Genomic DNA, 144,179 nt, shown 5'->3' on the forward strand with positions numbered 1-144,179 from the left:
TCAGAGAGAGACAAAAACATGCAGGAATCCAGTGTGTCCCTGGTTCCCCTTGTTGTTTCCAGCCCACTATGGGTATCATGCTGATGAGCGTACTGAGACACAGCTCAGCTGCCACCTTGAAATGGTGTCAGGATCTGGTAGAATAATCAGTGAGGCCAAGCAAGAGAGAGAGAGATTCACTTGAGAAGCACCCTCCACCATAACTTAGAGCTTAATAGAAAAGGAAAAAAGACATTTCTGTTTCTAGCATTTTTTTAACTTCTAGCAACTTATAAAAAGAAAAGATGTGGAGGCTCTGGCATGCATCACAAAATATGGTTGCTTGTGTATGGCCCCTCTCATCTTGCATCTGAGTACCGTAACTGCTTTGCCAAAGTGCTGGCAAGCCTCATACTGTACTTTCAGGAGTGTGTCCAGTGTCTGAAAAATAATTTTCAAGAATAAGACTACATGACTGTTAGATGAGCAAATATAATAAATATTAATGTGACATTAGTTGGTTTTTTTCACTTGAAATATCAGGACTGTGACCCACAAGTCCAGGAGCAGAGTCTCAGGATTTTTATTCATGCCACTCCTGTTGCTGCCTCTGGAGACCAGCAGTCTGTAATTTAGGTATTATTCACTTTAGTGTTAGGTACTGTTGAACCTGACTCTGTTAGCACTCGGTGTCTGAGCAGTACAAGGAGTGCTGCATAGTCAGCAGCAGATGAAACTCTAATAACAGCCTACAAAGGATGCATAAACTCTGCATCAATAACTTCCCTTTACATCTGCACTGGAGATGGGCAGAAAACAGAATATTGATGTAATTTTCAGGAGTGTTCTGCATGCAGGTTTAAAATGAAAAATAAGAAACAATACCAATTGTATATAGGTCAGCGGATGCATTTTGTTCATATCTTTGAGCTCTGATTTAATTTAAACCATCCAGCTCTTCTTTGTAGACAGAGATAATGCTTGCACATCACTTTGTGTTACTAAATGCTGTATAAATACAAACTGTTGTTTAGTTAATTCACAGTGAATAATTCATTAGAGAACAGCATCTAGGATTTGACATTTTTTCTTACACTGTTCCTGAACTGCCCACAGACAGATTTTTTTCTTTTTTTTTTTTTTTTGTTTGCTGGGAAATAATTTCTGTAAATAATCCTTAATCTACTTAATTCTCTGATCAGTTTGCTAAGAATATACAAAAATTCAACTAAGTGCTGTTTTTAGTTGAGCAGATGTCATGCACTGGTTTGCGACGCTCTTCTGACATGCGTGAACATTTGTTTGTTTGCTTCAGTGGTCTTGCCTCTGGAGTTGCTTGTGAACAACAGGTGGGAAAGAAAAGAAGTTCAAATATTTTTATTATTTATATTACAGTGTTTTTAGGACTCCAACATAATTAATCAATTGACAAAGCTAGATAATATCAATATACAGAGTAGGAGGCAATTCCTACCCAAACACTTTACATACAGAAACTAATTTGTTTAAAATGGTACCACTGAATAATAGGATAATTTTGATTTATATTTTAAATTGTGGGACCCACATACTGGGCCCATGCTAAGCTTGTTTGCCTTGTGTGAAGGCATTAGGAGCTCCACAGGGCAGGGGCTGTCATATGGCCCAGGTGACAGAGCAGAGGGTCCCCTTCAAAACATGGAGAGGACCACGGTGTTTCCAAATCAGATATAGGGTATATTCCACAGAGAGCAGGGATTTCCACACAGGCTGTTGAAAGCAGTGAGAGAGCAGCTGGCTGGGTGACTGCCTGCCAAGGTCAGCCTTGGCCAGACTGGCCAAGGGCAGCCCACCAGAGAGGAGCACAAAGCCGCTGGCTGAGCTTGGAGACAGCCCCCAGCCCCAGCAGGGAGCCAAGAGAGGCAGCCAATGAAGAAAAAGGGACAACAAGGGAGCATTTTTATTCCGCTCTCCTCTGGGGAGCTTCTAGCCTAGTTGTCAGGATACCTATGACAAAATACCCTGATGCTAGCCCACCCAGATGCTAGATTAGAACATCTGTGGAATATTTTTGATGCTATTGCTGCAGCTCCTTTCCTAAGTAGGAAAAAGGTGGGACAAAATATACTGAAGCCAGTAGCAAGAGGAGGCACAGAGAAAGGGACTGAAATGTTTGGCAGGGAAAGAAAGAGGAGAAGATAAAGCATGTAGCTGACATAATTTCTCTCTTGGAGGTGGAAATGTGGAAAAGGTAAATTTCCCCCTCTGTCTAAAACAAGAACCATGCAGTATCAGTGCTCCTGGCACCACGACTCTGAGTAAAGACAAAGGAGTCAGAGATGGCTGAGGACCCCTCCAAAATGCTGAAATGGATCAACAGGCACAGACTCAGCAACATCAGCACTGAAATTTGTCAGGAAACATCCACACATGTAAATACTTGTCTGCAGAGAAATTTTAAAGCAATAAGCATCATGGCTGTGGTGGGGAAGGATGTGAGAGGGTTGAGTGAGGAGAATGTGAAAAAAAAAATCTATACAAGCACAAATTGGGCTTTCTGTTGGAAAATTCTGTCAGGATAATATTTTTCTGAACTCCCTGAATTCCTTGCCATGAAACTTGAGCAATTTCTAAGGATCAATTAACAGTGTGCTGGGAGGAGGTAGGTGGCTGTCAGAAGCAAGGAAACACCACTATTTTCATTGAAGTTTGTGGAAAGATTAGAACTGACTTTTTAAGAGCCTGAGAGATCTTCCACTGGCACATAGCAGATTATAAACATGGAAGATTTTGCTTCCTATCACTGATTGACTAATTATATCTGCATAGTTCAAATGGAGATGTTCTGAGGCATCTCTTCACAGACAGAGCATGAATGCAAGCCTTTGTTGTTTGATCTATTCTTTAGATTTATATTTGATATTAATGAAAAGGAGCAGCTAGCAGAGCCAGACTCAGTACAGGCAAATGCCAGGCCAGCTTAGCTCATGCAGCCATGCCCTGGCATTTCAGCCCTGCTCCACACAGGTGAGTGCTGATGTGACCTGCCCTCAGTGTCTGTGCAGTTGCATTGTACCATAGGTCAGTAATAGTATTTTCAGTTCAAAGTAAGCTACAATTAGTCCTATAGTAAATGTGAGCACTGTGTGCCATGTTGTTTGGAACAACAGAAAGTCAGATATGCTGGAGAAGTAGTGAATAGCAAAGTTTTTTGGCTTGTTAAAGAAGCATTTGTAAATGGAGTCCTGTGCTGTCTGCATCTTGTCTTCCAAAATCTATACCCTCTGCTAGACCAAGATCCAGTCTTTTGAGAACATAATAGGAAATATTCACCATGCACAGTCATATGAATCAGAAGCTTCAACAAAGCTTAGGCATGCTCACTGCCAGCATATGCTGCCTTTGGCTTCCCTTCATGGGAATTTTAACCCATGCAACATTTGCTTGAAGCATGCAGTGCATGTTGGTCTCCAGAACTGAATGAGAGGAAGGCATGGGTTAGACTGTGAGTCCTGCAAAGGCCCTTTCCATCTATCTTTCTAGGAAGACTGATAACAAATTCTGCTCCCTCTACCCTCTCCTGGTCACCTGGCTCCTGGGTAGCAGCTTCATTATTCTCATATCAACACAGGCAAACATTATTTGTGGAGTCACTTTGGTTCATATTCTGATTGCTATCTTATCTGCTGTCAGAACCATTTTAATGATGCTCAAACAATTGAGATATTAAAACAAACCCAAAGGCAGATGAGTGTAAAGGAGCTGAATGAAGGCAGTAGACAGGGCTGGAGCCTGCACTCCTCCTCCCAGCGCTGGTGTGCAGCATGGCTGTGGATGCTGCTCTGGGAGAACAGGCTAATAATGCCTGCAGATCCTGGGAAGGGCAAAGACCTCTCTGAAGACAGGCCAGCATGTAAGCCTTATTACAGAAAGTGAGAGGGATGGCGCCATGAGGACTTGTAACACAGAGGCAAGATTACCTATTGCTACTCTGCACAAAAACTTTCTTACAGGCAAGTTATCACTATAAGTAAGTTGAGGTTCTTCCCTCAGAGTAATTTTACTCTGAAAGTACTAAATTCTGGCAAGCCAGCAGACAAGTTTTGCAGTCCACTGCAGTGCTCACATGCTCCCTGTGGCTACAGAGACACAAGTGAGATCATTCCCAGATTTAGTGAGGTCTTGCACCAGCGGAATAACTGTTGTTAGTGGAAGGGCCAGATTGATGACCCTGGCTATCCATTGTGAGTGTCACAAATAATATGTTTCCTTCATAAAGCATCAAAGCTCTGTGTTCCTGTGCCACAAAGGGACCAAGGTTTTGATTTGATCTAGCAAAATCTCAAGCTTCTCCTGCTCTGATGGGAGAGAAAAATTCTTTTGAGGTGGTGGCATTCCTTTACAGTGTGAAAAAGAATTTGCTCTCCTATTCCAGCCCCGACCAAATGCTTATAGCACATCTGCCTTTACAGTAGATGAAGAAGAAGTTTATACTGCATGAGTCACATGAAAAGGGAGAGAGGATAGGAGTGAGATGGTCCCTTCCCACTCAATATAAGACTTTGAAAACACAGAAGACTGAATTAAAATAATACCTGTGGATCTAGAGGGGAAAAGTCTAACTTTCCTCTTTTAAGAAAAGACAGAGTTCTCAACCTGCAAAATCTTCTCAGTAGCACTTCAGGTTTAAGTCCCTTTGTATATCACAGGAATTTCTTTCCCTTTATAATCTCCTTGCTAGCCTATAGGTAATTGAACAGCAGATCCACACAGTAAGCCCTTCAAAAGGAATTACAAGGATTACATATCTCATGTTCACCTCATTTCACCCTTTGCAGATATGGAACGTGAAACATCAGTTTTTTTCTAATCTACATAGCCCACATATGTGGAGTTTTGTGTTGACACACCTTCCTCCTATTCCTTCTTTTCCTAGTGGCCACTAAACCAGTTGAAGGTTAAGGTTATAAAAAGGTTACCAAAAGGTGTCAGAAGGTTATGAAGGAATCAAAAGGTTATAGAAAACAGCTTGAGAGACAGACATGGTATCTCTTCACAGAGCATGAATGCAAGCCTTTGTTTTTTGATCTATTTTTTTAGACTTATATTTGATATTAATGAAAAGGAGGCAAAACTGAGGTCTGGAAGAAAGGGAAAAAAAGGGGAAATAGGTGAGTTTAGAGTGTTTGGTTGCTGAGAGAAGGGCCTGATCCTTAAGCTGATATACATCAGTCTTAGTATCTTCTGAAATGAACTAAAAGACAGGTAAATATGGATCTCTCCACTCATTGCCAACAAACCTGGAGTAAAGGACAGAATGGGGCTGCATTCCATAGATATTGAATGGCTGCAAGTGTAAGGGAGAGCAGAGAATTTATTTAGTGAAGGCACTTTATCAAGGTAAAGTAATAAAAACATTGATTTTAAAGAAGGAAAGGAATTTCCTGAATGTGCTAAGACACCACCAGTATGAAATCTGTCAATACAATAACCTAACGGATTGGAAAGATGGTTACTTCCTTAGAAGCTGGAGACCACACAGTAAGACTAAAGCTGGAAAATCCTTAACCTACATAAGAAAACAAAGGCAATAAGGAACTTTTTGGATGCAGCACCTTTTCCCTAAACCAGCTGCCAGGGCACAAATATGCATTTTTTAAAAGCTCAGCAAATGCAAAAGAAGCCGTGTCTCTGTTGGACAATGTTGCAGGTCTGCTTCACTCCAGAATGTGCAGTAGCCCAGGAAGGCTTCTTTCTTTGAGACCTACTGGAAAGTCCCAGCTGAAGTCATTGCAGATACAGCCTTTTATAGGAACAAAACTCTGCTGCTGCCCCTGTGCCAAGAAGTTTCAGTGACCACAGTGACCCTTCAGTGACCACAGTGGTGGTGTGCTGCAAATGGACAGAGCCTCCTAAAGTGGCAGAATATCACATCTCTACTACAGAAGGACGTAGGGATTCCTGATTTGATGGCATGTAACCCATTGAATTCCTGGAGGGGATGGGAAGCCAGGTGTTTGAGCCAATTGGCAGGAGTTCCCCAGAGTGACCAGGCCAGTTTCAGGACATGACCTAACATGCGCTGTATTGTGCAGACAGCTACATTGAGGGCTGTGTTTCAGGAATCCCTCCCTCCCTCCCTCGCCTGAGAGGTTTTTGATTTGGAATCCTGCTCAAAAATGATGTTGGAAACCCATACCTAAGCTAGCAGTTGGTCCTTTTCCCCAGCATGAGCAAAGAAACAGAGAGCTTTGTCCTAGCTGATTGCCAGGTCTTTATTCACTCTGAAAACACTGCAGCTCATCATAAACTCAGGGCAGCTGCAGTGATGCTGAGCTGATTCCTCAGCCTGTCCAGATTTGGTCAGTCTATAGGATCTGTAACAGACTGACTGTATTCTCCATAAGTGATGTCTAAATCAGTTAGAAAAATAGTTAATGCAGAAAATCAACACAACATGGGCTTCTCAGAGCTAGTTCTCTTATGAAATATGGATTCACAGTGGTTAAGAAGCTTTTGGAAATGTTCTCTGATGAGCATTTTTACTGTGGGAAGAGCACAAGAGAATTTCTGTTGACTAGTATTTTTTACTTATTCTGTTTGCTTTTTCTCATTTCCTTTTTCCTTTTTTCCCCCTGTAGTGTCAGTCTGTCTCCATATTCTTGCCTGGAATATATTAGTTGCACTTTACTCCCTTTTTTGCAGGGAATAACTAAGCCTTTACTTCCCTCCTGACAAATGATAGCCTTTTTGACCTCAATTTGCTGTGTTGCTATCAATTTCTTATTCATACAGCTACTGTCATGCTACTCCAATGGTTAGTATTTTGGTGCAAAAATGAAGAAGAAATAAAAACTCAGGGTCTGATTCAGTTTAAATGCAATTTAAATGCAATTTAAATGCAATTTTTGAGGTCAAGGGCGATCCTACTTAGGGTTAGAACAGTTTGATTACACACCTGCACTAATGCTAAGGGCTTCAAACCTCATATGTGGGTCAACAAAGCTGCACCATAACACATTTCTGCATGTGAGGAAAAGAGGAGTGATGGTGGTATGATGCCTGCTGTGTCACACACATTAAAGATCTGATAATTTTAAAACTGACCCATAGATATTTCTTGTTCTGTGGCACAGTCCTGCCATGTGGAGCCAAGATCGAACTTGATGCCACACTAGCAAATGGTCCAAATTCAAAACGCAACCATTCTTTAGAGGCATTTTCTTTTCTCGTTTACTGGCTTGGTGTGTTTTTATATGGATCAGAGAAACTTCAAAGTCGAGCTGGCAGAGTTCTGCCTGCAGATGAGTGGATAGCTAGATTAGTAGCTAAGCAGTAAATAGCTTTGAAATAATTTCAAGCTCAACAAAGGCTGAATTTTTACATACTGGTGTGATTTTAATAAAACAAGCATACAGCATAGTGCTAAGAGCTGCAATGCTGCCTGCATTGCCCATGCTCAGTGAAGTGCAAAGATAGGAAAACATCCCTTGTGCCTACCAGAGATCCTCATGGAGTTTTATTTTTCTGTATTAGAGGGAATACAGAGCGCAACTCCCCAAAAGACCAGATATCTGTGGAACAAGGCTATAAATGTTTCTGACACTCTATCATGCTCATTTTAAAGTGCCTAAACTTGATGATATGACCCAGAATTTTCTAAAACCAGCAGTAGTCAACATTTTATATTTCACAATGTGCTTGTCTATCTGGATCCTTAGTGGTCCCTCCCTAGTGGTGCAATCCATGGAGTTCAGAGCAGCTCAGGGAAACAAAATGAGGCTGAAAGGGAGTTTACCCCTGTGCAAACTGGCATTCACACTGGGGAGCACAGGGAAGGGCTGACTTCTGTGGTCCCACAGCCATGCTCTCAGTTTGTGCTAGGCTATTCCCCTCCTTCATTCTGCGCCTACCTTCTGCATGACCTTTAAATGAAAGAGTTGGGGTGAGGACTACACTTCTAATGATAAAAGCTTCATGCAACCCTGTGAATACCAAGAAAATTCCTATATATCCATGGAGGAAAAGCACTTTTCATTCAGTGCAGAGACAGAAGTAGTGTCCATGGTCTGAGACAGCTGCCTGCATCTCTGTTAAGTATTTGGAGTGTGTCCTTTACCCTGACAGGAATAGGTTCCATGAGGAAACTGTTTTCTGGTCCAGAGCAGGCTTTTCTCAGTAAAACCAGCCACTAGCCTGTGCTGGAAACACAATGAAGCAATGAAGGGAAAAAGAAACGAAGAAACGCATCTATGTGGCACTTTCCTTGACAGTCTCTGCATTCCCTGCTGCAAGTAACTGTCACTGGAGTGAGATTAAGGGAACTTGACAGCTGACAACCTGTTTGGACTTTGCAGAATTTCTTTGCACTTCTTACATCTCCAGTATTGTTATTTTACCTTTGAATGTCCATCTCACTCAGTGTCCTGATATCCCTGGTGCAGCATTTCAGTTCTGTCTCACTTCTCTTCACAGGTATGAACTGGACACCCAGCCTGAATGTACCCCCATCCATCTGCAGAACAAAAATTTCTCCTTTTCCCCTTCTCTCTCTCTGTACTCTTTAAGCAGGGAAAGGAGAGAAGGAATGTTTTAGGATCATGAAGCATTCTCATACATAGATAGATGGAAGTAGAAATCTACAACTAAGGAACAACAGGAAAGTTGCAAAAGTCGAGCACTGAGAAATTAGAAAATGCCAGAAATGTTTATACAATTTAGTTTGCCTTCTAGTGAACGCACATTATAAAGACTTTAGTTATACACCCACACCCTCTTTTTGTTCCCAAGCCCCTGTGGGGCAGTCAGTGTTTCCTGCTGCAAACACAGCAAGATCCACCTTTCCCCTCCTTGACTCAATGGGTAGCATTAGCCTTCCAGTTACCATATGCTGGTCAAACCTGGACTCAGATTGGAACATTTCTCTCTCTACAAAGGCTCTCACCACTCTCATATTTCAGTGTTTCAAAAATGGTTGGTGTTTACCCTGGTAAAGTGAGACACTAAATTTGTGTGCAGTGACAAAATTTAACACTAACAGTCTGTGGCCATGCCCCAGTTGTAAAGCACTGTGTTGAACCCTTTTGGTGCTGAAAAGGAATACAAAATACAACTTGTACAGTAAAAGCATATCCAGATTCCTACAATACCTAGGAGGGAGAGAGTAGAGGTAGGTAATAGCAGAACCAAAAATTCTCTACCTTAGATGCATAAATGGATTAGAGGAATAATTACAGTTAAGGAAACTGAAGAAACGCGGAATTGTCGTAAAGGTTGTTCCATAAACATAACATTGTTGGAGTCTGTGTTTATTGCAGTCCATGTTTGTTGTCCTCTGATGATTTCTCTATCAAATATTTTTGTTTATAAGAAACACTGAAGTATTCAGTAAACACACCAAAATCTCATTCAGAGGAGCAAGCTGGATTCTCTCTGGCTCCAACATTACTGTCACTAATAGGCTCTGAGAGTGGAGTTTCATGAAGCTTCTGTGGACAATTTATTTAGGACATTGAAACTTTGTTTCCCCTCTTATGGCATGACAAAACCAAAGAGGTCAAAATTTCCTGAACACCATTACCTGGTGAGTGGGGCTCTGAGCAGGGGAGGGATATTGAATATTTCAGGACAACCAGCACTGGGAGCAATTTCCTGGTTCAGGTGGGATTCATCTTGCTTGTCTTTTCCCCCACCCCATGTTACCATAGGATAACATGGTTAAGGTAATATTTGGAGTCCCACAGAGGGAGAAGTTAACCAACCACAAGTGATCCTCTCTCTGTTAGACATTTTATGAAGATGGACACCCTTTTTGAAGTACCTGTCTTTATTTTTTGACTATAGGGAAAACTTTGAGATTAGATGAGATGTATAACATTTGGATAGCTCAAATTTGGAATGAGAAATCTTTCCTACGGGTCTGATGCAGACTACTTCAGCATTACTTCTTTCATTTAAAGGATTAGGACTTGCTTCATCTCACAGTTTCATCACATTCTAACTATACTTGTATAATATCTAGCCTTTACTCAGATGGGAGGAATGAATCAGATTTACTGGAACCTGAAACTTTCTATTCCACATAAGCATGGTAGAGGTCCCAAACCACTTTTCATTGGATGGTTGAATACCATTAACTTCATTGATGAGGGGGAAAGAGAAAGGTGAAAAGCTCTGTACACTGATGCTACAGCTACTTCAGTTCAATGTTTACTCTCTCAGGCTGTGTTATTGTCCTGTAGAAAGAGAAGAATTAAATACACAGTCATATGTATACCTGTCTGCATTCTGTTTTCAGTAACCCTTCACACTTTTGCCCTTCATTCCCAGTTTCCTTTCTTACACATATACTCATAGTACATACATTTTTTATCCTTCAGGCTGGCAATGAAAATGCCAGAAGTTCAAGGGAAAATCACTGGGAGGAGCATGCAAATCTTCACTTTAAGTATAGCCTATGTTGTGTCTGACAGCCCCTCCTTTTTATTTTGTTCTGATGGAGGAACACGGTGTGTTGGAAACTGAGAATGAAGTCAAGAAAAATAAAAAGAGGAAAAAGAATAGTCTGAATGAAAAAAACTTAGTGATTGATAAAATAAAGTAATATTATGGTATTCACAGGAAAGAACTCTTTGAAATGAAAATATTAATGACTTAAGTACTGCATCATTTTAATATGTGAAAATAGAACTGCCTTAAAAAGAAAAGCTGTAGTCAAATTATATAGCCAAAGTCTGTTTCAAAATGAACACTTTTTTATTGCAGACTTAGCGTTCATAGCTCTCCAAGATTAGTGAACTCTTTCAGGGTTGGAAGGCATCAGCAGTGATGGCAAAGGAGGTGCTGTCAAGCGCTTTCTATAGATTTTAATTTCTTTTTCTTACCTCTGACAATCTGTAAGAGCTCTTTTGAGGTTGAAGAACACAACATTTCCCTGCTGGGATTATGCTCAACCAGGTAGCACATGGAGCTGATCCCCTTTTCCCTCATCCCCATCATGACTCACTCATCACATCAGAGACAATGAATGCCTCTCAGTTTATGTTCATTCCTTCTGAGCACAGCATCATTACTGAGGATGTCAGCAGAGACACGGTAAGAGGCAGAAAAAGCTTTATAAAGCTGAACATTGCCAAAATGGAGAGCAGAGAAGAGCAGGGAGCCACATTCATTTCCCATTCAGAGAACTCTGCTGCATTATTGGTTCTGTCACAGGCTTTGAGCACCTTGATCACATAACCTCTTGGTCCCTCTGTTTCTTCCTACAAAGCAGGGTTTTCCTTAAAAAAAAGGGTTGATAATTTATAACACTGATAGATTGAACAGTTTTTCTACTATGGTATTTCTATTATTGTAACTGGGAACTCTACACACAGGGCTGATACCCCTCTGCATAGAGAAGGGATATGATTAGCAGGCACTGGAGAAATTCTCTGCTGGCTGTTCTTTTTATTTATTTCTTAAATGAATTGACAGAGATTGCATGCATAGCCCTTTCTGGATTATTACCAGGTAACAGCAATAAGGCAGAGTTTTAATTGTATATTAATTGACAGAAATATGCTTGAAGGTTTTGTGCTCTTGCACCTGGGGAAAGTGAAGCACTTGTGCTGGATAACTAAAGCTCATGCTTCTGCAACTGTGGAATAGAAATGCTATCACTAATCACAGGGTAACTGCATGGCTGCCTTGTGAATAGTGAGCTGCTGATAAAAATTGTCTTGCCAAAATATCATCAAATAATTTTGTATAACAAACTGTTCTGAAGCAATCACAATCTGCCACTGGCTATGTCGACAAAATGCAGAGAGCAGACCATCAGGCAAATGATTTACCAGTAATTATTCAACCAGATTTACTAAGTAATGATATCCCAGATCTTCTTCCACTGTTCTTCTCCAACCAAGGTACTGATCTCTGGGTCATAGCACCAGAGAACTGTTTGTTGAAACAAAATGATCTAACACTGCTTCATCTTAGAGAACCTTCCTCCACCCTGCCCAGACTCTCCTCCCTGCATGTATTGGTAGAACTAAAGGAATAAGTGGTATTGTAATGGATAGAATAAAAAATACTAAAGAATAAAAGGAAAGTCATCATCTGGGATTTGCAACAGGAGAAGGGAGTCAGGGAAGTTAAGAGAAATAGCAAAACTATTGTCTCACTGACTTCTCAGAGACATGCAAACACGGTGCTCAGGACACAGAGAGTCAAGACTAAAGTGCAGAGGTCTGTGAAATCAATGTTTTAGGCACTGAGGTGGATTTAAATTTGTCATCTGCACTGCATTTCACCTGCCCCTCAGTGAGCATGATGAGACAGGATGCTCCCAGCAAACAGCTGCTGCTGCTGTGACAGCTTCCAGGGTGCTGTGGTGTTTTCCTCCCTTCTGGAGACACACACTGCCTGGGGCACTGTGCATGAGAAGATGCTGGTCTGTGTGTGCTTTCCTGCTCATTAGAGACAGCCTGACAGGCTGCAGAGAGTGCCAGTTTCCTGCTGTCCCCCATCCATGTGCTTGTTAGCATTTCATTTTGGAGCCTGAGAGCACTTCCAAGGCTCCTTGTTTGAGCAGTGAAGACCATAAATGGTACACATTAAAACAAGAAATGGACAGGGACAATTTTCTGCCCTGGTGTTCCTACATCCTTGTCATCTGGACAAGTTCTTGCAGCCTGTTAGTTCCCAAGACTAAGCTGATATTGTGGGTATTAATTGCTATAAGGAATATGCTGACAACTAAATGCTCTCCTGTAGGCACTCTGGAACTGCAGCTGATTTAGCGCGTGGCTGCTGATAGATGCATCTAGGGGCAAGAGGTTTCTGCTTCATTTTCAGTCACAGGGGGCTGTGTGTGACTGAGCTGTCTGGCTGCTTCCAAGCTGAGCATTTGTAGCAAACCATGAGTTCTCAAAGCTGGAGACACTGACATCAGTGCAATTGTGATGGTATGTAAATAAAGCCATCAGGTGGAAAAAAAATTGCCCCTGGTGAGTTTGTTATGAACTCACAAGGACTTAAAACTGCTGTGGTAAAATGGGATTGGTTTCAGAGGTGCTAAAACTCAGTGCATGTGCTGCAAATATGATTTTGCTATTAACTCAAACCATTGCAACTGCTAATTTGACACATCTAGCAGAGTTATTGGAGAGACAAGGAACTCCTCTGTGATATTTGAACTGTGATATGGATTCAGCCCTGGGAATCCTTGCTGGCAAAGCTGTTGAAGGGTCTGCAGTTAGAAATATTATACCATTTGCAAACGAACAGATGACATAGAAAAAAAGTAGTACTGCCCAAGTCTTTGTGCCCCATATACCCTGAGCTGTGCAACACCTTCTATGTTGGTAACAACTGTCAACTTCAACCATGACAAGCTAAACTAATATATCCATGGGTATTGTAAATCACCAAAAGTGAAAGCCTGAACTTATAGCTCAAAAACTGACTTATTTCTTTCTGAGCTGAAAGAATACTGCACAATTAAGTCATAGACCCTTGTGTTTGCTGGGGCCAGCTCGGACCCAGCTGGGGATGCCCCCATTAGCTGTTTGCTGCTTGATTCCCTGCTTACATTGGTATGGGGAAGTCCCTGCTCTGGGAATTACACCTGACATTAGGCAAGGCAGATGAGGCAGGGAAGGAGAAGTTGCTGTTTTGCCATCCATCATTGTTCTTTGACTGACACCGAGTGTAAATTACTGATATTATCTGTACCTGCATGCCAATGTCCATGAAGTCCTTGAGTTGTTGAGCCTGTTACAGCTGCAGCATAAATACCCCGGAGCCCCTTTCATCAGTAGACTGTTTTGTGCCTAGCAGAGTTTCCCTAGGAGGAGAGGAAAGGAAAGCCTTTTCTCTCCTTTTCTTGAGCTCTTGGCTGGGCTCTGAGTTTACCACAGAAGGTTTGCAATCTGCAGCTGTCACAATAACTTTTGCATTGTCTGCAAATATCCATCTCCTTCATATCCCTCCTGCCAGCCAACTGCCTGCTGTGCATGCTTTTGGAGATTTCTGTGTCTTCCTCCTGCTCTGCTTATCAAACATGTTTGTCCTGGCCCATATAACAATTGCTGTGCTGAATACCCATAATGAAAGGCATGGAGAAAAAGGCATTCAGTTCCTCTTTGGGACCTGTGGTTTAACTGATCATTGCTGGTATTTCTAGGTCATTATCAGTACCTATAAAAATGCAGGGAGAAAATGGAAAGGGCTGCATGTGAGATCTCCCCACAGAGGGGATTAGCTGGAAAAACACAAGACACATCCTGCTACACTGAACACCTCCACCTCACAGTGTTCCCCTTAGAGAGCTGCAGGTCTGCAAGGAAAAAAAAAAACATGTGCTTTTGGGAAAACTTGTTTTCCCCATGGTTTTCCTCCTGAGCATCTCAGCTTGTCCCTCACACCACCAACCTCTCCTTTTAAGAGGAAAAGTAAAAGGGAAGCATGTTCATCTCTCTAGGTTGAAGGGAGTCAATGCAAAAGGGACACTGGAGAATCCAACACGGATGAGACAATAAAGGCACAAGAGCAAAGGAAGTAGAGGTGTATTGCAAGAGGTTTTTTTTAAGGAAAGAAGAATGTATGAGGGATACCTGAGTGAAATGTTTTTTAGGGAGGAAGGGAGTTATGTGTGACATGAAGGATGCCCACTGATGAAAGGAGAGGGTGCAAGGTGTGTGTAAGGAGGGGTGGTGAGAGAAAGGGAGGAGGTTGAAGAGGGGGTTGCATACCAACTATGAGTGTCCTGTGGAGCTAGGATGGGTGGAAACTGGGATGACAGAGAAGATGGTAAGCAGAGAATTAATAGGTGAGGGCAATCTATGTATGCTGTACCTGCAATAACAGATTGTGCTTTGAAGTGTTCAGAAATTGTCTCTACTGTCTATGAGAAAAGAAAGGTTTGGAAAAGTAAAAATTATACACTATCCTCCCCCCCATTTAAACAGAAATTTGTCTGGGAGTAGGTCATGCTCATGGGTTTGACAGAGCTTGAAAGAAAACGAGGGATCAGTAAATTTATTGATCAGCCCGTGACGAAACCTGCTGCATGTTAAGTTGCAAGGGCTGATGCTCAGCTGCAAGCTACTCGACAAAAGAGAGGTTAGTGCAATCAGGTTCTGCCAGTCCTGCTTTCAAAGCAGAGCCCAGAGCTGGCCAGGTCTCAGTGCTGCACTGGCAGTGGGAGGGCACAGGGGACTGCTGGAGCAGGCTCTGTGCTTCTGTTCTGCAGTTTATGGGCATGTGCTGCTGCTCACCTGGGAGCAGACAGGGAAATGACTCCTCTCTGCTGAGAGCTCGCAGTGTTTGTGTTTGAGACTCTGTTTTCTGCTCATCCACAAGAGGACAAGTTGTTTTCTTTGACCTCCCTCCCCCTTCTGCTTACTTGGGGATTGACAAAAATAAAATATTTTAAGAGGGCATTTTTAAGGAAAGAAAAAACAATATCATTGTCACACAGAAACCTTGTATTTTGGTATGGCTGTCTGCATTTGGCATCTACATTTTCATATATAATATTTAACTGGGAAACTAGCCAGGGATTTTGGATCTCTTTTGACACATCAATTTATGTAGCATGAGTATAAGGGTGATTAGTAGATGCTTGGGAGGAAAGCACTCATAAGGAGTGAACTATGAGGGCAATCAAACATATAAATAGAAAAATTTCTTTGAATGGTCAGATTCAAAGGTCTTCCTTGACCCCCTCATTTGGAGTTAATCTTCTCTGGCAAGACTGAAAAATGCTTAGAAGCTTCTTTTTTCCTTTTCTAAGCACCCTTTGCCTTCTCTGTCTTTACTGCTTCTAGCTTTGCCTGCTGTGGATCACTTCTACTGCATTATTGCCCTGATTTGACTGCATTTTTAGGCTCTGCAGGTTATTTTTTCTCACAGCCTTCCCAACAATTCCTCATTTGGTATGGAGACACACCCCTCTCACAAAGAACTGAAAACATCTTTTAAATGCTGGATTCTATCACAGCACCCAGATTATTAAGGTACAAATATCTCTTTGGTATAAATGGAAAATAAGGTGACAGAGAAGCAAAACTGTGTGCTGGTACCTCAGGAAACTCGCTCACACCTGTGCTGTTGCAGCAGGCAGTAGGGAAAGGAGGTGGTGAAAGGAAGCCTTAGAGCAACTGAGACAGTGCCAGGAGTCAGCTCTGATGGCTAAATGGTGAAAGCTGTGGTGTGGGGCTGGCTGTACCTTGTGGGGCTGGGTGCACCAGGCAAATAAGTGATCTGAGCTTCCCCTGCAGCCTCCGGTTCCTGCTGCGCTGCAGATTCCCAAAGAAAGATTTAGTTTTGAATCAAATCAATCTTCTCTGCTCCTAAGCCTTTGAAAATTGCATGAAGAAACTCTTTTCTGCCCATTCACCCAAGATAGCAAAAAGGAAGGCAGGTGTTTAATGAGTGTTAGTAAATAACCCTTTATTTCCATGGTAACATTTAAGACATTAGGCAAAGACATTTTAGCAAAGGCAAATGCCCCTTCTGAAACAAAGGAGCAGAGGAGTGCAGAGAAGATGCATGTCATCTAACTACAAGAACATATCCAAGACTTGCCATTTGGGAATTCTCTTGCTCTAAACTCCCTCATGTATCAAAGCAAAATGGAAGGATCTCCAGAGAAGATTCAACACAACCATGGTGTAAGTCATGCCATGAAAAGTCTTTCTCTCCAGTGTCTGCAGACTGAGGCAGTGATCCCATAGGATCACTCCATAGTGATCTTCCCTACCCAGGTACTGCACATTAACTGGGATGGATCCAGGTGAGCGGGCTCTGTCTCTGCCCAGCATTCCTCACCCATGCTTTTGTAAGTGATGGTGGACCCACACCATATCGTCCTCTTGCCTACAAAGAAAGGTCATAATACCTGGGGAGTTTTTGTCCCCATGGGCATGGTCAGTGTTAGGGAAATCAAACTCTTGTGCTCTGCTCAGAGTAGGTATTTGATGGAGAGTGCATGGCTCCCAATGATACCCGTCAGAAGAGCTAAGCCCACAGCATGAGGAGGTACTAATGTAAACACCAAAAAACTGAAAAAGTAAGTAGTTCCCTAGAGCCATTTTTCTATCCTGCCACTGTTTCTGAGATGAGAGAACTCTATGCTGTTCTTCAAGATGAACTGGGTCCTAGGGATTTGCTATGACCCTATATGAGTTCACAGATGTACTTCACATATTTTTCTTGGAGACACTTCTTGAAATGTCATTGCATTTATTTTATTTTTGCAATCAAACTTTGAGAGAACATAAAACTGCTAGAAGTGATGGCTCTGGCTTCCCAGAGGTACTATGCTGTCATATCCAATGCCCCTCTGAGACTTGAGGTGATTTAAATGTGTCACAGGACCCTGCCACTCTCTTCAGAGGCTTGTCTCCTCATGGGATGGAAGTGAAGGCAGGAACTAAAAGCGTTTATGAAGAAGGATACATGACAGACTCTTACTGTCTCTATTTCTAATCCTTTAACTGTATGCCAACTCCTCTTTGAAACCTAAATTTCATATTCCAGCCAGCTTCCTGTCCTTCAAACTCCAGAGCTTGGGCTTTCCTGAGGTTTGTGGCTCATGTACCTGCAAAAACAGTGGTCTAAACCTACCTGTGTGCTCTGTAGCTCCACTCAGATATTCTACCATGAATATGTAAAGGATCTGTTAAGAAGTTAGAAAGATACCTGGGTCAGCTATATCTCCCACTAATTGAGTGGAAAAAATTTGAAATAACTCAGTTTGCTACAAGGAAGTTTTTCCACTTATGAGTTCAAAATCCTGCCTTCATTTCTTTCTTTTTCTCTTGTCCCTTCCCTTCCCTTTCGTTTCTCTTGATTATATGACTCTACAGCAGAGTACTTCAAATACTTCTTAGAAATAATGTATTCAGATTCCAATTTTCCTGGAAAGAAAAAATGAAAATATATGGCGTGTCAAATCATGTATTTTATCTGTCATCTAAACTGTACAATTTTGTAATATCCTTTTATATTTTATAACGTTATCATGCATTTTAGATACTGTGCCACATATTTCAGACACCTGCTGTCTGTAATGTAATATGCCAGATCAACTCATGCTGTAACAACGTCTCAGTTATTTTTACCATCTTGAAAGATGATAAAACTTACATCCCCTTGACTTGCTGTGTGTTACTTGGTGAGAACCATGGGAATCAAATGGAATTTTTCATAACCATGTGGTTAGAAAGAGAAATGGGGTGACTTGAGTCAGAAAAGGTTGGTGCATATGAAAGAGTGTCATATTCCCTTCCTCAGGTGCCATGTATCCCAGAACAAGACCCTTGCAGGAATTGTGCGTCCTGTGCACCACAGAGCAATCAGCCTTGCTTGGGCTGGAGCAGCACAGTTTGCTCCAAGCTTAACTTGTCACATAAGCCCTCTCTCATTCCAAGGGGAAACTGGTGTGTGGTGTAGGGAGAGATGTTCATGTGAAGCACATCCAGGGCTTGGGCTGAATGCTGGACTCAGTGCATGTGAAAGTTGTGTCAGTCGGATTTGTACAGTGCAGTACATGTGGATTGCACTGAGGCCAAGGTCACAGCAGGCTGCTGGGGGTGGAAGCCACAATGGTACAGGGAAGACATGCAGCAAACTCAGTATCTTAAATCTTGGCAGTAGCTTAAATCTGCTCTTCACAAGAGAAAGTGATCTGGAAGAGCAGGAGGCAAACATGGAGAGATGTGAAAGGACCTCTAATTTTCTTGTCTCCTTGTGGCCCTATTAGAATCACAGACTCACAGAATGGTTTGGGTTGGAAGGGACACTAAAGATCATCTCGTTCTGATTCCTTGCCTTGGGCAGAGATGCCTCTGAGTGTACTGCTCTTCTCAGAGGTCCATTCAGCCTGGCCTTGAACATTTCAGGGATGAGGTATCCACATCTTCTCTGGACAACCTGTTCCAGGGCCTCTCTTCCCTCTTGGTAAAGAATTTCTCCCTGATATCAAATCTTTCAGTTTGAAGATAGCTTACCATCTCTAGTGTTCATCTCTCTTGCTCAGCAAGAAGGGCAGAGCTCTGGTGCTGGATGAGACCACAGAAGGATGCACCTGTGCCCTGCAGGGAGGAATGGGAATGAAAGTTCCCTATGTCTGTAGCTCTGTTTATAGCCAGACAAATGACAAGGCTAGTCTGGCTTTTTTGCATATTCATCAGAGCTTCCTGCAGACTTGAAATATTAATGTCTTTTAGGATAAATTGCCACAGGAAGAGGTAGACAGCTTGAGACAAAATAAACAGGAATTTGGCCCTCTCTCTAGACAAATTTGAAATGCTTCTAAAGTCTTACAACACAGTGGAAGTTTCCTTGGTTTTGAAGCAAATTTCTTCCTTGATTCATTCAGTTGGAAATGTCAAGAAGAAAATGCAAGCTTAGGTATTTTTGAGACATGAAAGTTCAATAAATACCCAGAATTCATTGAAAGAACAAGTTAACATCCTCAGCCAGTTTCCCATCACAAAAGGCATGAATCAGCAACACTGCTTTGACTTTTATTAGAGTCCAATTATACCAAGAGATGCTTGTCCATCTCTGGTTTAAACCTTGGTATAATTGGTATAGATAATTCTGTTTTACTATTTTGCTATTTAAAACACCGTGTAACACATTGCTGGGAAGAACTCAGCCATGGACATAACAGAAGTTGTCACTTCCACTTTGTTCTTTATAAAGAAAAACTGGTAGTGGATGGGAACATGTGATTCCAGGTGCCCACAGCAAAACAGCCCTGAAGATAAGATGCCAGGATACTGACAGAACAAGCATGGCTCAAGGGATAATGGAATGAGCAGCTTCTGCCCATCTGTTTCCATGCCTCAGACAAATCCTGGCCCCACTCCGAGACTCTTTGTAGTGGAATAAACAGCTTTTCTCCTAGGAAAGACTGAATAAACCACCTGGCTGATTTGTGTGAGTGGATTTCAGATATTAAGAGTCTTCAGCAACCTTTCAGTTCATCTGGACTGTTAAAAAAATTCTGTCTCTCTTCCTCACTCCATTGATCAACTGATTCACCACAGTTGATTCTAGACCCTGTTGTCTCCTGTCCAGAAAGGAGAAAAAAATTTTCTTTCCATATGACATTTTGCAGACAGCTGCATTCTTCTTTGCAAGCTGCAAGTTCATGCTTAGACTATTATTCACCCAACTGAAAAATGAGAATTCAAATTGGAAGAGTTTAGTCGATTTCTAAATGTGTGCCCTGGAGGAGGTTCTCCATTTAGTGAAATCTGCCAGAAAGTAAACAAGCAGCTCAGAGACTCCTATACGGTTTCTGTGGGCAGGTGGGCTTTAGGCAGCATGAAAATTAAACCAACATCTAGTGTGATGGTGCTTTTTTATTATATCCAAAGCACCTTTTTGAACATACTCCAGACCTTTACTTTCAAAGAAAATCTGGCTTAATTTAAAATTTAAATAAATGAAGATAAGTGCATCTGGGAAATGGGTACCAGTGTGCATCTACTTTTCTAATATAGATTATTTCATGCTGTTTAGGCTGACTAAATAAAAGTACATGCAAATATCTCCATCAATGTCCACATTGTGGTTATATAGTACACAGGGTAAAATAAAAAAAAAATCAAAGGAAAAAAAGTGCTTGAACAGACAAATTCCTAAAATAAAAACCAAGCTTTCAGCACATGAGTAAGATACTGATGTCACTGGGAAAGGGTTAGAACAGCAAAATGTCTTGGTCTTTGTGTTGATTCTTTTTTCCAGGCATTCTTCTTCTACCATCAGAAACCAAGTTTTCCTGGCTCTCTTGTATGAAAACAGACATTTTCTGATCAGAATGAAGTTGAGAGACTTTATTAGCTGATGTTTGCAACACTGCAAAAGGGACATGTCGCTGCAGTCCTGCCATTGCAGGCCCAGTAGCATTTTAGGGGAAGTGTAATGAAGCAGCCAGAGCGCTCTTCTTCCCAAGGGCAGTGATGCCAGCTGGAGATGGAAGCAGTGGGGGAAAGGGCTCTCACACACTGCCCAGTAAGAAATGAGTCTGACACATTAAATGGCTTGTATACAGCTCTTGTGTGGCTGCTGCACAGGCAATCTGTACACCCTAGCCAGCATTGCCTGGATGCTGAGGGGATGTACTGGCAAGGTGTTGGTAACCAGGGAGGTGTCACGGACACATTTTATGAAAAATCTTTTCGTTAGGATCTTTTCTCCTGAGAAGCTGAGAGGCCTAAGAAATGAAATGTAAACAATAATTATCTGTTGCTGTGGAATGCAACAGGTGCATCTTTGATTGGTCTCGTGTGCTTGTTTTTAATTAATGGCCAATCACAATCCAGCTCTCTCAGACTCTCTGGTCAGTCACAAGATTTTATTATCATTCATTCCTTTCCTTGCTAGTCTTCTGATGAAATCCTTTCTTCTATTATTTTAGTATACTTTTAGAATATAATTTTCTTTTAATATAATATATATAATAAAATAATAAATCAGCCTTCTGAAACATGGAGTCACGATTCTCATCTCTTCCCTCATCCTGGGACCGCTGCGAACACCACCACAGAGGGGTACAGGAGCAACTTTGTGAGAAGCTGCTAGAAGCTTCCACCACGTCCAAGAGAGCCAATGCCAGCTGGCTCCAAGATAGACCCCCTGCTGGCCAAAGATGAGGGCTCCAATGATCGTGGTAGCACCTTTGGGATAATGTGTTATAGAAAGGGAAACTTATTCCTGACTGCTGTGCAGCTGCAGCTGGAGAGAGGAGTTAGAATATGTGAGAGAAGCAGCTCTGCAGATACCAAGGCAGTGAGGAAGGTGCACATTCCCTGTCCCCCTGAGCCATTGAGGGGGAGGAGGTGGAGAAAATTGTGAGTACAGTTAAGCCTGGGAAGAAGAGAGAGATGGGTGAAAGACTTTTTAAGATTTAGTTTTTATTTCTTGTTATCCTACTCTGATTTGATTGGTAATAAATTAAACTAATTTTCTCAAGTCAAGTATGTTTTGCCCATGACAGTAATTGGTGAGTGATATTTCCCTGAGCTTATCTCAGCCCACAAGACTTTTATAGTATAATATCTCTCCTGTTCAGATGAGAAGAGTGACAGATCAGCTTTTGTGGGTACCTGGCGTCCAGCAATGGTCATCCACCCCACCACAGGAAAACCACAGCTGGTGGGGAAGGTGAAGGTGTGGGAAATGACACCCCGTGGGCATAGCAGTGGTGTAGAGGGCAGGGAGATGAGTCTCTGGCTGTTTGCAGACTCCTTGGTCTTGTTTTTCTTCTGAGTGATCTCTTCCAGTATAGCTCTTTCTCGGGTACACTCTGGTCAGATGGCTTTGGTATTATTTTTTTTACAAGAGCCTTTTGAAACTTATCAAGTGAACAGTGACAGAAAATTAGCAGTTTTATGTTTCAACACAAGCTGAGGCAAGATATTAATTTGACAGCTGGACTCTATTGATTTAAAATTCCTAGTGTAAGTGCTGTGCTTTGGGGCAGGGTGCAGTGTACAGATGCTGAACCTCTGGTAATGTGTGAAACTGTGCTCAGCCTTGACTGTGAAGTGACAGATGATGCCCTTGTCCTCAAGTAAGGGTGCTGACCCTGCAGGCAAACAGCCTGAATTCTGTGTCTGGCTGCATTTAACATTGTGAATCTGAATCTTTGCCCTGCCACACTAGGATCTGTGACAGTTTTTCATCTGTTTGGAATTCCAGGCTCTAACTGGGCAAAGGAAAACCTTGCTGTTTCTCAAATGATGGTGAAAGCCCAGGTCTTGGACTAATTTCTGCTCTGAGGTTTTCCGCACTTTCAAGACTCCTGTCCCCCAGGTCAACATAATTTGAGTATTTAGCCTTATTGTGTGGGCTAGGGAGAAAGGCTGCCAGCTCTCAGAGGCTGTGCAGCACGTGTGACTAACAGTATGTTGAAGTGAGATGGAAGCAGCTCTCTGAGGCTTGGCTGTAAGAGGGAAAGAGGTGATTGTTTGGGGTGGAGAGAGCAGGCCTTGGGCAGATGAGGTGCACAGCTGCCCATCCCCCTGGGGCAGGTACCACTTTCTTAGGTTCTGTCTTCTGCTCAGCTCTGACACTAAGAGCTAACACTAACACTTCTGGCCCATCCTAAGAACCCCTACCTTTGGCCCACAACTGAAAATTATTCTCAGCATTGATCCTTTATTGCTCCAACTTGCCTTTCGTCCCCAGTTCCAGCTCTAATCCAGCAGGTAGATCATTGAATGTGATTCAACTTCTGTGTAAAAACAAGAGTCCTCTGAGGCTTATTCTCCCCTCCCTTTGTCAGTGAGGTATAACTCACTGAGACAACCAGCCTGGCCCTCTAATGCAAATCAGGCCATTTTCCTTGTATTGGAAGGGTTAATAAGGATCTGAAAATGTTATTTAGTTATGGGGATGCATAGCTATTGGGTTTACAAACCTGAGGGGTAGGCAGCTGTCTGGCATTTTTGCCTTACCCTTTCTCTCCAAAGCAGGGAATTTGCTGTTATGCTCTGCAGAGATTTCCCTGCATAAATGCAGCTTCTGTTTGTTCAGTGATTCCAGCTCTCTAAGACTTCTCTGCTGCTGAGGCAGAGTAAGAGGAGCTGGCTCTCAAGCATTATTGTGGTCACTTGCTTGAGTAAACAGCACTGATGTGGGCAGAGGTAATAGAAATGTCATGGTTTAGGAATGACGCTCCCCAATTTACTGTTCCCACCAAAACAGTCCTTGCCTCCACCTGCAGCAGGCTGGAGAGGAGAACTGGAGGCACAAAAGGTAAAGATTACAGGCTGAGATAAGAACAATTTACTGGAAACAGAGATTAAATAAGAAACAAACAGTACAGTGGCAATAATAAGAAAAAGGTATACAAGGAAGGCAAACAGCTCACCCATGAAGAAAAGCTCAGCACATGGGAACCACAATATGCAATCACTGCCACATTATTCCTGGTTGACAGAGACTCCCTTCCCCTTTTCTCTGGCAGTGTCATGGGGTGGTGTAGAATAGCCTCTGGTCCTAGCCATGCCCCTTCCTAACTACTGCAAAAATTGATCTTATCCTGGCTGGAACCAGGGTAAAGAGTTATCCCTAATTCTTTAAGGGCTTCTCCATGTATTAAAATCAAAAGTGGATCATAAGAGCTGAAATTTGGAGATAAATATTTTTGGCTTTTCCCAGACACTGGGTGTTCTACTGGATCAATTCTTCAACAACACTAACTTCAGCTTTGTCTTTTGTCAAGGCACATGCCTAGCAGCAGCACCCAAATTTATAGCTGCCCTTCTTAAATGTCTGTCTGTCCTCATGGCAAACAAACTTGCAAGGCCTAGATACTTTGTCCTGATCTGTTCTTGTTATGCTAAAGATTAAAAGATGTCAGAGTAGCAGATTTTGCTATTTTCAAAATTCTGGGAAGATTGAGAAATGAGAACAGAGAGCAACCCTCTCTGCTGCAACTGGTGTGACAATTGTATGCTGTTGTAAAAGAAAAAAAATATAGAAAGGTGTATAAGGAAATGCAAACACACAAGTTTCCAAACAGCAATTAAGAAGAAAAAAATTGGGAGCTCATGGTTTCTCAGCTGTCAAATGCTAAATACTATCCAGGGGTTATTGACTATCTGATTAGAATGAAATGGAGCTGAAATGCAATTGATTCAGAAATAAACAATGCATCTATTTAGGGTGATGGCCACAGAAAGTTAAGTGGTGAAAGTCTCCAGTCAATTTGTCAGGGGTTTCTACTGCAGTTGCTTATATATATTCAGTAGCTTTCAAAATATACCTTCTCTTGACTCTGTACAAAAATGCAGCTTCCTACTTAATCTTTCTGAAATTGAAAAAGGCCTTGTATACATTGCAGAAAGTCACTTATCTTACATCCAGCAAGGACTTGACTCAGAGCAAGGAAAATAGCATTAACCTTAAAAGCTAATTTGCTTGCTTTCTCTGGACCTCTTGGTCTGCTGGTTAGGATGGCATTTTCTTGCTCTGTGAACCTTCAGTTTACTTGCCTTCACATATTTGATTTTTATTCCATGTAAACAATCTGAAAGAATAGGGGGAATTTATGGGTCCATGCAAGCCACAAGAAGCGTTCCTCTTGGATTGCCCGTACAAGACTCCAGTGTCCTCTCTCCTGTGTTCACAACGGGGTTATGACTTTATGGACTCTTTAGGCTCCTGTGGTAGCCCTTGTACCAACACCCTGAAACTGTGCAATGGAGGGAGAAGCCGAGTCAGCTCACAAATCCCACAGGAAAATGGTTTCACCAAAGTGTGTTTTCAGCTGCATTAGCCCCATGATATGGTTGGCTGCATGGCTGGGCAGGGAGAGGAACCACAGCCTCATCTTTTTCCACATCAGTGGCAGAGCTCAAGCCATTTAAGTAACTACAGCTTAAGATTTTTGGAAGCATCGCTGCTCCCTCCAGTTTTTAAGTGGTGTAGGTATGGTAAGCTTCATTTAATAACAACTCCTATTGCCCTTTGTTTTCCTTACCTGATTTTATCATGAGCAGGTCTCCCACTTTAAGCTTTGCATCTATCAAGCTGCGATCGGCCAGTTAAACGAGACAAAGGTCTTGAGGCAGGTATTTCTTAGCTTTCCATGGCCATTTATATATTTATTTTTAAGTTGATTGATATTCTCATCTGCTGGCCCATAAGCTCTTGGGCTTAGTTTATGCTAATGACTGACAAGTTTTGCAATTCATCAAGACTAAGAACAGACTGTATTTGGTGAAGAGTTCTGCTAACAATCTGTATTACTCTCTCACCAGTCTGTTTTCTTTTGGGTTGAGAAGAATTGACAAAATTATGCTTAAAATCTTAGCATACCTCAGTAGTTTAGAAAGGGCTCTGTTGTGCTGCTGTTGTTAGAATTTTCTTCCAGAAAAATGCAATGGAAAAAAGTTGCATTTTCCCTTGCATACCTTGAACTCTAGACATGTGGTTTGAGTGAAAAATAGCAATCTTATACACAATGGCTATATCTAGTTTCATCCATAAATAGATTAATTAAAGAAATTAAATCATGCATACTTTTGATAAAACTCACTTTAAAAAGTGTATCATAGCAGACAGCTAGCTGGGTGATCCATTGGGGAATTACAAAACAAATATAGGATATTTAGAGGCAGTGGAATCATAAACAAAAGTGAAGCCTTGGCTTTGCTACCTTTTTCAGCATTAAGGAGGTTAAGATAAGTTTAGAGAGTGACATGAAAATGGCAGTAGAGGATTATTTTTATCTAACACAGGGAGTTGTATGGATATTTACCACCTAAAAGATAAAATAAATCAAATTCAAACTACAAAGGATTTTCATTTCGCAGAAAGGTTAATTAACTGCTGGAAAAATTTGTTCAGTTCTATGATGTGATCATTATGTCTTGATGTTTTTACATGAAAAGATTTCTAAAATATATGTAATTAAATAAAAGTTATAAGCTCTTAAGTAGAGCCACTTGATTAAATTTTATGGCTTGCATAAATCAGACTATGGAATCATCAGAGTGGATGTCAGCCTTGCAGTTTTACAGCCTAAACTTAAGACATAAGGTCTGAATGAACTGACTTCATTTAATCAAAAAAAAATTTTCCCATGAATATTCTTAGATCAGAGATTGTCATAAATAGAGTCTCAGCATAGAACAGAAAAGAAAGAAATGTTTATTTCTAGGACTGCTCAGAAGCTAAGTTAATAGGAAGATGACAGGGAATTATAAATTTTCTCCAGATAAAAGAAGCAAAGTTCTAAGGGTGTTGGAGACCTCAGTCCTCATTCAGGTGCCTTCACCTCAGTCTGCACAGGGATCTTCCGCTGAATGGGGCAGCTGTGGATGCGCCCCTGGGAGCAGCAAGCTGGTTCCCTCCTGCATTCACCGACTGATAGCCACTGTGGAGCTCTAAACCTCCTGTGTGTGTGAGCTCCTCCTTTCCAGAGCCTCCCCTGCTCTGTGCGCGGGGGATTGCCAGGGGAGGCAAGTCTGGAGTCTGCTGAGCTCGATGATGAGCGTGCTGTGGGACAAGAAGGACCTAAACAGGGGTGGACTCATGCTCAGAAAGTATCATCTCGAGCTGGAAAAGCACGAGGGAGAGTGAGGGGGTATTAGCTTGTGTGCTTACATGCCAAGGGCAAATGTTGGCTCTCCCAGTGAGACAGGGCTCATCACACTTTCCCTTATCTGTATTTTCCTTTAGTTTCAAAAATCAGAATTACCTTATTAAATGTTAATCTTGAGCCAAAAATCCAGTAACTAATAAACTGTTTGCACCCGAGACATAGGTACATTAAAACATTTTTGAGAAACCCAAATTGTTTAATTGGGCCTTAAAATGACTTTCAGGCGTTTTGCGCCTTATGAAAACCTCTTCTACTTACAAAGCAGCTTAAAAAGGTTTCCTCATAAATGTGAATATGTTATTTTACTTTTAACAAGAAAACTCCTGGTACCATGCAGTGACTTTTTAAGCACTATTCTCTCTGAAGGACTTTGCTGGATGTAAATGAAAGAAAAGGGAGCTTTTCCAAACTGGAGAAAAAGATCACTTTTGAATTCCAGGTATTTTAATCTTTCTGTTTTGCTTGCTTTTCATCTATGCTTAATAATATCAGAAAGGATTTCTATAATGTGGTTGCTATGGTAAGAGCAGACCTATGTCCCATCACATAAACCTTGAACCTTGATTAACTGTTTAACGTTAGAGGAGCAAAGAAAGGTGTGAATAGCACGTTAACACTTTCAGAACAAGCAGCCTTTCATCCCAACCTTTCTAAGGCAGAGATTTTTCCCTTTCATTAGGCAGATTTAGGGCTGCTCCTCAATGCACCTCAGGTAGACAGATGGATACTAACAAAGATTTTCAGGCTATCTTGCTGAACATACAAATTCATGCATTTGAGGGACAGGAAGAGATTGGTCTGGCATGTTTATCATAGGTTACCCAGTTTAAATGAAGGAAAAAAAAATATTGTCCACGTTGAAATGATTGCTTCTCTCAAAGCACCAAGCTAGACTTCAAATGGTGGAGAATTTATTATTTTCCTTAGAAAGAAAAAAAACCCCACCAAACCCCCTCCCCCCCCCCCCAACATTAAACCAAACAACCAAAAGAGCCCCTATTATGCTATTTACTTAACCTGAGAGCTAAAGAAATGAAAACACAATGTTTATGTTTTTTTTTTTTTTTTTTACAGTACATCCTGCCTGTTGGTCTTTTGAGGCCTCAGTTACCCAGACTTGTAACCTAGAAAACAGAGCAGGTTTCTCTCCCTGTCCTTTCTGGTCACTTTTGTTTTTCCTTTTTATTTATTTTTTCTTTTTTAATGTATTCAAACCTGCAAGGAATATTAGCAGAATGAAAACACACTGGGACTTTGTTGCAGTGGATGGCTTTGCACTATGCAAAAATGATGGGCTCTGCCCTTGGATGCCTCTACATCAGGGACAGTAATCGATCTTAGTGAACAAAATAAATCACTGGTGTCAGTCGCAGTATCAGGGTACTGACAGCTGATTTGTTGTAGTTGGGGGTTTTGTTCGTTTGTTTTTAATACGTATATTGAATTTATTTAAGCAAAGCCAACTAATGGTCTGAGGAGAATAATTTATTCAAGTTTTTCAGATGTTATAGATCAGCACAACCCCACAGATTGCAATGAAGTGATGTAAATTTCAGTTAGCTACAGATTTCACCTCTCTTCTCTTTGAGGAGGTAGCACCTTTTGAAAAGACAGGATTAAATGCTTCTCAAAGTACTTTACTAAGAGTTAGTGTAAATACAGAGGAAAGGCTGGCTGGATGCCCATGAATAATTAGATGTTTTGCATGGATTTAATCCTTTAATATAAAGTAACAGATTCTCCTACTGCGTAGCCAATTTTTTTAGTTTTGTAGGTGTATATCTTTCTTTATACATTTCATAGTCTTTGAATAGAACACAGATCTTCCTGAGTTGCATAAATTTGCAGCCTCCACTGGTGATATCTTGCTTTATGTTCCACCTTTTGAAATGGAATTAATTGTTTAGTGTTGTAGTCTCTAAAATAGTGCTTTACGTTCCCTCTCTTATTATAGATTTTTATCTTTCCTCATATCAGCCTCCAGCTTTATCGCTTTTTTACACAGCTTTATTCTGCTTTTACTAGTGGATATTTGTTTCATGTGCGTTGAATGAATTCCACTCTAGATGTTTATTTCAGCATTTGATGAATAATTAATATAGGGTAGCTTTTTTCACTGCTTCCACCCAAATCCTGTTGAAGAGCCTGCTGCTGAAGATCAGCTGAAATAACTGGTATTGGACTGTATTTGCCATGGAGTGAAGAACTGGGATAGGGAGAAGGGCAAAGGGAGGCATAACACAGATTCTATAAGGTGCAGGTGGAAACAGGGCAGAGAAGAGCAGCACAAAGCCCCCAACACAGGTGGATTGTGGTAGGGTGGGAATTCATTCTCTATATATTAAGTGAAAAAGGCTTTGGAGTCTTTAAAGCACTGGTATGTCCTCTGAGTGAGTCCAACTCCTTGTAATCCCTCAATGTCCATTTGTCTGGACCACTGGATGAATATTTTCAGATGAGGGCAAACCAAGCTGCAGCAAAATATTATTTTCTGTCTGTCATTAGCCACTGTGTAGTGAGCAGGGGCCCAGACAGGGTGAGACAGTGACCATGACTGTGCTTAGGACACCTGTGTATATGAGTGGCAAACATACTGGGGATTCTTAATATGATTATTTAATAGTATTTTTTCCCCCACAAGGTTTACTTGCATGCTGAACATGTTGATTTTCCAGTTTGTTTCACTGCTAATATGTGCCCTGGAAGTTTTGGCTTGAGCAGATTTGCAGTGTCTACGATAATACCCAGGCAGAGTTTGCTGACCCAGAGTGTGCCAAGTGTAATTTCAACAGTCTAGCTTCAATTCTGTCAGCTTGGGATCCTCCACAGATCTCCACTCTGATCTGTGCCTTCAGCCCCCATGGCTTTACATGGGCATGTAAAGATTGAAAGAGAGTAGATTGCTGGTTGCTGGTTAAGTGAGCAGACCAATGCTGCTTCTCTTGCACTGAGTGCTTTGTTAGGCCATGTCAAAGATGTGAGACTTGCAACTCTGCAAAACAGAGCAGCAATAGATTTTCTTTTGCTAGTGCATGGACATGGGTGTGAAGATTTTGATATAATGTGATTATGTGTCAGCATAATTCTTGTTTTCTACTGTGAGAAATGCCTTTATGTTTTGATGGGTTGCAACACAGACTTGCCTTCACTTCAGATTCTTTTAAATGGGGGGAAAAGGGAAATTACACAATAATTGTGTCTTATGGATCCCATGTGATGCTCTGTGGCCTTAGGAGACCCAGTGTCCAGTGCCATGAAGCATGGACACATGCACAGAGCCAGTCTAGGTCATTTGGCCTTGAGACTGCTTTATTATTAGCAGTATGGACAAAATCACTGCCTTAATTGTGGCCCAGAATTTGAAACTACAGAAGGAAGACAAGCTCCTTATTCTTCTGATTGTAATATATAAGAACTAAGTTTTTCTGCTCTTTTTATCTGCTTTTAATTATTTTTATTCCTGCCCATGCAGTAAAAACGGTAGTGTCTAGGTTATCTCAGAAGAATCACAGCAGTGGTATGATTCAATCAGCTCAGAGATGAAGGACAACTGCTGCACACACATCCTTATACACCCTGTGTTCGTACTCTCTCCAGCTCCATGCAGTACCATCTCAATGTACCCCTGGCTCTGGGCTGGAAACTTTGGCAGGGGCTTGCTGAAAAGCCTGCAGTAATAAAAGTGTCAGCTTGTGACCACAAACATTTCTGCTATGCTTCTTTTAGAAGAACAAGGATGGCCTAGCAATGCAGAAAGCAAAGATTCAGAGGAGTAGTTAAAAGAAAGCAGTCTAGCAATGCAGGACAGTAATTCCTTCACTCTGGAAAGAAATTATTTTTTTTTTCCTTTACATATTTGGTCATCTAAGTCAGGGTAGATATCATCAACACTCCTAGTTGTGTAAGAGGAAAGTAGGATTTGGGGAGGAAAATAAGATTTGGGGAAGAAAATTATTTGGGGAGAAGTATAAACAAGACTACATTGAGGCAGTAGCAAGTGCAGCACCTTGCTTTGTACTGCTGTCCATGCCCTTGGGTGAAAGTCCTGTTAGTTAACACTGGTGAATGAACAGAAGGCTCATCTCATTAAGCTTGGACTTGGAGAAGAGTTAAAGGACATTATCAAGTCACTGAGGAAAAAAAAGGACTCTAGAACAAAGGCCTGAGAACAGATGGGGGTTTTGTAAAAGGAGGAGAAGGAGTATGAGAAAAACTTTCTTTATTCTTTAATACCAGTGGAGCATTGCAGTGGAACACTAAATAAGGGCTGAGAAATCACTCACCACAAGATGGCAAACAGTCACAGTTTCAAGACTATCTCAGCTGGAGAAGGCTGTCCTGGTGTGCACCTTGCTCCTGTTTTCAGGTTAGTGATGGATCTTTCCAGGGGCAACTCCAGCAATGCAGCTGGGATAGTCAGACACCAGGGGTTTGGCAGTATTGGTGCACTGAGAAGCTCCCTGAGCAGCCCAGTGCCTGAGACAGGGTCTTCATGTCTGAAGACACTGAAACCATGGAAATCACAGGCACTGAATCTAAAGGGCTTTTGATTGGCTCCTCAGCAGCCCAGCAAAGTATGCTAAGAAGTTGCTGAGCTTCTGGGCAGGTTTTGTGTAAATCAGACATTTTGGCTAAGGGCGCCCTTAGCTGAAAGCTGACCATTTGTTCTGCTTGCCTGAACAGTTTCATCTGGCCTGTGATCTCTGTTCCTTGCAAACAACGACACCCAGGGCAGTGAAGGTCCATCTCTCCTGCTTGAGGAACAGGAGCTGCTTCACTCCATGTGTTACCTCCTGCTTACTGGCACAAAATAAAATCTTCTATACCTCAGATAGATACATTTCAGTCCAAACTTACACAGAAGCTCACATGCATGAGGTCTGTGCATACTTAGAGCAGGGAGCAATGAGTTGTGTGTTGAGAAATGTGTGTTAAAATACATGCAAGGGAAACAAAACAAGCTGTCTTCTTCTTGTGCCCTAAAAATCCCTATTGAAAGATTAAAAAATTCACCAAAAGTGCAGCCTGAAATTAGCTGCATTGAGGAAGGTGAGATTCTTGGGTGAGGACTAGATACCTTATACTTACATTCCATACCAATAATAAATACATTTTAAACCCCCAAACATTATCCTTACCCTCTGCTATTCCCAGAGCTGCACATTTAAATTTCCCGCAAACTTCTCTCTCCCTTGAATGAACTCACCATCTGTCCAGTGCCTTTGTCTGGCCACTAAATCAGGCATTAATGGCCATGTCTAGATCACACCATGAGATTAGAACAGATTTCCCTCACTGCAACAACCACTGTTGTTTCTTCTCCTCTCCAAAGCTCAGTATCTGAGACGTTAAGTTTCCTGTTCAGCCAAGAATCCACCTCCATGATTGCTGACCAAGCAGCTGTCTGGCTTGGGAAAATGAAGTGCTTTTAATTTTATTGTCTTCCAGCTTTGAATTTTGTTATCCAGGGACAGGCAGCTGCCAGCTTTTATCCCACTGATGTGGACCATACTTCTAAACAGGCTTTGGAAGGATCCCAGGTCTCTGAACAGAAGGGCAGGGGTAAGACACTGACAAAAGAGAGGTGAGGGGAGCAGAAGAATGAATCAGTTAAGGGATCCCTTAGAGCCACTGCCTCACCATGGGATTATTAGCACAAACCCCACAGGCACATTGTCAGGTCAGGAGGTCTCTTGCTTTCAGATACTGGGAAAGAGCCTATGAAGCAAAGAAGAAAAAGCTTGTTTGGATTACTGCAAGCAGTTAAATATAATTGTAGTTAAATATATAATGATATTTACATTATATAGCTATACCTATTTATTAGTTAAATATAGAAATTGATGCTGACCTCTTTCCCCCAGAGCAGCGTGATGACAGGGGCGGTGTCCAGCTCTGAAGGAATGATTGATTCACAAACAAGGACTAATTTTCTCTGCTATGGTTGGGGAATGCTAAAACTACACTGCTGATAATAAGGTTTGAGTGCAACAGGAGAGGCAGGATGTCAATAGCATTACAATAACAGTGAGGCAGTGCAGCAAGCAAGGCTTTTTGTCTGATAAAGTGCAGTTTCCTGGGAGAAGTTGGAGGCTCTGAATATAAGCATGGTATGAGATTGCTACTGCTGACTGTCTATTTATTAACTCCATGTAGTTTGCTGGAAACCTTAAGTGTTCCCTGCAAAGCAAATTTACACTTTAGTGCATATTAGTAAAATATATAACCTATATTTAGATGGCATCTTTCATCTTGAAGGGACCCTAAGCTCTTTGCAGATTGTCTGTAATGGAATCACTCAGCCACCAGTGACATATTGTCATCTCTGAGGCATAGCAAAACAACAAAACTATTATAGGAAGAAAATAATAACTTCTATTGAAAGCACATGGGAATTCAGGGGGCTATTGAGATAATTATGCCAAAATGAAGATGGCTGCAGGCAGAGCTGCAAAGAATAGTTAATACTTTGCAAATAAGCAGCCTGAGTCCTGGCCAGAGCTCACTGTGGGTTTTGTTGAGGCAGGAGAACAGCAGCAGCAAATGCTCCACTGCAACCCCATCTGGTCAGAGTTTTCACCTTGGCAATCCTCCAGGCCAGAGCCTAGGGTTTTTCTGGGGTTTGTGCAATGCAACCTGCAGCAACCAGCCAAAACATCTGTCAGGGGTCAACAAGGGGGGAGCCAGCTTCTGCCAGGTGCAGCTGGGTGGGTTTGAGCAGCGAGGCTGCAGCCCATGTCTAGGGACACCTTGGGCTGCTCTCACCCTTCCTGCACAAGCCAAAAGCCAGGGGACTGCAGCACACTGCACAGGAGAGCACTTTGCCTTCTGCCATGCTGAATTTGGCCCCTTAAAGTGGGCTTGATAATGCAAGTGATCACCTTAAACATGAGAGGGAAAGGCTTGGGCAGGAACACCATGTACTTATTAGTTCTGAGCCGGGGAAATTACACCAAAGGCAGCCCAAATTACACGTACCCGTATCCTTGACACAAGGTATGTCTTGTAGCAGTGATAATAACAATTAAATTTTTTGGGGCAAAGCACCTGTAACATGCAATTTTCTTGTCCCTACTGCTCCAACTTCACTAGACCCAGTGTGTTAATATTTTCCTAAATACTGAGACCACAGAGTGCTGGAGCAAGGGTTTGTCCTTGTGGGTTTGAAGTACCTTTTCTTCCAGGTTTCAGAGACAGACGGTGCCAGTCTGACATTTCGTCTATCCTTGGCAGTAGAATTTGCAGCTTTTGAGAAAAAAAAAGAGGCAGTCTGGGGGAAAAGGAGTTCTGTTATTTCAAGACTTCATAGATCCTAGAGAATTGAATGGATATTAGGTAACTTTTTTGCTGTGAATTTTTTTACCCAAATATATTTATTTTAAAGCAAGGTTTTGCCAATTCATTTAATTTTTGCTGTGCCAATAGAAAAACTTGACACCTATTTTTTTCATATTTTAACAAGTAGGCTTTCTGAAATTTGTATTAGAATGACTGTTAATATTTTCTTCTGTAGTTTACCTTAAATATTTAAAAAATCTCCAAAGAAATAAAAACATTGACGTGGTTCTGCCTTTAATTAGTTTCTTAGATCAACTTTTCAGTTCAATGAAAATGGAGTAAATGTTTCAGACTTAGCAATGCAAATTGCCTTATGTTTTGGGATTTACAGAAAACAGGAAAACCCAAGAATTTTCACAACAGTATCAGAAATCAAATTAATTCCTAAATGGCATTTGCAGTTTTATGCATGCTATTTCCATCTCTCCATTCTGGAGCACTGTGAGTTCATGATATTAAGTGAGTGAATATCCCAACTATAGCCTTAAGCTATTTGTAATAAATATTAACCTGAGTGGAACAAAATGTCCCATGTCCCTCCCTGCTCCTGACTTGTTTTTCTTATAGAGCACCTCTTAACTATACCTGGTTGTGAACAATGATAATGTGATTGGCAAAAAAATGCTGCTTGCCTTCTTGTTACCCACAGAAATGCAGCACAGTGAAATAAGAGGAGTAAAATATTTATTTTGATTAGAAGCACAAATATTTCATCACTTCAGGCTTCACCCTCAATAGTTTTGTGGTGGTTACATGCCCTATTTGGGCTTGGTAGTGCATGCATTCTCCAGCATCACCCTTGACTGCTGGCAACACTTACTTGTTTCAGGGGCAGGTTACCTCCAAAGCCATGGAAATACAGATGCAACGTGCAGTTCATGGATACGCAGCTCTTGAATGTGGAAAGAATGTGAATGTATGTTATGTATCATTCTTCTTGTTTGAAATCTAAAGAGAGAATAAAAACGAGCCCCTGAGACGTCATTGATTCTGCTTTGCCCTGAGCTGGAGCAGGAGAGGGATCCCACAGTATTGTTTTCAGTGTGTGGTTTACTCTGGCTTTAAATGTCCCAGTAGTGTGTGCTCCATCACTGTCCCTAAGAGCCACTTCCAGCACAGACATTTTCACAGGTGGCTTGTACTGCAAGCCCTGTGGGTGAGCTCTCCTGAACAGCACTGGGCACATGAGCTGGACACATGCACAGATGTTCAGCTTCATTTTCCCTGTGTTCATCCCTGTGCATTACAAGCACTTGAAGCAGTTCCCATCTCCTTTGGGGCTTTCTTTTAGCCTTCCCTCACCACTCCACACTGTTACAAAGCAACACCATGTGCTGAAGCACCACTGGAGTGGATCCCCAAGGTAACGCTGGCAGTGGGAGAGAGAGGGATGTTTATGACCATTCTCTGTCCTTCTCAACAGCTTTTATTACTGCAGTTAATAAAACACTAGCATGGCCAAAAGAAGAGATTAAGATGCTGCAGACCCATAAGGCTCACTCTTTTTCAGGGTCCACATTTCTTTTTAGCCCTTGCAAATGTCTGGAAAAGGAGAACTGAAAATTTTTTGTATGATAAAAGCAGTCAGGCTGGAGCAGTCAGATTCCTGGATGTGCAGCTGGAGGGAAATTAATGAACATCTTTTTTCAGCCCCATGTAGGTAAAACAAGTCCTGTATTGGCTGAATCCTTCATATTCTTGATGTCAAACTTTCACCTCAGACTGAGGCAATAATGCTAATTGGGCCTGAGGTCCAATGTAAGGTTGGGATTTCACACTAATTTTTGATATTGCCTGAAAAGAATGAACAAGTTCTAACATGTTGCTCCAGCAATTCCCAGTATTTCAGGCAATTATTCCCACTGCTTTATCACCCATACACTAGAAAAAGAGACCATCTACTGGGTTTGGTGTTTTATTCCATGTGACTATTTTTTCTTTTACCACTGAGACTGGAGATCTGTGCAGTTGTCTTGACTAGGAACAGTCTAGAATAAAGTTTGGCTGATAACTGTCCTCCTTCTCAAAACTGACTACACTTCTTTGTGGGATTGTTAAGGATTTGAGAATTCCTCAGGTTGACAGAACACAAGATCTTTGGCTAATCTCAGATGGAAAAGGCTGTACTGACCATATTTAAACACTCTGGGGAATCCATCCCTGAGGAGAAGCGACCCATAATTTCAAAAGTGCATTGCAGTTTTCCACACCCAAAGGCAGGTGCTCAGGTGTGGGGGTGCCACCTTTTGTGGCAGGGGAAGGCAGGTGTCCTGGAAAGGGCAGCTCTCTCTTCCACAGTCAGTTGCACTTTGTCCTTGCTATGCCCTTCACACTTTGTGCTGCTTCTCTTGGAGTTTGTCTGCTGTAGCTCCAGTTTGGCCTCTAAGGAGGTCAAAAAGGCCAAATTAATGATATATTTGATGCAAGTTAGCAAAAGATGCATTAATTCTCTGGACAGATCTTTAAAAATTATTCAAAATAATAAGGGTTTTTTTGGATATATAGCTGATGGTTTGCATCCAGAATCACTTTCCTGCTGTCAGGTTGGTTTTTTTTGCCTAAAAATAACCTGCTTCCCACTATGTTTTTGTTGTTGTGCATGAATATAGCAGGTTTGTGGCACCAAGTCACCCTCCAGAGTGGTTGGGAGCATTCTAAGAAGAGTGGTTGGTGCACATTTTGAGGTGGGTAGGATTAAGTTCTTGCTCTTTTTCATTGTTTCACCTATTTTCAAATTCTGACGAGTCGCACGAGTGATAATTACAGAATTTCAGTATTTATAGAAAACTGTCAGTTTATAAGTATGTAACTGTGCAGATGATTTAATCTGACAGCACCTATTAAGCAAAAAAAATAGGGTTATCATTCTACAAATGAAAAAATTTGGCAATTTTGACTAGCTTTTTTATTATAATTATTTAGAACATGAATATAGTGTAGCATGTAAAGTCTAAGGCCTTTAAGAAGAGAGGAAAGATAGAGACAAAGGGTTTTAATACCAGACACTGCAAGTTTTAACCAACATAGGAAAAAAATGTAATTTGTGGGAATAGATGAGGTATAAAGTAAAGTGAGATGGACTTTAAATACATTTTAATGCATACATGAAATTATGGGGAGGCCTCCATGTTGCTATGTGGTGTTAAATGAAATCAGATATGTTGTCACCTGACATGTCAGACAACCTCCTGTTCCAGTCCTGAACCACTTTTGCTGGCTCACCACAATGTAAAGTAATGGAGAAGAGCCCAGGCTGAAGGGAGGGGAGGAGATTGGGTGTCCTAGGGCCAAAAGCTGGAAGAAGGGGAGGCAGGATCAGGGAAATTCAGAGAAGTGGGAAATTATGGGACAGCAGTGACCAGGGGGATAAGCAATTAATACAGAGACCTGCAACACTTGTTACTTCTGAAACCTTTACATATTTTCTACCTACAGGCTGAGCTGAATTAATTGACATAACTGCAAGTATAATTTTACCAATATAGGTATTTCTCCTGAAGTAACCTCAGAGACAAATCTGGATCTTTGTGATAAATTTGTACAAAAAATTACATTGGAGCATTATGCCCAGTGTAGGAGCAATGTCACATAGGTGAACATAGAAATGAGTATCAAAATCTTTCTCTGTCCATTCATTTAGATTTTCCATATCTGCTAAATGAAAGGAATTTTCCCTAGCCTAGAAAAAGAGTTATGATATGTTGATTTGTTTTGCTGTTTTTAGTCTCACAGTTCCCTTTTAAAGGTGGGGGTGCAGGCGGTTTTATTTTCTTTTTCTGACCCCTGTGAACATTCCTGAGCTCCATGTGATTCTTCTCCATGGAAGAAGGATGGATGGATGACAATGGACTTAGTAGGGCAAATATAAATAGAGCTGGCACTAGCTAGAACTATATCTTTTAATGTTTCAATGGCCAGATTTCCTAAACCACTGCAAATAAAAAGCTTGGAAGAAAGAATAATGGGACCTATATTCTCCAGAGTGACTAAGAATTTTGGCTGTCAGAGCTGATTACCTGAAAATAGTTGTTTTTCAGAAAGTGATTAAAACTTGGCTTCTTCTCCTTCATTTTGATACAAAAATAGCCAAATTGTCTGGTTATTTATTTTGTCCTAATTTTTCACAAGGTTAAAACTTCTGAAAATCTCTAAAGTATCTCACCCATCAAGGTATGTGGACTATGCTTTGGGGCCAGCCAGAATTTGGGTGGCCTGCCTTCTTTAGGTTGCTTAGTGATGCTGTTGGAGTTAACCCAGCACCCTCCTCATCCGTGGCTGCATTTCTCAAGGCTGAGCAGGACCTCAACAGCTGTGAAATGCGTTTAGAAGAAGGCAGGATGATTTATGTTATGAATCATGACAAGCGTGATGAGTTCATGTCATGGTTTAATCCCAGCTGGAAGGAAGCACCACGCTGCCACCTTCCCTCGCTCACCTTCTCCCTCCCCCGGTGGGATGGAGAGGGGAATCAGAAAAATTCTGGGTTGAGATAAGAGCAGGTTAATAATTTAAATAAAGTAAAATTGAATGCTAACAGCACCAACAAAAAGTCACAGTAATGAAGAGAAAAGAGGGAGGGGAATAAACACAAGGAAAACAAGTGAGACCTGATACAATTGCTCGGCACCCACTGAGCAATGCTGAGCCTGTCCCCAAGCAGTGATCATAATACAATTTTTCAGCACCCACTGAGTGAGGCTGAGCCTGTCCCCAGGCAGTGTTCAGCCCCTCTTGGCCATCTGCCCCCGGTTTATATACAGGGCATGATGTTCTGTGGTATGGAATATCCCTTTTGCCAGCTCAGGTTAGCTGTGCTGGCTGTGAGTCCTACCTGCTTCTTGTGCGTGTGCATGCTGGCAGAACATGGGAAACTGAAAAATATTTGATTTAGGCATTTTATCAAAATGAAAATATCAGTGTGTTATCAATATTGTTCTCATACTAAATCCAAAACACAGTGCTGGACCACTTATTCAGAAAAAAGTCCATTCTATCCCAGCTGACATCAGGACTGTTCACTTTCTGTACTGTACCATCCTCTGTGGTACAAACACCAGCTTCTCATTACAGTTCCAGAGGCACAGTAATGTGATTCTCTATTTCAAGATCTTCCAGCTCTGTGCACAGTGTACTGGGCATCTGCAGTGTCACCTTATCCAGCTGACACATAATTTCATTCAACTACTGCCTCTTTTGCTTTTCTTTTTCCTTGGAATTACAATATGGTGTCCATCTTCCTACAGGTGCTCTCTCTGCCCATATCAGTTTGCTGAAACCCAGGTTTCTGCCTAGGACAATCCAGATCCACACCTCTTTTTCCTTAGGATTGAAGTTAAATGGGCTTTGATAAAGAAGATGCCTTTCTCTTTAGAGGTTGCTCAGAAATTATACTTTATTTATGTTGAATAGGTAACAGTTTGGTTCAGCTGAAACTCAAAGAACTTTTTTCATTTAATTTGGCATAACACTTTTTTTTTTCAATCCACTATCTCATTGTTTTTGGAATGCTGCTAAGTGACGTGAAGTCTTATGGCAATGCATTTACAAGCCTAAGAAAATAAGTATAGGATTTCCCAATGCAGAAGGTCCCCTCATCCAGGTGTTTTCTTGCACAACACTGTGAAGGTTAAAAAACCATATGGCAGCAAATCTGGAATGAAAATTGGTAATAATTATGCTGCCATTACTTTTATGATCGTATATTCTCACCTTTAGGCTGACATTAAGCATGTGAAATAAGCTGGAAATTTGTCTTAAAGATGAAGAATTCTGAGAAGGAATGTTGAGAATAATTCTAATGAAATCATTCACTGCCACAGCAAACACCAATCAATTCTCCTGGCGCCTGTTTCTTCCCCAGTCACAAAGGAGCAAGGAGTACCATGAAACATCATAGGGCATATAAAGTTCAATCCCAGCTCCTACTCTTTGCTGGAGGTCTCAAATACATGTAAATTCTTTCTGGATTCCCCCTGGTTACTTTATTCCATATTTTCAGTCATCTTCCTTAATGAAACAATCTAGCAGAACTAATCCAAACATGGGCTTAATTAATCAACATTTGGCAGTCTATAACTCCTCGCTTCCGTCCAAATTACTTGTGACAACTTTCTTAATGCACAACCAAAATATCTACAGGGAGTCTCTGCCTCAATCAGCTGGCTGGATGTTAAATTTATTTAATATATTTCAATAAAACTGCAATAAACCTTTTCTCCCCAGCTGCCCACAGAGCATTTACAGCAGAAAGTGACATTATGTCATCTTTGACTCATTTTAAAAGAAAACAAAACAGCAGTCTTCCTTAATGCAGTAATATCTTGCTTGGGTCATGAAAGCAGAAAAGGAATAAGAACTGAAGAACATGATAGTGCTGGTCATAGAAAGGGCTGAAACCAAGTTCTGACAAGTAAATATTCTGAGGTTTGTCTAGTGCCCAACATTACCCAGTTGTTGGATTGTAGACAAAAACTGACTTTCTCCCATAGAGATCCTGCTCTTTTCTGGCAACCTGAGAAAATAGGAGAAGAAAAAATAAATCTCTTCCTTATCAGTTAGATATTCAGTTCTGCTGTCATGCTTCAGAAGAGGGAACTGGGTCCACTGCAATTTCTGTGAACAGAAATATTTCAGCCTCCTTTCAGTTGTAACCTCTTTTTTCAGATTTAGGGTTTTTTGTTAATGTGGAGACACAGTTGTCTCATTGTATGGTACAAGACATTTTTTCTCTAAGCTCTCAGACAGATATATATTTGATAATTGAAATTCTGTGTAGAATTCAGGCAGTTCCTCTGTTCAGAAAGGCTTAAATCCAACCATTAGATATAAGCACTATACTGATGTGAACATGGATCCTTGGTCACAGCTTCCATAGTCTGCAGAGGATCTGCAGAACCACAAAGAAAAGGGCTTGCCAGTCGTGTGATCCATGGCTGAGGAAATCAAAATCTGAACTCTGAAGAAAATTCCTTATGCGACATCATAAACATCACAAATACTTTCTACTGTTTACTTCCACCTCTGTAAAATCAAATCCCTAGTTATTCCTCATCTTAATAAGGGCTTCAATGACTTTGTGCAGTGGTGGGGGGTGAATTACTTGTGTAAACAGGATGTTTGTTACTTGATTTAGAAATTGTCATATGTGTTATTTCTATGGGTTTCTCTGTTCGTGTTCTGTGACATAGATTTCAGTTGGGCATCAATCTTCTTGGACAAGTTCAGGCACAGAGATAATTGACACCACAATTTAATTTCTTCAGACATTCAAGACCTTGATATCAGGTATCACAGGAACTAAGAGTCCAAAGATGACCAGAGATTGCAGAGAGAGCAGCAGCCCAGAACCTGTGAGCATGGCCCCTTTTTTGTTAAGGTGTTCTCCGGGCAACCCACAGGCTGCTCATGGTTGCAGAATTGCAAGGGGAGAATCTGGGGGCACAGAACCCTGCTCCTTTGGGTGATAGACTGGAATTTTCACACCAGCTTGTGCCTGAAGTTATTTCAGTACACCAACTGGAGCTACTTTGAATAATATCTGGGGGAAGAAATTTGGTATTGTATGTCTCTGCCCTGAATTCCATAGAAGGTATCATGGCTGGGACTGGTGTCTTCATGAAGGCAAATACAATTTCTCCTTCTGGGAAAGCCTGCTGGGAATTAGTTTGTTTCCAATTATTAATTGTTCATTAAAAAAACCTTCAGGTTAGGAAATTTCTTCCATCAATCTATTCTCATTTTGCAGTACCAGGAGAGTGAACCACTTTTGGCTAAGGATGTGGTTAATTTTACACAGTAACTGTGAGGGGGCAAAGCTTGGACTGTGTGAAGATGTTTAGGTTATTCCATATCACCCTCACCATTGCTGTGGGGTGGAAGCAATGGATTCTCACTTCTGAGAAGAAGAGGTTGTGACTTTGAGTGGAAGAAAAAGGTGGCACGCAGGAGGTTCTGCCACCATTTTGTTCCTTTTCTGGGGAGCAAGCAGCAAATGAAGCAATGGCGGGATCCCACTGCTGCCAGGCAGAGGGTTTGTGAAGTGCTGCTTTTTCTCTTGGGGGAACACATGGTGCAAACTGTCTGTTGGTCACTGTTTTCCATTGTCTTGGTCTTGGGGAAGATAACGTGTGCCTGGAGGGTCCAGTGACCATTTTGTTCTCTGTCTCAAAGGCTGTACAGTGCCAGGCCAGACCAGTGAGCATTTCTCATGTGTAAATAATCCCCATTTTATATGATTTTGTCATTAATATTGTTGCTGTTACTGTTTGTTTTCTTATTTCCAGTAAGCTGTTCTCATCTCAGCTGGGATCTCTGCCTTTTGTCTCTCGCAGCTGAGGGGGTAGGGAGAGGGAAACAGCTGCTTCAGGCCAAATTTCCAGCTGGGCTTTAACCACACCAGAGTGCTTGTGTAATATCTCAGAAAGTTAATGATAAAGGGGGGACTTTTTATCAACAAATCCCCCCATATTTCCCCATGTGGTGCTGCATCCCTGTTTCTTTGCTGCCAAAATTAGACGAAGTCTTTACATGGAAAGGAGCGACAGTCCACGGTCTCCTTGGGTTCACTCCAAGTACAGGTCTCATTCTACCACCCTGGCAACCAGCATAATATGTCTCAGTTTGTGTGAGGATTTTCACAGATTTCTGCTCCTAATTTTTCTCAGCACACCACTATGTGAGTCATGGAAAAATACACACCTTTCTCACTGCTCTTTAGGATGTAGACAAGGTGATTTTGTGGGGCCAACTTGCAGTGAAGGGAACTGCTGAGAGTTACCAGGCTGTGACCATGATATTCCCCTATTCACACCTACGTGTGTAGACATTTAAGGAGGGGTGAAAATTGTGTAGAAGATTAGCCTCATAAGCCACAGTGGTGATAATTTCTACCAAAGAGTCCCAGAGGAGCTGCCCAAGGATCTTTCTGGCTTGATGGCATTACTTTTTTTTCTGAATATAAAAATGTCACTGCGATTCACAAAGTGTGGACATTTGTTAACACCATCCCAGTGATCAGAAAGGGCATGTGTGATAGCTAAGATAAGCATAGCACAATTAGCCTGATAAAACTCCTTGGTAAAAAAACCCCAACAAAACAAAGCAAAAACTAGCAAAAGAAATTGATACAGAAATCAGTTGATGCAAGATTAAGTGTGGTAATAGAATTAATGCTACTCAATATTTTTTTCATGAAAAATAGATCTTGTCAACAAAACCCAATTTCATCCTTTGATGGAATTATAAGTTTAGTCGATGAGAGAAACTGCTCAGACATAATAGACTTTTGTATGGCATTTGATTCAGTATGACATGAAATTGTTTTAATGAAAAGCACTATGCAGTATCATAAAGTTAACATTGAATAGATCAAAGCTGGCTATCTGACAATTTCAAATGCTAGCTGTCAGCAAGGAAATATCATTGAACGAGATTGTTTCTAAACAGGGTACAAGGAACTTAAATATTAAACCCAGTCCTTTTCAACATTTTTATCAACCATGTGACAGTAAATAATTTTTAAAAATCCAGGCAAACAACTCATAATAGATGTAATGTTGAGTAGAGTTGTAAAAATGATGACATGGTAGCCACACAGAGAGATCAGATTCATTTCTTAACACACAGATTTCACCTCATTCCCTTCCAAGGAAATAAGTGGAGTCTCCTTCTTGTAAACAACTTTGATTAGACTTTTATATCCAGGGGCATTAAAACACCTCTGCAGAAGAATAAGTTTGACTTACAATCTTTACTAAAAGCCTTTGCTCTTGCATAAATGACTCCATGGAAGTTTTGCCATCTTCTTTCTCTTCTGCAGATGACATTGCTACTGTATTGGATCAATCTGAGTGAAAGTCCAGCATAAATTAGCATTTAGTGATGGAAATATCAGGGCGAGGTTTGTGGTTAGACTTAAAGATCTCAATTTATTTTTTTTTCCCCCCAAACTAATTGGTTCTGTGGTTCTAAGAGGCAGCATCTCACTCTCTCGGTGTAAGGGAGAGCAGTACCATGGACAGCAACCACTCCTGGAAGGAGTTCAGAACGCTGTCAAATGGAAATGCCCTGTGTGCCTCTGTGGAGGGGAGAAGTAATGAGAACTTTGTTGTATGAATGGGAAAGCAGGGGGAAGATTAACTCCCAAATGTGGCCTTGATGAGATGGATGATAGAATCATGGTCACAACTATTTTGGAGAGCATATAAATGAGCTGCAAATTCTACTTGAATTTGCTGGAGAAAATGCTGCAAGGGAAGAGCTGGATCAGTTTAGCTTGTTAAGAAGCAGAAAGGAATGTGAATTTATTAAATAGCATGTCTTTGTGGGGGAAAATCTGGGTCTGAGAGGGCATGCAGCTTAGCCAAGAAAAGTATTACAAGAACCAGTGGCTGGAAACAGAAACCAGAAAAATTGAAATGAGAAATTAAGGAAAACTGAAAGTATGGGGCATTAACCCATGAAAAAAATTACAAAAGGAGAGGTGCTTTTCCTTTCCACCAATATATTCAGATCGAGACTGATGCCTTCCTGAAATATATGCTTCAATCAAACGTGAGTAATTGGGCTTAGCACAGGGGTGACTGGGTGAAATTGAATGGCCTGTGATATGCAGGAGGTCAGGCAAGCTGAGATATTGCCCTTTATGGCACTAATCTCTCTGAATCTATGAATATTTGAGATAGATAAGAGTAGGTATTTTTGTACTTGGTTAACATGCATCTCAGATATGATTTGTTAAAGCTTTCCACCTCTTTGGTGACACAGGTTGGCAGGCTGGAGGTCAGACCCAATGACACATGCTGCAGACAATTGCTCACCCAATCTGAGCAATGGCTTACTGGTAGCGTTTTCCTGTAAGCAGTGCTTACAGCAGATAATGGTCACACAGCCCATATGATGGATTATTTCTGCAGAAAATGTTGGTGGAATCATCCTGAATAATGCTTGTATCAGAGCCCATGATAGTTCACAACAACAACAACAACAACAACAAAGGCTTAAGCTTGCCAAAACCTTTTCTTTTTTTTAGCTTTGACATCAAAGAGCTCATTGGGTGTGAAGCACTCTGACAGGTAAGGTGAAGATTCATCTGCTGACTGTGCTACACAGCAATATGCTTCTGAAAGCTTGTGCATGGCTAGAGACTTTTCAACACTTTTTCTCTGCTTTTATCACAATTTTATTATTTTGCAGTGTGTAGACCAGCAAAGTTTTTTTGTACTGTGTGTAGACAATTATTTCTTGTTCAGCACACTCACATGAATGATCATTGCCATGGAGAGTACTTTATTTTAGTGGCTTATACATTTACTTACCTGTTACACTGTTCCCCAAACACTGTCCTTTCTTTTTATTTACCAAACTGAAAAGCAAAATGTATTCAATAGGTGAAGGATAATTACTGGACTGATTTTACATGATGTTCAGCACTCTGATTGCTGGTCCATCATTAAAACTCATTTACCTTAAGTCATAGAATTATATGTTGCAACTTCATGCATAGTGACTTTTTACTCAACTACATAAGAAAAAAAATACTTAATTTCATAAATTTTAAAAAACAATCAATGCATCTTGCCCCCAGCAACAAGCGCACACATGAAATGCACACTTGTAGCGTAGCAACTGCTCCTACTTGTTTATCTTGTTTTATCTTCACTTGTTTAGTGAATGTGGACATCTAAGATTAATGTGTTTCCATATTGTTCTGTGAGTTTAACAATGCCAAGAAAGTTGTTCACTGCCTCCCAGGTGCTTTAGTCTCTGGCTTCCCTCTGATTGCACCAGACATCCTGGAGGGAGTGTGATCTTCGAGAAGTGTTTGTCATTTTATCCAAGCAGCCTCCTTAGTAACTTGCTTTTTGGGTCATAGCTGTAAGAAGTACATTTCCCTCCACTTTCCCACCAGATTCCTTGGAGCAGGTGTGACTTTTTAGCAAGTTCTGAATCAGCACCATGCCTAACACTGAGCAGTCCCTCAAAGTGTGGAAAGGCTGCCTTGCTGTCATTGTCCAAGGAACACCTCCACGCTTAGCAAATACAAAAGGCAAAGAAAGCTGCTTTCTCAGAAAAAAATAGTCAGTTCTGAATTATGCAATCCCTGCAGGCATCTTCCAGTGAGAAAGATCTGATTTGTCACCCATTCCATGAGATCCTGTTTGGGCAGCCTGCACTTTCATCTCCCAAGCGTGACAGGAACTCTGAAATACTCGGTGTCCCGATGATGGACACAGGCAGTAAGGTTTATCAGCCTTACCAGCCTTATCAGCCTTATCAGCCATTTCAATGTCCCAGAGGGAAGATTTCCAACTATAGCACCTTGTAACCTTGTAGGACAACACACAGTGTTCTTGCATTTTGTTTTCTTTAGTGTAATTCTTTTCATGTCTCTACCTGGCTCACAAGACTGGGGTTAAACACAAGGGAATGCTCATGGGTTTTTGAACTTTAGGGTTGGATGTTGTCTTTTTATTTCCTACTGTGTTGTTACTGAGAAAAACAGCTGTGTATGCAATAGCTATTTCCCATCCAGAGTTCTATTTGTGTCTTCTGCATGTGACTTTAAGTAGAAACCAGGATGAATCATGCTCTTACTCTTTTACCCAACATTCTGCAGAAGAGGGTTCTGTAAGACATTACCCAGTCCATATGCCACCAAGTCCCTTGCAGATTTTCATGCAATTGGAGTGAATCTAGATCTAGAGGGCTTGTTAGCAGTCTTTTTTCTTTTTTTCCTCCACTGGACTGGGGAGGGCTGTTTTTTGTGAGTGCTGTCTTGCCTGTTAGTCTTCCTGACCAGGCCGGGCAGTATGCCCTAGTGGTACCAGTGATTCCACCTGGAAGCAAAAAGAGAAGAAGATTCATGTCAGCAAAGATGAGGCACATAAGAATTTGTCTCAGCCAAATATGTTAAAAAGCAGGTAAAAATGTGCTTAAATGTGAAATCAAGATAAACAAAACAAGAATGTCCTAGGTTAGAATGACAGACCACCACATCCAGGGAATGTGTCTTGCTGATTATCAATATGAGCTGTGATAGCAGCATGAAAACGCCTAAACAGTTTTGGCAGCCTTATGCTTTCTCAGTGTAAAGATCAGTTTACCAGAGCTTTTTTTATCTCTGCACATCATTCTCCTTCAGATCCCTTTCTCAAAGAGTCAGGTTCTGTCTTACCAGTGGCCTCTGTGTTTCAGCCATGGTTTTTGTTTGAGAAACCTACGTACCATAAGGTGTTTTAATTAATCTCATTACTATACTGCCTATGTTGACAGGTTAAGTAGTATCTCACAGAAGGGTGTTTTCCTTGTTAAAGCTGGGATACAAGATGCAAAACAGAATGTGATGTATGGTGGATACAAGACTCAGGACAATTCTCATGGGAAGGTTTTTAACAGCTTCATCTGTTTATTAAACTGTTTTGTGTGACCTCACTGCTGGGCTGCCAAGTGCTACAGTCTGTCCTTCCACAGTCTTGACCAATACACCTTAGTCCTTGTGTGCTTGTATCTACTTGAGGTCCATGTACAGGGCCTCACCATTTACTTTGCTCATGAAGTTCACACAGCTCTTTCAAAGCAGGATCAGTGCTGACCAACTCTCTGCTTTCAGCTGCTCTGGTCTCAGTAGCTCTTCTGAGGCTCCTCAGGTCATACCAAAACTGATCATTGTGTCAGTCAGGACACTAGTGTATTGTGTCTTAAAGAGTTAATGGCCAAAACTGGGTCTTCTTCTGAGCAGCAAAATATTCAATGACAAATTCATGAGTTTTAAATTTTTAGGTTTGGCAGCACTCCCAAAAGTGGTATGAACTTGTTCCCTTTTGCATTCTTAAACCATATGTAGTGGGCAAAGCAGTCAGGGTCTTCAGCTACATCTCAATTCTTTTCCTATATATGTTTTTTATATAAAAATCTGCACTTGAAGATCTTACCATTTTACTGACCAGGACAATTGCTGCATGGAGGCAAGGTCTTGGTGACTGTGCCTGTCTTCAGATTTGTGTTGTCATATTTGTTCTCTACTCAGCAATTTCTTGTTTAAATAAAGTATGATGACACCTTACCAAGAACGTACTCTACTACTATTTCAACAGCAATAACTACTGTACAGCTATTAATTCTGTCAGTTAGCAGACAGATATAGAATTATTCTGAGTAGGAGAAATAGGAAGTACAACATATGTTCTGTTTTTTCACTGTTTTTAACCTGAAAAGCTGAGAGATATGAACTAATGAAAGGATCACCCAGTGCCCTCACTGATATTCCTGGCAACAGAGCCCAATTAGATGAGAGTGTTCTTGCATTTATTTGCCACAGAGAAAAGAAAAGCAGATGCTTCGTTTATGTTTCACCCTATCTGAAATATTAAGATGTTCCAAGGTCAGCTTCCTGGATAGATAGTGACCTCAGAGCTCCCTGCATCAGAGCTGACAAAGCAACTTTTCACTTTCTTCACGAGGAATATGAAGTTCTATCCTCTGTTCTCTATCAATGCTCATTTTCTCAGGTCTAATTGTGGAATTTGGCATTGCAGTTGAATCCCAGCTAACAATCCTGCTGATGATACATGAGCCAGGTAGTTTGCAGCTCTTTTTCTCATATACGGATTGGCTCTGAGCTACAGGGAGGAGAAACTTAGTGAAATTTGTCGCTGACAAGATTTAGGATATGACTGTAAACCACTGGGATTTCAGCTTTCCATCTTTTTTCAGAACATGTTCTTTCTTCTTTGTCACAAAATTTCTAAGAAGTCTATTACGGTTTTCTTCAGCCTGAAATTTCCAACACCACCAGACAAGAAGTTAAAGCAACTGAGTTTTTTCTATAATATTGAGAATCACTGAAATAATGAGCATGAACAAATTTTCCCAACTAAAAGAAAAAAAAAAAGATTCATTAGGCATTACACTTGTAGAAAAGCCACAAGAACATCACTCTTGAAAATTCCCCAGCACTCATGAAATGTCTTCTATAGTACTTAAAACAAAACCAGAAACTTATATTTAACATTGAACTTAAAAACTGGTTTGTTATAACCTTAACTGCTCTAGCCCCTATAGTGATACAACTATTAGATGGAAACAGATACAATGCATTCCCCACTAGATCTTTCTAATGAAAATAAAAGGGATATTTTTACATCCTAGCAACTTTAGGAAAAGAAGAGATTGTAGAAAAGTCTACAGTGATAGTGTTAATGAGGGTCCTGCTTTCAAGAAGAAATTATATTGTGAGCTTCTCCTTTTTTGAGAGATTTGTGATTACCCCTTGCATTTTCTTTTTTTTTTACATTTTTCAATTATTATCTCTGCTCCAAAAGTGCCTATAATGAATTCATCCACAAGTACTGCATTAAGGATGGTGGCCATTATGCAGTGGTATGTGTGCGAGGGGGTGGGCAAGGAGAGGTAGAAGCTGCAGATCTCTTCCTGGTACTGCATTATCACAGAGAGAGAATCTCAGCACAAATTATTCTCTGCCTATTAAAGGACTTTCATGGGCTGAACTAAACAAAGCTGATTCTTCTTTTGAACAGGCAACCTCATCAAATATTCAATACCCAGGTGTGTACTGATCATTCTGCACTGGTTGTTTTTCTTCATTCCCTGACTACATATCATCAGATTTCCTGGGTTTCTTTCCATGCCATGTTTCCTGAAAGGAGCAGCAAATTCTTGCAACACAGGTAGGTGGGGAATATATAAAATATCCTGGAAGAAGAACAGGAGTCACAAAGGAGACTTCTTTTCATCTCCAGCCCAAAACCAGGTGTTAGAGATACTGGTACTATGGAAGAAAATGGGAAGAACAGAGGATTTAAGCAGTTTATATTCCCCATCATTAACTTGTTACTCACATTTGCTTGGCCATCCTGTCTACATTTCTAGGCAGCTGAATTCAAAGCTGGTGTAAAATGCATACAGCACTAGCAGATCCAACATAGCTAGCTGGTTGATTCTGAAGGAGAATTTGGACCTTGGTGATCTAATTTGAGAAAGTTTTGCAGGCACCCAGACAGCAGTCTTTCATTATTATTCCTTCCTAGTGGCTGTGTTTTGCATTTATACCAGCAGGAAAAAAATAAATCCACAAACCACTTACTCAGCAAGAAAAATAGTAGTCCACGAGGTGCTGCTTTTTCTGGCATTCTTTTTATTTTCTATTTATAGTTGTACTTCTAGCCCAAGTGTCACTATTTAGTCTTTGAAGTAATGGAGGCTATGAGAAGTCAATTGTACATAGAAGAGGTAGCCAGAGCAGTTTGGGGCAAACCCACAGAGAAGAGCAAATGCTAGTGGCATGAGGTTGTGAAGGATGAACGGTCTTCTGGGACATTAAAAGGGAATCTGAAAGTCGTGATATTTGGTGGTATAGTAATGGTAGAGTGGTAGAGACTAGTGGTGGGGCTGCTGCATGAATATCAGTCCCCTGTTAGGAATGAATAATTCAGTGAACGACTCCTTAGAGTCCAAATTTGTAGGAAAAAACTGGAAAATGCAAATCCGAGTTTGTATGTCCAAAAGGTAGGGGAAAAAAAATTCAAAAAATGAGCCTATTTTAATAGATATTTTGTGTGCCTGACTGGGACTCAAATATTGCCAAGTGTTTTAAACTCTGCTTTCCAAAGCTCCAAGCAGCAGTAATTCCTTTACATCCAAGTCCTGGAGATTCTTTCTTCTGCAGAGTCCTGAACAGAAGAGTTCAGGCAATGATGACTTCAGTCCAGCCAGTTCCCTTGTCCTGCTCTTGCATCCTTTCTCCAGACATCCTTCTTTCTCCTGGCATCTCTGAAGACCCCAGAATCACCAAAAAAGGGTGGTTTTCCCTGCACCTTTCCATCAGAAATGATGAGTTTCCTTTTCATTTCCCTCTACTTGTTCTGTTCTGGTTTTAAGCACAGACATTTGTGGAGCCTATTTGGTTCTGAGCAGCTTTTTAATGGGTTTACTCAGTGCTACTAACATTCAACTAGAGGGACTGAAGGCTTGTAAAACATGTTGCTTCAAGAATCAGTGAGGATGATGAAAATGCCAGACTCATGGTCTTGTATGTGTGAGCTTCACCATAGATAAGTTAATTCAGTGGCTGTCAGTTTGCAACAAAATGAATTAACAGACTTCAGAAAGTAATTTTAACTTTTCAAAAGGAAATGTGGCTATTTGTCATCTCTCTACACTCCATGCTTTCTCTCTGACCCTTGATTGCACTTGTCAAATAACTGGCAAATGAGCTGTCTTTATACAAAGACCTAGCAAGCTGCCTGCTTGCCCTGGTCTCTTGTGTGGAAGAGGATTTGTGCAGGAAGTTCAGCTGTGACTGACACATCTGCTTGTGATGGAGGCTGAGACTGCAAGAGACCAAGGTTTGAGCTGGATTTCAGCCTGCTGAATTTTTGCAAGCAGTTGGTTTTTGAGATGTTTCCTAAGATTGACTGATGTTGAAAGAAGTCAGTAGCACTTTCTTTCTCTCTCATTTACCTTTCTTTCTTTTTTTTTTTTTTTTTGACCCCATACTTACTACTAAAGGTATTAAATATCTAGTTCTTACCTCATCATCTGAAATCCCCTTGGAGCAGATATTATCCTGACAGTTAATTATGCCTGAATTGGTTTTTCACTTTACGATGCAATTGACATCTGATCTTATTTATATCTGAGGATTTCAATGCAACTGTAGGTGCAGAACTATGTATGAATGTGTACGCACAAACACACACAGACACACACAAGCAAACAGACACAAAGATACTGTTTTGTTTGGTTTTTTTTAAGTGCATTTCAGTCTATTTAAAATTATTAACAAATCCAGCCAGACTTCATCATATAATTTTGGACAAAGAGCCAGTTTATGGATGTAAGTGTCATTCACACCAGTAAGGTATGAGGAACTGTTCTTTTGTCCCTTAACAAGATATCTGGGTGGGCTGTTGGGGTTGTAAGTGTTGTCCACATGTCTCTCCCCCTGCTGCTTGCTGTTGTGTATTGTGAGTTCAGCTGTTCTTTTGAAATTCAAAGGAGAAACACTTTGTATCTGACTTAAATATTCACAGACACAAAATGAAAAACTGACTTTAGCCAGGACATCAGACTTATCTATATGGTTTCTGCTCTGTGACAGTGAATATTTAAAGAACTGCTGCATTATCTTCAAAGGACAAGAGCAAGATAGGTGTGTCTTCAATTTTGTTCAGTTCAGCAGCTAAAACAAGCTCCCATGACTGAGAATCATTGGTTAAAATTCTTGTTTTGAACTTTGTTAGAGGAGTCGTCCACCCCATTTATATGCAGTGGCATAGCAACCATGCTGCACTGCACTGCCTCCTTTTCATTCGCTTTCTGATTCTATTCCTCTGCTTAATTAAAGCATTTCTAAATGTTTTGTTTTCTCTTTGGACAAAATGTGCTATTGAACCCCAAATGAACCTCTCATAATTCATCCTTCAAAAAAAACCCAAAAACTCTGTTTGCCAATAAATTTTATATTTCAGCTACAGCCCAAAACTTGGCAACCCCACATGTCCTTAAATGCAATCCTTCCCCTTCCAAATACAAAGTGGAAATAAGTGCTTTTCTCTCTTCACTCCAGTGCACTCTCCACTCTAATCTTTTCTGTGTGTAGCATTTTGTGGACCTTTGAGAGGAGAGCAGCTCTTTGTTTCTTTTACTGCTGCTCACCTATTTTTGGAAAATGACTTCATGAAGGATTGAAAATGCTATAATAATGTTGTTGACTGTAATAAAAGATATGGAGGAGATGGACAGTGGATAGATTTTTGATGCTATTTCACTGTTTGCCCCTAGTTGCTTTCTGGCTTTTTTCCATTATTGTAATTTAGGAAGTAGAATTACTAGGATGAGGGAAGTTAAAAGCAACCAACACACTCTGAGTTTTTCTTTTTAATTAGTCTCACCCCATCTTCCTTAGCTCCCTTTCTCCTCTAGCAGGAAGTAATATGACAGTTATTAGACAGCTGCATAACCAGCTGGTTGGAGGTCTCCAGGCTGCTGATTGCTCTGCTAAGATCTACGGGAAAGTCAGGGCACTGTATCCTAATAGGCAGACAAAGCATCTGCCAGGCCTGCCCACAATTCTGAATGCAGGGAAAGGGAGCTATTGACCTGTCATTCTTATGAAACCAAAATATCCAGAGAGCAGGGGTTTGCAACAGCTATGAAAGAAAGTGTTCTCTCTACATCTCATTTCTAAAACACTTCTCAGTTTACTATTTTAGTTGCTGGTCTAAATACTCTCCTTGTTCTGTTAAAAGGCATCAGTTCACTCAATGCAGAAGTCTGGTCCTCACAGAGCACTACAAAAAAGGTGCCTGCAAACAAGTTGATTTAGTGGGTTTCTCTTTGTAACCTTCAGCTCCATGGCTGTCACTTGGCTCCCACAGGGAGAGAGTGCAGGGAGCCTGGGGCAGAGCCACTGGAAAACTGCAGCACAAAGGATGTGGTACAGCCCATAGGGAACCTCTGAGGGAAAGCTGAGGAGGAATCTAATTTGCTAAGCGACAGAAAATACTACAGAAGGCAGATGAGCAGAAAGCATGCTGGGGGATATATCAGAGGATGGTTGAGGGAGTCGATGTCTCTCTGCCTCATTAGATGCTTACTGTTAAATTTTTGAGCATGATGGGTGGTAGATGAAGGGAGTACAGTCAAGTGGTGAACACGTGTTGCTGAACCTCCTCGGTGCCACACTGAGCACAGATGCCTGGTGTCTGGCATGTGAGCTCAGTCCTCCAGTGGGTGCTGGGGACAGGAAAGTAGGCTTGCAGATAATTAACTGCAAATGCAGCAGACAACTGTTCTTTTATTCATTTTTTGCTCTTTTTAGAATGTACTTGTAGATACTCATTCAGTGCCTCAAGCACCTTAACAATCACTTAGGAGTCACAGGCTAAATGAGGGGTGTACCTGTGAATAGATCCGCTGCTGCTCAGTGTAGCTGTGGAGAAAGTAGAAAATTGATAGCTTGCATGGAATGATAACAAAAACAGGAGTCTGACACACCACATGGATACAGCTTCCCTTAGAGACAGCATCAGCATCTGATAGGGAGAGAGGGAGGGCTTAATAAGCTTAAAAGGTCTCAAAGCAGTGATGGCTATGTAGGTTAAAACCATCACCTTGAATTCCACCTGGGAGTTTAGCAGAAGTCAGAGAAATGGAGAGAATGAGGTCGAAACTGCTCCCTGAGTGCAGTCTGTCAGGCTGCAACATGCTGTGCTGGCTTCAGGCTGAATATTTTGGAGGTGTACCTGCACAGAGAGCACATTAAAGTACTCTGACTCTCTGTTCTGCACACTGGTGGCACGGTCACTGCAGGCAGGAGCTCCTGCACTGTGCTGGGTGCAGATGGAGACAAAAGCCCCTGTGTGGTGGCTGTTTGGCACTGAGCACCAAGCCCTGTTTTGAGCAGTGTCCCCAGCCTGCACGCTTGTTTCCCTGGCAGATGTGTTGCGCTGCCTGCTTCCCCCCACATTTTTCACACGTCAGTGAGGCAGTGAGTGCCTCCTGCTCTGGAGCTGGGGTGGCTGATCCCCTAGATTCATTCATCTCTTCCAAATGGTCAGCAGCTTTTTTCCTCGTGGCATGCCCCAGCTCGGGTCCTAGCTGCTCTGTTGCAGTGGATACGGAAAACAAAGGAACCTCCTACATGTGCTTCAGACCTTAGGCAGGGTGGGGCAGCCCAGGGCCCTGTCTCTTGCTCTCCAATTGACTTCAGTGAAGGCTTTGGGCTTTACTTCTTATTTAGAGTAAGCCTGAATCTAAAAGTTTTGGTGGCCATTCAAATGTTTCCATTCTGAAAAATGTCCATTTGTTGCATTTTCTTTTACATTTTGGTAATTATTTTATGGTGGCTCCTAGGCATTCACAGCAGAGCCCACACAGTGGGACCTTGAGATACTGAGTTCAGTGCCAGTTGTGATTATGCACAGGTGGTAATAGCAAAAAAGCAGTCAGCTTTTAAATCTTTCCTCTATATTCTTTATTCCTTTCTCCTCTACCCACCTTTTGTTTGACTTCAGCATGAAGAAGTGCACAAAATTACAAGAGGATTAACATGGTAGGTTTTATAAGGTTTATTGCTGGTTTTACTATTTTTTTTTTCACTTGCAGGGGGCTTGTGCTCACAGATAACCTGAAGCACCACATGTAATGGCTTCCTGAAGTGGTTCTTTGGCTCAGATTCTTTAGCTTTCTGTCTCTTAAGATTAGTATTATATGGTATGGTTTGATGTTTCAGTGTTAGCTAGTAATACACAGTCATCTGCAGAGCCTGTTTATGTTTTGTTTCTTAAAATCCACTATCTTAAAAAAACTTCCTTTTTCCTTTCTCTGGCTCTTTACCCGTTTGTGCTGCATATCCTGAAGTTGCAAGTAAATACTAAACCCCCAGCATAAGAAAAAGCCCTGCAGAAAACACAGAAGTTAAACCTCTCCAGGAGCAGTAAGACGTCTATAAGCACCTCTGGCTCACTTGTGGATTCTGGAGCCTGCTGTTTGGGGATAAACTGGTACACCAGATAACTCAGTATGTCTGCATGTCATGATTATATGGTCATCTGTTTCTATTTACACACCTATAGATGGAGCTGGAAGGACCATCTGCAGCAAACAATTTGTTTGATGGATTAGGCACTCTTTTTAGTGTGTGTTTACAGCCAGTCTCTTCTCATTGTTTGAAATGATCAAATCAATGGCTGGTGTGCAGATGTTCCAGCAGCACATTTCTCACCAGCTAGTTCCTGTTTGGTGAATGATCACTGCAGTCATGTTGTATTTTTACTGCATGCTACTTGTTTCATCGCAAGCAATGGTTGTGATGGCAGCTCCCACAGAAATAGCACTTTCATATGATGCTCTAGCTTTCTTATGAGCACAAGTTCCTCTGTTAATGATCAAGTAGAGAAAATATCATGAATCATTAAAAGAACATTTGAAAAGCTTTGCTATGTTGTAAATTGCCAAAATAATTATGGACAGATTTCAGGGCTAGAAAAATGCTCTGATGATTTGGGTCAAATTAGTGATTAAGAAAAAAAGAACAGAAAAAATAAGATGCTTCATTTTGTAATTCTCTAATTAATTGTTTCCTTTTTACTTTGCACATTATCTTTAATTTTTATAAAAGCATAAAATAATTAAAGCTATTGGAAAAAGAAATTACCAATCAAAAAACAAAAAAAAATTTGCACTGAAATTAAATAGGCATTAGAAGTATATTCAAAGTAAACCCCTGATGATTATACTTTAAATTAGCCCAAACCCCTAAGGAATTTCCCAATTTTATTCATTTTTCTTCTATTTCTTTTGTTCAGTGACCAAATTTTGCAGGGTGTGTGAGTATGCGTCTGTGTGTAATCCTTTGCTCTAATCTGGAATATCTGGAGGGTCAGTACATTTCTCAGCAGTACATTAAGATAGTTCTATTCAGCAAATAATTTACATTCATTTTCAGCTTAGGTCACCAATGTGTTGTTTTAGAAAAACTGGCAGCATGCACTTTAACCCATTCTGGGGAAATTCTGCCTGCTGGAAGGCACCATGGAAGAAGCAGGATGTGTTACAAATCAGAATGGGTAGAGTCCTAGAAGGCAGTTTAAAATCAGGTTCCAAAATCTGTTCAGCAAGAACGAAATATGCTTCTAGGCTTCCGCAACAGCTGAGCAAACAAAAACTTACTCTAGAGTTTGGTCAGACCAAAAGACCCTTAGCTAAGTTTCTGCACCAGTAGGCTCTCTCAAGAACGTGGGGTAGACGTAGAAAAAAGTGAGAGTAGGGTCACAGCCTCACTGCTTCAGGGACTTCTCGAGCAAACAGGGTGTCTGTGTTTCGCTACCTGTTAGGAATCTGATTTCTTGGGTTTATATTTATGCAGATCTTGTCCTCCATACACTGGAGCTACTAGGAAAAACACGCAAATGTCACAGGGTTTAAATAAAGCAAAGGATATGACTCAGTGTTTTTATCCCAAGTGGATCTGGGGTAGAGGAAATGCAAAAATAGCATTTGTGATCTCATGTTCTCTAATACTTTTTTACATCATTTGCATCTGTCTTGTAATCAGCAGAGAGATTCCTTAGACCAGTTGTGATCAGTATGTGTAATCCATGGATCAATCAGTCCTCAAAAAGCCAAATGCCTGTGACCTTCCCATGGATATGTTGCAGAATCATTAAACCCTGCTAGACTTTTTGTCTGAATTCTTCCTGAATGTGGGCTCTCCAAAGTACTCCAGCCCCCTCTTAAAATGAGTTCCAGTGTTATGTGCCTTTGAGTGGAATGGCTGCTGGCAGCCAGAAATATAAACCCCTGAGACCTACCTGTGTGACTGGAAGATGACAGAACTGCTCTAATGCCCAGGTTGAATTATTTTGAAATAATGGCTTTTTACATCAATTTTAGAAGGTGATTTGAATTATTAAATAGTCTTGGATTCGTCTAGTAGACTCTGCACCTAGAGTTTTTTCTCTCAATCTCATTCTCACATTGCACAAGTTACTATTCTTCATACAAATCAGACCTTTTTGGTTTATGAGACATACTAATTTTGAACCATCTCTATTCATACAATAGTCAAAACCTGCTGTCAGTGAATGGCTGATGTTATTCAGCCTTTTCCAGTCTGCCTGTCAAAGGTTGCCAGGTTAAGCATGGTAAGATAATAGGGTTTTGCCCTGTGCCACAACCACAGATATTTCATTGACATGCGAATATCTTCCCAAGAGCAGTAAGGCTGGGAGATGGGATGTAAAGTGGAAAATAAAAATACCCCTTCGGGTAGATCCCCTTAGACTATTTTGTTCATGTTTCCTGGTTTTATAAGAAATATGGAAATGAGATAGCGGGAGGTGTCAGGAAATGAGCTGGGGTTAAGGTCACTCCCAGACTCAGCCAACAATGTTGATGGAGCCATTGCATTCCTTCTGCACACAGAGCAGAGGATGGAAAAGTGTTTTTTAAAGAGCAGAGTGAAAAATCCCTTGTCTTGGGTATGGATTTCTGGATGTATACTTGTCAGTGGTAACTACAAAATCTACAGTCGTGCAGTTGCCTTTCTGCTTTCTGAATGGTGAACAGCAATGCAAAATGTACATCTCCTAGTCTAAATGAAGCAAATTCAATGCTCCCATTCACAAATATAATTGCATATCCCTAAAATGACTCTATTCTGTGTGTTCAAACTGTTGTGATGATAGCAACAACTGAAAATGTTTATGGATATTCTAACTGGAGCAAGCCAAAGAAAACTGTTTTTACACAGGTTGTGCTTGTGAGGATGGGTTTTCCACATGCAGTGTTATGCATGGTGCAGTCTGACTGCCTCACTCAATCTCTCTCTCTCTGTATTTTCATCACCCAGGTTAGAAGTGCCATGCACAAATTACCATGACAAGCATGTGTGTGTATATTGTATAAACAAAAATTGCAGCTTTGTGAAAACAGCGCTCTTTTGGTGCCTGAGAGGCTCTGCAATCACAGGGCATATGTCAAGTGTATCAACACATCTGGAAGCATAATCTTTCTTTCCTTAAAGGAGCTGAATGTCGCTCATTTTTAATAGGGCCCTCACGGCAATAAAGGTTAACTGCACACCAGCATGGCAGCTATTAGAAGGACCTGCTAAACCCTTAAAGCCCTCAGCTAGATTAACTGCTCCGAGGTTTGAAGCAGACCAATGCAATCCTGTTCTTGTACAATCTATAAAGCACAAGTGGGAGGCCTGGTTAAGGCACTGACACTGTGACTATACACAGTAACTCAAGGGTTTATATCCAGATTGGAGATTATCTAAATCATTACCTGTGAAAGGGGCAATGCCATCTTATGCTACAGCAACCCCAGTCCCTGGGCTATGCAGCCTGGAGGACCAATAGTAAGTTTTCACAGTATATTTCCCAGGCATGCATTTATTTTCCCTCTTAGACAGCTTGTGCATATTTCTCTTTCCAAATGTGTGAGTCTCCTCAGTCCTACTCATATGGACACCTTCTTGTGCCTTAATGGCCCCTGTGCACAGAGCAATTCTTCTTAGCAGCTGTGCTGTTAAAGGCAGGCTTTGTCGGAAACCATTTCTACCCTGTGTTATCCTACTGCTTGTTTCCAAAAGCTGAGGTAATTATGTGTGCTGCTTAAAACACATTTTTGTGCTTGTGCATCTGCATGAAAGAGAGCAGGAAAAGCAACAGGATGAATTTTAATATGTCAGTGCTCTGAGGGAATGGTGAGCTCCCATGGTCTCCACTGGGGACACATATTCTCTTCAGATGCTGGTGTAAACTGCTCCCAGTAAAAATCAGAGGATATGGTTTGTTATAAGCACAGCAGTTTGAGCTCTAGTATGACAGTCTAATTTCCCATATTTTCCTGTCTGACAGCATTTGCTAGAATTTTTGCCCAAAGGATCCCATTTTTAATTCAGTCTTAGAATTTGGTCCAGACCAGTCCCTTTGGCTGTGTTTTGACTTGCAAGCCACCCACTGTAAGACTTTCAGAACTTTTCCATTAACCTGAGCAAACTAAACTGGCTGATCCCAATTGACAAGGTGCTCTGATTCTTGCAGTATTTCTTTTCACTTATATGTGTACTTTGGCTTTCTATGCAGAATGTTAACCAGATAGGTATTGCTAGCCTGGCTAAAGCTAACACGAAAGGAAAAAAAATCTTCTGTCATATCCTACATGTACAGTATTTTCTTCTTTTTCAAAGCAAATGATTGGAAGACATAAATGAATTTTACTATTGTCCCACCAGGACAGGTTCATTACATCTGCCTGTTATACTTTCCAAGTCCTACATTCCTAAATATCAATCCTTGCCAGTTAAGCAGTATCACCCATTAAAAACCCACAGTCTTGTGAAGTGAGATCTACAACCAAGGGATAAATCTTACTTCAATTGGAACAAATTCCATCTGAAGGTACCTCCAGTGTTGGGTAGAGACTGGTGCTCTATGCTAGGAACACAGGGGTGGTCAGGCTGAAGTGAGCTTCTAATCACAGGGCTCAGCTGATATCAGGTAAAAATAGCAGTTGAATCCAGTCTGGAAGCCAGATAGTAATGGCTATGATGAAGGAAATGGACGACTGTGATACTCTGCAGGCAGACACTGGCTTGATCAGCCATGCTTTGATTGGCCTGGACCCTGTTCTGAAAACTGTGCTTGGCATTCCTGGAACCACATATCTCCAACAAGGCTTGCTAGCTGAGGCCTGGCTCTGCTCTCACTGCAGCAAGGTTCGCATATAGGTCAAGGATTTACCTCATATTAGGGGCAAAATAAGCTTATGCCACCTGGAAAATATAAAACCATAACCCACTTGAGTTCTTTTCAATAAGGTTAATAATGAACTAATTCTATAGGGGCTGTGCAAAGCATCAAAGAAAAATAGATTTTCACATGCCTGCAGTAATCCCTGCATGTGAACTTTGAAAAGGAGTCTCCACATTCTCTAGGAAATTTGGACAGACACACAAATGAAGAGGTTGAACTCCCTCTGGGTTTAATCATTAGCATCATGCAGTCACCCTTCCATGAACAGAGGGCTTAGAGAAACAAAAAGAATGCTCTGGAAAAAGAGCATTTACTTCTGATTAGACAGTTCCATGTGAATTTCTATATCAATGGCCTGGGCTGAATCAACAGGCACTAGTCTTGGCTCCTGCAGAGGCATTTTTATTATTCCAAACTCCTCTTACTAATATCAGTCTTTTGTGTTATAGCATTACGTTTTGGTTGTTTTGTTTCTGAAAAATAAAATGGATTCAAAGATGATGGAAAGGTTTCAAACCTAGAGGCAGTAGGTCTAAGATATTGTTGTTCTTTCTGAAGCTCAGGGTAGCACACTAAAACATTAAAAAATGAAAGTGATTTTACTGAAATTCATATAAATGTTTCTGATTGTAATCACATTTTTGCTATAGGTTTTTTATTTTTATTTATCCAGGCTGTACAGATGATGAGTCTCATAACAAGAAATGTTTGCTTCATCCTTATCTCCAGATCCTAGACCACTGAGTGTTTTCATTGAAGGAGGAGTTTTACCATTTAATAGTTCTTAATGCCTTGAGCATTTTGTTAAAATGCTGTATGGGAATACAATGAGAAGATAGCATTTTTAATCCTACATAAACAGATAATTGTTGCTTATGTAAGGGGAAGAAAGGAATCTGGTTCTCAGCATTCCTTTTTTTTTTTTCAGCACAAACCCACTCAGTGACTAGTGAGTACTGAGTCACTAGTGGGAATTTTTTATCTTGTTCAGATTTGAAGTATTAACAATGGAAGAATATTTAAGTGGACCTTCAGCTGACCTTTCTTGTAAAATGTTTCAATTTATTTTGAAATCTTGCAGTGACCATCAAATGCACACAGTTTTTGTTTTTTTTTTTTTTCCCTAATAAACTTACCTGGTTCAAGAGTTTTTAGGCTGGGCTGAGCAAAGAGAGAGAATGCAATTACCTGCATTTTAATAGGCTGAAAATATTGTTATTTTTATTCCTGTAACTACTAGTGTGGGGCAAATCTTTTGTGATACTTTGTGAATGGGGGTTCAAAGCTGAGTGAATCAGTAGGATGCAGCTTTTGAAGGACAGTGAAGCAGCATGCATTGGCTGCAAAGCCTCCTCAGGGTCCAGAGTGCCAGTCACAAGCTGTAGACAGGCAGGAAGTATTTAGAACTTCACGTCCACAGGCAAGTTGTGAGGAACTTAGAGAAATTACAGATCCCTGTAGCTGTTTTACAGCCTTCACACAAAGTGAATGTTAAGAGTAGACTGATGTTAATTCACTTTGATATAGCTAAAGTCCTTACAGCTCTTCTAGCAAGTACTGATTGTTAAATCTCTCCTCTGTGACTCTGTTCTTGTGGCGTTGCAAATATGAATTGAGTTCAGTTGTGGCTGAGAACTGCTCCAGCCTGAAAAATCGTCCCCAGGACTCGATTCATTAGAAGGCTAACGAGAAAATCACATTTTGATGGAACACAAGTTTTTAAACCTGCGACCCCCGACCTAAATAAATTCATTAGCTGAGTTAAAAGACACCCTCTGTTACACAAGACTTTATCATGTTCATCAGCCTGGAAGTGTGGCCTAGATGCCATCAGAGGGAGACACAGCACTACGCTGAGGAAGACTAAGATGTTTGGCTTTTTTAAAGTAGAAAGCCTTACCTGTATTGGCAAACCTGCTCTGTGCAAGAGGTGAATCTGCCTGAGAAAGGTTAGCTCTGCTCCTGGGGAACTTCCCTTCTGCATGGGGCCTGAGGTGCTAAGCTCGTTCAGTTTCATGCACCACCAGAGACCATGATCAATGGATGTTCAGGGTACAGTTACACCATTCATTTCCATTTAGTCAGACCTAGCTTGGCACCTGAATAGCTCTGCTTTATGCTGTGTACACATATTTTCAGTAGTTACTTACCCAAGGTCATAGGAGATCATCCTTGGTCTTCCTGATGAGTAAATAAAGCCTCAGCAGTATAATACACAAAAATAACAAAAAGATTAGAAAAATGTATACAGTTTTCTTTAGTTTGAGGTTTTTCCATTTCTCTGCACTTGCTTCAGGCTGTCCACATGAAAGGAGGGCATCCACAGGAAGAAAAGTTGCACAGTGTGAAATCAGATGCTTAAGGATGCAGGAACAGCTTTTGCACAGAGAGGATAAAAAATGCATTTTTTCCTGGTATTGCAAAACTTTTACTTCAAGTGGAGGAATATCAGCATAAAATGAGCACTGAAATCATTTGACCATAGCTGAGAATTGGACACTACTCCTACTTCTTCCAGTGGCTGACATTTATTTGTTTAAATGGGATAGGTCATGCTTGTGCAATTTTTTTTTTACCTCTATGTCTACGCTTTTGGATTCTCAATGAAATGAAGAGCAGAAGCAGAGCAAAAGACTCCTAAGTGCTGTTCTTGGACTATTTTTGGCTTGATCTGAAGCAGCAGGTGGTTTGCGTCAGTCACGGCAGCCTGCTTGAGGACTGAGGAAATGCTCAGACTTTTAACTGCTTTTGGAACCAAACCCTGAATTTTCTGAGTTCACACATCATCATATCCATCTGCCATATTGTTAACCTTTTGGAATCAGTGCTTGTAAATTTATGCAGGGAAATGCTTGTGTTCCAGATTTATAACAGGCTCATTTAACTAACTTTCAGGGAGACTCCCTACGTAATTCTGGTGGAAGAAAATCATTAGAGATACATTTATGTCTGTCATTAAAATGTGAGCCTGACTGATCAGTTTACAAGTAAGGAGACACATAAGCTTTGTTGCAGTAGAAGAATCAGATAAAGTCCTAGTCCTTTGAGGAACATATCTCATGTTTACTAAAGGTAACAAGACCTTCTGAAGAACTGGCACTTTACAGATGTTTTGGCCAGCTGTGGAAAATGCCTCTCTCCTAGGCCTTTAGACCGTCAGAAATACACAGCAATCTTCTAAAAAAATGTTTCATTGTGTTGTTGTTTCCATCCTAAAAATGTGAAATGACCATTAACTTATCAACTCATACTCAGGAGAGGATCTTCTGTAAAATAATTGAAAGTGCAAAATAACATACATCTGCAAGCTAAGTGTGCTTAATTGTGTTATTTTTATAAGGGTGGGGCTTTGTTATCTTCCCTTAGTTCCTTAACATTGCAAGGAATTTTTTCAATGGACATTTTTTAACACATCTCTATACTCTTCTGAGTAAAGTATGTTTCATGACCGTATGTGTGGGAATCCCATAAACAGGTAATACAAAAGAATATACTGATCCTTCTGCCACCAATCATGTATATTTTAAACTAAAATTATTATTGGCCTCACATTTCTCATCTATGACAGTATTCAGGTTCAAACACAGGACTCTATGACAGCTGAATAGAGAACATATTGTGCAGCTATGGACCCAGGAGAAATACTGAAATGTGATATGATGTGGTTAGCTTTGAAGCCAGGCAAGTATTTTTATTTTCCATGTTTGGTGTACCAGACTTTGTCAGCTTTAAGAATTTGTCATCTGCCAAGACAACTGTCATTTTGTGTGGAAAATCTCAAGGAGTTTGTGAAAGAAAACACATGGGTCACATACTTGCTACTGTATTTTACCTCAGACCTTTACTTCATTTTTTTTTTCAGTGATCCAAACAAAATACATTTGGATTGGTGGTATAGATTATTCTTTGTAGGTAGCAACCATTAACACTAATGAAACTTAGTGATCAATCTGCATTTGAAGAACCTTGTGGGTGTCACTCACACATCCTACATATCACTCCATGCACTATTTCTACAGCTCCAAGCATTCTCATTGGGCTCTGGACCCACTGTGCCAGACCCTGAGCAGACACTGCAGAAGAGTCATTCTTACCCTAAAAGCTTCCCTGCTCTAGACATCATCTGCTTATGAAAGATGTAGTACCTCCAACATAACCAAATAAAGGCACTTTTGTCATTCTTTGTAGCACCCCACATCCCAGAATAGCAATGGGAGCAGAATCACTCACACAAATCCCACACAGACAAAAGCATCGATATGTTCAGGATGTTATTAGCTCTGATGCTGTTGTTGTGATTATTCTTCCTGAGTTCAGCTGGAATAAAGTCCTATTTAGGTTTTAGGTTCCAGCCCAAAGTGTTTTCTGTGTCATAAATCTGAGAGGAAATGGGTTTTTCATTTAGTACAGTCCAGAGATAAAACTCTATTGTGGCAGCTCAGAGAGAATAAAAAGGAGAGAGGCGCTGCTCTGATTCCTGCATCTTTGGATAGTTTCTCTGGCGTTATACATCTAGCTCTTTGTAAAAGGAGTGCTTTTCAAAAAACTAAGTCACTGTGCAGGCTTGACAGTCTCTCCTCCTTTCTTCCCAAAAAGAGTGCTTGTCTTTTCCTCTTGATTTTCTTCCCCTTATCCCTTATGCCAGGCAAATGGAACCCTCAGTGTTCAGTGCATTTTTCTGTCAAGGTTTTAGGTGGGATTAAGAGCATCTTGTTGTGACACAAATGTCTTGTTCCTCAAAACCTGATGGAAACAAAATGCTGGTTCTTACCATTTCACATCAAGGGATTTTGGTTAGCTTAAAGCTTAAATTTGCAGTGACAACATGTTTTTGGATTTGTTCAGTGTTTCTAGAAGTAGAATTGGATTGATTTTTATCTTTTTGAAAGAAGTAGTTGAAATTCAGATATAGGGTTTAATTTCCTTTGAAGAGATAATGCCAACCACAACACATGCATTTAATAAGTTAGCCTAAATTCTGTCTTTAAAAAGAATACTCTGTTGTAAAGTAATGAAACAGTGTATAATAGGGTTACTATACATTATGCTCTACTAATGTAAGAAACTATCATATCCTAACAGCATAAAAAAACAGATACTCAAGGAGGAAAAAGAAGAAAAATCCCTTCAAATCACAAGACTATTTTTCTCCACAGCTGTGGATATTTTTCCTATTAAGATCTCTCCTCTCCTCTCCTCTCCTCTCCTCTCCTCTCCTCTCCTCTCCTCTCCTCTCCTCTCCTCTCCTCTCCTCTCCTCTCCTCTCCTCTCCTCTCCTCTCCTCTCCTCTCCTCTCCTCTCCTCTCCTCTCCTCTCCTCTCCTCTCCTCTCCTCTCCTCTCCTCTCCTCTCCTCTCCTCTCCTCTCCTCTCCTCTCCTCTCCTCTCCTCTCCTCCTCAGCTTTTACAATTTTGTATTTTTTTTTGCCTAATGAGCTTAACAAAACCACTTCCATTTCTGTATATGACCTGTTTAATTTCCTGTTTCCTGTGCATTTAATAACAGTAATAACAGTATATCTTATAAAGAAGAATCTACATTGAGAATTTACAGTGATATACTTACCAGTTAAAAATTCACCTCTGCTTTCTATGAGGATTTTTTGACTTTTTGTGGCAGCATAAAAAGCTTCCTATAAAAAAGCTTCTACATTTATGGAACTTTTGTTTCCCATATAAAACTTTCTTCCCTGTCATTTCTCTTTCCCCCAAGCGCACACACACTGAGTATCTGAATGAGCTTTGGAAACAACAAACTGGCTGCATGGGCATTTTCCCCTTGATATTCTCTTTGATGTGAGACTCTCTTGACATATTTTCATTGACTGATACAACAACAGCAAACCAAACAAACAATAAAAAAACAAACAAAACCCAACCAATTGCCCAACCCCCAAAAAGTTCAATAGAGTAAATCAAGTACTGGTTCTTAAAGTGATATCTCCTTGGGATCCCATGAAGAATTTAATTAATCAGTCCTGTTACAAAAAGGTGCTGTTGTGCTGTAACTAAGAACAAGGATCTGTCAATTATTGCTTTTGCCTTCTCAATACTAGATTCCTGTAATTAAAAACTCAGCATGTATACGTGATCCCTGATTTCCTCACTTTGAGCTGTGGTTAAAGTGTCCTGTTTTCCTTGACTAATAGGTGGGTTCTGCTCAGGAGACAGAGGTGTTTTCAAACCCTTGCAGGTCAGTCTAAGACCACTGAAACCACTGTGGAGCTGGTGGCTCACCTGCAGCCCGCCTTCCTGCTCCCAGGGTGAGGCAGGAGCAGCAGCTCCTGGAAGTTTGGGTGCATGTCACAGGGCAGCCCTCGCACCCCCTCCTACTCTCATTCACCGGAGCACTCCCACCTAAGAGCTCAAATGGATGCTTTTAGCTGCTGCCTGTGGGAAGAGCAGCAAGGGAGCAAGGCAGCTTATAGAGATGGGGGAGGCACAGGCAGCATGTTCTGGCTTTTGAACAAAGAATCCTAATGAGAAAGAAAATGATAAATATTGGAGTCCATGGTTTTTCGTTTCACTCACTTGTGCTTTACACCCAAGGAACATTTTCTTCTTGGTATAAAGTGCTGATTCAGGTTGGAGAAACAAACGTCTGACAGCCTCATTTGGCTAAGATTAAGTATACAGAAATTCATTTCACATACCACTGCTCTGTGTTCGAACTAAACAACAACACCCTCCTTTGGCCTAATCTGTGTGTTCTTGTTGGGCTTGGCAGCGAGACAAACCCCAGCATGGCAAAAGATACAGGTCCAAACCAAACAGGTCCACAAACATGCTTGAACAGCAGGGTTGTGTTTTGATTCTGCAAATCCCTTCTTTACATCTTCTCTCTCTTTGTTTTTCCTCCTCTTCCTGCCATTTGCATTCAGAGCAGGCTGATTCCTCCATCACGCTACATCTGTGGAAGAGCAGGGGCAAACTTAGAAACTCGGGAGGGTCCATTGGATTTCAGCTCTTGTGCCTGTGGCTCACATCAGCCAAAATGCTCCATCTTAATTGCAGCACCCACAGCCCCAGTGTGTGCCTGGCCCTTTTGGGAGAGCACCACACAAGGAGCCCCTTGAGCATGCAGGGAGTGGAAGGGTCCATGCAAATTTGAGCACTGGGCTCCATCACATCAGGACTGGGCCATTATACTTCCTACAAGGCAGAGAATTCCTTTCGAGCTCTTCAAAGAGGTTCCAAAGTGTGTCAGTAGAGTGCAAGTTTATTTATTTTTGAGATACAGAAGAAGACATAATTTCATACTCTAGAAATTGCAGCCCATTTGTGCTGACTTTTGTCCTTAGAAATATTTGTCTTAGAATGTGAGTGAGGGAGGGCCAATTATCATCCTGGGAAATGTTGATGAGAATGATCATGCTTAGGAAAAATAACTGGCAACTAAACAGAGCAAAATAAATTGAAGATTTCCAGTAAGGTTATGATAAGATACAGATCACAGATAAAGTGAGCACAGAATTGTTATCCACTGAAACCTGCAAGAATGGAACTAAAGAGCACTTGATAAAAACTAATAGGATAACAGCTTAAAGCTTGTAAAGAAAGCAGCTCTCTGCATGGGGAACCTTTGGATGCTGCTGGCCCAGCAGCCAGCACAGGCAGACAGCATCAGCAGGTTCAAAATGGGATTAGACAACTCTGCAGACAACAGAGCTGTAAATGGACACTAAATTTAACAGGCAAGATGTACAATCTAACATCCCAATCCAACAAAGGTGATTGCTGTGGAAACAGAAGGGGGAAGAGGGGAATGTCCAGGCCTGTGTGCTTTCCCAGGATACTCTCTTGCCTCAACCCAGCTGGGAGCAAGTTGTTGGGTTGAGAGGTACCACTGGTGTGGCCCCAAAGGGCTGTTCCTGTTCATTAATATTTTGGGAATAAAAAGTACAATTTTCTATGTATTTGTCTAATAAGTACAAAATTTAATTCTCTATATTTTACATCACTAATCAGCTTTTGTCTAGGCTGAAATGCACAACACATTTAAAACAATTTTCACTATATTAATGGATATTTTGGAACAGCTTTTTACTCTGGTGTGTGTTATTATTTTTCTTTTCAGAAAAATAAAATTATGTCTTTAATTTAATTTATTTGACATTTTGGGTTGAGTAATTAAGAGCTTTATGAAAAACCATAATGCTCATCTAGCAGAGGAACTTAATCACAGTTCTGTTAGGCTTTCTTTAAAAAAATAACCCCCCTGTTAAATAGATTACTGCTTTTTTAATTAGATGGTTTAATTACAGCCTGTTAATGGAAATATTACATAAATAGCTCTCAAAACCGCACATGCTGTGCATTATCAGAAAAGAGGGAAGTTGCAGGTGTCCCTAAAGGAATAACTTTCAATATGGATGACTGGAAAGAGAATAAACAGCCAGAACAAAACTGTTCCTGAATGCTGCAATGGCATCTTCATGTGGGCAGCCATGGCAGTTGGGATGGGGTGACCCTACAGCAAGTTATCATCTTTAAAAAAATGGTTGTCAGAGTGTTTAAATTCCAGGACTTTCTGTGTATTCCTTCTATGCTAATGTAAATCTGCGGGTGTAATTTTTGATCATTTTACGTATTAGTCCATCTAGCTGAGCTGTAGAGTCACATACAGCTTTCATATTGGAGTTTTGAGATCAGTGCGTCAAGGCCTCTCTCTATTTTACTGTGACTCCTCAAATCACAACTGTTACCAATTAAATGGGGAAAATAAATGATACTGAAATAAAATCTCTTTGTTTTCCTATAGAGCTCCCAAGATTCCAGCTACAAGACTGAGTTGCTGCGTGATTGCTGTTATACACAAACAGCAGTATTCACGTGAGTTTGTGCAGGTGTGTGGACACACACACATCATTGTGCTCTGCATGTGTGCATTTGAATAAATATTCATTGAGTAGAACACCTATTGCTCCCTGTTAGACCTTTGAATGCCAACCTTGAAGAATCAGAATAGGGTCAGATACTTAAAGGACAGTGGACCTGAATTTTGAGGTACTTTGAAGAGGAGTAAATACAAATGTAACCTCAAGCTCTTTGTCACTTTGGAAGTCCAGGTCTTTTAGGCAGATACACTCCTGCTTGGACAGCTGTGTGTATATGTAAGCTCTAAGAAATGTGAACACATCCACATCCAGGTGTCTGTGCCTATATTTGCAAGTGTGCACTCATCTTTATTTACCAAAGAAATATGCAGTGCACCCACCATCACTACTATAGTTGGGACTGAAAACATATCACAATCTATAATTTATGTGCACCCAGCAGGGATTAGGATTGGTTGGTAAGGTCTTATACTGGAGAAAGAAGGTTGGCAGTTGAGTTTGAATATATTTACTCGTTATGAGTTTGGAGGAAAATATCTAAAGCTTCCTAGGCTATAGCAAGGCGACAAATGAGACAGCAGTGGCTGGGTGGAGGAAGAAAACTGAAATAAACTGCAGATCTGCAAAGACTTATACCAAAAGATGAGAGAATGAGGCATAATGGAATGTATCACCTAGTAAACTGTTTGCTTGGGGAATGCTTGAACTGTCTTTAAAAAAATAATCTAAAAAATCTAATTTTGGGGTTTGGAGCAAGGAATATTTATAGTTCTAATGAGTCATTTCTATTCATAGACACATATAAAAAATATAATTCTTTGTACCAACTCTAACTTCCTCACAAGAACTATATCTGCCCGAATGAAGATTATAGAATTTAGGCTTTATTCTACTTTTCTCTCTAAGAACTAAACTGTGTGGGTTGGATCAATAAAGATTTGATGAATCACAACCTCGATACATAACTTCTCTACACTCAGTGTAATAGGAAGTTTTACCTTGTTCAGCAGTTGGAAAGAGGGACTTAAAATTCTGATAAAGCCTCTGGCTGATGGAGAGCTTACTGGAAGGAATATTGGGTAATTTCTCATCTGCTTGGAGAGGCTTGGGATATAATTTCACATCATTAGCAAACTTGCTGAGGGTACACTCCAACCCATCATCCAAACCATCAATGGCAATGTTAAACAAGATCACACTCCTAACGACCCCTGGGTTGTACTGCATATTACTGTCCTTCAGCTAGACTTCGTGCCATTGATCGTGACCCTGTTCCTCTGTTACACCCCCTGTTCCTTTCCAGAAAGATTTTTTAAATCTTTCTGAATATAACTGAACTGCTAATCTCATGCTTGGTGGGGCCTGGGGAGAGGGGAAGTGCAACCTGTGTCCTGTTTTGGTGTTTGTACAGCTGCAGGGAGCTGGCAGCATCTGTTGAGAGACTGAACTAATCCAGCAGATCTGGGCTCAGAACACAGCTTTGCCCTTCCCTAACCTGTGTTTTCATGTACTCAGCAGCCCTCTTTAATCAGCTACCTTCTCGGAAAGGGGCACTCCACAAATACTAGGGATGTGCAGTGTTAGTTAGCACTGACATGCTGTGAGAGACTAGAACGTTTCAAATGATTCAAACAATTTCCAAGTACAGTAACCACCACACTGGCGGTCAGAGGGAGTGCACACCCATCACCAGTGGCTGTAAAGTGGGTGTTAGGTCATACAACAGAAGAGGCCAAGCCTGAGAGGTGGGATGGTGCTTTTTGTCATGCCAATGTCCTTACAAAAGTGACTCAGCAGTGAAAATACTTCCCTCCAGGGAACTACTGGGACATTCTTAAGAAAGCCTGAGGATAGTCAACCCTTCTGATGGGCCACAATTAACCACACTGAGGTGGGAGGAAACTGTCACTTCTTAGAACACTTCTAGGACTCCCAAAGTGTCCCATGATCTACAATATTTCATCTCCTAGTATAAAACTCCCTGTCCCAGGGAAGACACCTGGGCATTCCCACCTATCCTGGGCATCTAATAACCCAGTTTTTGTGGGCTTCCCCTACCCCTGATGGATCAAGGCTGCAATCATCATTGACCAATGGAAATTGAAGTAATCAAGATTCATCACTGGAACAAAGGATGGTGACTGTGTACCTTTCTATCTTATTCCCTTCCCTTCCCTTCCCTTCCCTTCCCTTCCCTTCCCTTCCCTTCCCTTCCCTTCCCTTCCCTTCCCTTCCCTTCCCTTCCCTTCCCTTCCCTTCCCTTCCCTTCCCTTCCCTTCCCTTCCCTTCCCTTCCCTTCCCTTCCCTTCCCTTCCCTTCCCTTCCCTTCCCTTCCCTTCCCTTCCCTTCCCTTCCCTTCCCTTCCCTTCCCTTCCCTTCCCTTCCCTTCCCTTCCCTTCCCTTCCCTTCCCTTCCCTTCCCTTCCCGTCTGAGCAGAGAGCTCACTGACCTGGATCTGGTGACTGCTGCCTCTCTCAGAGGTGTCCAAACCAAGCCAACAGCATTGGTGCTCACAGTCTGCTTCAACAGGGTGGGCAGAGACATGAAAGCACTCAAAACAGCTGAGGGAAATTATTATATTAAAAAAATGCAATTTCCTAGTGTATGAAGGGCTCTTTAAAAAAGAAAACCAAACTAAAATCAAACCAACAAACAAAATGCCCCACAATTAACAAACAATGTCTGTCACAAGCAGATTTTTGACTGCAGCCAACTTCCATTTTAGGAGGATGGTGGAAAGTTGCTTCATGGGATCGTTTTGAATGGAACATTTCCAGGCGAAATTTGAGAATATTAGTATTACTTGAGAACTTGGAAATCTGCAAACTTTTATTTGTACCACTTCTAATGGAGATAATGTGTCTAGAGAGGCATACTTGTATTTCCCATTCCATTTCATGACCCTGCCAGTTCATGGGCTGTTTGTTAGGCAGGAATCCATGTTCTGTCAGAAGTAGGTTTCTGTTCAGTACTCAGAAAGCAGCTGGGCCATGCTTTTGCCTCAAGAAACCCGGTCCCAGATAGCCAAAACTTTTTAATCTCAAGTGTGGATTAATTTATTACTTCTCCTGTGTTCCTGAAACTGCTGGAAAACTTCTGGCCTGGAATGAAACTCTGCAGAAATCAAAATAACATTTTTCATGACCAGCAGATTAGATCAGTGCTCAGCGAACTGCACTGACCACTAAATGGATTTTCAGCTGGAGTGTCAGATAAGGCTTTGAACTTGCAATGATTTGCCTTAATGTCCTGTAATTTATTCCAGATTTGGGGGGAAGGGATGTTGCATGGTGGCTTGTAGGATTGCATAGAACTTCATCTGCAGAATGTTGGAGTTCATGCTTATTTGAAAAACTACTACAGATTTGGTATCATAAAAGATCCCTAGATACCACAGGAAAAATGTAGATAGATCATAATAGGAGTAAAGATTAGAGCTTATTATATGGTAATGCAGATCCTTGGTAGAGTCAGCTTTTCCCTAAATCAAGGACTGCCTCAGCATGGACCCATGTGCTGAGGGCATTATTCTTGAATCAGCACATCAGTAGTTTAACATACCATAACACTAAGAAATATAACGATGACGATCATTTTCTACTATATTAGTTGCCAGAAGCCTGTGCATTTTACAGGAAAAGTGTCAGATATAAAGATTGTTACATTTAGATATTCTGAGGATTTATAGGCTGGTGGTAAATAGTGCTCTTAGTGAGAAAAGAACGAGTACAAGTGGGAGCGATGTTTGCCTTCGAGTGAAACTTGTTTTCACCTTAAAGAAAAACAAGAACAAAAGAAGTAGGAAAATAACAGAGATATATGCTCACAGGTATACTGGAGGGAAAAGCTGAATCAAAGAGGCCAGGTTTCTTCATTTAGTTCAACTTTGGTTTGATTTTGTTGCCAAGACTGATACCTCCAGATTTTGTCCACCAGGATTCTGTCAAGCAGCTGCTAAAAGACTATGGATGATTTTGATCATACATTTGATCTGAGTACCTGGCAAGTTTGCTTCTATAGCCCAGAAGGAAGCTGGGCTCAGGAAGGAGCACCATTATCTGTTGATACTCCCAGCGCAAAAGTGTCCTCCAGAGATTTGCTGCAGCCACTCTCCTGGGCTTTTCTCTGTTTTTACTTTGGCTTCTGTCACTGTCTATTCCTGGCTGGCTGCTCCTTGTGAGGTCCTCTGTAATTCTTACTACTAGTAGAAAGTCCTGTCTTGTTTCAAATACCTGTCTCCTCACTGTATTTTGCATCTCTGCAAGGAATGTGTCTCATCATGTTTGTTTCTTCTTTCTCATTTTTCTAGTCTCTCATGAGACTTGTAAGTGAAGGCTGTGTTAATCTTTACAGCCTGGTTTAATGTAACCAATATGTTGTTTTCACTTCTGTCTCTCAATTTTAATCCCAAGTGATTTTATAAAACAGCAGTTTTGAAAGGTGCTACACAGAATGAGTTTTGCTCTGAAGTTTTATTGCACACAGCAAATGCAACTTCTTATCCTTTGCTTTATGAGGTTCTTGCTTTTTTTTCCACACCTCAAACAACATGACACCACTTTTGAAGTGGATAACAAGAAAGGAGGTGGATTGAGAATGATTTTGGTGGTGAGAGAGAGAGTCCTTCACCCCAGACTCTTTTTAAGTGATTCAGATAATGTCTTTTCACCATTTTTATAGGGAGATACCCTAACACAAACTGGCTTAATCTCAACAGGACAGTTGTCATGGCCCAGAATTTATCTGTGGACCTCAGGGTCACTTCCAGCCTTTTGAATGGGGACTGTGGGCTGTGCATTTTTCCTGTGGTCCTCAGCAGCATCCTTCCTTAGAGAAAAGAGGTGTTGGTTGCTCACCCTGGAGTCTGCTAGAGCAGGTGCACCAACCTACAAACCCTGTGCACAGGCACAAACAGCCCAAAACTAATCTGCAGTTCCCACAAGACATTAACACAACATTTTAAATTAAAACTTTTTGGGTTTGGTCACATTTCTTTTTAAGGAGCTCTGAAGCAAATTGAAACCATTTTGGCAGAGTTTCTGTATTGAGTCCTACAAATATTGATAGAGAAGAATTCTGAAAATCCTTTCTGTCCATTCTGCATTCAGACCCAGGGTAAGCTACCAGCCATTGTCCATCTGGCTGCAGTACTGAAGGAGAAAGAAGTGAGAGCACTGCCCAGGGAAGCAGCTTTGAGCCTGCTTGGCATACATGAGGGTTTCAGGTTCCAGACCTTCTGCTGTTTTCTATCAGGAACATTACTCATATCCTGCAGGCTTCTTCTTACACCTTGGATTTTCTGTTCTTCAGATGCCAGTCCCACTATCCGAAACCCAACCTTCCCAATCATTTAGACATCCTTCCCTGGAATGACAGCAATTGCATAGTGCTTGACTTTACTAGGTTTTGTGCAAACATATGCTAATTAATTATAACTAATTACACATACTCACGATTTTTAATCCTTTTTTTCACACCTCAGATTCTCCAGATTGCTAATTTCTTATTTGTTTATAAAACCTGTTTTCTAGTTAGGGAGGAGAATGACTGGGGAAAGGGGTACTGTGGTGTAATGCACCATTTTTGTGTAACAGAAATTTTATTTCATTTACCTCTCAAAATTTTCAACATTCAAAACAGGACTGGGCTGAATAAATGACTTGGCTTCTCCCCACTGTCAACATTTTATATCAGCTACCAGGGTCAGCTCTGTGTCTGCAGAGGTCTGGCTAACACCTCCATTCCCTGCAGGATTGCAGAGTCCATTTCACGAGCCATAGGGCCAGCTTCCCTGTTGGACCCTGATGCTTGCAGATGCCCCAGCAAAATCTCCCATGTGGCACTCTCAAATCCAACATCAGCAGAATCCAGATCTGAACATCAAGATTTTGCATGTTCAGACTTGAGGGACAAAAGCAAAAAGATTGGCACTGACTCATCCTGGCATGTAAAAAAAAAAATACTTTCTCCTTAATCAAGTGTGAAGCTAATTCAGAGAAAGTGTGTGACAGTAATGAAGTGGGAGAAATAGTTTCTAATTAGAATGTCAGCAAGATAGCAAAAACCAAATCCTAAACTCCCCACCATTAAGGTTTCCCCACTGAGCCCTCCTGCCATTGTTCTTCTCTCTTTCTGATTGCTTTTTAATAACAGCTTCTGTGTGGCCTTTGTAAATAATCCTCTCATTACAGGTTTGTTTGAAACATGCAATCAATTTATTAAGATATTTTCCAGGAGAAATTAGCAGGTACAATAAAGCGTAATTATTCTGGCACTCATTCATTTTTAGAACCTTAGGTTGACCAGGTGCCACTGTTGCTTCTGCCAACCTCAACAATCAATTTGATGGCACCAAAATCACAGCCATATGCAGATTAATCCAGGCTGGGCAGGCAGCAGTATTATCAGGGAGACTGAAAAATTAGAAATGATCTGCATTTTTCTTCATAAGTAGTAGTCTTTGAAATAATAAGAGGAATTGGATCTTCGATTAGGTAATTTTTCTACTATTGTTTATATATGTTTGAGTGTCTATGTATGTGTTTTTTGATCCCTGAAGAGAATTCTGATTCTTTATACAACACAAAAAAGCAAAATTGAGATGGAAGACAAAAATACTAGTATTTCTTCAGATTTAAGATCAACACATTGAAAAATGGTATAATAAATGATGTACAGCTTCCTCTACCAAAAGGAAAACCACAACAGGAGGGAGAATAAGTTCAACTGTGTGGCATGACAGACTCAAGATAAAAGAAGCATTTTGATAATTTTTAGTACATTTTAGGAACATTGTTCAAGATAAGCCATGTGGGGGGAATTGCTAATATTCAGTAGCTCTTCATTGGTAACTGAGAAATGAGCTTGGTATGTGTGGGCTACTTCCTGGTTAACAGATGTGCTCACAGGAATGGCCAAGCATGACTGGGACTAAATGGCTATCTGACAGAAATATATGGGAATAGGAGAACCCAGATATTCCCTCAGGATAGAAACTCCTTTCATGGCAGGACAAAGACAAGCAAGAGAAATGGTTCTGGGTATTTGGAAGAGGAAGGCTTCTTTTTGAGAAGAAGAACAGGGAATTTTCAGTAAGGGGGGTTGATGCCAAGGCTGTGAGCTTTGCTGCGCTGTTCAATGAAGAAGAGGAAAATGGTATCTGTTGTCAGAGATATCTCTGCAACATCCCTTGTAATCAGAAACATTGCATTTAATATATAACTTTAGAAAAATCAGAAAACAGGGTTTTTTCCTTCTCTCCCCCCCCCCCCCCCCCCCGCCATTTATGGGCTTTAAGACAAAACCTGAGGCTATGGAATGCAAACAGGAAAAAAAATAAAAAAATTTGTTTTGGCAATTTTTCTGGATTCTTTCTCAGTAAACTCGTTGTTTTGGTTTCCAGCTTAAAATTAATTTCTTCAGCCCGGCAAAAATGTAACCTTGCCAAGTTTATGGAGAGTGTACCACCTCACTATTGCAGTAGAGAGGAATCTGAATTCAGCTGGTCACTACTGATGTTGCATTGCTCAGAAGATGAAAAATATACCACAGCTGGCTTTGTCTGAGTTGTTGACAATGTAATGTCTCCAGCCAGCTAATCAGAAATTACTCAGAAGGTGTACTGAGAACACATAATGGAAAGTACCATGGTTCATTTCTGCAATGTTGCTTCTCACAACCAATCAGGTTTTAAAATGATGTAGAAATTAATAGCCTCCGAAACAATGTGACTGTGAGTATAAGCTCAGTGCAGTCAGCTGAAAAATGCTATTTCTGCCATTGCTTATTTTTCTCTCAAAGGTCTTCCTTATTTAAGTAGAAAGAATGTTATCCTCTAACTTCTGTTGTTGAGAGTCACCTTGGCAACGCAAAACACATCATTTTTCTGGTGAATACCGGTCAGAAGACATGTGCTTCAGTAGAATAATTTTTGAATTAAAGTATATGAAAATCTGTAGAGTGTTTGTATCAGCGGTTTTGATCTTTTCTGAGAAGCTGTGCTCAAACTGAGTAGCTGCCTACCAAATTCTGAGGCTGTGCCTTATCTGTAGCATAAAGGAGATGGTGGATTGCAGGAGAGCTGCTAGAAGGGCCCTGTGCAGGGAAGGCTGCTCATCCTGAGGAGGGGTTATTTCACATGGCTAACTTTGGATTTGTTACCTAGGAGGCTGAAGTCCCACAAATATTTGTACAGTGTGCATGCGCAGAACATTTTACAGATGCATATTGAAGACCAAAATGGGATGAATTAATTATTACTGTTACAAGTACTACCTCCCTGGGGAGATTTAAAGCAGAAACTTGGAGGAGAAGCTGTTTAAATTTCAGCTTCTTGAGCTATCTAGTTCTGTTAATGAAAACTGTCAGCAGCAAATGCTAACATCAAGGGATGTAACCCCACACCATCATATTGCACCCTTGCTGTTAGTACAGGCAGATCACTGCATCACTTTTGTACATGGAAACCCCAATTCTGGCTAAAATTCCATGTCATTAAGGTGCAAAATGCGAAATTCAGATATTTAAAAAGTGTGAGTGGGTTTAAGGAAAACACAGGCTAAATGAAAGCTAGATCAAAGTCTTAGGAGTCATTAGCAGGAAAAAAATGCTATTTTTATGTGCAAATATATTCTACATTTTCTTTTTTGAAAGCCAGACTAGGTCTTCTGCTAAGATTTAATCTTGTTCTGCTGTTCCCCTCATTAACACCGCTCTGTGCTCTCAGGTCTAAATTAGGATTTGCTCTGCTCAAAGGTTATTCTCATCTTCCTTGCACCTCTGTAGAGTGAACACAATTTCACTGCAAAGAGGGAGTTGCATTTAAGCAGCTGATTCCCAAAGAGATTCATCTGGGCTCATTCTGGAATGAGAAATTCCACAAGTATGCTTGCACTCTCTAATATTCCTTTTACCTGACTTTCCCCTCAATACAGCTACTCTCAATTCATCAATCCATCTGCCTGTTGATTAATCCCATCCATCTGTCCTTCCACTGCATCCATGTAATACATCCATGTATTAGTCACACACACAGGGACATCAGTCACATTCTTCCCATCAGTGTTTCTATCAGTCAGCTTTTTCCGTTTGTTTTATCCAGTGTCTGCTGGATATATTTTATCCAGTGTCTGCTGAATATACTGGCATTCATGCATAGTAAACTATTTTATCTTTACACACTACACATAACTGTACTTTTTTCCCCATGATTAACAGCAGTAGATATTAAAATATTCACTCAGCTAAAGTCAGAAAAGAAAACAAAAAGGAGGATTTTTTTTAATGTTTGAAAATAGAAATGCTTATAGCAGTGAGAACTAAACAAAAATGCATCTGCTCACTGCTCATGATGCAATGTTAATCTTCTCTCATCTCTCTTCATTTTCCTACCATAAGTTTTAGGACTCTGACAATGAACATGCCACTTTTCAGCTGAACAAAACAAAAGCAGAAATTACACAAATATAGAACATAGCATGTCCTTTTCTGCTTTCCAGCAATGGACACTTGAGACTATAACAGTGTGGGACTCCAATATATGACATTTTTGTTGATGGGAGAAGATCAAAAAAGAGAACTGGATGCTGTGTGCCTGAGAATGGGGGAGGACATAAGCAAACACAGGAGTGCCAAGCTGGGCTGTATAGTTTGTATTATGCATTTTACAAGATCTCACACAAAGCTGTAGAGATACCAGTGACCTTCTGTGCAGCCTTGCAAAACTGTCTATTTTATTCCATGCTGAGCTTGGGACAAAAGAAATAGTTTGAAAATGAAGAAAATATCAATTTAGAGAAAAGAAATTATGACAAGATTGGAAGGTGAAAAGGATTTGCTCATAGCCTGATCCATTCAGAATAGCAGTATAAAAGATGGAAAGAAAGAAAGAACTAATTCTCTGTATCAGAAGTTGAAGGGATAAGAAGAAATAGTTGAAAACTGTGGAAAGGAAAAATTAAGGTTGATAGCAGCAAAAGATTCTCAAATTAAATTCTTATGGTAGAGTCACTAGAATTAGATGGAATGTTAAGGGAGAGGAAGAATTGACCTTCTTAGTGAAAGAAATTGGACAATAATGAGAAACACACGTAGGAAGAGGGCTCTGAGTATTCTAGGCACACTGATTGAAGTGCTTGCCAGTTCTCAGTGCTCCAGGTTTTCATGCATTGGGATAAGGAATTCTGTTGGGACCCAAAAGTACTATTCCATGGTACCACTGACTGTGTATTTGGACATGGTCCAGTGGGCAGAAGCTGGTTTACATGCACATATCTTATCCTGGTTTTAAAGGACACGTCAGGCACAGGACACAGAGCACCCCAGCAGACTCAGGCCTGGTCCTGCTGGAGGGAAGTTGCCATCCTATGACACAGCAAGGGCCAGCAAGTAAATCTGGTAAGGAAATCATCCCACTAGATTGCAGGCATGAACGCCACGGATGCCTATGGATGCCTGTGGATGCCATTGAGCTCCCGTGCAGCCACAGGAGAGAAGGAGGGTCTCCTAGAGCACAGCTTATCTCCCCCAAATGCAGATGCCAGAACAGGCTGGATGGATTCCTACCCTTTCTGTTTGCTTGACTGAGGGCAGCACCTGGACTTGGGGCTCGGATTTGATGTCTACATCATTTGTATTTAGGTCCAGTGAGGTCAATCACACTGCCAGCACCAGAGAGCCCTGCAGGCCATCCAGGCGGACAAGTCCAGCAGATCTTCTTCTTTGGCCTCATGATAGCCTCCTCCTTGGGTCTGAGTCAGGCTGTTTGGATTCCTCCCTGACCATTTGGAGGCCTAATCTGCACAAAGGCAGAGCTGTGCCCTGAGACAGCTGCAATCTAAAGTAAGAAGTTCCAGAAGAAAAAAATGGAAAACACTGAAGGGAAGACATAGATGTGAATGTAGTCACACTAAGGAAGGGCTAAACAAGATTAATTATGACTTACTTTCTTGAAGATTCAGTTTGAAAATATTGCAGAATATGAAGAAGGCTGAATGACTCTCCTAGCTTTTTTATTCCTTTTTCACCATCTTGCAGTCTCTGCAGCCCAAGTGGAGGAACACCTAAGATCTTCCCCCAGTCAAAAGTAGAAGGTGGCATCATAGTAAAAATCAGGAAATGTGCTTAGGGTTATTGGGCTGCTCTGAATTACCAGCAAAGGATTTTTGTTTGATACTTTTTCTAAAGCATTTCTTTCATTCTTCGTTTTATTTTTATTTTTATTTTCTTTCCCTGCAAGGCTTCTAGTGCATTTGGACATTTGATTATGTATGAAGCCTTATATGATAGCTAATTAGCATTCAGGAGGAATACTTCAGTCTATGCATATTATTTGCACAGGTTTAGTATTCCTGATAAGACTTCTCAAATCAGACAAGCTGAATTTAACTTAATTAGACCTCTGAATACTCAAGGAGAAAGTAAAAGGGAGCTTGCCCAAGCTTTTGTACCATGGAAATGAGGAGAAGGTGCACAAGGGCCAAGTGTGCAGGAGGGAAAATAACCCCCAGTCATAAAGTAAAGAATACAAGAAGAGAGAGATGTCATTAAATGCTTACAGCTATTCCTAAGCTTTCACTGTAGCAAAGAATGGGGAATGACAAATCTGTTTAGTCATATTCACGTAAGGAACAAACTAGGAATTTTATTGGGTTATTTTTGGAAAGAGAATTAAAGATGTAAATGGACAAAAACACTTTAATTGCTAGCACCTCCAAAAGTATGCCTGAAAAATCTGCAGTGTCATTGCAGCCAGCCCTCTGCATGTTTTTTTTTTCCTTTTCTTAAAATTAAGGCAAACAAAATCAGTGTAAATAGGACCGTGTTTCATTGTGACACGTTGTTTCATCAGCGTCAAAATGTTCCTGGACAATATGTCAATTTTGATGAAATTTTCATTGAAAAGGGGCTGAAACAAATCACTTCAGCTGTCTTGTTTTATTTCTGTTATGTCAAAACATTTTGTTTTGCTAAGGTAAAAACATATCATTTTGACTACCCCATTTTGATTAATTGTTTTGGTTTTACACATATTAATTTTTATTGGATTAACATGAGATTTTAAATAGCATATTGCACTGAAGACTGAAGATTATATTACAGTGTTTTCACATTAACAGAATAAAATGTTTTTATATAATTCAGTGAAATATTTCAGCATCAGCACATCTAAACAATTTTGCAATACCAGAATATTTTGGTAGTTCCAAAAGCCTTATAAATTGGTGTAGCTTTCAGAAGTCTGGCTATAATACAGTTTTATTTGAAGCCAATAGAAAATACATTTTTTAAAGCTGCCTCCTGCCACTGGAAGTCAAATGTACCAAGCACAAAAGAATTCATCCTTTGAGATATGCTCCCACCTGCCATTTAGCCTTGAGGTAATTAGGTAGGGAATATGTGATGCAGAAGGTATTAAATTCAGAAATCAGTGATGGAGTGCCTGGATACATGCTGCTGTTTGTACATCTGGCCATCAGTTATTAGGATAGGACCTGTGCTCCCCTCTACTCAGGTAAATGCCTACTAAGAAAAATGGTTGTTAAGAGTGAACATAGGATTCCCTGTAATGGGTTGCCTAGCCTGTACTGTTTGACATCCTCTGCTTCCAGCTGTATCAGACACCTGTGCAAACAAGATATGGAGCTGAAATAGTTACAAATGCTGATATAGCCAAAGCCAGAAATATGCAAGGGGGACTGATGACTGAAGGATACAGGGAAAAAAAGGAGAAAGTGGTCATATTCCTGTTGAGTTTTTTTTCCACTGTTTTTCTTCTTTTTCTCAGTTTACTTTAAAAATATACTTTATTAGCATAAAATAACGATCTTTAAATAATAATGATATCTAAACACTAAGACTAAAGTCTAATGCCTTTAACCACAAAAAATACCAAGCCCTTGATTAGTTCTTACACTGTTATGTTTATTACAGATCCACAGGTAGATTTTAAGATACACAAAGAGGTTTTAACGGCAGAGAGGCACACTCCTGAAAAACACAGACTAAGGAGGGCTATGTGAGAGAGTCACTGTGTGGTCACCCTGTCTCCAAAGCTTTGTGTGAGCATTCACTTGTCAAAGCAAAATATAGAAAATGCATCTTCACTTTCTGTGTCAATGCTCAGAAACATTACAAAAGCCTCTAAAATGTGAAATACAGACATTACTCAATAAATTGGCAGATGCCCAACAAAACCCAGAAAATGGTCTTAACAACAATGCTTACTTTTTGAAGTTAACATTTTGCTTGGATATTTTATCAGGACTGCACATTTAGGAAATATATGACCTGTATTCATAAATAAACCATTATGGTAATATGGTAATAGTATAAAGGGAATTCTTGATCTCCAAAGATGGACAGTCTTGTGTCCTGAAACCTGAGATTAGTAATATTTTATTTTTGAGATATTTTTCTAGATAACAATCAGCAGATGCTAATCTTGGCCATATGCCTGCAAAATCCTTTCTTCAAATTTACAAAGCTTTTTGCCTCATTGAGTGAAATAACAGTGAAGCTGCAAGTTGCATAATAAGCAGATTAATTTTACTGATTGCTGTGTTGGAAAACAATGCCCTTTTTGTCCACTGCAAATCTGTTGCCTTTAAATGTCATTGAGGACTCCCCTCACACATTTTGTGAATAAGCTGGGTTTCCTAATATAGGGCATGTTCACAAAATTGAATTTTATGAATTAAAAAAAATGCCAATAGAATACAATAGAACACAACACAATACAATACAATACAATATAACCTCCACTGTTGTGGAGAATTAATTAGCATCCCTACTCCTTTCTACAAAAGGTGAATAAAAGTTAGTTATTTAGAATTGTAATAGAATGGTTGCCTTATTCCAACTAGCAACAGTGGAAAAACCCCAAAACAACATAATGAGGAATTTGAGGTAAGGAATAATGAATGGATTTAGTTGCTCTCATAGTAGACTCCTAAAAATGAGAATAAACTTGAAATAAGAAAGTTTCAAGTTTGCGAAGCTTCTTGTTTCTACTGTCCCAGTGAGGAACAGTCTGTGTGAGGTGGTGTTTCTGAGTCTTTCATCTGAAAGAGAGGAAGTCTTTAGTACAGCTGTAGCTGGGTAAAAAATATAGCAGATACAGCAATCTGCTGTGGAAGGTAATTAAATATAAATCTCAGTGGATTTTAAAAGAAAAAAGAATCCCAAAACTACAAAAAAAACCCCTCCCAAATCAAAATGAAACACCAACAAAACCCCAAACAAATGCCCAAACAAACAAATAAAAAAAAAACCTAACAAGAAAAATCAAACATGAAACCTAGACACTTAGAGTCCCTTTTAGGAGAAGAAAGGGTGGAGAGGCTGAGATGAGAAGGTGGTAGAAGATCAGTACACTCAGCCTGAGGTGAGCTCAGGTTTTACTGACACCACACTTGTTTGAGAAAGTGTCCTGCTGGGCCTGGCTGCAGCGAGTGCAGCGCTGCTACAGGCAATAGATCTTTGCTTTGAGGCACTTGGAGAAGAACCTGAAAAGAAATGGTGCTATAAACTCTGCCTCTGACCCTTTCTGCAGGTTTCCAAAGCTCTTTACCTGGGCAAAGTGTTTCAGACATGCTGCAGTAGTGCCCTAGCTAAATCTAAGCCTTTGACCCGAGAGATCTCCTGGATTAACCATGCAGCCTAAGTGGCCTGCTAGGCAGGATTTTATTTTAGATGCTCAAAGCTCAGGCTAACAAGGTCAGAAGGTGTGAGCTTATAAAGGATTAGCACTGAATGCAGAGGCAAATTCTACAGTTAATTTTCTTTGTAAGTTGATGATATTAATAATGCAGGAGATGTACCCAAAGAGGCGTAGCATTAGAAAGCATTATTTGCTCAGAAAAGGGACTATTTGAGCAGTGAGGACAAACAAAGGGGAAGTGAGCAGCTCCTGTGCTGAGCTTCCCTCTGCCTGCTGCTCTACCACCCTAAGGGAGGAGCAGGGCTGAGACTGCAAGAAACCAGCTCCACTGCTGCTATTGAAAATCCTTCTCCATGTGCATAGAAATGCATAAACTTTGATGCCTTCAGGCCTTTCTTGGCACTAAGTAGCTCATGTGTCCTGCCATAACAGGGAGCATGGCATGTTTGCTCAGATCAGCAGCTCAGTGTCAGGGAAAAGGACATGATACCAAACCCCTGGGGCTAGAGGTAAATGCGTGCTGCTCTCTGAGGAGACCTTTTTCACATCCTTTGGTTTTTTAAAGAAGAAAGGTAAAAGATTCTGGTTTGCATTCTCTCTTTGTACAATGAGATATAGTTGAAAGGAAAGCCTACCTAAAGGAGGGGTGATGAGCCTGGTCATGCAGGGCAGAGGCCTGAGCATTCTGGAGTCCCGGCTCTGCTGAAAGGACATCAGGTAATTTAGCATGATCTGCTGCACCAAGCTGCCTCCAGAAATCCCTGCTGCCCCTTCTGTATCACCAACAGTATGACTCATGAAATGACCCTTTCTTCAGTCCTTTTGAACTCCTGTCTTCCTCAAACCTCTTCCTTCATTCCCTTCCCTGTCTCTGCATTTGGGTATGATCTTGGCCCTTTGGCCCTGCCTAAGTGACTATTTGCCAGCTCCTTGGAGAGTTGAGCATGGCACAGTTGTAAGCATGGTATTTCACTGCTGTATAAGGTACAAATTAAACCTTTTTGAGTGAGAAAAATAGATTAGAATCAGATGAAACTCAATGAATGCCTGGTTTCCTCGTAGCCATTAAAAAAAAATAATGGCAAAGGAAAACCTTTTCTGCCAAAGCAACATGAACATGAATTATGAAATTATTGTGGTTAGGAAATCTTCTTTTAATGGGTCAGTTTCTTCAGATGACTGATAAATTAATCCAGCTCTACACAGTTTTCAGTTTTTATGAGCAGCTGTCCATATTGTATGTTAGAAAATCAACTAAGAGAGTGGAAGAGAAAATCCTCTGAAATACATAACTGAGGATTCAAAAATTTGAAAATGGGAAAAAAAAATCTCCAGTCATACAGACTAAGACATTGTTTAATACCTTAATATGGGTCATTATCTGGAAGTACATTAAATCAGGAGAATGAATTTTAGACACCCACAGAAATCTTCAGGCCCTACCACGTGGCCCATCCATGGCTGTCAGTCTTCACCCACATCTAGATTAACTCTTGGCAGTACCTTACATGCTTCAGGATAATAGGAACTGGAAGATGAACAGCCTGCCTGAAAGGATGTGTCCTCGTCCTTTCCTTTGGCCGCTATTGCCAGAAGGAGCTGACAGCTACATTTTCCAGGAGAAATCTTAGCAATTGATACTCCTTTGTGCTACCAGCCCAACTGTCTCAGTGTTGCTCATGTGTTCTCCATAGTTTAGGATGGAGCTGCTTGAAAGAAACAAGTACTCCTCCAAAATTTGCTCTTCTGCTCTGCTTGTAGAAAAAGCAAACGTGCTAACAAATGCAGTTGCTGTTGGGTTTGAGGGGTTCTCGCAAAATAACTCTAAGAATGAGTTCCTTTCAATCCATGATCCATATTCAAACTACTCGTGGAGATCACTCTTTTATCACAGTGAATGGAACTTGTTCCGTTTTTGTTGATATGTTTCTCAGTCTGTGTTTTAGTTACCATGCTTATCCAGTACAGAAACATTTTCCTTTGAAACTTTATCAATTCACTTCACTGAGGCATTCTTTCTGGACTCTTTTGTATGATAGAATCAGTAATTTTTGGGTTCTTTTGAGAATGAGAGCCCAAGTGCTGTAAACAGCCACAAAATTTCTCCTTGTACTAAAAAGTATGAGACAGCTGGTCTGAAAAGCAAAACACGCAGTCTACAATAATTCTGCACAATTAGGTAGGGAGGAAAAACAATTTCTTGCTTTGCCTGTACATAGACACACAGTACAATATTGCATCTTCACCTGCCTGAAACAAATGAATCCTCAGTATGACCTGAAAGCTGGTGACAGGAAGAAAGCCTCCAGAAAGAGTAGCTAATCTTTGGCTACTGTTAAAGATAAGTGAGGTTCTGGCAGAGGGATGGATTCTTCTCTCTAGTCCCAATGGTGGGAGCCCTGAAAGTCTTAAGACCACAATGCTATGACCAAGTTCTTCAGACAGTTCAGTAGAATTTCTTCCATAAGAGGAAAAGCAGGGAAAATCAGTACAGCAATGGTTAAGGGGAGTGGGACATGGATTTCTTAGCAAGTAAACTAAGGATTATCAAAAACATTTCCACGACAGGCTGACCACAAACACTTGCACCTTAAATAGCTATGGGGAATGAACCAAATCCAAGCAGCAGTGGTTTCATAGCAAGTGATGGCACACTAGGATGGATCCAAACCTTTTGTTTCCCTCTCACGCTTCACGAGGGTTTCTTCTAAAGATGAGCACCTACAGAATCAGCTTGGGCTGGGAATGACACCCATTGCGATGAATCTGGATGGCATTTGCAATTAACTGCAAGCAGCAACATGTGAAAGAAGATAAGAAACAAATGAAAATGTCAACCAAATACTTCAACTCTAGAAAAAGGGGGCTGAGGAGAAATTTTATTTTTTTATTTATTTTTAAATTTGAGTTCAGACTGATTCTTCTTTGTGAAGCTGTAGACTAGCTCTTATGCTAAATAGACAAGGAAAAAGAAGTATTAGTTTAAGAAAACTGTGATGTTTTTGCAGCATAACAGGTTGTAGTTTCTCTGATTTGATGAAACTGATATGTTTTTCCTCATGTTGACAATGTCTCATCAGATTAGAGCCTAGCAACATGGTAATGGCCTTACCAGCTGAGACAGTTGTTAAGCAAAAATAAAAGTTGAGAATGTCAAGAAGAAGGGTGGATGGCAGGTAACAACAGGAGTGATGTGTGAAAAAATGCTTAACAAACTGGCCTCTGGACACAAATTTGCTTTTAAACAATGGCTTAAAAAGAAGTTGAGATGGAAAATGCCACTGATTTTCTCCAAAATAGTTCACATTATATAACCCAGAGAAATATAAGAATACCTAGCAGCAAATTACTATTTTATCTCCCAACAGGCTGCATTTGGAGAAAAGAAAAGCATGGAAATAAGCAAAGAGCATAGAACAATTCTAACTTAATATTGAATCCAGCACAGAAATGTTGGGCTGTTTTATTTTTTTTTTTTTGAATATGAAAATGTGTGACCATCTACATGTCTTTGTTTGGCACACTTACAGTTTCTGATGGATGAGTTCAGTGTACAAGAATTTAAATATCTCCTTTTCATGTTTCATGTTTTCTATTTCTCTACTTGTTAGGATCTGGCAATATGAAGTTGTAAGCAATATGCCTTGCACCTCACTCAGGCGTAGCTCTCCTCCTCTATATTCCTGGAAAATGATATATATCATTCAGGAACATCCTCACCATTTTCAATGCTATTTCTAGCATAAAAGGAAGTATATGTTATCCAGTCCTAACAATGCTGTATTATTTAGTTTTCTATAACAAAGCTTCAGTAGACTGGAGTATTTTGAGACCTTCATGAGGGAATATTGCTCTTTCTGCCTCTTCACCTGGGAAATATTCTCTGCTTAACTTGCTAGTTTTCTGCTCTAAAATATTTGCATTCATTGCAGCAAAAGCAAAGGTTTGCCTTTCTACTCAGGGAATTGAAAACACCTTAAAACATAAATGGCTAAATTTCATTAGCCTTTTTTTAGGGAGAAATTTATTATCTCTGTCAGAGAACAGTGAAGTAGAGTCATGACATTTTGGGAAGCCCATTTTCTTTCTCAGGAGGCAATAGGCGTCCTACACTTCCCAACAAGTCACTAATGGCTAGCACTGGAATTAGCTAACAGTAGGGCAACTGTGTTCTTTGACAACTGAAATATCAGGTTAACTTACTCTTTAAAATACCAAGGATATTTTGAGCTAATTTTCCATTCAATAGCACCCCTTACAGATAAAGTGTTCACAGCAATCTATCTCCTTCAAATAAAACAGGTTCCAAAATGAAAACAGGTTCCAAAATGAATGTATGCTTGTTAACTGTGCACAGGTACTAGTTGTACAGTTCACCATTTATTTTCTATGTGCAGAAAGTGATGAAAATGATGCTACTTTTATTAGGAAAGCTTCAAAAGTGTGAGCCTTCAATGCATCAAAGCAAAGCTGGGATGAAATTACTTTGCCTGTTTCCTCGCTGCCTTGCACTGGTGCAGCTTCATTGACATCTGTGGCATTGCAGGCACAAACAGATGCTGTAAGGCATGGGGAAGGCACAACCTGATGTGCCCTGTCACAAGTCATGTTTTCTGAGCAAGATGTAATGGAGACGGTAAACATTGCTTAAAATTAGCTCAACACAATTTCCTTCACTTTCTCCTGCTCAGCTGCCTGAAATTAATGACTTTTTTATCTTTCATCCAGAAGTCACTTTTATTTCAGTACCTGAATTAGTAGGGTGGTGGGATCTGTTTATATTGCAGCTGGTGCTCCTGTGAATTTGCCTGCAGTTAACTTGATGGCCAGCTTTGCTCTGAACTGAATGTCATCGATAACAGCAAGTGACAATCTTGCCATTACAACAACTTGATAAATTGACCAGGCTTCAAAATAAGTCAGTTTCACCTGCTACAAAATGTGACAGGCTTTCTGGTCTAAATCCCCAGGGTCAAACATTTCTGACAGAGATCTCAAAGCACACGAGCTGCCGGGCACACCAGAAAGATCAGGCTTTTGACGGAGAAGACATTTACAGTCCAGAGGAATGAAGGTGTGGAGTGGTGGCTTTCCCTGCTCTTCAGGGCAGTATTTGACCTGCTCTTTTGTGCTGCTTTTAGAAAAAAATCAATTCTCATGCCCATAAGTCCTCTGTTAAATAACTCATTGCACCTCACTGCCATGTGCAATGCTCACCTCAGTGACACTCATCAGGAAATGTAGGTTTCTTGAGGAGTTCTAGGGTGGTTTCACCTGAGCTTGGATTAAGATGTCATTCAGAAAAATGAATGAAATGGGCTGTTCCTGATTGCAATATTCTGTGTTTGGTATGTGGTGGGGAGGTGCCTCTCTATAGACAGGCCCTGGTGAGCTTAGTCTATGTGGGATCACCTTGCTCTCTCTTGCACTGCTAGAGAGGACTGATTAGCACAGACATCATCATCATCATCTGACATATTGTTATAGGTACTTTTGTTGGCTTTGGGACTTTTTCTGTTTTTCTTTGTTAAGAAAGGAAATCAGGACTTTTCTTGAAAACAATATTTTTAATTATTATTTTAGGGGATCAGTTATAAGAATGCAAATTAATATTGAGATATCTTTATGGAACTATGTCTGTTCTTATTTCACTCTTACCATATCAAGTAAATGATTGCTGTTCTCACCGAAAAACACAACTCCACTGGTAAGATTTCTAAGAGTGCTCCAGGCTTTACTCTGATTTTACAGTCATTTTGTGAGGTTCGATATTTAGAAAGTGACAGCAATTTCTGTTCCATTTTATACTGGGGAGGAGAATGCAATTTCATTTGTACATCTAAAAGATTGCTCTGTGACTCCAATCCAGTCATACTCAGCTTCCTTTAGAGGATATTGAGACAAATGGACGCTTCCAGCTCGTGAGTCAGGTGCCCACTGCACAACGTCTGAATCCAAATCCGCACCTCCGGCTTGTGCCAGCACAGCTGTGTAGATCTGGGCTGGAGAGAAGAGAAATCCCAGGCAGATTTAGCTGTGCTAACATTCATCCTACTGCTGATCTGGTTATCTCAGCAAACCCTGGCTTCTCTCCTAGCACAACAGGCAGCTGTGCTGTAACTGAGGTGTGTGCCCTTTTGCAGGAACTCTTTTCCTCATGCTAAAAGTAATGCACTCTTGGGGCTGGCTTTGAAATAGCAATACAGCTCACTAAAAGGACATCACAAAACTGTGAGTAAGGGAAAACTTGATTCCTCCAGGCAGGGATATTTTTTATGGCTTTTTTATCTTTCTGCTCTTTTTGGCTTTTGTTTCTGATATGAAGAGAACTGGATTAATATGGGGAGAAATGGATTAGAAGCATCTGGGGAAGGCAGCATTCAGTTTTTTCCATACCTCCATGCCTCCATTTCCATTCAGCAGTTTTTATCTGCTCTTGTTGAGAATTTGCATGAGAAATATAATATTTACATTTATATTTAAGGAGTACAACTGATATTTCTTTGCATTTCCAAAGAAAAATGCATGGATGATATTTTTTCATTAAAAATGCATCAGATATTTATGAGAAACATAAGAATTTGGTAAGCATCTATGATAGCTTGCAAATAATTTATTTGAATGCTTATAATTTTTAAGATTTTAAAATCTCAATAGAAATATTAACATAAAATAATATCCTCCACTTTGATCAATTCTCAGAAAAAAATAATTTCAAATACATAACAGAGATATATTTCTAGCAGAAGCTTAATGTACAATATCAAAAAACACTGAATTATCAGGGAACAAAAAAATTTTCACATTATTTATGTAATACTGGAGATGACCAATACACACTGTTTGAAAAAATATATAATTTTTAACAAATCTGTTAGCTGAATTTTTTCATTAGAACTCATCTTCAAAATACATGTGAACATTGAAACACAGAATGGGAAAGGACCTCAAGAGACCAAAATTCCTTTTTGCTTTATTTCATGGTAAATATACTATGAACACACCTACTGGATATTTGTACAATCTATTCTTACAAAGCTCCTGGGAAATATCTCTTGCAGCAATCCCTATAGAGTCTATTCCCATGCCTCACCCTGGTTTGGATTTTTCTTAATATTTACCTAGGAGAATCAGAATTTTTAAACCAAATAACACTCCTAAAAATTCCTCTTTTGTTTTCTACCCTTACTGTCTCTAGAAGAGCTATTGATTTGCCTTTTTATAGCACTTCCACTTGGGAAGTGGAAGGCTGTTACCCTGTCTCCCATTAGCCCTTTCTTTCTTAGCCTGAACAATTCCCTTTCTCTGTAGGTTACATCTGTTCATCCTCTTATCTTTCTTGTTGCTTTTCTTTTTTAATAGCAGTTTCCTTTTGTCTTTCCAACACCTTTTCTTTCTGCAACAGCCTCCTCCTAATTTAACACATGCAGTTTGTGGTGTGCTGTACTCACTGGTTCTCCTCCATGCAGTCACTTGTCCACTTGATTTTCTTTGGGCGTTTTTTCTTTGGGCTATTGAACTTCATCTTATGGGTTTCCAGAGCGGCTTTCCACTTTTTCAATATGCTTTATTTTCAATCCTGTCTTCCAAAGAGCTTGTAATCTTGTCCAGCTTGCTTTTTACACTTTAAAAAAAACCCTCCAATATGAAAACAAAACAACTTTGTTCTGGTCAATTAAAATCATGAATAAAACCAAAGATAAGCCAAATGCCTGTGGATATAGCACTTAAGAATCCTCTCCAGCTTGATCAGGAGTCAACAATTCTCACTGTAGTTCTGCATCCATTTAAGAATACATTTTTCTGGTTTACTTACTAGAGTCTTTTCTAATAATGAGGAAATGGAAATGACTTAAGATTTTTCTCTAGCAGGAGGACCATGGCTACAGACTCACTTGAGAGTTGATGTCTTCTTTGGACTTTAGATATTTTTTTGTTTTATGATATACTTGTTTTCATTTAACAGTGCAAGGATAACAGGACTCTCTCATGTTTTCACAGCAGGTTTGGATCTGTTGTTAGAACTAATGATTTTTTTACTTCTGTGATGTTTAGGTTCAGCTTGTCTTTGTGGCGCTGGTTTAGTTTTATTTTATCTGATGGATTCTACAAATCCTAGAAAATAATATATATTTTAAAAAAATATAAGTAAGTGCACACTTATCCAAAAAATCCAAACAAGAAAACAAGCCAACCTCCCAAAAATTTAATTTGAGGAAAAGAGACCAATCATAAATTTGAAACACATTAGGAATATTTATTGTTTTCTATTATAACTTCTTACATCTATTGATGCTCCTAGCTGCTTTGACATGTAACACAAGGGCCCAACACACTTGTCAGGCTTCACTGTGTCTCAGATATAAAGCTTCCATGTATTGAAAACATGTATAATCTGTTTCTGGTATTGTAACAGTTTTCCATTGGTCTCAGAAAAACAAACAAATTGAAAAGGATAAATTCATCAACATGAACTTCAAATCACTGTTCTCTTCTAATTGTCCTTTTAAAAAGTATTATTTTATTTTCTGAGGCTCGGTCATAAATATAGTTTTATCTAGGCCTGGGACATTTTATGCAGGCAAGCTCAGCCCAGCTGCGAGAGAACATTTAGCAATGTATTTGCATAAATGAGCTTGCCTCCAGGCCCCCTCTCTATCTCCACAGTCATTCTTCCCGCTTCTGCTCATTATCTCAAATTTTCAGCAAGTCTTCGAAATTCTGCCAGGCATGGTCTAAAAGTCTTGTGGGATTGAGGATTTCCTTGAGAAGTAAGAAACATGGGAAGACGAAACTGAAGTTTCTGGTATGCTGGAAGGCTGGGGAAGAACATGCAAAATCTGAAAGAGGTGATGGAATTGGATCCCTGCAGGGCACATGGAGACAGGGAGTGGGTGAGGCCAGCTCCTCTTGCTAGCACTGTTTAAAAGCACCTCTCGTCTCCTCTCCTTTCCGTGCCCTTGGAGCAGTCCCTGAGCCATCTCTGCCAGCGTGGGCATGCCCGCTGTGAAGGAAGCCAAACTGTACAGAAATGTCATCTCTGATGGCATACAAGTGTCCTGACACAATTACAGAGCCTGGCCCCAGGGGAGAGCTCGCTGGGTGCTCACTCTAAGATCACAGCCCTGCACTACCTTGTACAGCAAGGGCGTGCTGCCAGCAGGGCTGAGTGCTGCAAGGCGCTGTGGGAGCCTCTGGGAGCAGAGCAAGGGAATATGTGGAGAGGAGAGCGAGGCAGAAAAAAGAAAGGCACTCAGAGGTAGGTGTATACTGAAGATTCATTCTCACCATCTTTTCCTGAAGGCTTTTATTAATTATTTTAAATTCCACTGAAATTTAGTACATATGGGGAATACTCACATTTGTGCACTGACTAGGTGTGTTGCAAAAGGATGAGAAGTTGTTCCATTTATTTCTTCATATAGATTTATTTTAAAAGCATTTTCTCACTCTACTTTAAATATAAAGGCCCATTAGTATCACAGTGCCTGATGTCTATTACAAACATAGCTGTCTATTAGCACTGCATTACATGATGTATATATGTGGATGCATTTATAAAAGTGCATGCTTGTCTGTGAGTATCCATACAGATCTCCATGCCCTGCTCTCAACAGTCTCACAATACACACTGCATCATTATAAAAATATTTTATATGTTTCTAGATAAAAGTTGTCATGTAAATCTAGGACTTTATTATTCCTCTTTAAAGTAAGCAATGTGAAATATATGTTTACATTTCAAAGATAAGCCTTGAAATCTGCAGAACTGAAGGGGGCAGGGGAGAAATTTCTCCTCCCAATTCTACCCTGCTTTGAAAGGTGTTACACTCTCAAAACTCTTTCTAAGGTGTCATATTAATAACTGGTGATAGGAGTGCACACAGACACACATCCACAAAGTCAATAGGCCCCATATCAAACAAGCCATGCTGTCCATAGCTAGTATGAACTACCTTTTTAAAAAATGAATGTTGATGGATCTGAAGAAATTTGCATTAAGATTTCTTTTACAATCCCTAATTGCTGCAAAATCTACTTGTTTATATTCTCCAGCACAGCAGGATATCATTTGCTGTGATCCAGTGGTACTGACTTGACCCTAACATGTTGGAAAAAAAACGTGGTTTGTGCAAGCAAGTAAATAAGAGACTTCTGCAGCAGCTGGAAGCTAACACCTGAAGCCATCTGAACTGCATGATTCTCTGTTACTTGTAGGACTGATTCCTCTCCTCACAGTGGAAATATGAACACTCAATATGCATTGCACATCAAGTAATTTTCCAGTTTATCTTCTCTAACTGTTGCATCACATTTTTAATTTTCCTCTCTTTGTAATTTTGTCTAAATAAAGGCTCTGGTATAAATGAATTTTTTTTTTTGAGAAAAATAAGTCCTACAAAATCACAGACAGGGATTGCCCACTGTCTAATCAATTTCATAACTTTTTTTTTTTTGTTAGCCTACTCCTTAAAGAAATTATCATTTTCAGATTAGAGACGTATTAGAGACTAGGTTGTTAAGCCTGCTAAGTCTTGTCTCATAGCAGGACTGAGTGGGATTTTCATAAATGCATTTGGCTCTTTGACTTGTACTAATGCACAGTGTTTTTGTTTTGGTTTTTTTTTCCCCCAAGTATTTTCCTGGGAGGTCCTTATGAATGATGCAAAGAAAGCAGCTTTTATGTAATTTTTTATAATCTCTTTTTGCTGTAAGGAAAGACTACCTACAGCTGGACACAGCTGTGAGAACAAGTATTTACACCATACTGAGAACATAAAGCTGTCCTTATGGGACAGTTCTTTCCAAGGCTCCCATGATGAGGAGACCTTGTAAGGTCCAGGAAAGCAGGCACAGAAACCATTAATGTGTGTGAAATTGCCAGGTAAAGCAGAGACATCAATCACTGCTCTATTTCTCATAAGGCTTCTCAGATGTGGGAACTCAGAAGCATCCCTTGATGTCTATGTGAATCCAAGCCATCATTGCTGATACAGAGCTACACACATGAATTATTATCAACACTATTTTATTTTCTGTAGAATGTAATAGCACTGAATTTATTTAGCTTATTGTCTCATATGGATTGTTCTTCTTTCTTAATTTTTGCAAGTTCATGACTGAGACCCAGGCTAAGGCATGAGGAAATCTGGTCTTAGGGTGAGGTCTACTCACTTTACAGAGAGTTGATGATGAGAATTTTCTAGTAAGCAGGGTAGAGAAAAGCAGCTGAATGGCAAGAGAGCTTTGTTCACAATATCATTAAAGTTGTAACTGTTCTCTAATTGATGATCTTTGGTCCTTGCAAAACTGAATGCAGGGAAAAAGAGCATCATGGGAGCACAGTGAATGGGCTCCATAAACACAGGGGAACTACATGAGTGGAAAAGCTTATAAAATGCCCCTGTAACTATACAGGTTATGCCCAGGTGTTATTGAGCTTCAAAGAGAGATGGACTCATCTGGACAGTATTGCAGAGATTTTTTTCAAGCAATTTTTGCACCATGTTTTAAATGAGAGTGGATTATCCTCTTTTTCTCTATAGCTAAATGTTTTTGTTCTCACTCCTTAAATATCTGAATTTTTCATAATCCGCCATGGATCTTACTCTCACTGCAGCTCAGAACTAGGACCTGTTACTATCTCCAATACTTTCTCCCTTGAAAAGCACAGTTTAAAAATCCCAGGCAATGTGCTTAATGCCCCCCAGTGACTCAGTGACCGAGTCAGGTGAATGATTCCTTACATGTATGCAGCGCGTATGTGACCTTTCCCCACACAACATGCTTGTGTCATGGACTGGGTTCATAGTTTTTTGGTTTTTTTCTGGTTTTGTTTCAGCAAAGACACATTTTTGCCTTTGGGATTTTGCCACAGCTGCTGAGTGACGAGGAAAATAAATCCACCTGGCTGAGCTATTCACCAGCTTTTTTTTCTGCCTCTCTTTAATGTGAGGCAGCTGTGCAGCCTTATTCTCTGCAGCTGACTGTCCTTCTCTGCCCACCTTATAAAACATGGAAAAATCACCCTTCCCCTATCCAGCTGCCTGGCTGAGGAAATGCTTTAAAGGGCAAAATAGCAGCTCCTTCAAACAGTGATTCACAGAAGAACTTGAGCTTTGATTTATAATTAGAGCTCTGAAAACCTTTCATTGCAAAGCTGGTAAGAGCTAGGGAAAAAGCTGTCCTCACCTGTTTTCTATCTCACTTCATTATGAATCTGGTTCATGTCTGTCCTCTGCCTCTGTATTTGCCAAGGTTTTGATGGTGCTGGTGTGAAACAGTTTCAAAGGGAAATTTTAAGGCAAAAGGAACAGGAAATATCCTCTTTCTCCATAATTTCAGGACAGGAATTTTTGTTTCCTTTGAAACTATTGGGATGTTGACTTTCTGTATGACTTTGAAATAGGGTAAAGTTTGTTCTCACTTTTGTCTCCTCCCCTCCTTTTCTTATTCCCTCTCTTGCAATAGTGACAAATGTTATTTCTTCATTTCACAACCCTGGTGACTTTGGGAGTTTCACACGGACACAGGCTGACTGACAGTGTGCTCACGAGACTATCATCTGTGCTTTTGCTCATGAGATGCTCTTATGCAGAATGTGATTCTTCTACCCAAGCCAGGAAAGAAAACTCTTCCTGCTGTGAAAACACTTGAGTTCCTTCTTGGCTTTGCTCCCTTGAAAGACAGAGTCCATTCAAAAGTAAAAGCCTACCAAAAAAAAAGGATACCTTACTTTTTGTTAATAAAAGGATGAACATAAGCCTTAAATGAATCTTTATACATCTTGATATTCATGTTTTTCTCTTCATAGTCTGTGATACCTCCCTTCTTCCTCTTTTCCTTTTCTCTTGCTCTGTCCTCATGGTAGCCCTACCCCAAAATAGGTCTTAGCTCTTCAGTATGGCTTTTCTCTTTTGAAAAAATAATCTCAAATCTCACATAAAAAATGGTTGCAGAAACGTGTGATCTCTCAACATCCAGAGGTAGAAGCTGTGAGGAGAAACATGGATTTGAAAGGAAATGAATGTATTAGTTCTGTGTCAGTTTGAATCAGCAATGCTGCCTATGCCTACATGTCTATGCATAGATTGAAAGCTGTAAAGCTTGCTTTCAATCCCTGAACCCCCTGAATTTGTACTTGTAACGCAGACTGTATGTATGACATACTTTGTATGTATGACACACTTTGTCAAGCCTCTCCACAAGAGATGATTTTCTAGTGCCTGCACTGATCCTGTACCATGGTGTCATGTACAATGCTGTGCTCAGCTAATCCTGTTGAGAAGGAAAAGAATTCTACACAGCTAGTATAACTCTATCAAGATTATTTTACTGCTTCTAGCAATTAGTTCTGAAGTTTTGGAGGCCAATATATGTGATTAATACACACACATAAAATGTATAATCTCTTCTGCTAGTTGCTGAATTTGTTTTTTCCTTTTTTTTCCAGTTATATTGTGTGGCCGGATGTCACAGGAAATATTCAAGTATGATAGGGTATTGCTTTAGTTTAGTACTTTGAGAAGCTTAAGAGGGCAGCAGTTTCTCATTTTCTCAATCATATTCCATGGATTATTATACTGGAATAATAAGAATGAGTAATAATAAGAATGAGTGATGTGATTTTGATCATTTATCATAGACCTGGATACACATGGAAACAAAAATTTGCAAGTAGGTACTGTATTTTGAGTCAGTTTTTACTATGCAGGTGACAAAAGAAACATTTTTCAATAGTTTAAATTAGAGATGGAGTAAAAATTAGCCAAAAAACCTTAGGTGCATATAAAACAGGACAACAAAAACAAGGAAAGAATGAGGAGGAAGATGCTTTCCTGTGAAGTCATCAAGCTGAAGTGGCACCTGCCTGTGGTCTACAGCTAAGATGCCATTACTGCTGTGTGAAGTTATCTTAAGACTCTGGACATCAGTGGTCAAATATTCCAAACCTGAAACTCAAGTTTTAAGGGATAATGTTGCCTGCAAACACAGGGGTCAATTCTTTTCAGAACAGGAAAGTGGATTAAGCTGACAGTAGAGCAAACTTATTGTGACTTCTAAGGCTCAGCAGTGAGGACAGAAGCATCCAGTAATTTTCAGAATACGGTGCAGGGCATGTCTCAAGGTCTGAGAACTATGATGGATCTGGAAGGAGGAGGAAGAGCAGGAGCAGGAGGAGGGTTTCTCTGTGTCCCTATCACCATGCAGACAAGGGCAGTGGACATGGCAGTGTTTGTTAGCCTTCCCTCAAAATCAGGAATGCAGGTTTCCAAGGGGTCAGCTGGGGACTCACACTTTTGCTCCCTAGATGGAAACACTGAGCATGGCTTAATCAATCACATGGCAGGCATATCAGGTTTATTAATTTGTTTCCAAATGTGATCACTAGTGGACAAAGAAGAAGAAAGTGATAAAGTAGACTTGATTAGCTGGGCATTAAATACGTGCAAATAGACCATTAAAATATTAATCTGGCTAAATGTGTGCAACATTTTTATAACATATCCATTCTACGTACAATGCAAATATCAGCGTCCATCCCTACAAAAGTAAAACAACATCAAATTCTCTGTTTGCCACATGGAATACTTCATAAATGTCCACAAGGATTTTGATTTGTGGTTTGTCTTCCCAGAAGCTGAAAATGAGGCCATGTCCCATAGCTGGAGTAAAAAGGGTGTTCTCTGTGAAAGCATCTGCCTCTCCTGTTGTTCTACCAGAGTCTCATGAATAGATTTTGAAGGTTGAAATTTGACTGCCTAATTCTTCAAGAAAGATCCAAATGGGAAAGTGGTTTTGGTAGTTTAGAAAGAAAGGAAAAAAGAGATGGGACTTTTCTGGAAGGCTGGAGCAGATTATCAGCAGTTTAATGGCCTCATCAATCATCATCACCATCATCATCATCACAAAACCCCTGCATCACCTCTTCACTCTACCTTCATACTGAATTACTGAAACAGCTCACTATATATTGAATATTATTTCTTCAACTTCTGATTTAACAATCCTCATAATCTGCTGTAAACCAAATATTCTGAAGATATCTCACATCTTTTATAATAAGTAAACCTTTAGCATCCAGAAGTAAACAGTAAACTCCCTTTAGACTGTTTACCTGACAACATCAAGAGATGGATGTAGAATTAGGTTTCACTGGAGTTCCAACTTGAGTGCTGAGCATAATAAAATACCTAAACCCTACTTCAATAAAACCGAACCAGTAAAAATTTAATTTTATACTTTCAAATAAATCTGAGCAGCAGGTAGGTTTAAGGGAAACTGGTGAATAAGGAGAGACTTTATGAAGGCAAAAATCAATTCCTGATAGCACTGCTCCCTTTCCCTCTTTGGAACAGACTGCACTGCCATCACTGTCAACTGTCACAGCAAAGACTGTCCTGTGAGCTGTAACATCTCCCATGTGCATATCGCTAATTATCTGCAGCAGGGAACCATGTTCAGATTTTAGCTGCACAAAATAACAACCCAAGAGTGTGGATTATGACATGAGACAAATTTGAATGTCTTGGAGTCACAAAGGGTTGGTAACTGTGGCATCCCCCAGCCTACACAGAGAACAAGGTGAATGTTTTGGAGTGATAAGGCTTATGATTTCCATGTATCTCAGGGGTTTTGCAAAGGGAGAGTGACATTTGCCACAGCTCCTTGAACTAACCACAAAATCTGGGCATCACCACTTAAGGGTATGAACAGTGCACAGGTTTTCTGCAGGTGTGTGGATTCCTAATGAAGTGTGCTCCATGGGTAGTAGATATAATTAAACGCCATTTTCAGATGAAGGAAGAAAAGCATAAAAGGATAAAATGACTTGTCCAAACCCAAAGTGATACGCAAGAAAATCTGGCAGATATGCCAAAAATCCCCCTGCATTCATTAACTTTTTTCTGGAATTGTAGAAGCACAGAGTGGTTCAACCTTGAAGGGACCCTTGGAGGCCATCTGGGCTCATCCCTCCTACTGAGGCAGGACCACCCAGAGGAGGCTCCTTAGGACCTTGCCCAGATGGCTTTTCAGTGTGTCCACGGATGGAGACTACAATCTCTGAGAAACCCATGGCAATGCTCAGTTACCCCTACAGTACAAAAGGTCTTCCTTATGTTCAGATGGATCTTCCTTCTGTGCTACCTATACCTTTTCTCCATTCACCCGTTGTCAGGACAAGCGCCAGATAGACTGATAAACACTGTGGCTCTTTGGTACCTTCACAAAATAGGAATAAATTCAGCGGCAAGTTGTCCATTTCCCCCACAGGAGGAAGATGACTTGGTAGTTCTCCACCTTGGCAAGGCCAGTGAAGATGCACAATAGGAGATTTTATCATCATAAATTATAAAATTTTGATCTACTTCTCACTCTACTGTCTGTGCTGTTAATCAAGGCCTGGTCAGTATAAAGAAAATCTGTACTGCCACACTGTATACATCTGTATTAAGTGAGCAGGTCTAGGCACCTTTCCCTTCTCATCAATATAATTTCGTTTTATTTTTCAATTGTTAGTTCTAAAATCACATTGCTTTTTCTTGATTCATCACTGCAAATCCTTTAAACCTATTAACATCCTTCACATCTCTTATTGTCTCTTACCTTGACTGGTGCAATTTTGGTGGTGCTTTTTTCTTGGTCCAAATCAGGAATGCAACGTGCTGCTGTGAGAATCATCTTAACTGTTCCTTAACATTTCTGTATGAATTCTTCATGTTGTTCAGGGACATAAATTCCTGTTACATATGAGATACCAAGAGAGAGGGATAAGGGGAGCAGGAATCTGGTGGAATATTTAGAGCTGCAAAACACTCAGACTCTGCCTTCTGACTCTCCAGAGCACAGTCCTGTTCAACTGCCAGCTCTCACCCACTCCTCTTCTTGCTTGACCTCTAATATTTACTCATTGCTTCACACCTTATTTAATGAACTTAGCCTCTGTTCTCTGGTGTACATATCTAAAATTACTGCCTCTGAAATCCATTTTTTAGAAAGATATGACTTTTACGAAATATTCTGTCTTCTCTTTGCTTGTTTCTCCCCTTTACCTCCCCCATCTTTTTCATCAGTGATGACTCAGTTGGTGAGGGCATCCTGAAAGGATGCATAAAGTGGCTTTCAAGAACTCAGCCTAGTGAAAACATTCCGTAAATATCTGGATTTGGCTTTAGACATACTTGAAACCAGCATGAGCCAGTGGGAGGAGAGAAAAAAGGAAGCAAGTCTTTGCTGTTCCTGAGGTAAGAAAGCCATAGAAAGCCTCTTTGTTCAAGTGGAGGGAAAATTCTGGGAATATCATGCCATGCTCTATAGTCACCATGCAGGTATGGTGATTTTAGTGTTTAGAGGGGAGTGGAAAAATGTTCTAAAGTCTTTTCTGGCGACTATGAGAGGGATGTGGAGGTAGTTTGCCTCTAATTGTCTAATGTATTGTTTCACAAGCTGTATCTATGGACTGAAATAAGTTCTTTGATGGAGACAAAGTGGAATACCATTGTCTGCAGATTAGTTTTTAACAGTGATCTCCCCCCTGGAGACAGTGTCAAAAGAAGTTGGTTATTAGGACTTATTTTTGTGAAAAACTGAACAGATGAGGTAACCACTTGCCAACAAGAAGAGGACGGATGAGACAGTGAGGTACGATATGTTTTCCGTCCTCATTGGGTCAATCAAAATTTGATACCTCAGTTTCCTCCTTTTATTAAAATTACAATAGTGAGCATTCCTTTACGCTTTAAAGAACAAGATCTACCGATTAAAAGAGCTATTATTTTTGTTAGACATTCATAAGGTAGGATTCTTCTTCAAATATATCTTCATGCACACTTCTTTTATTAGTTCTCTTTTTTCATATTTTTTTCTTAAGTATCTTTTTCTCTTATCCCTTTTGTTCCTCCTAAGGTCTTAGATGGCAGCATTTTTCATTACATTCCCTGCTTTTTTAATCTCTTTGTCTCCATTTATGTAAATTTGACATGTGAACATGGAGTTATGAAAATCCTTGGAGCCTGCTTTAAAGTCTCATGAAGTTCTAATTAAATATTGCACACTGGGAAAGATATATTTTTCAATGTATGCAAAAAAATTAAATTGATTGACATGAGCAGTAGGTCTCAAATCCAATATTTCCTGACATAATGCATTCCTGGTTAACTCAATTTTCAAAGTGGATTCTGTTCTGTTGCACACGGCATATGACTCCATAACTGCCCCATTTCCTGTTTGTTCTGTTCATTACCAATGTAAAGACCAAAGCTAAACATAAGCCATTTGACTTCTCTCCTGGCCTCAGGCTGTTTGGTGATTGTTGTTATTATTACGATTTTTACTACTATTGTCATTTTCTTGTGTGTTAAGGCATTGTTTTTTCTTCTGCTGTGTAAAGACAATGAGCAATGAATGCGGAAAGGGCCTCTAAGTGATATCATCCCTTTATCACAACAAAAGTAAATCTCCTAAATCTAACTGAAAATTCACCATCAGCTGAGATCATCCATCAAACATGACAGCAATGGAGAAAAAATGAATTCTGTGTCTACTTGCTTAATTCAAATAATCTGATTTAAAAATGTTGTTCATCCTTTCATTACCATACCAGACAAATTGGGATTTTGCTGGAACTCAGAGTCTACGTTTTTTCTGTTAAATATACTCTCCAGGGGGCATGTTTTGGCCTGAAGTGCAGTGGCACAAAATGCCTGCATCCATACTTCATTACATCTGGTTCTGGGTGAAATTATGTCTTGGCCCTGGAGGGATCAAGACCAGCCCGAATAGTGTTGGGAGATTTTTTACAGAGATGGGAACCAAAATGTTTTAGAGTTTGTACAGGGGAAAGTCCCTAGTACGCTCTGCCACCTGAGCTGTGTGCTCCCTCCTTGGTTTGTGTCCCCCAGCCCCATGCCTCTCTGTCACGCTGAAGCCTTCCAGTGAGCCAAACCCATCTCAGGGCACCACTTACAGAGGATGGTTTCATGGTAATCGAGTGGCTGCATATTTTCCCTAGCCCTCTTAACTTTGGGGATTTAGAATCTCAGTGGGAGGGTTTGTCAGTGGTTGTATGCATGCTGACTGCAAAGACATCTGAGGACATCTACTCAACAGGATGCTCTGCCTCAGAGCTCACTGATAAGTGCAATAGCTGGTTGGTTGGACAGGCAAAGAGATCTGGATGGAGGAAAAAAGTGCTGTAGCCTGAAGAAATTACTCTGCAGGAAATGTACCCTCTCCTGGCCCAATTAAATTCCTTATCACCTTTTCAGTGTCAAATGGGGAGAGAGAAAGAAAGTTTAGATATGTTTAGGTATTTGTCTTGGTTCAAATCCCCCAGTGAAGATGTGGGAATTGTGCTGTGGAGGGAAGCCCTGTGATGCCGTTTTGGGTTTTGCTTTTTTTTCTTTTGTAGGTTCTCTGTTTTCTTTGCACATATATGTAGCTTTGTAGCCTATTGCATTAGTGGCTAGACTTCCCAGTAATTTTCCATGGCCTTTCCCTAGGTAGAAAGACAAAACAAATTCCAGAGCTTCAACCCCCAGTGGGTAGAAGGCCCTGGCGCTATCTTGGCTCTTCCTGGTTGCCAAGGCTGAGAACAACTCTTCAAGGTACATTTCCATGGACAAGGTACAACTAGTGCTGAAAGGGTGGACTCCAGAGAAGGGGCTTGACCTGGGGGGCAATTGCATCACCACTTTGTCCCCCTAATTGGTGCTTTTTATCAATTATACTAATCTCCTAAAACTTGAAAAATGTACCCACCCCTGGGAAGGCGGGCTTTTGTGCACATCTTTCCATAACTGCCCCTGAAGGCCTTTAAATAAAGATCCTCTTTTATATTACCTCCTTAGTAAAATTATTTCAAGTTTGATTTCCGGGTTGGGAAAAAGGCAGTATTTGCAGGATGGTCATGAGCCATGATAACGAAAGATCTCCTCCCACCTCTGGGCAGGTGTCTTTGTGCTGTGTGTTGCAGGAATGTGTTGCCATATAGTCTACAGGAAAAGCATTCTACAATTTTTATCATTGGATAAAAGCTCTTGTCACTTTCTGAGCAACTAAGGCTATTTTATGTAAATTGCTGAACTTGGGGTCTAAATAAGTAATTACATTTGTGCATAGCACTAATTTTCATGCTCTTGCAAGCTTCTTCCCTTTCACCCCTAATTTGCAAGGCATCTTCAGGCAACTCTGTGTTTCACACTGGAGAGGCCTGCATATCAGTATTGGCTGAAAAAATTATGACATGAAGTTTATGATCCTTCAGATCAAATCTCTTGGCAAACATTATACAGATCCTGCTCATCAATAATAAAATGACTCGAGTTTAGAGGTCTGCAAGATGAAGATAATGTATGAGGGAAGGAGAGAATTCATAGAAATTATGAGGTTAGGTTGTGCTTGCAAAGACTACACAAACAAAGATGAATTACCATGTAAAGGATTTCTAGAAGAGTAGCACTGCTATTCTAATGTTCCAAATCAGTCAGTCTTTGCACTGTCAATGTTAGGGTTATGAACAAACAGAAGAGACTATCTATAGCAGCTAGAAAGATGGTTTTATTTCCTTTGCTTCTCAGACACAGAAAGGGCTCTTGGGGAGCCCTTACTTACATTAGGAATTTTGCCACAGGAAAGTCAAAATTTATTTTTGAGTTGATATCTGTGGTCACTGTTGTATGAACTTCAGAGCAGATTTACAGAGCATAATTAATTTTTTCTGGAAGAAAGGCATTGTTAGTTTGTGATGGTAGAAGAGAACTCAAAACCCATTGAACTCATTGAAGCTGCATGGAAGCCCACTAGAAATCTCATATAACATTTTTACAGCGGGAATGAGTACATATCTGTGAAGAATCATACTGGACAGGTGTAAAAAACCTGAGAACCTTCCCCTTACATGGCAGGTTAACATCACTTGTTCCATCATGATGTAAAAATCTGGCCAGAGTGTGGATTTAGTTGTCTGAACCTCTTTGAGAACTGTAAAACACACATGTTGAAAATCTTGCCAGTATGGCCTTCCAGGTGAAAGTGTGCCAGCCTTTTGGGTTTTTTTGCATCTGACAGGAAGTTTTTCAATGGGGAATTTCAGTTCTTTGCCTCTTGATCCCACTGGGACCTAGAAACATTTTGGTCATGATGGATGTGATGGCTAGTTTGAAGACCTTGTGAAATCTACTATTACTAAAAGATTCAGTTTCAAGGATGTCATATTTAATCTGTCAGCTTGGCTTTCCTTTATTCATAACAAATTTCAACAATTGTGTATTCAGAATGTGAAAGGTAAAATTCTCAGCTGAAGGTGATTTCCTTCTTTTCCAAGCAATAGCAGATCTATTAACATCAGCAGGAGGCACAATATTGAATTAACTCAGAGTGTTACTGCATTTTGTTTCTAACATTTATTAACATGGAAACCTCAAGGTAAAGCCAAATTTCCATTGTACTATGAGGAAAACCCATGCTATACAAGCAAAATCACAAAAAGAAAGAGAAAAATATTGGGTTCACTTTTCAGAGGGAGATCTGAAGCATAAAAATAAATATACAAAAACTCAACTAGAAATTGGGCAGTGTAGAGCTGGAAAGCAAACCTGTGTTCCTGAGTCTAATACCTCTGTCCTAACTATAAAAATAGTCTTACAGCCTCAGTCACGTATCTTCATGCCATAGCTTTGAAGGGAGAATGCCAAGAGAAAAGCATTCTCATGCATTTCTAACCTTGTTGAAAATACATGGTTCAGCTGATGCATTTCCAGTTGCAATGGATTTTACTGAGCCCTGATTGAAATCCAGTAACTCCTTGTGTCTCCAGTACACTTTGAAATGTTTTCTGAGCTGTCTGTGGCAGGCAAAACCTTGTCATTTCCATCTGCGGCTGGCTTGTCACAACTTTTACACCTCATGAGAGAGTCTCATTTTCATTGCTAGATGTGTTTTGAAAGTGCCTGCTCATACTGAAAGCTGAGGCCCATAATGGACTTCATTAAAGTAGAACTGTTTTCTCCTAAGAGGCTTCAAAGCATTTTTCTCTGAACTTCATGATGCTTTATCTGGCAGACAGGCATGCCCTTATACAAGAGGGCATTCTATAGATAGATATTTCACATTCAACAAGTTTTAAATAAAATATAAAGTAAAATACAGCTCTCTAAACTATAGTCTGCCTGTCACTTCTCTTAGACCATTAGCTCTGAAAGGTACAGAAAGATGGGTTTTCTTTTACTTCTTCCTTGCAAGCAAATGCTACTTTGGAAGTTTATTCTAAAATAATGTTAACAGGGGAGAGATTTTAGATTATTTCCCCTCTGCTTCTCCTTCACCTGCCAAGGTATGGTATTTGTTTATGGTTTTATACTTAGATTTTAGAGACATAAATGAACCTTACCTGAACTTGCAAGATATCCACATCTCCATATGAGGCTGAATTTTCTAACTTGATTGACACCTTCCTTGAACCTCCATCTCCATCTTAGTGAAGCAGACATAGTTCTAACTTCTGTGGCTCAGTACCAAACAACAAGGAATTACATTAGGGAGGGGCTGAACACGTAAAGCTACCAAAATGTGGAATTACTCTGTTGCCAGCAAAAAGAAATCCCAGACAAGCTGGTGGCAGCAGAGTTTCACTTATGACTGCAGTCCAGATGCAGGTGTTCATAATTCTGTGTCACTTTTCCTGCCATCCCACCAAAACATTTCCTTTGCTGAGCAGAGACAGTTTCCTCTTGCTACTCCTGACTGCAGTAAAAAAAACAACTGAATCTTTTTTACAGGTAACTAGCAGGGCTACAAATTGGCTACTAAAATCACAGGGCACAGGATTTCTACCTGAAAATGAATTTCTCCCTCAGTGATCATGACAGCCCTAGACACGCCTGGATATGCCGAGAAACAAGGATGGCAATGGACAAGGGAAGTTCCTAAATCGAAAAGATCTTTCAGTGATTAAAAAGAGTTGATAAACCAAAGACTTTTCTTTACTTGTCATGCTGATGTGACTCTTTTAGGTAGGCAGCTTAATCCATTACTGCCTGAGAGGAAAAGCTAACTCTGTTGATTTTTTCACACATCCTGCTCAGGATCAAAAAACAGTAGACAGTGGATGACTTTTCCACATTGGTCTCGTCTGTTCATCCATTTGACTTCTCAGTACTGAAGGCTTTAACAGTGCTTTAACTATGCTGGCATCCCAGATGTGTGGAAATAAGTGACACTGTGCCCTATCAGTTCATCATCTAACAGGGTCTGGGGAGGTGAATATTTGGAGAATTCTTTCTACCACCCATAAAAAAATTAACAGCAAACACAGGTGAATGCATGTTAGTTCACAGGTAGAAGAAAGGAATAGATAATTCAGGTTTATGGTGGTATAGAAGGAGGTTTGAGACAAGCATGTTTCGCCCTGATTTTTTAAATTTTTCTAAGCCTTCTGATGTTTACATTCTTGTAATGAACTTTCTCACACACTTTATGTAAATAACGTATTGTTTTGCATTCTTTTATGGAGGAGGAGAAATTTGATGGACTGTTTGTTTATTCAGTGTCATTGGAGAGGTGGCAGTGTTACTCTCCAATCCACTCTCACTTTTGGAAATCTATAAATGTTGGAGTCAGAAATTAAAAGATTCTTTTTTACCCTTGGAAGAGCTGCATGTCTGTGTCGTGTTATTTCATGTCCTATAGTAATAAGTATGTGCCATTTTCTGTTGTGGACACCTCCTGTTGGATAAAATATTTGCCTTATTAAAGGGCATACTTGTTTTTCAGATGCCTTCATCTGTGACCACCAGTTTTGCTACTACCCTTTCAAACAAGGTCAATCTTCTGAATCAGTTACTCTCTTCCTCCAGCTTGCTCAGCCATCATTAATAATAATCAATGAGGGAAGAGCTGTTGTGATTGAAGGGAGTGACGTGAGTACTGCTCAGTCTTTGGAAGTCCAGATTTAGTGAGACTCATGCAGAGAGTGCTGCTCGTTGCTCAGTCGAATGCTCTCTTCTTTGTCAGTCATTCCCTACCCTAACATCATGGCACAGTGAGAATCAATTGAGGTTTCGTGCTGTTTGAACACGGTGTTGCTTTGGCCATTGAACAGCTCCTGTGGAATGCATTTCTCATTTCCCTGCCTTTGCATTCAGTCACACATGCAGAGAACACACTGTGTACCAAGCTAGAGGTGTCCCAGCCTTGCCGTGCTGAAATCACCCACTCCCAGCTTTGCAAAGAGGAGCTAGCTGTTCAAAATAATTGACTGAATAAAAGGGGGAAATAGCTAGCCTATCCACTCATAAAGTACTGGTCTACGACTGTGGGCAGCTGAGTTCAGCCCCCAGCTTCCCATTTTCCAAGATGAGGCACTTTTCATGGATTATACTGCGCAAGCTGATGCGCAGTTTCCATGTGCGCATCCATGTGCATGGGTTTCTGGTCTTATCTAAATGAGCTAATGCTGTTCTTGAGCACAATGCAGCCCTGTCTGTGTTGTCAGCCATGCTTGAAACAATTAGAAAAGCTGGACTGATTTGGTCTGCATGGAGGGCATCCAGGCCTGGACTAATGTGGGCTGTGATGCTCAAGGCTCTGTTGACAAATCAGTTTACATACAGCTAATTAGGGAATGCCCAAAATGCAACTTCATTGCTTGGGGTTTTTGAGCTTTTCTGTGTCTCTAGGCAAGACATGTATTCCAAATTCTGAAACAATGTGAAATAGGGATTTAAGTATCTGGACTGACTTGTAGAGATGATGTGTAATCCCATGTCTCGTTGACTTTGCTGTGGACATTCACTGAAAACAGAAAATGAAAGCAGCCCACTTAGTTATAATTTCACACCTTTAGGCTTACCTTCCCCAGCAATGATGAAGAGGCATTTCATCTAAGTTTGTGAGTGTTTGACGTAGTCTTATTGAAAGATGTGTATCTCAAATCTAGATATAGAGAGCTCATTATTGATTTATTGATATTATTTATATAATAAATTCTTTTCTGGATCATGGAGATAGGAGATCCTTTGTATGCAAATAGTAGCTGAATCTCAATGACCAAACTTTGTCCTCAGTTTCACTGCTAGAAGTCAGTAGTAACTCTGTTAAAGTTGACGGAGTATTTCTGACTTAAGGTAAATGAGGCAAAAAGTGTTTTTTCGCTAAGTGGAAAGTTATATACTTTTAAACAGGGTAATTTAAGGGAAAAGGTAGGCTAATGCTGACAAGTAATTTTTATATCACACCTAGTAATATGCTTCACACTTTTACACTTCAAATGAAACACATGACCCCAGAACAGTGGAACTACTTGGCCATGTGGGATATAATAATTTGAGAGGTGACAATGGAACAATGAAATACGGGCCAAAGTTGAGAAAAAATTATTATTTCAAAGAAGATTTTAAAATTACCTTTTAAACTATCTTTGGTTTAAATGACAAGGATCAGGCAGTCCATCTCATTTTATCAGGTGTGGTAGGGATAGCATAAATTTACATTTGAAGTTCCTACAGAAAACTGCTCCTGTATCTTTTTTTCCTTTACTCGTGTGTGTGTGTTGCTGTCTAGTGCAGGCATACCCTGGATTTAGGGAAGTGTTTGGGTTATTTGGAATTATGGCACACAGATGAGAAATTATAGGTAGGATATTTGGATTTATGAGAGTGAGAAGTGGTTCTGTGTGATATGACCCCCTGCCACTATCCTCCTGATGAGGTCTCTGGTGTCGACATGACCCTAAGGTCTTAGAAAGTCTCCTTTTCCCAGCCCCGAGACTGAAGAAGAAGACAGGATTCCTCAGCTCTCATTGTCAAGGTTGTTTATTTTTTCTTATCTATACCATTATTTCTCCGACCTGCCGAGATCTGTCCAGCAGGTCAGGTTGAGGCAGAGTGACTGCCCTTGGGGCGATGTTATCTTTTTATACTAAAATCTTCATTTATTTTATTTACAATGTTTTCCAATACCTATCACCTATGCTAGACAGTCTGTCTCTACTCTAAACCAATCCAGAAGTGCCACCATCACAGCAGAAGATGGAGGACAAGAAGGAGAAGGAGAAGGAGAAGGAGAAAGACTGAACACGCCCAGATTCCTCCATCTTGCCTCCTGAACGCCCATTCTAAAAACCCCAAAATTCTACTTTTTCACCCAGTGATAAATTCACTATCATTCTATTCAAACCCTTGCGGATTGTAACTCCTGGCACAAAGTTGGTAATTGTTTCCATGGGTTAAAATCACAGGCACAGGTGTTTTTGACTCCATGCCAAGGTCTCTGAGCCCCCTGCCAAGGTCTCGAGTCCTCCAGGGCAGTCAGAGGAATGTCCTGGATTCCGACATCCTCCAGAACATTCTGCACAAAGTCTGCAGTGACAAGCTCTTGTTCTGCTTTCTCAGGAGATGGACAGTGGGACTGAGTGCACCCTCAGCAAGTTTGCTGATGACACCAAGCTGCATCATTCTGTCAACATGCTGGGGGGGGGATGCTGTGCAGAGGGGCCTTCATTATCTTGAGGGGTGGGCCTGTGTGAACTTCATTAAACCCAACAAGGCCAAGATCCTGTGTGTGATTTGGGAAATCCCAATCACAAGTACGAGCTGAGTAGAGAACATATTGAAAGCAGCCCTGTGGAGGAGGGCCTGGGGACGCTGGTGGATGAGAAGCTCAACACAACCCAGCCATGTGCACTCACAGCGCAGAAAGTCAAGTCTGTCCTGGGCCACATCAAAAGCAGCATGGCCAGCAGGGTGACGGAGGGGATTCTCCCCCTCTGCTCTGCTCTTGTGAGACTCCGTGTGTGTCCTGCATCCAAATCTGAGGTCCCCAGCATAAGAAGGACATGGACCTGTTGGAGCAAGTCCAGAGGACACCAAAAAGTTAATCAGAGAGCTGGAGCACTTCTCCTGAGAAGAAAGGGTGAGGGAGTTGGAGTTGTTCAGCCTCAAGAAGATGAGGCTGCAGGAAGAGCTTATAGCACCTTTCAGTGCCTAAACAGAGCTGTAAGAGAGGTGGAGAAAGACTTTTACAATAGCATGGATTGATAAGACAAGGGGGAAAGGTTTTAAACTGAAAGATGGTAGGTTTAGATTAGTTTTGAGGAAGAAATTCTTTACTATGAGTGTGATGAGACACTGGAACAGGCTGCCCAGGGATGCTGTGGGTCCCCCATCCCTGGAAGTGTTCAAGACCAGGTAGGATGGGGCTTTGAACAGCCTGAGGACAGAGTAACCCTTCCACGGCATGCAGGTTGGAAACCAGGTGATTTTTAAGGTCTCTTCCAACCCAAAGTCTTCTATGATTCTATGATTATATTTGGTATGGTGATGGGATCAAGCCTTCACAGGGCCCATTTGGCCACACATAACAATTGACAGTCTTAAGTCCTTTGTTCTGAAATAATTGAAAGTGGCTGTCATTCTTGGCAAATATATCATTTTTGCTGCCTTGAAAAGATAAGAATTTAAATGCTTTCCTGATCTGTGGCCAGAGGGCCTACTCCAGAATCCACCAACACTTCCTCCACCCTCGCCAAACCACTGCTGAATATTCTGGTTCACTGTATGTCTGTTGAAAAATTGTAGCTGTCTTTATTGTTCAGCAGGAATGAGAGTGCTGTATAATCAAATTAAAGCCAGGCAAATATTTCAAGAAAGTTTTTGTGAAGAAATACATTAATTCAGTTTATTTCTGTTAAGATTAAGTGCAGGTCTCTTGTGTATTCTCTTGGTGTTACCACCTGATTATTTTGCAACTGGCACAAACTTGAAAGGCAAATTTCAAAGCCACATGCATACATTTTTACAAAATTCAGAAATTTAAATACTTACATGCTAATATTTGCATTGCAAGTGATCATCTAATCAAGGAAGATGAATCATTAACCTTTCTAAGATATTCAGGTTGAACTTCAAAATATTTGTGATCAATTCCAGACTTCAAAAGATTTGAAATCATATCATTGCAATACAAATGTTTCTGAGGTGAAAAAAATTTCTTGGTAAGTGTTTGGCTAGCAGGTTAAGGAGGTTTTTCTCAACACATATACGAAATAATAATAACAATAAAACATACATATACAATCTTCCCAATGTGTTGCCACAATTAAGAAGTAAAAAAAAAAAAAAAAAAAAAGAAATAGGGAAGTGTCTTAGCACATACAATTTACTTACTATTTTGAGGCTGATTTTTCCACCCCTGCTGACATCTCTTGTTCTTGATTTTTGTGATTCTAAGTTTAAATTTCCTTAGGTTGTACAATATCTATCATGTCCTTTGGGAGCTTATTCTTTAACCTATTGGACCAGAAAAGAAACATTTTTTTTACAAATTTGCAGACTGAGTGTTCCTCTGCTCAGTATTATTCAGTGACAGTGGATTATATTTCCTTTTGCAGTCTTAAATAATTGATTTTGTCCTTGTTATTTACAGTCTTTGCCTGGCATGACCTCCTTTTATCTTCCTATTCAATTCTTTCAATATTTTTTTCGTGAGTCCATCTGTCTCTTAATCATTTGTTGCAACATTTCTCTGAGTCTTTTCCAATTTACTGGCATCTTTCATGCTCTAAGAGGCTTGTGACTTTACACAGTGTTTTTAGGGCAGGCAAAGCCCTTTCATCGATTCAGCGCAGCCTCTTTGGCACATTGCTCTTGGCTTTCAAACACACACAGCATCTACCTTTGCTTTCAGGAAACCTTCAAATTCTAGCGCACAGGGATCTGTGATATAGGGAAAGGAACGAACTGACAAGAGGGTCTTTGCCTTCTGGAGACTCCCTGGTCAACATTGGGATGATCATCATGAACCAAATAGTGCATCAGCCCCAGTCTTTGGAATGGCCTCACTTTACATTCCCTTTCTCTCTATTTTCTTACCAAGTCTTTCCAAGTGTCATGGTTTTTGCCTGGCACAGAGCCAGTGCCCCCATGAGAATACCCTCTCCCTGGTGTCTGCTGTGAGATGTGACCAGGAATAAGCAAAGCAGGCCCCAGCTTAGAAATAAAGAAAACTTTATTAACTAAACTACAAGAAAAGAAGGGAAAAAACTATAAGGGAAAAATCTATAAGGAAAAATTGAAAACCTTACAAAAAGCACTTTCCTCCTCCTCCCCACCAAATTTCCCAATGTAATACATTCCCCCAAATCACCAATTCTCAGTCCAGCACCACCCTTTAGAATACTCAATTCTCAGTTCATGAAGAGGAGAGGAGTCCTTCTTGCACCATAGGCTTCCCCTGGAAACACGCTGAAACCTCGTGTGCTTCCATGTCACTCAGCACCGCCCGGAAAGTCCTTTGCCATTGTGACATCTTCTTTCCATGCCCAGTGCTCTCACCACTGTGCATGGACCAGAGCTGCTTTTAGGCTTGTCTTTTAAGGATGCCTTGTCTCATTCCAAAAAAGGCACAGTCTCTCCTTCAAGACATCTGTCCCCCCCATTTTTTCACCCCCTGGGGCCAAGGGGTCTCCACAATGAACCCTCCTGGTTCTGAGGCACTGCCTCCCCCTAAATGCAGTCTTTGTGTCACACGAATAAAAATGGTTCAGTCTATGGCCACACAAGAAAAGTCCAGCCAAAAGGCCACTTCATCTCTCCCCCCACTCAGCCAATCTTCTCCCCTTCCCTCGGGCCTAGTCCTTGTTATCTCATCTCTTATCTCTCTTCTTATTCGGTTCCAGGAGGACCAGCATTTTGCAAGGTCTCAATCATGTAAGAAAAGGGTTAAAAATTTCAGTCTCTGCCTGTCCCAGAGCTCCGGCACTCCCACGCTGCTCTGGCCGGGCACCTTCTCGCCGCACACTCCCCCTTCTCCCCCTGGGCCGGCCGCTATCACATTCTGTCGCCGGCTCTCTCTCTATCTCCCCTGGGGGGGGTGGCTGCCCGATGCCTCCCGGGGCTCCTCCACCGTTCCATCCTCAAGGGCCTCCTCACCCCCCATCTCTGTGCAGGCCCAGGCCTACCACATGGCTGCCCCTCCCCCACCCAGCAGCAGCAGCTGGCCGGGGGAGGGGGATCCGTCCTCTTTCCTTCGAAGTCGAGAAACTCCCAGGTATGCAGCTCTGCTTTTAACCCCTGTGTGTTCTCAGAGCTGTGTCCAAACCCCACTGGCCACATCAGGTGCCAATATCAAAATCCGAGCACCCATTGGTTTGACCACAGCATCCCAGAATTCCACTTCCTGGTCAAACCAGCACACCTCCCCAAAGAAACAAAACTGTATTTTTTTTCTAATAGTTCTGCTTTTTTCTGATGATATAATTTTTATTTAATTAGTAATTATGATAGGGCTGCCCTGATAATTCTTACTTTGGTTATCAGTTCTGCCAAGGTTGCACCTCCCAGCTGTTGCACACAATATTCTCCAGTTTTACATGCACTACCCCTTAGGCCTGTCCCAGGTCAGGGTGGACCATTGGCACACAAATTATTCCCCTTTTGTTACCTGGAAAATGCCACTGTTCCTCATTTTGTTGTCTTGTTAGGAGCACCATGCTTGAGAACCAGTAATCTGCACGCCTCCCTTAGCACATTTTATTGTGGATATTACAACATTTTCTGTGAATTAAGATGACAAAACTGGACATTATGGTAGAGTTTATAATCTGTTACCTACAGCATTGTCTGTCTCCTTTACTATTGTTCCCTGTGGAATGATTCAGCCCCATTGCTGGTGCAACACAATTTTCATAACATTCAGCTCTGACTTCCCTATTCTGACCATCAAAATGATGAAATGTTTTGGTGGTTTTTTTTTTTTGTTTTGGTTTTTTTTTTTTTTTTTTGGTGTGGGCTTTTTTTTTTGTTTGTTTGTTTTTTTTTTTTTCATTAAAATTAGGTGATTTTAGGGTTAAAGATAGAAATTACAGTGAGACACTGGTTCTCTTATCCAGCTCCATCAGCTATTCTGCATTACCATGGACAAAAGACTGTTTCTTCTTCTACAATAAAATATTAAAGCTATATTGTCCCCAAAGACTCTGAGATCTCCAAGGAGGGGGTGTGACAGATATTCAGAAGAGCTACTGTTGGAAATTTCTTTGAGACTTCCTGTCATTCTTGCATTTTAATTGCAGCCAGCAGAAGATGGTTGGTGATTCACAAAACCTTCATGGACATGCTTGTGGTGGCAACATGGCAAGAGGAACCATGCTATTAACAGAAGTGCCAGGATACCTGGAGGGGTCAAAGAAAAGGGTGGAGGGTGTGACAACAGCTGAGACTAAGCTGTTCATTGCTGAAAGTCCTGAACACTCACAAGAGGGAAGATTCATCTCCTGTGCCACACAAGACAAATATATGTTTTTTATGTTTTAGTTTATGTCCTGGTATCTTTTAGTGAAAGCACTGAAGGTCTGCTCTGACTCAATGGATAATACTTCAGGTTTCTCATGCTGCAGTGAGAAACTTTCCTCCAGAGCTAGTTACTGTAACAAATCTCACTTTTGTGAGCCACTGTCAGTCTCATTTCAAAAATAAAAGACATTATTTTAAATTATCATTCCTTGGCTTTCAGTTTATCTCAGAACTCCCACAAACCAGAATTTTTAAAGGACTAAAGTTAGTCAACATGGTCATTTCTCATTCAAAACGGTGTTTTAACTATGATCCATGTTGGGGAATATATATATTAGTATCATATAAGTATTCTACTTAAATAAAAAAGAAGATTCTCTGTATTTTTCTTCCTTTGGATATGCTCTCTCACATCCAGCACCCCCACTCTCAGTGTATATGCAGAAACATACATTTCTCCTGCTGCTGGTTCTGACAGGGACTTTTAAAGATGGGTTTTCTTTATTTTCCCATGAGATAGTGCATATAGGAGAAGAAAGGAAAAGATTTTACAAAAGCAGTCTTTGTAAGTGGGCAGTAGATAACCTGATGGCTTAGCTGTAAGACATTGCATTTATACTCTCTGGAAAAAGGAAATACTGTGAACCTATTTTGCTCTTCTTAGACCAAGAAAAACACCACTGGTTAATAAAGAGAGAAAAATAGGATACCTATAGGCTGATAATGTTGTCTAGAGAGGTTAGTATCATATTAGAACACTGATGTCCAAAAAGGAAGGACAATCTTTCTTCCTTCCTCTTATTAAAAGGAATTGTCTTCTCTTAATGTCCCTTGCAACTTAATTGATAAATCCTTTCTCCTTCAACCTAATTTCACTAGTGGTTAGTATGTATGTCACATTCCTAGCATTTGCTCTCTGTGCTGAAGTAGAGAAATATTCAGAAAATGAAAAATTACTGAAGACAAGAAAGATTCTGAAAGGTGAAAGAATCTGCAAGCTTATCCCATTTACCTGGATCTCCCAAGAGTGCGACATTTGAATGGATGTGTGAAGATTTTCTGGAGGCATTCCAGCATGACTGGATTTTGCTTAGACAGAGACCAGTCACTGATGTATTTCTGTGCTGATCAAAACCAAAAAATAATGTAAGCAGGAGGTAAAACAAAAGTCTTTGTTTTTGTTTGTCAACCTCAAAGCAGCTTGAAGTTTGGCCTGAATTTTGAATAAATGTTCAGGTTTTGTATTTTATTAATTCAGAGCAGTTAATCTAGTCTTAACAGCACATTCCACATTTCCATATAAAAGAGAAGAATTCTGAGGCATGCCCTCCCATCACTTACTCTGTTTTTTGGCTGCCAGAAGGTCTGGAATAATTAACAGCTCCTTATTTTCTTATTTCTTCTCTTTATCTGTCCAGATTTAAAAGATTGGTGCATCATCCCTTTTGATTTGTTTTTCTTTACCAGGCAGTGTACTGGATACAGAGTAATAAGGGAAAGGTCTGGGAAGGTGTTTTTTTTACTGGAAGTATGCGGCCAGCTAACTGCAAGATATTCAGGAAGACTCCTGGGATAGGGTCCCACACTGAGTGTTGGGAGTACCCATTAATTATTGTGAGCACGCTTTAAGTGTTGGCTTCATTTTGTCTGGCAGATTATTGCTTCTAGCCCCAGTAAATGGGCCAAAACAATATTTGCTCTGACAGGCTGGGACTCTGAGCAGGGGCAGGACCCTGTGAGCTGATCACAGAACTGGCACCACTCATTGCTCAGTCACATGTGGAACCCTTCTCTCCCTCTTCCAATGTGACAGCAAAGCCACAAACACCTGCTTTGAGGTGACACAGTGAGGGCAATACAGCTGCAGCTCTTCTGGGGAGGGTGTTTAAGAGACACCAGGTGTAGTCTCATGCACAAGGATTCCCAGCAGCAGGAAGCTGCTGTGAGAGCAGAAGACAAGAAGCCAGGAATGGCCCCTTGAAGAGAGCACCTGGGGCAGAGCAAACAAGGTTTTGCCTCTGCCTGGGGGTGTCCCTCGCTGTACAAGCACCAGGAGGGCTACCCTGACATCCATGCTGTTTTAATCCTGTGCTCTGCATTAATAACCTGACTCTATCTAGGCACCTTCCCAGGAGGTTTTTACAAGCATGACCAGGAAAAGCCTATGCATGTGTGCCAGAGGGGTATCCTGCCAACATGGGAGCAGTTGCTGCAGAGCTGAGATGACAAAACCTGCTTTCAGCTGCCAAGCAGCTTGGGCTGGCTGAGTCTGTGGGGGCTGGAGTCCCAGCAAGCAGGCTTGGGGATCCTCTGTGACTGCTGTAATGCAGGCACCCAGCAGACATTTCCAGTGAAAGAATCCCACTTAACACAGGCATTACCTGCTAGAGCTGCACTGGGAAATGTCAGGGAAGATGAGTTTTGGCTAATGTGCTCAATACACTTGGTAAAGGGCAAGGCAAGCTAAGGCTGGGCAGGCTAATAGCTGTGATGGTGTATCATGTATCCATGATTACTTCTGCTAGTCTGGGAAAGAGATATACTTATTTATGCCAAGATAACTAATGGCTGAGCTCTCATTTCCTCTGCTGTCAGTATCAAGAAGATTGGACTTGCCTTGTTCCTACTGCTGCCTGCAGATTTAGCTGTGAAAAAGCAGATGACAGAAGTCTGGATCTCAATAGTAAGCAGAGCTCCCATATGAAGCACAAATATTTCAGTGCTGTAATTAGAGCACACTAAGGGAGTGCGGTGAGCAAACCATTTTTATTAGTATCATTAATTTGCTTGTTTTAGGAGGAAAGAATATAAAATGTGCTTTTTAATGTTTTAATTACTTTCTGATATACTGCTGTAGGTGCATAGAGAAGGTAGAATGAACAGAGACTAGAGCTAAAAGGAAGCTGGAAGCCATCTCAAGAGGCATTCTTAGCCTATCCTTTAACTACAAAGCAGAATCAGCTGTACTTAAAGCAATCCTGTCAGGCATTTGTGTTATCTGTTCTTCAAGAAACTCAAAGAAAAGATAGAACTGCTTCCTATGGGAAACTTCTCCAGTCCTTAACTAACAGTACAATTAGAAAATTTCCCTTAGTTACTGAGGAATTGCCTTCTGTTCTATCCACCAGGTGCCCAGAAAGACTAATCCTTTTTTCCTTGCAGGATGATTTTGTGTTCCACATTACGTTTTTGTGATATTTTTTATGTGAGACGATTTATTCCTTTTTGCCTTCATTTTTTTCTCCTTAGTCTTTGTTTCCTCTGATTGGGTCATATTGTTTAGATCTCTGAATCTCCTTGCTCTTCTCAGACCAAATGTTCCCTGCTCTTCTTGAAATATGGTGCCTGAAACAAGAGTCAGTATCCCACATGAGATCTTATGTGTAGAAGGATTATTTTCAGTGTTAATGATCATTTCCTTGTTCATACACGTAATGGTGACATTCAAGTTTGGGAGCTGTTAATTCCCTTAATATACCACAATTGATTAAAATTCCCTTTGTGATCCACTGTGTCCCTATGAACATCTCTTGGCAAGTTGTTCTGTCCTGTCTGAAGTATTCCTGCCTAACTTGCAGGAACTGTGTTGCATCTGAGTTTATTGAATGAAACCTTCTTAATTCCCGACTGATTTTCCTTTTTGCAAAGACCACTTTTTAATCTGTTAGAGTTTTCTAGAGTGCTGCAGCCCCCCTCAGCTTTATGTCATCTGCACATTTAGTAAGTGCACTCTATTCCATCAGTGGGTCTATGAAAGGAAGTAAAGGCAGCAGGATAGTACCAGACCCTCTGAAACCATACTTGAGACATGTTCTATTATGACAGAGGACTACTAATTGATTTCGTGTGACCGTGGTCACAGGGGTTTTCAGGATGAGGCAAGAATGTTGACTCCATGTTAAGAAGGCTTGATTTATTATTTTATTATATATATATTACATTATAACTATACTAAAAAAATAGAAAGAAAAAGATTTCCTCAGAAACCAGCTAAGCTAAGCTAAGAATAGAAAAGAAAAGAATGATAACAAAGCCAGCTCTCTCAGACTCTGTCCGAGATAGCTCAGTCCTTGATTGGCCATTAATTATAAACATTGAAGATGGCCCAATCAAGAAATCACCTGTTGCATTCCACAGCAGCAGATAACCATTGTTTACATTCTTTTTCTGGGGCCTCAGCTTCCCAGAAGGAAAAAGCCTAAGGAAAGGATTTTTAGTGAAAAAGATATCTGCAACAATTTTGCTAAGACAGAACCTTAATAATGAATAACCACTGTTTGATAGTATGCAGTGAGCCTACCTCTCAAGGAAAATCTGAAATATTTCTCAAAATGAGCCTGAAACAAACACATTGTTAAAAGTCAATGATGAGCATTGGATTAAACTAATTCAAGCTACTGATTATTTTTCCCCAACGTGGAAATGAACCTTAACAGTTTTGGACAACTTTGTGGATCTCAGACTGGAAGGAAATGCAGATAGAGCCAAAGTAAAACATAAGTTAAAGAACATTGATTTAATTCCTTTCATACAAGAGTATACTATGGGCTGCATTTCTTTAGTTAACCCATGAAAATTCAAGGAGACACTGACAAAAGCCCAGCCTAGATCAAGCCAAGGAGTGGAATATTGAGGTAAGGAGATGTCAGCATATGCTGCAGCCAAAGACTGGGATGGGCTCAGGCTCCTCAGTCACCCTCTCACCTAAATGCAGAGACTGGGACTCAGCTCCCTTTGTCCTTTGTCCTCATTTCAACCCCATCTGCTCCTGCTTCTCCATCCACAGAAAGTGGAAGAAAGATTTCTCCCTTGGGCATATTTTGGTGTTTAAGTGAACTCACAGCCTGAAGTTTGTACTTGCTCTGTTTTTGTGTGGGACTACCCTGTAAGAATACCCAGTATTTTTAAGTTCCTCCTAAAAGTAAGCATAACTATGTGAGGAAGATAATTCTGTTGCCATTACACTACTTAAAATTATGGATCAAGTTTGACATTGGGGAATTAAAGCAGAGAATATGAATTGTCCCTTCTTTAATAGCAAAAAATATGTCAAGATACCTTTTGATCTGTCCTTTTCACATGCACAGATAGCAAAGCTCCAAGTGATGATCTTCAAGACATACATGTTTCCAGTCAATGCTGCTGAAAACAAAACACATCCCTGAGCCTTTCAAACTTTCTTTGCAGGGATTGACAGCCATCAGCTTCTTAGAAGCAATCTAGGGAAGGGACTGTGTGGCAGAATACAACTCTCTCACCTGCTAGTTCCAATTGTTTTGTTGAAATATAGAAAGGAACAGACCTAGAAGATAACTTAAAAGGAGTTAGACAAGCTTGAGTACCAGGATTGCAGCTGAAATGTGAATTTTTAATGGTTGTTTCAGACCTGTGTTGTTTTCCTCTCCCATAATTTAGTAACAATTCTACAGTTGCCACAAGTGGCAGATTGTTTATAATTCATTACCTAAGCTCTTATCGGATTAATTTTATTCTTATTTCTAATCTTTCATTCTCTTCCTCCTTCCCTGAGTTTTGGACAGAGCTAAGTGTTCTCAAGAGAGATTAGCAAACTGGTCCATAAAAACTAAAAGTGACCCTGAATGCTAATCCAACTAAACCTGCTGGCAGCTTCAGGGTGTTTAAAGATTTAGAGATATTTGCATGGTGGGAGCTCAGCTATGTAGGGGACATTTTTACCAGCACAGCACTGACAGTCTTAGAGGATAGGATCCAGCTGGGAAATAATCTTAGAAAAAAAAATCAGATAAATCTAACCTCTTATGATATTTAGGATGTGCCCAACAAGCCTTCTGCTTCAATAATTGCTGCCATCATGAGAATGGCACTTGCCAGAATCAAAACCCTTCCCATGAATAAACCTAATATTCATAAAGAAGAAAACATAGGCTAAAGGACCAAACCTCAGGCAGATTTTCCATATGATGGAGAAATACTGGATGCTCCTAAGAGTTTACAAGAGACTTCACCTTTGCTTCTCTTGCATTACTTGGAAGCAGCTCAAACACTAGGCAGAGTCAATCTGATCTGAGGTTGCTTTTGCTTAAGAGTGCAAAATTTGACAGTGAATGAAGCCTTTACTTGGGCTAGATAAAGCTTCACTTCACATGGCTACTAATCTCTCCCTCACATGGTGTGCATGGTCTCTGCTAGAGGGTCTGTGCAACATGTCACATCTGCAGCAGTGCACAGAAGGGCAGCTGTGTCTCTGCAGAAGGGCAGGAAGGCTTCACTTGCAGGCATAGCACAGAGAATGAACAGACTTCACTTCTTTTCAATACCATTAGTTGCATACCCCCCAGTCAGTAATGCTAATTTATACAGAGCTGCCTAATGAAATCAGTGTGCATGCAATGATCTTATGCTTTACAACTGCTGCTTAAGGCTATTTGACCATACTTTCCAAAGGTCAGTGCACAAAATCATAGCTGAAAGAAAAAAGGATTGGAATAATTTGCTCTGTCCAATAAGAATCGTGGTGACCTTCCTCTTAAGATGGTCTTAACCTGGTTATTAGTGATACGCTTGAAGTTTTTTATAAGAACAGGTGTTTTCCTGTGATCCAGGTGAAGAATTCCAGCTTCTTTGCACTTCCAACTGAAATCATGGTTCCTGTTTTTCAGCTTACTTGGGTTAAAACAAATGGCTCCTTCTTTACGGAAGATAAACCTTCAACATCAATGACAATAAAACCAGTCAGTGTTTCTCCTGGTAAGGCTGCTGTTGGAGGAGGCTGTGATGCTGAGCAACCTGCCCTCAGCAGGAGCCCCTGTGCCTGGGCTGGGAGCTACACCCAGGACCAAGCAGGAGGTATGAATTGGTCTGTGTAGACTGAGTTTTGGTTATGACCCATGGGAAAATACATGTGTTTTCCAAGGCATCACAGATAAAGTTCAGAAAGTGTTATTTGGCAGCCCCTCCAACCCTTGTGCCCAGAGCATGTGACAGTTGAGATTTATAATTACAAACTGAATGCATGGCAGCATCATAGTGGGAATTAAGCCAAATGCTGAAATTTTTCCTGCATATGGCTGAAAGCTTAGTGCAGCCTCTGTTTTATTTGTTGTGTTGTCTCCACATGATCTTAGACACTAAAGATTTATTGTTGATTTGTAAAGCTTGAAGTCTGGGTTGCTATAACCATTATTTTTTTGCCTATCTTTGTGACTCACAGAATGGAATCCCAATGCTACTGTGTCCATAGCAAAGCTACTGATTGTTTCTTATGAGGTAAGTCAGTTTATGTTTGACAAACCTCTACAGGTAATGGAAACCAGTATTGTCTAAATCAGCCAGTGGAGATACTTGTCTGTCCTTACCGCCTCTAGGGGGAGGCAGGCAGACAGCTTCTTCTGCACGCGCATTTCTAGGTGGGAAATACTTAGGGAGATGAACCCAAACTTGTAGTAGCTAAAATCTATGCAGACACGTCAAGACGAAGATCTCAGTGATTTTCATGAACCAGTGAATTTTGATGATTTTCTTGTCTCTCTAGATGTCAAATAACCCCAGGAAATCTGAATTTATTTTATAAAGCTTCTAATTCGTGAAATAGGAATATTCTCTTCTTTTTCCATAATTTTTTTCATACATACATAACCATTTCAAGGAATTTGTTTTGAAGCTGTACAACTTCAAGTACATATTTCAAGCTTCAGGAGGTTGATATTAGCCAAACAAATAATGATGATGATGGTGGTGATGATGATGATTCTAATTTATCACAAAGTCTGTTGTAATTCTGTCCTGTTCTTCAGCAGAAAATCCTCACAGAAACCAAGCAGAGAACAATCTGTGGAAAATCTCTCTTTTAAGCCCCTGGTGCTGGCCTCCTCTGATAAGAAGTGAGATTCCTGGGGATGTACAGTATGGGGAAGACTTCTAATGTGATTATGCAAGTTTAGAGATGAACAGAGGGTGGCAATATTTATATCCTAAAAAAGAGAGAAGAAAAACACTCTTGAAAAAAGGTATCTTTAAAAAGAATGAGTCATAATTTTAAAAGTCTACCTATTTGGTTTACCCACTGACCTTTCACAACAGATGCAAGACATTTATTCATAGTAGGTTGAGACCATCCCATCTGAGGGCATATTTCTTAATAGTGGCACCTGTTCAGCCTTCATACTAACTGTATATATTGTATGGATAGGGATTAACACAGCCTAGATATCAAAATCAGCCTCATTCAAAAGGGGTGGGAGGATCTGCCTTTGAAGTAATATACAGTATTATGAGGCTTAGGAGCCTTTATATAAAGAATGAGAAGTCATTTCCCAAGAGGCAGAGACTCTATTATTAATGTGTCTAAATGCAGTATAGATATGTACAAAATACCCTGTTTTAAATTCACTTCTGAAACATCTTAATCTGATTGATGATCTCCAGCTTCTTATAGTCAAATCAGTTCAAGATGTGAGCTCGGTGTCTTAAAAATGAAATGCTGGTCAAAAATAATGAAACTAATGTCTCCAGGTAGTTTCCATCCTCAAATCTCTCTTCAATCAAAGCATAACTTTCCTGAAAGTTGCTTTAGACCACCAATAGCATCTTTCTTTTGATTTTGATTCTTTTTTAATTGAATATAATAATTTTCATTTTGAGGAAAAATGCAAGAGACTATATATCTTTTTTCCCTTTGCTTTTGTGTTTTCATTATCCGCTACATGGATGGGTTAGCTCCACACTACAGTAAATATGTATATTCTTTGGAAGATTAAATTAAAGGCAGCATAAGAAGAAGAAGGTGACTGATTCTACAGGGATTACTAGAGCAACATACAGGTGATGTAAATATCAGACACACATAGAGGAAACAAATGGAAAATTGAAAGTAGAAACTAAGGGAAGGCAAAGAAGGAAAGATAGAATCTGGATGAGGAAAGTTGTGGATAATTAATGGAAATATTACTGAAAATATGCCCTAATTTGTATACTTAAATGCTCCATATTAAATTGGAAATTGTGTAGGAAACCCTAACCAGTATTTTGTAGAATATCATTCACTTTGACTTCACAATCTTTGTGTGCTGGCATCAGTAATGTACAATACTAATGTGCCAGTCCTATATCAAGTGAAAAGAGGACTTTGAACAGAATATAGAATTTCAATGTGCGAAAAACCTAGAAAGCACACATTTTTAAAGTTTATTTTACAAAACCAAACATACAGCTAAGGTTTATGTCCCTTTTTCCTAGTTTGTGCAATGGGCTCTTTCTTTTTCTTGTTTGATATATCTTACTTAACTTTATTTGTATTGCCTCATGTTTCAAAGGAATGGATCTGAAATACCCTTTCTCTACACTTCTTAGACAGAACAAGAGGAATAAAAGAAAAGATTTGTTGAGCCTGAAATCATCCAGTCAGAAACTGCAAACAGGAGTGCACTTGCTGCATTGTACCTGGGATTCTTCTCCCAGAAAGGATGGTGAAATGCTGGAATTGGGCTTCAGCTCCTGAGACACGTGGAATTGCAGGGCATCCAGGCAGTTTTTCAAAGGACAGCCTTTATGGTCTTAGACTATTCACCACTTCACATACATTTAATCTTGAATAAGGCCTGGTAAGGATATTCATAGGTTTGTGGTATATTGTGCAGCACATTTATTTTCCCTTTCCTCTACTCTTCCTCACATCACTTACACCAACTCAAAAGGCAGGAAAAAATGTTGCAGAAGAGAAGTTCTTGTCTTTTTAATCGAGGTTGAGAGCAGCAGGATCGAATGCTGATGTCTGGAAAAAAAGAAAGGGACATATCTGAGAAGAATTTATTAGAACAAGTTCTCACAATGAAGAGCACAAGAATATTAGAAAAGGGAAAGGCAAAAAACCTGTGGATGGATTGAAACACCTGTTTGTCATTTTGCAAACACTAACAGTCCAGCAAGAGGACTGTATTTTGGCAGTATTTGACTCAAAAATTCCTGGGAAAGATAAAAACTGCTTCCAGATGCTTCTGTTCTTCTACCCACTAATGATTTCACTGTCAGCTGTGACTAGATCTATTAATAAGTAGTGTTTTGAATTTATAAATCAGTTTGTGCCTAATCTTTTCTTCCAGGAAAGCTCACATTGGTTCCAGTTGCTTTCACAATTTGGCCTTTCCTCATGAGAAGCCTACGGAGTTTCCCTCTCCCTTGCAAAAGAGACTGTGGTGGGAAGAAGGGCTACTTAATACCTTAAGGGAGGAATTCCTTCACCATCTTGGAAAAGTATTCCTGTGCAACAGCAAAAATTAGATTAGGATGTTACCATTGTAGAGAAGGGATTTTTAACTTTGGTCTTTTAACTTACACATAGGCACATTGTGAGGAGTTTTCTGCACATCTTGATTTGTCGAGTGGCTACTTGCTTTCTGGCCAGATGTCTACCAGCATTTTAAGGCTAGAGACCATTGTAAATGCAGCCCATAGCTCCTAACCACTGAGGTTTTCTTCAGAAAGTTCTTGGTTTCTCCCAGCTCCCACTATGTTCCATTCTATGTGAAAGCATTGGAAATCCTCAAATGAGAGATGTCAGTAATAGTTCTTGGGGAACTCTAAAAGTCTGACAATTTCCATTGTTCCAGAAGACAGTTCCAACTATTTAGCCTTGCTTTTCAGGACTAGAAGAGAGCAGGATTTGGATAGGATTTGCTTTGTCTCTGCTCTTGACATTTGTCAGAAATAGTTCCCACTGGATGAAATTTTAAATCGATGGATTTCCAAGATGCAGATCCTGATGGTCTGGATATTCTGGAAGGATGAAATTTGGGTTGGGGTTATTTTTGTGAGTTTGTATCTTTTTCTTGTTGGTTCTTGTGGCTTTAAAATGATTCATATATAGGAGAGCAACAAAAGTCTGTTAAAACCTTGTGGCAAAAGCACGACAGACTTGGAATCTGCTATGAAACAGGAGATTGCAGGGTGTACATGGGCTGAAATACTTGTACCAATGCATGACATGGATGACTTGAATTCCAGCTTTCAGGAAACTTTTTGCTTCATCTAAACTGTTTCAAAGAAACCCTTTATCCAGAGAAACTTGAACAAAGCCTGTGGCCAAAATAATTTTGGAAGAGATTCGTCCAGTCTTTGCTTCTTTACAGTTTGACAGCAACAGAACCAACTCAAAACAGAAAAGTGCCATAATTGCTTTATGCCTACACTTCCCTGGCTCCTGTGTATGAAGTTTGCACAGAGAAGCTGTGTCAGCACTGGGAGAAACTGATGTGACTGCAGTTCATCTTTACCAAGTTTATTGTAAATTCTGTTAATAGCAATGTTAGTGTTTCAGAAATTTGTTGAAAAAGCATAAGGGACAGCTGGTCTCCCTTTCCCATCCCAACTGGAAGGATCAGATTCTCAGCTGGTGTAAAGTGCTGTAGCATCACTGATACCAATGAAGTATTGTTTACTCCACCTTGACTTTACATCTCACAGAACACTAGAGTATGCAGAAGTTACTAATTTCAGCAATCTGCCTCATAAGAACTATTAGCAGAAAGCAAATAATCACAAGCCATTGCTTAAATTTTCAGTCTCACAAACTAGGGAATTCTACCTATTTTCAGAGTCCAAACATGTTTAAAAAAAATGCAAGAGACAGTTGAATTTATTAAAAATGTTCTGTGTAATGATCTACGCTGATGGCTCCCGGATCTAAGTCTTGCAAAACATATGTGGCAATTATTAAGCCTGTTGTATCAGCAGCTTTAAACATAGGGTTGCTGAAATTGATACTGTTGGTTTTACGACTGCAGTATTTGGAAATCTTGCCAATAGGAAGTACTTTGATTAGTTGTTATTTTGCTGTTATCATAATAGAGATGACAAAATTGAATAAGACTAAATCAGACTAATGAATATATAAATAGTGAAGAGATTCATTAAGTTTAACTCTCAAAGAAAATTAAAGGAATTTACCTGTACTCCTTAAGGATCTACGAGGTGGTATTCTGGGTCACGTCAAAAGTCTTTGCAGCCTCAAATATTATTTCCTACAGGGATCAGCTGCAAATGTATAGGACAAATGTAAGAAAAGGAAGGAAATAGAGAGGGTGATTCTTCATTGGTGCCCTCAAGCCACCTTCTTCAGAACTGACAGGTGCTAGAGGTTGTATCCCTTCCATCACATTCAACACCACGCCAGCAGATCTTTCCCCAGGAGCTCTCTGAAACAGTTTTGAATATGTTTAAACTCTAGCTCACCTCTATGTCTTGCAATAATGAGTTCTGCAGTTGATTTGTAAGTTGTGTAAGTGCGGTTTTATTTGTTGCTCTTCCTAATAGAAAACATTGGGGCACCTCTAGTTCTTACACTGATAATAGCTTGTAATTACTGCTTGGCTGCTTGTTAAGACTGTGTAGAACTATTTGGTGACTTCCTTCAGTCCTGCCTTTTCAAGATGAAGAGCTGCAGGCTATATGCACATGAAATCTGTTCTGTATTTCTAATCACCCTTACCACGACTTCAAAACTACACCAAGCTGTTTTCCAAATTGATTGAATTGGTTTGTGTTCAAGATGCAAGCATTCCGTGGACTTACAAAGATACTTTTTGTTTTGCTCCCCATTCAATTCCTAACAACTTCAAACATTAGATTTGCCTTTATGAAAATGGCAGAACATTGTGCTAATGTTTTCAGAGGAGCAGTCAAATATTTTCTGATTGGTGTTAGATAATTTAGAAATCATCATAATTTGTGCCAGTTTACATGGGAATTTTCCTTTGTGTATTTCTCTGCATTTCTTCAAAATCTCAATATTTTCTGCCATTCTGTTGGCTAGGCAAATAATTTAATAAAAATCAGACTTAGAAAAACTGTAGTTTGTGAAAGTTAAAAATAAAGAGTGAGACTTCTGAGTCAAAATATTTCAGTCAAAAATTAGATATTAACTTTTTGATGAGATGATGCTTAGCTTCTCTTCAAGTCGCTGAAATGCTGCTTTGCAGTTTGAGTTTAAGGTCATTCATTGCTCTTTTCTTTCTCTCTGATAATATTCTCCTGGACAAAGATTACCATATCAAGAAAGTTGTAAGTGAGGGAATTTGCGAAGGAAAGTCTGCAGGTGAATAGTGTTGGGTTTGCTCAAAATAAAACAGATTTATATAGCAATTTTATATTTGCTATAATGATTTTTAGACTTTGAAATACACTCGTGTTCATTGAAAAAAGAAAAATAATATGCTTTGTATCCATCAGTGTTAAAGAACAGCCTAAATTCTGACTGTCAAATGTTCTTAATGAGTCACTTAACAGCAGCTCCAGACTAGGACTCTAAAGTCTTATTCTGATGCTGAGCTTAACAAGTTGTCAGCAACCCACTCAAAAAGTGTAAAGTCAAATAGATGAAGAACTGGCTTTCAAGATTTTTTCACCAGTTTGATTCTTTATCAAGCAAAAATAAAATTGAGGAATGGGCTTCCCAGTGCACAGGCAGGAAAAAATAGCAAAATAAATCAGGAACATTTTTTCCTATTACTGACTTACTCAACTGTAATGACATCATTCGCTTAATATTCCACTCTGAATATAGATGGATAGATAGATAGATAGATAGATAGATAGATAGATAGATAGATAGATAATAGATTAATTTTATACAATTATATTATTACACATTTTCCAGTCAAAGTCTACTTATATGGGCAAATATAGGATGAAGGAGTACTTTTATAATTTCATGCTTAAAGAAGCCTCTGAATAGGGCTGAAGAATGAATACTGTGAAACATTTTCAAGACAGAAGACAGTTTTTTCCTCATTTCAAGACGCACAGAAAATTTAAATGAAAAGAAACAGATAATGGAAAAATACTACTTCCCTTCTGCTTTAGTTAGTTGTTACTGTTGTCACCAATGATGTCTTAATGTTCCTGACAATTTAAATGATAATAAAGCTACAGTCTTGAGAATTCTTCCACAGTAGGTAACTGTTCTCTCTAGGGAGATGTAGATAATACAAGGAGCGAAAAAAAACACTTAAGATAAAGAGGTCCATAAAAAAGTACCATAATATCTTATTTACTGTAGTAGTTGAATGGTGACACTGACATAGACTTTAGCTCTATTTTCATAATGCTAGCTTCCCTGTTTATAATTGGGTAACCAGCCCACAGCCTGTATCCAAAACATTTGTATATGCTATATGGAGAGGCAGGAAGAAGTAAGCAAAAGCAAGGAGGAAAGAAAAAGCATCACAGAAGCCAAGGATTTTATTCACGTGACTGAGAAGCAAAAAACCCAAATTCACGAGCATTCTCATTTCTGTAAAATTGTCTGCTGCTGCAGTCATTGCTGCATTGGCTTTGATTTGACTCACATCTTTGGATGTCTGGGAAATTAGTGATATGAACTGTGGTGCAGCAGTGCCTCTGTGCCAGTCAGGACACCATCAGTGGCACTTGAAGCTCATTTTCCCCTCTTTGGGAGGGCACTGCAAGGTCTAAGGACCGGGCAGAGAAAGGGAGGGATGCAGACTGGGGTTTTGGTTGGAGTGTGTCCCTGAAGTCAATGGTCATACAGAACAGGATAGAGAGTCCCTGTCTTCCTGCAAAGCAATCTGCTGGGATGAATTGCCCATTTTATTTTACTTAACAAATCAATTAACAAAACAAATTTACTTAACAAACTTTGTCCTACTCCATGCCCACAAAAAATTCCCTTGCACATCCGCTAACCATCTTTTGCCAAGGTTACCATATGTAATATGAGGTATAGAAAAACAAGTAATTTTGGAGCAACAGGTGTGTTCTGACTTGAAATCCACCAATCTTTCTCAGTTTTACTGCGTGACATGCAAAAAAGGCTTTCACACTGACTGCCTTATATTCAGTCTGTCAGATAACCACAAAATATTCTCAGGTTTTTTTAATGTTCCTTCTGCTGGGTAATGAATGGATGGCATTGAAGTGGCAGTCTAAAATGCTGTTGAACATACTAATAATCGGTTGTTGGCTTATGTTTCCAAATGCGTGTATTATTTTAACTCCCCCTTCAAAGGAAATAATCCAGTACCAAATCTGAGGCAGAGCCTCACTTGCAAATGATGTTGACTGGCCAGACCTGTAGCAGTGAAACAGAGCAGTAACATAAATACAGGCAGAGTTCTTTTTCCTTGCTTGCCTTGCCAACATACATAGTAGGTGGAAATACAGATGGACTGGGCATCCCCAATTCCTGCCATTTCAGCCTCTCCCCCCTGTGACATTTGCTAGTGTGAGACCGGGCTCCAAATCCAGCTGGAGCTGGATTTGTGGCTGGAGCAGACTAAAGCAGTGGTATTTCTCTAATCCCTGACCTGCCATAATCCCATCCCTGTCTTTTTGGGTTGAAAATCTGGATACCAAAAAGTCCAAAAGATTGCTGTCACTGGTGCAAGTTTCTAAAATAACTTTCCCTTTTCTGCCTCCTCAGAGATGAACAGAGCTATTTTACAGACATCTCTGAAACAGTGAAGGCCAGCTATAATATACCTTTCTTTTTTTTTTCCCACTTGAACAATGCAAATATGACAGGACATAATGTTACAGTACAATCATGCAATTTTAAGAGGTTTCAGTTCCTGCTGCAACCAATGTAATTTTTATCCTATATCTAGACTGTCTCAATCCCTTACCTTTGAATTTGGTCTCAGCGTTAGCCACTTAGCCAAGATCCAACAATTTCCCTGTTTTTATTTCCTTAGAAACAGGAAATACATCTGGTTGTGAGCACATGATGTTTGTGTTTGTGTGCAGTGGCTATGTGTTGGGCAGATCTGGAGGCTACACCAACTTGGGAGCCTTGACACCATAGCAGTCCCCATGCACAAGATGAATTGTCTGCCTCATACTGAAAACATTTCAATCCCTTCACCTGTACCACATGAACCATGGTGATATTTTACCAGACTTGGATCCAGACCTAAATGCACACGTCCAAGTTGTTGTATTTCAAACTACTAATTTCTTCTCTGCTTAGATTTCACAGTTCTCTTACTGTAGATCTTCAAACAAAATAGCTTGCGGTATCTCTAAAAACTGAGGGGAAAATCTGTTAGCGTATTCATATTCATATTCATATTCATATTCATATTCATATTCATATTCATATTCATATGTGTACCAATATAGAACAGATAAAATGAGTAAAAGACTTGATTCCAACAAAACATGATTTTTCACCCCCAAACCCCCGCTGGCATGAAATATAGTATGGAATATAGGAGTGCAGATGATTCTGTTCATGACCCTGGGTTAAGTGGTATGCAGAAATGTGGGCAATAAAAATGATTATGCAGTATCAGACCTATGGAAGACAAGTATGGATGAACACACCACATGTTGATAAAAAGTGGGGAAAGCAGGTCACACTAGAGAGCTGCAACTTAACTGTGGTAGGTGCTGGGACACTGTGAGGAACAGCAATTCCCTGAGGACAAGAGGTGTGGTGGTCCCCTGGGGAGGTAGAGCAGGACCTCACCATCTAGATAAAGCCTTTTCCAGCTCCCCAGCGAGAATCTCTGGGCAGCCAGGGGAAACAGGGGCAGCCCCAGTCCTGGCTACTGGGCACCTCCTGGGAGGTGGGAATCTGCCAGGGATGGGCTGGGCTGTCAGCCTGTGGGTAGGGGTCAGGATCAGGCTAGGTGAGGGGAAGCTGTATCACACACAACCCTTCTGTATGCAAATACAAACTGGTGAGAATATCACCACGCTTACAGCGACAGACGGAATAATGGGGTGTTTCTGAGAGATGCTGCACAGCCCACATCTTCCATCCTGTTCTGAAAGCGGTGCCTGGTGTGCTGTAGGATACAAAGAGGTACTTGGTATCCAAGAGGTCTTAATTACAGTGACTACACGGAGAATTTAACTGCAGGAAGATACCATGCCATTAGAAACACATATTTAAGTCACTGTTCTGCTGTGAAAATAGGCTGTGCCAGATGAGGAAGCATTCTCCTGGAGGCAGAGTGGTGAGAATCCCTTGGAACAGATCTTGTGACCTCTAATTAATTAGTAGCTTTTTAATAATCTTGTATACTAATGATGTGAGCAGATAATACATGGTTAAAGAGCATCAGCAGCAGGAGAAAGGGCTGGAATTTGACAGAAAGAGGAAAAATGCTATCAACAGGTCTGAAATAATTGAAATGAGCAAATAATGTAAAATGCAAGGAGCAAACAGGAAATTCTTCAGTAAACTCAGAACCCACTTTTAAAAATGAGCAATGTGTTTATATATAGATAATATTTTTTAGGATTTCTGTCAAGAATCAATAAGATAAGAGCATGGAAAGCCCAAATGTCAGAAAATGTTTTCAACAGGGAGAGGGGATTGCTAACACCATTTTGCACATTTTGAAAAGCTAGTAGGAGATTAGATAGATAGATAGATAGATAGATAGATAGATAGATAGATAGATAGATAGATAGATGCCTGTGTACAGGTCCAGTCAGTCAGGTAAATGCAGGAGATGTGGAAGCAAGAGCAGCTGCAGGGAAAAGAGGATTGGAATAACCACAGACATAGCTTGTGAGAGGAGACTAGAAAGGAGGGTGTTTTCTAGCTTGGCAAAATGAATGCTGAGAGACAACATGGTTGCTCTCACAAACGCATCGGTAATTGAACAGTAGACAGTAAGGTGCAGGACTTGTTAGCACACGACAGAATGTTTTTAGTGCTTATGTTTTCCTTGTGAGCCTATGAACCACACACTTGCTGGTGCTAGACATAAGAACAAGTCATTTTCCTGGGAGGCTGAAAGTCCAACTTGAATCATGTTCAAAGACTGAACGACACAAGATGCTTCCCAACGAAGTCAGCTGTAGGTAATGGCAAGATCTAACTGTTGCTTTCGGCTCTGCTAATATGCCAGGAGTGAGATCAGTTTTCAGAGCTGTCAGAGAAGTCTCAGAGGCTGTCAGAGTGAGAAGTAGATTGTGGTCTGCCCTGCAAACACCACAGGTACTTGAGCAGAAATGAGTTTCAGTGCCTCTCTCCTAATGTGTGAAGTGCAGGCAGTAGGGCTCTATTTAGCACACTGACGTGCTTTGGCAACCCGCACTGGTGACGATGGGGTAACTGGGGCATGGAACTTTCTTCCAGAGAAAACTCCTCAGTTTCTTATGCAGATTTCCTCCCCACTCTGTTACATATTTTCATGTTCACACGCTTGCCTAGCCTTTCTGGAACTGCAGAGCTGATCTTACAGAGGATATTTCTGATCCTGATCCCAGGAAAATTTATTGAGCCTTTCAGAAAGTCTCATTTGGTGGCTTTAAGTTGCCTTAGATGCACACATATAACAACTCAGAGATGAAGCAAGTCAAATACAAGCAATAAAGCCCATATAATGCCTTTTTAAATCACAAAATAAGTTGCTTAGCTTGATATATATTAATATTTCTGAAGAAGCCCACTTCCCATACTTAATATTAGCATTTATGTTCAGTTATTACACTCTATCAGAAAGCTAATTTGTACCTCACTCATTTGTACCTCAATTTGTACAATTCTTGATGACTTGTTAGAAACTGCAGCTATAGAAGGTCTGTTTTTAAAATCTCCAGTGATGGAAATTGGATAGGGGCGGGAACCTACAAAGACCTGAGAGGAGAAGTGGGAAGCAAAACTTAGTTTTGCAAAACTTACTGGTTTTATTAGTTATTAGTCTTTTATTAGTTTTGCAACACTTGCAAGGAAAGGAAAACAAGAGACATTAAACATAACTCTGTCATTGCAGCCATATAGAAAGAGGCAGAGGATCTGACACATAAGAACTTGTTAGGGCTGGTATCCCCAAAGAAGTTGTTGAATATTGTTTAATAGCATTTTACACCCCGTACATTTGGAACAAAGAAAATCATGTGATTTTTTTGGGAGGGTATTAGGTTTTTGTAGTGGTGGTGTTTTGTGGTGAAGGGAGGAGTGCTGGTTATATTTTAGTTACTACCAGAAGAGATTTCTGTGCTGAGGAAAATACCCTCTCCTTCTTCCTATCTGTTACAATCAGACATAAACATGTATTCCAATTTTCAAAGCAAACCGAAAAAATGGTGACTGTTCTTTTGGTATTATCCCCCTCTAAGATATCTGAAAGTTGTATACATTTTTAATATATGCTGGTTAGTTATCCTGTTGAAAACAGATTTTCTGAAGATGAAATCTCTTGTATTTCATTCGGAAGAACTGGTGATCTAATTTTTTAGCTATAATGTTTCATGAAATATGAATTGCTTGTATGTGTCAGAAGAGAAACTAAAGAACAGATGAAGCTCATTAAAAGGTCTGGTTAAAAGGAAAATTTTTATTGAAAAAGATATTTTTGGCAAAACTCTTGTCATATGTATTTGGTTTTCAATACAGTATAATCTAGTAGGATTACTTATCCATTCTGAAAGCACCATCCTTACAGGATCCATTTTATTTTTTTAAATTGTTTTGGAACCTATGAGCAGAAGGAGGGGAAAAGAATGAAACATTACCAGTGATGTTCTGGGCCACTGATGGCAAAACATTGTGTCACAATCAATCAGAAACTGATACCACAAACTGACGCAACATCGTTCTGGGGCCAAACTCAAAAATTTGTCAAACTCCAAATATCTTTAAAAGCATAGGAAAATGTATCAGGAAAATAACTTCTATAGGTTTTATTTCCCATTATATCAATGACAGGCTGTATCCTCCTCACAGACTTAGGAGATTTTTTAGATCAAAAATATTAAAATATGTCCAGAAGAATAGTATGTAGTATAATTTTTAGAGTAAAAGTTTATGAAATTTAATGCTGTTTGTATAACAGATTTAAAATTTGCATAAATCCCAGTATACAAATTGTACCTTTGAAATTTCAGAGTTTACACACAAGCTGATTCCTCCTGCTTCCCTTCCTAGAGCTCAGCATGCTGGCAATCGAAAATCAGGTAATTGCATTAACTACAGGCAGGTGCATGCAGGAAAAGAGGCTGAAGGATTCATACAGTGAGGTGCTGCGCTCTGAGTTTGGAGCTGTGGGTATCAAACCCTCTGCTCTTCCACCAACTGCCTCCACAACTGTGGGCAAATCACTCCTGTGCTTCTATTTCTGTAACAGAAAGAGGAATTTGCAGTATCATTTTGTAACAAGCTTTAAACATAAGTGGCACATAAGAGTGTGTTTTTACATGGTGGGTGCAAAACCAGACTGATCTCTGTGGCATCCTTTTGAAACCATTGGAATCCATAAAAATATATGGATGCATGTAAGGTGCTATATATTCCAAGAAACAGCCAAAGTAAGGGACTTGGCACCTCTTATGGCTTGCAGCACTTATTGATTACTAATTATGGATGTCAGCATTGTTGCAGGAATTCCTTGCCTACAGTTTTATCTAAATGGGCTTACTCATTGAGCCAAGTGAGCAACTCCCCTGGTTTCTTGTTGATGGAGGAAAGTCCTGTGAGCCCTGGCATCTTTATCGTCACATTTTCCTGTGGGTTGAAGAGCGCACAAATGTTGCCAGAACATCCTGGGCGAAGCAGTTAGCGAGACCTTGATTGCCCGAGGCCAAGAGGAAGCTTCTGCACATGTTTCGCTGAAGTGGCACTCTGCTTCCCAAGGCAGCTCTCAAACCACCTTGGCTGAAGTGCACGAGCTGCTGGTTCAAGGGAAAGGCCTCACAGCAAGGCTGAGTGAGTGGTGAAGAGAGGGCACTCACATTTTCCTCCAGCTGTCTCCCTCAACTGGTTTTATTTTTCACATAGCTACTTTATAAATAAAGAAAATATCAGAAATAAAATCACTTTTGTCTCAGAACAGCCCTGCTGAGGGTGTGGTCTGTGTCAGGTGCCTCTAGTTTTTCCTGCTGTTTCAGCAGGGCTAGATCCCAAGCTCAGAAAGGACACACAGGTGTGGGATGAAGCTAAAAAGATACCCACACCAGACAATAAAAGTCCTTGAAAATAAATAAAGGAACTTACAGTTTGGATTAGACTGTCAATTGAGTGTGATGCTAGGGAAATTTAATATATGAAATGGTTATATGTAATTTTTTTCTTTACTTTTGTATTAAAGTATATTTTCCCATCTCCTTTTCTTGCTTTTGCTGACAATGCTTTCAGAGAGGCGAGGAGGGAGCGAGACAATCAGGCAGGAAGGAAGGAAAGGAAGACAGGCCAAGGGTTTATAAAGACAATTATAAAGATAATTATAGGGCTATCAACACAGAACTGTGCTGTTATAGCTTTCCTATGTTGACAAAACCTTGAAGGCACAGAACCTCCAACATTCCATATTTTTAGGAAAAATAATTAGCTAGAAAGTTAAAGACAATAACTATTTTCCTTTCATGCCTATATATTACCTTTCATGTTTTTTGGGGAACTCTGAAGCAGAACAAATACAAGAGAATTATTGAGATAAACAGAGTTCTTGCAGTGCAGAGCTTCCTGGATAACAGTAATAAATGACACAGACACAAAGTTCAGGAAAGGTCTGCTGATGCTTTTCAGACCAGAAGGATCTTCCTTCCTTGCTTAGCTTGTTTATTGCAATGAAGACATCGCTGGGAACATTACAGCAATAGTTCAGCAGTAGAAGTATAAAAACTTTGGAGAAAGAAGGAAGAATTTCTCAACCTTTTAGAAGAAATCTGTGCAAAAAGTTTGTTCCACCAGCTGGAATTAGGTCACAGTGACTGAAAAGAGTTCATTCAGACTTATTGGAGGATGTAGTGGAGGTCAGGGGACCCCACAGCTCAGAGCTGACATACCTAATCAAGGACAGCAGGGTAAATACGATCCATAATATCCAAAAGAAAACTGATCAACCCACGTGGAAGGGAAAAATCATAAAATGATGAAAGTCGTGGAAAAAAGCCAATTACAAATCACTTCTAAAAGGCATAAGTTTCAGTTAATTTTATGAAATCTTCTAGAAATGTAGTCTCTCTGTTTACTTCTCTAATAGGTGGGGATGTTGGAATGTATGGATACCTGATAAGCCCCCTACAATGTATGTCAAGAAATATTTGAGCAGCTAGTCTTTTTGATCTCCTATAAACTTAAAAAGGGACACAGTAGCATTTGGAGTTTCTATCAAAACCAAATTAAATGTCTCAGAAGTGGCTTTGCCATATTACATATGAAGCTCCCAGCAAAACTGTTACTTTACTTGGGCACCCTGTTTGTCAGACAGGAGTCTCCAAAGCCACTGGGTGAGCAGTGACTACTCCATGAATGGCTTGAGGTTATCTCTGTGCAGCTAACATCTTGTGAAATGAAAGAAAATAGAGACATCAGCAGGTATCGCTTCAGGACTATTATCAAATGGACCTGGGTGGATATTCAGGTTCAGTTGACACACTGTCTTGGGTTTTCTGCAAATGGTACTTAGAGGTTTCTGATAAAAATATACAGCACTGCATGCCCAAAACACGATGTAAATGAGAAAACTAATGGGGCTGATGGAAATAATCCCACACAGCACAATGCTTTGGATATTGTTAGGAGCTCACATTGGAAGATATGGCTCTGTGGCATTCACATTGTCTGCAAAATTTCCTTTGCCCAGGGTGAAGATGAAAGGCAGTGAGAGAGGCCTCAGAGAAAAGGAAAACAATTTTTATCTCATTTGCTTCTCCTGTGTTTTGTTCATGTGGAGTGTGTTTGGAGATTATTTACCCACAGTGGATTGTTTCCTGGGATTCCGGTGTGAGTTGTTTTGACTTCTTGGCCAATCTGTGTCGGGACTTCGGAAAGAGTCATGAGTTTTCATTATTATCTTTTTAGCATTCAGTAAGTGTCCTTTCTGTATTCTTTAGTATAGTGTAGTATAGTATTTTTAATGTAATATAGTATAATAAAATAATTAATTAGCCTTCTGAGAACATAGAGTCAGATGCATCACTTTCTTCCCTTCATCGGGGCACCCTGAAAATACAATATGGCACAATTTGCTTCTGAGTACTGAAAGATTTAGAGGTAAGGCTGTAGTTCATCATCATCTTCAGAGAGCACTACATACTTGGAGAACAGCAAATGTGGTGCCTGAATTTAGAAAAAAGGAAAAAAGTGACCCACGACTGATGACTGTTTATCTCAACTCAATAGTGCGTAAAACTCTACGAATAATTTTTAAATGGAAAGATAATAACACATAACTATATTATGGAAATAGGAGAAATTGTGATAGAGGGCTGGAAAAAGCAGATTGCCATATGTTAACCTATTTTCATTTTTCTGAAATTAAGTGACTTTCTAAAGAATGAAGGAAAATTTTGTAGGAATAATTCATCTGTATCAAAGTAAAACATTTCTTAAGGCGTCATGAGGAAACTAGAGGAGACAAACATTCAGTACAAAGCTTGAGCGTGGCAAGAAATAGTTAAAATGGATACAACAGAATGAGATGCATATAAGAAAAATATCAAGCTGGAGGGAGGTTAGAAGAAATCTCATAAGAGATCTATCTGTCTAGGTAGCAATCTTGAAGACTGGTACCCTAAAATTTGCTGTTGGTTAACTGTATTTGGCTAATTATTTAAGCAGTATTCAAATAATCTTGACCATGAAGTAGAAAGTGGGCAAACTGGAAGGCTGGAGTAATGGAAATGGAACTTGACTTCAAGGTACAGACTCATTCACAGTACAGAAAAAAAGAAACTAGATTTCTACAAACAGGTAAGATTTCATTCCATGAAAAGGTCAGGAAATGAAAAATGTTTCATGTTCTAGTGAATCACAGGCTAAATACATGACAACTAGACACAGTGCTGTCATGTCATGCCAATCACGATCAAAAAGGTGTGGTACAACTGCGAAACACCAAATTCCTACCAGGGAAAATGTGCTCAGTAAATATCAGCAAGCATTAGTCCACTGCATGTCTGGTAGGATCCTGTGTACAGTGCCTTGCATGTTTCTGCTCATTCATATTCAGGGAAACTATAGACTGACTGGAGGAGGTGCACAGTGGAGTTGAGAAAGTGAAAAGTTGTCCTGTGAGAACAGACTGACAGCGTGAGTGAAACTGGGTGGGTGTCTCACAACAGAGTGCACAAAGGTGCAGCACTGGACAGTGCTGCTATTTCAGAGAGCACTCCCTCTCCCAGCTGAGGTCCTGTACCGCTGACCACCCTCCTTTTCTGCTTGCTTCAAGTACTCTTCTCTCTCTTCAGTGAGTGCATGCAAGAGGGAGTGGGATAAAGTATTCAGACATCCATCAACAGATGTTGGAATGGGTCTTTACTGTAAGCCCTAATCAAATGCTTTGGAATATCTGAAATAACCTTGATAAAACTAGACACATTAATGTAGTGTCCCAGGTGTGAGCTGGGTCACATCCCAAATAGCACACTTGCACAGCCAGGCAAAGGTGAAGTCAAGAACAGCAATGAAAATGTCACGGACTTGGCACACAGCAATACCCATGAAGCCACTGGGCATCTTCAATCTCTCACCCCCACTCTTGTTCAGCGTAATTAGCTGATTAATGGTCTCCCTCTCTTAAATGGATCCCAGGAGCTCTAGGTGGGGTCTGAAATGTTTCATGTGAGTAATGGAAAAGGGCACTGGATTTTAGGATGCTGTAGATGTATCTCAGGCTTAATTTGGCTGATTTCTCATCCCTACATGAGAAATGAAATGCAGAGAAGGTCTATGTCTGAGTCAATAGAACGGATATTTGGGATTTAGTTATTTAAAGTTTTACATGAGAGAGCTATTCTGAGTCAGGTGTTTTCTTTCTAGGATGGCAATGTCCAGTCAGCCCCTAAAATTTCTCTCCTGCAAAAGTGCAAGAAATTCCACCTTCCATTGAGTGCTGGGGTGCTGACAGATCTCATCAGCTTGGCTATGGGGTTGATGTTGCATTGACATATGAACTATCTCTCATATGATGAGTCCTCAAAGCAGAAAGAACTGCAGTCACTCATAGCTAAGAGAAATTTTTTGCTGATCAGACAGATTTAGTGGTCAGACAGATTTAGTGGTGGAGACAACTCATTTTTTCGTGCTCCTGGATAATTGGAATAACCTGTCTGGGCAAGCAGCTAAGATGGGGCTTACACAGAGGATACATTGCACCCAAGTTTGCTGTTTTAAAACACCAAGTTTTGTGGGAAGATTAGCAAGGTTAGCATGTTAGTCTATTGAAGCCTGTCTGGAGGAAAGGATAAACTTAACAGTGGGCAAAAGGAGTAGGAGTCCTTCTTAAGAAGGTGCAGACAAGTGCAGGTGAATTGTGGGCCCAGGATTCACATGCACAGAGGAACATTTCTGTGTGCACCCTCAGCTGGTTCCACTCTCTTTCCATGAGATCTGAGGGGCGTTCGTCAAGGCTGATTTCAGTGATGGCTGCCAGCTTCAATTAAGGAAAAGGGATCCCTTCCAGCCCTGGCCAGCTCACTGTGAGTGATGGAGGAGCTGTATCAACCAGCAGAGCCTATCTGGGGATATAGCTGTTTGTACACACTTCCCACTGATCATTGTGTCACTGTTATTTCTGGGATGGTTAAAGGCTGCCTGTGAGCAACATCTGATGAACCTGAGGGATGCAGCTAATTTCCAGCAAATTACATGGTTTAATTGGCGCTAAAAAAATGTTGGGACACAAGAGCGCTGAGAAAGAAGTCTTAGGAAAGTGTTTCAATAACCTCTATTGCATGAAATAGCTCACATTCCCAGATCTTTTTAGCAGTAGCTTTACTTAAAATTATTAACAGTATTAAGCATGTATTAACTTTATTACAATAACTAAAAAAAAAACATAAACAAATAAATAAATAAAGCAAAGCTTGAACAACAAAATTCATGTCACACTTATTTCTCCTAGCATGGTAAATAATGTGCTACCATTTCTGGTTTTGAGATAGATGGTTATTCACTTTCTGTTCTTGTACCTCTAATGTAAAACCAGATTAGAGTCTTTCTGAAATATGTCCCTCTTTCTTGTGTTCCACTCTTCATATTGTTGGAAGTACCCACATAAATGATTTATAATGCAATACTTGTCTCCATAATGCTTTTATGCCTGGAACCATATAACCTCAGAAGGTTGGGCTGCTGTATTGCAGTAGGCTTAATTTGCAACTACTATGTCTAAAATATTGCTGGACCTCTGCCTTGCATAAACAGTTACTCCAAATCTGTAATCATTATGTGCAAGAGTGTGTTTAGAAACAATGAAAAAAATGCATGCACTCACTCCCCTGAAATCTTCAACATAGAGTGGAGAAGAGAGAGTTGAATCTGTACAAATTACTTACTTAAAGATTTCAACAGTACAAAGATGAAAAGGGATTTTTATTCTGTCTAGCACAGTGCCTATGGTTTGAGTAGTCCACTTAGTTTTTCCATCTGTTTTTGCAAGCTTTGTTTTGAACTGAGCCAAGAATTTAAATAAGAAAGGAGATAATATATGGCTTTGTATAAAAATTTGTGAAGTTTCAAGTACCTCATATATAAGGCTCCCAGAAAATCTGTAGTGTCCTATAGTTTTCTTGTATTTATTGAGACATGACCTAAGTTTTACTCATCACTAGAAGATAATACAAAGGCATTTTAGTCTGTCTGAGTGAATAAGTGGCTTAACAGTGAATGAGTGTTTTTCTGAAAATATTGCAGAAGCATAATGCTACCTTTTAGTTAGGTAGTCAGCCCTTGTTACACAGAACATGAAGAATTATAGTGCTGAACATTTCAGTTAATCCTACACTCTACTGCTTCTAATGGTTAGGAAAGACAAGTAAGGTCCTCCTCTTGTAGAGAGCTGTACCATCACCTCAAAACCCTCACACAACTTGGAAAGTCCTTTTAGATTCCCTCTTATGACTGGTACTTTAGTAATTCATTCCAGATATACTGCTGGATGGGATTTGGCTCTCCCTCCTTTTTTATCCATCCTACATTACTGAACTGTCTGGTCTCTCATAAATCCCTTTACTTGTGAAAGAATTCCACTGAGTGGAATTCAATGGTTTCTCCAGTTCAGGTTAATTGAAGCCTTTTTTCGGCTGCATCATAGGAATTGCTCCCCTCTTTAGACATTATTTTCTACAATTTTTTTGCCTTGATTGCAGAACAACTTTATATGTGTTTCAGAGTGGTGGCTTCATTCTGCAATCATACTCACAGAAGCCTCACTATATCTAATACAAGTTTGGAAATGGTCATTCCTCATCTCATTCCTCTCTTCTCTCAGTCTGAGCATCAATGGCTGGAGTGCTGGCTGCTTTTTTGACACAGCCTTCCTCTTACTCAGCAGCCCTTCCTTACATGCTATTTCAACAACCCATTTCTGAATCCTGTGAAAAAACATATTCAACATCAACCCTCAGATTTCTTTTGTTTCCCTGAAATCTCAGCTGAAATGTATTGCCATTCTGCCTTGATTTAGATCCCTTTCCTTTGATGGGTATTATTATCCTATAGGATGGTTGAGGATGCAGTTCTCGTGGGAGAAATACAAAGAAAATGAAATCATAAAAGTTTTCTGAGCGTAGCTACAATACATATAAGGAAAGATATTATGCACACAGAATGGGAGATTATCTTTCCTCTCCTTTCATATATTCTACTTAGCCTAAATAAGTAGGCTGCTTCATTCTTAGTACTGGATTCTGATCACAGCTGGAATGCTACCACTGGCATGTGATTGTGGTAAAACACAATTAAGGAATCATTACATTGAAAGAGAAAGTATCACCAAAAAAGAAAAATGACACAATTATTTCCCCAGTCTTTTGTTCATGGAGATTTGTTGTTTTAATTTGATTGATTATCTGAATTATTGTAGTTTTACGTTAGTGTTAAAGAAAATATATTGCTTTGGTGTCTGCATATGGAATCCTAGGTAAAAATTCCTCTGATATGTTGGTGTTTTCCTTTTGAAAAACCCTTTTAAAATAAAATAAATCCTCCACTTATTAAAGATCCACTTTATGTGCTCCTCCTTCTGTGCAATAAATCTTTGTTGTTTGAATTGTTCCTTGCAGCTTCAGCATTTTGAGGAAATGCCCTCTTTGACTTTCTACAGAATTCCTGGAACTGGCATCTATGCAAAATATATTTTTTCTCTCAGAATTCAGTAAGCCTAAAATGGTTTTGGAATTGCCAAACAAGAGCAGGTGATTTAAATGCTCTATGGGAAAACATCAGAAATTTGTTGATAAACCTCCACATCTCTTTGTTCTTATCTTTCAAGTCTTCCTCTTTTTCATCCTGCTCCTCCTCTGAACCTTCACTTTTTTCTTCTCTGTTTTCTATATACAATTTTATTTTCTAAAGCATCAGCCTTCTGGGGCCTTCACACTTGACAGAGTGACTGTGGCACCCCGGGAAGTCATGTCAGACTCTTTGTGGAACAAAAGACAACCAATTACTGCGTCTTCAGTGCTGCAGTGGCTGCATAACAACAACAACAAAAAAAAAGCCACTAGAAGAAATGAAAATAAAGGAGAAAGAAAGGGGTGGTTTTGGTGTCAAGATACAAAGTAGAGTGTTGGGCTGAAGTTGGGATGAATGCTTTACAGGAAGCAGTGGATTGACCCTGGCTGGATGCTAATACCAACCAAAGCCTCTCTATCACTCCCTCCCCATCTGGACAGGGGAGAGAAAATACGGCCATTTCTAATGATCCATCCCTTCTTCCCAATGCCAGCATCACTTTTCTCTTTCTCATTGTCTCTCATTAGGTACGCACTACTCATCTCCAGCTAAAAAGTCTTTCTGGTTC

Source organism: Melospiza georgiana, chromosome 3, assembly GCF_028018845.1.
Source record: "Melospiza georgiana isolate bMelGeo1 chromosome 3, bMelGeo1.pri, whole genome shotgun sequence".
In the NCBI taxonomy this organism is placed as follows: domain Eukaryota; kingdom Metazoa; phylum Chordata; class Aves; order Passeriformes; family Passerellidae; genus Melospiza; species Melospiza georgiana.